This window comes from Drosophila rhopaloa, unplaced genomic scaffold (genome assembly GCF_018152115.1).
Source record: "Drosophila rhopaloa isolate 14029-0021.01 unplaced genomic scaffold, ASM1815211v1 contig_167, whole genome shotgun sequence".
NCBI lineage: Eukaryota > Metazoa > Arthropoda > Insecta > Diptera > Drosophilidae > Drosophila > Drosophila rhopaloa.
In genome coordinates, this window is record NW_025335047.1 from 3,236,388 (window position 1) to 3,379,430 (window position 143,043).

The following is a 143,043-nucleotide window of genomic DNA, read 5'->3' on the forward strand; positions in this document are numbered from 1 at the left end:
AAACTCACACTCGAATGGGCCGACATACACAAGTGTACGCACACCTACAGTGTGTAGTGTGTTATTCCCCTATTTTTTCACCATATTCCTCGGCTTTTTTTGTATTAGTTTGACGGCATTCCGTCGACCGCCTGGTTATCGCTCACTAAACACAACAATGGCCAAGGCAATTTAGCATTTTAAAAAATTCACAAACCAAAATTGATGACATACACGGGGTGCAGCAGTCGGTGCACAAACAGCAAAAAATTGCACTCCGCCCCCAATTGCGAAAATAGCTTCATTGTCATTTTTATTAACTGGAAAGCGAAGGGCTTGCAAATTAAACAAATATTGCCAGAGAGCAGTCAAATGGCTGGGACCAGGATTTGTGCCAAGGCAAATAAGAGCTGGTTGCTCAACGCTGTCGGCTGATTACTGCAACAGGACAAATAAATGTCGAGCGAACTCGGGGCGTTGACTAATCGCCGGCAGAGGTGTCCGTGCGCCCTCCAGTCTATAATGAAAATTTATATATACACTTATATAGACTCACGGTCGGCCGGATTTCGACTGGAGTCGAAATGAGGACGTTACCATTTCGACCCCCCTCATAAAAACAACAAACAACAGCAACTTCAGTCGGGCCAACAACAAACAGGCGAAATTGTGAAGGCAAATAAAGCGAATTGCAGGCGGAATGAAGATGGTGGCCAAAAAGAAAGGAAAAAGGGGCCACAACCAGTGAAAGAGGGCCAACAACCTGGCTGTGGAAAAATTGCGTTGCGTATACGCAGCGTTGCAATTGGAATTTGATTTTCGAAGCAGCACGCCGCCCGTCGACGGCGGCACAATATTTGCACGCCAAGTACAATACAAAAAGCCGGAACGGGATAGGGAAAGTGGTAAGTTGGTTTTATTGCAACAAGCCTGGCGAATTCCCTTCCAAAAGGTGTTTTCGGCAAGGAATTAGGGGTAAGAAATCCACAAGCCAAATTTAGATATAAAAATCTATCATAAAAAACCAGCAGAACATCAATTTGATTCGGTTGGATATGGTTAAGGATTAAACAAAAGAGACAAAAAGAAGATGTTTAACGTTGTAAATGTTCTAAGGGTTGTAAAGACGGTGAATGAAAGACGATTTAAGGAATTGGTTTCGAAATCTGAGACAAGAGTATTTCACATCCTGTTTGGCACTTACATGTAGCATTCCTCTTACCATTTCTATTGCTATAAAACCACGAAGGCAAACTTAATTTTCGCTGGGAGTTTTCATTTGTGCAAAAACCGCGATTTTTGATGGAATTTTACATGTGAACACGTATTTCTATGAGCCAAAGGCTGGCAGCTTTAAATAGAGTGTTTTGGCCAGATCTTAAAGTCCGTGCAAATGCAAAGCAAATGGAAATTCAGCTTCGGGTAACAACTGCTCCTGTTATTGGGTTGCTCTATTTACCAACAATTGACAAATGAAAAATGGCGGCTAAAGGCTTTTTATGCTTGTGCAAATTTCACATTTACAGTTATTGCTAATTGGAGGCTCATGCGGCCACATCGGCCTGCCAGTCCGGCAAACCGTCCAAAAGTCCGGGCCAAGCAAATAACGGACGTTAATGTTGTTGGCACTGGCCATTTAATGTTTAATATTGGCAGCAGGGTGTGTATATGTGTGTGTGTGCGTTCGCGCGTGCACACACTTTAAAGTGCATTGGAATAAATGAATTATTATAAAATTTATTTTACAGATTTGGAAGATATTTATGTAATTAATTTTAAAAATTATTACAAATGCAAATATCAGCCGCAGTCAATCCAAACAATGCAGCCGCCGAAACAGAAGCAATCAATACGCGCGATCAACCGTTATATGAGGCATTAAGCCGCCTCAATGACTTTTGGCAACAAAATGAATCAACATTTTGGTCAAAACCAACAAAAACATGCCTGTGCCATGAGCGATTGCCAAATTAAAGCTTCATAAGAACCAGTAATCGGGGATTAACGCAAGTACATATTTATCAAAAATATAATTGGATATGGTCAGTAGAGTTTTTCTATACGGGCGAAATGATCTTTACTTTTGACCAGGGAACTTTGCTAATAGAAAATTTTATAGTCAAGCCTGATTAATGCATTTCCTTGTTTAAAGTCATAATTTGTTGTTTTGAATAGGGTCTTAAAATATAATTATAAATAAAACACAGATGTATAAAAGGCATTTCATTTAATGATCTCTAAATAAATCAATTAGTACTTTAATTTAATTGAAAAGTACATATCCAGCATATAATAAACAAATAATAACATACTGAGTTCTTTAGAGTTCAAAGTTCCTTACAATATATAAATTGATTTATTTAGCTCAGTTATAATTCACTGAAGTAATAATATACATAGCAGTAATATATATAAATCAACTAATTTCTCAAAATCCACTAAGGATTTATTTTAATTAAATTTATGCTTAAGTATATCTAATTTAAATATATCCAGGTATATATTTGCCTCAGCTTCCCCGCTTAGGTTCTCAGTCTAGTTTCTTGGGCTGGGAAAAAGTTTCAATTTCAAAATGTTTGCCCCTCAATCAGCCTCCTGCTACACTTGGCCCCAATTAGGTGACCAACTTCAACTTTATGGCTGCCCCTGCCTCATTAGCCATGCCGAGGAGCACTTGGCCCAGCCCCTTGCGAGCTGCCTTGCCTTGGCAGCCGACGCCTCTTTGGCGGCACTTGGATTGAATGGAGGAAATTTGCATACAGCATCCGCTACTGTATTTCTGGGTTGGAAATGGATGGGACGTGAGGTGAGGTGCTACCAATCTGCCCCTTGGACGAACGGAAGCCGCCGACTGGATTTCGTAATAATGACTGACAAATTGGGGAATTTTTCTCCGCAGAAGTGCGTTGTTTAGCAACGAGATTTGTCATTCGGGCCGGATGTGTTTTGTGTGGATCATGACAATGTCATGCCCATCGGTCTGCTGTGTTATGTTTTGAGGCTGACAGGTTACTACTACTACTACTACCTGGCGACGATAAAGGCCATTGTTGGGAATGTGCGGAAGCAGACGTTTTCCTTTTGGGCCTTTACCTTACCTTAGTTTTTGGGCTTGTCTTCCCAGTTATTATTACCGATCTTTCGAGGGGGTGTGCAAACATTTGACGTGTGTTTTGACGCGAGTCAAGACACGGCCAAGATCGTTACAAAATTGTTTCGATTCTGGGGCCTGTGCAAACACCATTCATATTGATAGACTTGAAATTGGAACGAATGCCAGACCGTGTTGACCTAACGCGACAATGTTATTTTTGTGTTCTATTTTTTTTCCTCATTTCTGGCCGCTTTGTATTTTTCCCATTTATTTGGAATTTTTCGCTAGATCTCACAATGCAGCAACTGTGCAAATAGCAGGCGACAACGCCAACGACAGTGACAACTCCGACAGCGATAATGAAAGCTGTTTGGAAAGTTAGAAAAACGATGAACCGCCAGACAGGCGACAGCATCGGCGGAATTATCGAGATCGATCTATTTTAACCGGGGATATCAGCAAATTTTCATTAGGAAGTGTTTCAGCAATTCTTTAAACAAATATTTAGGAGACCTTTGAGTAGTTCCTCATATGAATTGGTTTGTTTCATTAAGGGCAAATCACCTTTTCATGCTAAAATAATAAACCTAAAAAAATAATAAATCTATTTAAAAAAATTGTTTTACTTATTCAATGTTAAATTTTATGAATTGCCAAGATATTGGGCTATATATACAATACAAAAATATGAATTTTAATATCCCTGAAATTTATTGAAATTTATTGAAAAATTGTTTGGCTGAGATTGATTACAAACGTTGTAAATAAAATAAAGATAGATAGTGCAGGGTGATTGAACTCGCATAATTAGAGCATTGAATCTTCCCCTAATATTTAATGAAAACTGCCCCTTTTTGTTTCTTTATTTCTATTCAATTTCGAGGCGTTCTATTTGCCTAGCTGAAACAGAGATACTTATTTTTCATTTAGCACTCTTTCAATACAATATTTGAACAAGCCGCACAGTTGTTTCTGGATGGGGACAATAGAATTGAATTTAGCATTATCTTCCAAATGGTGATAAGGCTCCTAACGATGCGTCGTTTCTTTTAATTATACACGCTGTGAGTTGAGCCGAGCTAAGTTGTGGCAGGGGCAAAGAGATGGTATCGACCCCAAATGACCTTCGACTGGACGGAGGTTTGCGGCGTGTGAAAGTCGCTTTCTTCTCCGAAATCGACCATGGCAGTGCAGACAAATTGCCTACAAATGAGGGGACATGTTCCGCACAGGACAACAAACAGATAACGCCCCTATCCTGAGTCCTGTTGGGCACAAAGACGGCCTGGACACAATCAACTACCGGGTAATTAGAGTTGAATGCGAGAGTCAAAAAGTCGTGTAATGCGATTTGTATGGCCCAGCGGGAGATCCCAAAAAGGATGCCATTCTATTGCATCAAGACACATTGCACGGCCCATTAGGGGTTGGGGGTTGGGGGGTGGGTGGGGTAGTTGTAATAGTCCTGGTCCCAAACACATTTCGCAAAAGGTGAAATTTATGAGTCGAAATGGCACAACAATGACAAATTCGTTTTGGTTTTCGTTTCCCTGGCACCTCATTTCCTTTCCCCTCTTCTTATTCTTCCCATCTCTCGGCTAAGCTAAATATTTATAAATTGTTGAAGTCGCCTGACAGTTTTTTGTGCCTTCTTTTTATTGTAATTGTGACAGATATTTCTTTGGCGTGATTTGGGCAGCAGCTGGTCCTGCTGCTGCCTCTGCTCCTGTCGACGACATCCTGCGGCTATTTGCTGCTGCACTTGTCACGGCCTCTTTGGCCTCTTGTCGTCTTAGGGCTGCCTCAAATTGTGTTAGGGTTAGGCCTAGCTCTGGATTTCCGCTGCAGGCCAGCGACTCTGACCATCGGGCTACTGCTACTGCTCCTGCTCTTGTTCCTGCTCCTCCTGGCTGCTGGTTGCTGGTTGCTGCTCTTCGTCCTGGTCACGCTTATTATGGCCGCGGGCTCTGGTTCCTTTGCCGGCGCCTCTTCTCCTGTGTTTGCCCAAATGCTTGACTGCCGCTGCTGCAGCCTTGCACTAAGAGAAAAATGCACTTCACTCGCTGTAATATCAGGTAAAATAAAAATAATACAAAACAAACACCTAAAGCTAAAAAATTATTTTTATAAAAACTGTGTGAATTGAACTGAAACCACTTTTAAGAAACAAAAATTATAAAAATTAAATTGTACTTTATTTTTCATAATTCATTAACTGAGAATGAAGGGAGTTAAATGCTCTGTTAATTTACTGATATATACTTGGTATACACAACCTTGGGAAATCTTAAAATATATATAAACAAAACATATAAAATATTAAGAAGTAATGTATGATCAAAGTATGATCATAGTAGTAGTTGGTTTGTGATTGCTTTACAATCTTTCGGTGACATAACAATTTTGATGAATTTTCTCTGCGTGTCAGGGGCTCTACTACTTTCCACTGCTAAACATCGGCACAATATCCGTCGTACGTTGTGCAAACAGAGCTTCAGCTCCTGCTGCTGCTGCGTCCTGTCGCTGCCATCTTTGTGCTGATGATGTTTGCTTAGCTGTCTTTGCATCTTTTTGCCGAGCTGCGAAGGACCGAGGAGGACCCAGGCAGCTCTAAAACGGAAATGATGGCGGCTGCAGGAACATCAGCGACCGCTGCAGAAAGCTGTATTTGCCCTCCCCGCTCGCAGCAGACAATGCAGGACAATGAAATGAATTTTTAAGAACACCCTGCCCTATATGCGTTGCCACTTCAAAGTCATTCGCCAGGCAGCCAGGGCAGCATCTTCAGCAGCATCCCGATCCCGATGATGCAGTTGCCTTTGCCTTTGCTGGGATATGCAGTTTGCAGTTTTCAGCTCTCCATGGAGGAGGGGTCCAGCAAAGGGAGGCGACTGCGTTTTGTTTGCATTTGCATGCAGGTGCAGTTGCAGTTGCAGTTGCCACTGCCCCGTCCTCCTTTCCTCCTTTTTGGGCCCCGTAAATTTGCAGTCGACCGTCGGAGGATGCTGGCTGCGCTGCTATTTGCCCACCGTTTCGTGTGTGCATGTCAAATTCAAACGTTTGCATATTTTGCAAGATTGTCGGGCACAATTAACCGGCATCAGCAGCAGCAGCAGCAGCAAAGCAGCGGCGTTGACAAAAAATTATAATTTTCTGTGCTAATGAACGAGGCAACGAGGCCAGAAAACGGGGCAAATGCACTTGAAACTGGAATGTTAATCAGGCGATAATCTTGTTGTCGATCCGATAATGAAGAGCAGTGTAAATCACAGCCCAAAAAGAGGATAAATGAGGCCATGTTCTATAAATGGTACTCGAATATGAAAGGTAGGCATTGCTTTCTTTTATATAATGAGTATAAAAAAGTATTTAATAAATAAAAACTAATATCAGAATATAGATTACAAAATACAAAAAATTGTATTATCTTTTTTAAATACTTATCATCAGGTCAATATAATTTGTAAAAACTTATTCGATACATTTGATTTCTTGCTATCTTTAATAATTTTTAGAATACTTATCATTATCTTTCATGCAATTCTATTATTTTTAATCAAAATTAAATTGCTACCATAAATATAAAATAATATAAAGGAACATACATCTTGAATTGATCTCACATCCTTAATGGATTGTAATCTTACGAATACACACCTCTCATGTATTTCTAAATTGAATTACTGAATAGCTAGCTATAAGTATAACATGTGTACTTAAAATGACATTGGAAAACAAACTAATTGGCTTGGCAAACAATAATTTCCACAACAGGGCCGATAATAGAGCAATAACATCTAATTGAATTCAAATACAAGCGAGACAAAGTCGTGCCTATAGAGAGTATACTAATTTCCACAAATATAAATAATGTCACAGGCTGACTGGTGCTTAATTATCATGAATATGAGTAGATTATGTGAGACCTTTGTTAGAAGATGCATCTTTGGGAATGTTTTGCAGCGTCATTTCGAGTTTAAATATATATTGTAAAGATAAGATTATACATCAAGGTTTACCTCGTCCAAATCTCTAATAACCATCGTAATTAATTGTTAACCAATATAGTGAAATGTATTAATAACCTCGTTTATCATCCTTAAATCTTATCTATTCTGGTAAGGTATCGTCTCAACCTCGTTATCTGTGTAATTTCTGATTAATTACATCAAGCAGATTTTGTTTACAAGTTCTTATCGCCAAAGGCCAAAGAACTTTTTTGCAACCTGTAAATGTGCCATGGCAATTGAGTTTCGTTTGGTAAGTGATGCAATTGAAAGGATAATTTTATTTATTCTCATTTTGTGTATACTTTACTGCTTTTTTAAAATATTTTTTTGCTTTGCTTATGCCACACTTGCTCGCTAATTAATCCTTACGCCGGGAAAGGCAAACAGGGCGCATGGCTGATGCGTGGATGCCTGGAAGAGCGCGCAGTCAAATATGCACAAATACGAGAATAAAAAGCTGACGACTCTTTGGCTCGCCTGCCTGGCTTTTCCGAGTGGGTGGTGCTGGTGGGTGGGTTGGTGGGTGGTGCTGGTGGGTGGGTGGTGTGTTCGGCATGGCTGAGTTGGTGGCTCGGCGAGCGACTTGCTATGTACATATTTGTGCAGTTATGTTCACATTTGTACTGATCATAATGTACACACACACACACACACATCGAGCGAAAGAGAGCGAGCATCCTGGCACACATACACTAACTATATGTGTATATAGATTTCAGTCAAACACTCGAGCAAGCACAGACAAATTCTATTTGCAAACATTTCACTTGATTTGCAAGCGAGTAGCAGCCCCACCGACCCCCTTCCTCTTCCCCTTCCCCTTCCCCTCCCCCCAAACACCCACTCCGGGCCAGACTCCTGTAAGTGTGCTTGTGTTTGTCCACACACATGTGTGTGGGTGTGTGGGTGTGCGGATGTGAACGTTCCACCCAACGTATTTTTTAGCAGCACCACCACTGAGAATAAAATAGAGACAAATCAGTTCAATGTTTTCATACCAATAACAAAGGTCCTTTTTACAAGTCCCCAAAAGATTTTAAAAAGGAAAATTCATTTTTGTAAAACAAATTCAATCATCTTTCTGCTCTTCAATTTCCAATCAATTTTTGCATTATCCAAAAATGAGTAAGTAATTTTAATAAACTCTTTAAAAAATATGATGTCGACTATTTTTTCAGTCTTTAAGTAAATAACAAGATGATTTATTGATTTTGGTTTAGTAAATGCTGAAAATACAATTTTATTTGGTTAATTTTGGAATAATACTTCTCAGTTTATATATTTGTTTTTATCAGTTGGGCCTTGTAAATTTATCATTTTAACCAGACTAGTTAAGAACCTAATTAACCGATTATGTGTATTACCATAATATCGAATAGAAGACATTAGAACTGAATTGATGACCAACTTGTAAGTAATTTTTCCCGGTGCAGCAGCAGCTCCGTTGACATTCGTGCAGGAGACATCCACATCCACAGTTGAATGCCGACTGCGACTGCGACTCTGACTGTCGACTGGGTGTCAAGGACGTGGCATGGAGCACCGGCAGGACCAAAGGGGGAGGAGGGGAAATGTGGGGCAGAGGGACTGGAGCTGGAGCCGGAGCCGGAGCCAAATGCTGAGCGCCAGCCATGATGAGTACGATGAGCGCCAAAGTTGCACTCGACAAATCGAAATTGTGTGCTCTGGAAAAATATTGGCACAAGAAATCATTCCTTCCTGTTGTTGGTGTCGTTGCCTGGTCCCTGGTTCCTGAATCCTGGATTCCGGCGCCGCACTCCCCGCTCCTTCGCCACTTGGCTGTTGACATGATTGGGCGGGCTTTCATTTGCCAACTTGTCGCGAAATGTTTTAATATTTTCAAGTTGCATTTAATCCCCGAACGGGCGCTGAGCCACGTGAATCGTGTAAACAAAAGCACGCGCTCTAAAGTTTTCTCTTCATTTCTGGATTTTTTTACTCTACTTCAGCCTTTGCTGGGATGCAACTTATTATCCTTTAGGCTTAGAGTTGGCTAGACCGAAAACGAAAAGTGAATGGGAAATTAAAAATGTGCCAGGCACGCGTCGTCCGGCAATCCTGTCGGGAATTGGCGTCGAGTGGGGTCGGAATTGTGGGTGGTGGTACTCCGACTCTTTGCTTACTTTCTGCCGATGTCTTCGGTGCTGTTTGCACGCTCATTTGTTTGTATGTTTGAACTTTCTCCTGTTTCGTTTGCATTTGTAAATATTCCTGTGGAGCGTCGCTTCGGTTTTTCAGTTGAAACTGGGGCTGCAGAAGTGCACCAGCCACCCATCACCCACTCTCAATTGGATGGCTTAACAATTTTTGCACAATTTACAGGCGTCCTCAGAAGGCGAGAGCGAGAGGTCGTCTGTTGTTTGGGGCGTGTCTGGTTAGTGGAATCGAACAAATATGTTTACATTTAGCACATGTGCAATTATTTGATTAAAACTGTTAAAAGCACACAAAATCAGGCAAAAGTTTACCAACACCCGTGGAACGAGAAAGTAAGAGAGGAGGGGGGGCGGGGGATGGGGAAAAGGAGAGGCAGCAGGGCGCGCAAATGGAGCAATATCCCAAGCCCAAGCTGAGCTTTTCCATCTCATGAGGATGGGGATGAGGGGGATGGGGATGCGGATGTGGATGGTGATGGCTTCCCATCCGAGGAGGAGCCGCCTTGTCACTCAGCTTGTGATGCAAACTGGGCGTGTAAACAGACAGAGACAGCCCTATTCCCCGCCCACCGCCCCACTCACACACACGTACGGCGCGGAAAAGAGACAGCGCGAGCGAACGATGCTCGGTCCCTCTACCTAATGCGAAATGAAAACAAATTAAAATCAAACTTTCGAATTACTTCGAGTCTCGCATTTCAATGTAAATTTAACCAACAACAAGGGGCTCGCCGGAGCATCGAAGGATGGACAGATGGACGGACGGACGAGTTGGGTCGAAAGCTGTTGATGGGTTAGTCAAGTCGGGAACAGCATAAATTACGGAGGACAGGCCAAACTTATAGGTCGGCAAACTAAAACGATTGCACTTTCCAGTTGTTGGTGCGAAATGAATTAGGAAATATTTGGCAAAGACTTTTTAACAACTCGAAAGTGATGTGAGAAAATCTTAATTTACATTTTCAAACTTAAGGGAAGTTCAAATGAGTTTGTGGAAAACAAAACCTTATGCTTCATAGAAATATTTCTCTTATAGTGAACATACAAGATATAAAATTAATTATAGGTATATTTTTACAATTTATGTTAAACCAAATTATACTAAATATACAGTTTTAGTTATTGGATGATTAATATTCTCAAAACTGCTAACTAAAAAACTTCAAGTTATAGAAATTAAACTATATTTTTATCATTAATTAATCATATCAGAATAATAAAAATTAAATACAACTTTTCCACCTGAACATTTGTGTGTTTAACAAGACTATTTTCAATTTTGTTGACAACATCATCTTCAGTAAATAAAATTTAAACATGTTTTTAAATCGATTTGCCTCTCAACTCCGTTGTCTAGAACCATTCGAGTAAATCAATATTTTGTTAAAACATTATTGGTGCATGTCCTGAGCGGGGGATAAAGAGGTTTTCAAGCAGCCTCCGGTTGATTAAGTGTCGTCGCTGTTGTTATTGTTATTGTTACTACCGCTGCTTGTAACGCTTGCTGCCTTTGTTATTGCTTTATTATTCCGCCTTATGTTTATGCCACCCCTCCAGTTAAACCACATTCAACGAGTACTTTCAACAATTTCATGTAGCAGAGCAATTTGTTGTAGTGCCGCTTTATTGTGCCCTGTGTTGTCCCCTTTTTTCGTTAACCACAGCGTCACCTCAATGAACTTTAAGTGGCATGGCCCACGTTGAACCATCGAATCCATCCCAGAAACCACCCACCGCCCTCTGTTTAATTTTCGCATTTTCCGTTGCGCGTTTTCATCTTTGATTGACATACAAACAATTTAGCTGAATGGCACTTGAGCCACAAACAGCAGCAGCAGCAGCAGTAGCAGTAGCAACAAACCGCAAACAGTGGCAACAATAAGACTCTGCCACCCCCTGGCAATAATATTTTTGATATTTTGTATTTATGGCAAACTTGGCCGGACTTTGGCATCGAGGAATGTGCTTGTGCTCGGTGACAACTGCAGAAACCAGAGACTGTTTGCCCAAGTGCTAAATGGAAACTTCCTCCAGCAAATTAACAGCCATGGCCGATCTCTTGATGACAACGACAACGAAAAGGAATGCTATATTTGAGTGTTCTCGACTGTGCGATACCGGGTTCTTACTATAAAGTTTTAAAGTATTTATCATAAAAAATTGGTAACTATCTTTAAAATTGACATTATTATCCAGAAATAAAGAGTATTTTCCATAAGGATAATTAAAGTATGCACATCAATTAGGTATATAATAAATATTATAAAATTTAAATGTTGTTTATTTTCACCCTTGATTGTAACACTCCCTTGTTATAGAAAGTCTAGGGTATAAAGACTCGGTTCTCTTGGGGAGGACCACCAGAGTGGAATATTTCAGAGCCGTACCCCCCTCCCTTTGAGGATCTTTCTTTTTTCCCTTTTTTTGCATCTCGCGGATGCTTGCATCTCGAAATCAATCAACTCAAGTGTCGCCGCATTTATGAGGAGAGTCTGTGTGGTCCACTATCAAAGGCCGAACCGCCGACCAACCGACCAACCGACCAAAATGCATTTGTTGTAAGTGGCCGTGTCTATGGGTCGCCGTTGCCATCGACGTTCCACCTCGCACACAGGTGAAATTTACCACTTCAATGGCTAAAAACAACATTTGAATGCGACAGTCGACAACGGCTACAACGGATGTTGGGCTCTAATGTGTGTAAACAGTGAAACCCAACGAACGGACGGGCAAACTGGCGGTACTCGAATTACCTGTAGTCGGTGTTACCTGGCTTTGGATGAATCGGCAACGTCATATCGCGACGGATCGCATATGCATATATGCGGGTATATGGCCAGAAATTGATGTCGGGGCCTTTCGCCTTGGAGTTTGCCGCTCTGTCAATATTTTGCTTATATTTGAAAGCCGCCATCGCGTCGATGATTACCTGTTGGCTGGCAAAAAACGGAGACAAAATACAGAAAAAAAACCCAAACCCAGCCCGATCCAAAGGAGAACCCCGCTTAACCCTAAAAAGCCGAGATGCCGACGCTGTGGTAGGTGCAACTGAAGTGGTCACAACTGGGGAGACACTTTTCCTTGTCAAGTGGCCGGTCGCAGCTTTGAAGTGCGGCGATGATGTCCAAAAAGTTTTGGGCCCCTTATGTGACCAGGGTCAATTCCGTAGGCCACCTCATCGAAGTTCCCACTAATTAGCTGCTATGTTCTTCAATTAAAAAGAAGCTTCAAAAATTTCCATTTAGCTTGAAGTGCTCATAAATGGGCCATGATTGGCACTCTTGGCACTTGAAGTTTTGACTTCAAATCAATTTCAAACGAGGTAAACAAGCGGAAAAGGAACTGATGATAAATTAAGTAAAAGGGCAGGGCCCCGAGAAATCTTGTTATCAATTTAATCACTGATAAGTGCGTTTCCTTTTCTTTTACTATTATCAGATAATACTACTAATTTACCTCTGCATTCGGAAGCGCAATCATGTTCTTTTAAGTACCTTTAAATTAATGCAAGCTATTTTTGTTTTGCTCCAGATAAGCTTATTTTATATCTATACTCTATGGTTGGATTGCTTGGGAGTAAGTTAAGATTTAATTAAGGCAGTAAGGATTGTTGATTGTACAGTATTAAAAACCAGAATTTTTGTTATAAAAAAACTCATTTTTCTTCCAGCTTAACCAAAATACGTCGCACAGCCAAAGAAATTACTGTTTTGTCAAGCTGCGGAACAAAACTTTTGATTCCAGGCTTATTTAAAAAAAATAATTTTTTTTTACTGATTTTCGCATTTTTTATAAGGGGGTAGATCATGTTTTTTTGCGAAAATTGAGAAAAAATTTAATTTTTTTCTGTAAATGCCAATCAATTGGAAATTTTATTACGAGTTCAACGATGTATGACATTCCAATATTTGACCATTATTTCCCAGGGTTTCGATTAAAAAACCGAGAGTCAAAATGATTTTTTCGTATTTTTTGGCATACACATGATTTCTTTTACGAAAATTTACCAAATGACTACTATTTTCTTTTTTTCAGAGTCGTCTTCTTTTATTGTGATCTTTTTTTTTATATATTCAAATATACATTTATTAATGTATAAAAATTAAAAATTTCTTTTCATTCTGTTTTGTCTAAAGATAAATACAAAATATATAAAATTTTAGCAAGATGTGGATTGCAAAACGGATTGTTTTCGCAACCAATTGTATTTCGATTATGGCCGAATTCGGCAGAATCATTTGGCCACGCCTGAGTGGCCACTTAGCCCCTCCACGATTGCCCAAGAAACGAGCAGCTGAATTATTGAAGGCGATTACATGGCTGCTGTGATTAACACCTGGCCAAAAAGTTCGCACATCTTGGGACGAGATGAGATGAAATGTGGTTTCGGATCGCCAACCAGTTGGAAACTGCGAGGTTTTCAGTGACTGTGTGTGTTTGTGGTGGCATTTGCACTTGTATCGGATTATGATGGGCAACAAACATTTTCGGCCATGTTTGTTTACTTTGCTCCGCCTCGTCGTTTTGGCTGTATGGGTGTGCGCTCTCTTGTATCTTGTATTTTGTATCTGTGCCCGCATCCGTGCGTGTGTGTATCTGTGAGTGTCTGTATCTCAGTCGCTCTTGCGCATGTCTTGTGCGCAGTTCGCCCGAAAAGTTGCCATTGCAGTGCCTCAACTGAATGGGCAAACTCACCGAACGACCCTCGCAAGGCACGCCATTTTCGCCGTGGCTGAAATTAACGAAAATCAATTTCTCAGCAAATAACCGGATTTATACGGCTGTGGCGGCAAAATTAAGATGCGACCAAGGCAAACACATCGGTTGGTGCAGCCTTAATGCGAAACGGATTAGCTGACAGAGCTGGCCAACTATTTCTGGCCAACAGCAAGCTAATATCATATCAGTTATCTTTTGGGGCTAAAGTCCATATATGAAAGTCCAAGCAATCCTAAAATAAAACGTTTAGATTACCGGATTGTTTTTCTTAAACGAAAAGCAGCAGATGTCAGCAAACATTTTGACTTAAAAAAGTGGTTGTATTTGTACTTTATAAAATCAACATATTTAATTAATTGGTTTTAATAAACATACAGCAAAGGTTTCAAAAATATTTGGGTCTATGCAATTGAAAAATATTTTTTTTAAAAGGTCAGTTATTAAAAAAAGTACAGTAAAGGCTCTAGAGATAGAAAACTTTTTTTTAAAACTTCTGTGAAAGCAAACCAATGCTGCGAAAATAGCAATTTCAAAGATATTTTCTATTAAATGTTATGTATTTACAAAAAAAGAAATTGAAGTCAAATACATTTAAATAAAATACAATTATAAAGGTGACGAGAATGTGTACAAGTAAACTGGTACTGCCTTAAGTCATACAATCGTGTTTAAAGTAAAATCAATAGATCCAAGCTGAAAATGCTGATTTTCTATCTTGTGCACAAACTCCTCTGCTGAAATCCTTCAGAGCTTTAACTTTAAGCCAGGCAACTGGCGAGAGTTGCACGCACTTAAATCCTGAAGGAGGGATGGGGGCTGTGCCGAGGCGCCGGCACCCAGGATCCTAATTACATTTTACTAGATAAATTGTAAACTTTTTCTGTGCACGCTGCCCCCTCGGAATCCAGCCGTTGCATCAGCTTCTTCCAACAGTTATACTTTGTTTGAGTTCTTTGCGTCGCTGCCGTCTTCTTGCGCTGCAAAGTAAACAGACAATGGAGGAGGACCCGGATGAGGGGCAGGATGGCATGCCACCACCCTGGAAAGGACACCCTGTACCAAGGAGCGCCCGGTACGTGCTGGTTGCGTTTGTAAGCGTATTTCCGGCAGCGGATGTCTGCAACAGCAGCGTGGCAGTAGGGCCATCCCCATCACCATCACCACCGGCGAATGTTGGCTCCGGCCAAACGATTCCGGATCGAGTCCTCGGCCGGCGAAAGTCAGTCAGTGCCGGTTACACATTTTCAAAAGTGCTTTGGCGTAGCACGCTCTGCCATTAGTAGTCGCACTCGTGGGGGCGTCCAAAGTTTCCAGTCCCAAGTCCTGAGTCCTGCCAAAGTCCTGCATGTGTATCTGTATCTGCAGCTCCTGGCCAGCAGGCTCCATGCACTTCAAGTCACTACTCCGTGTGTGAGTGTGTGTGTGTGTGTAGTTTTGCGCAAATATTTGCATCTGGAATATTTGCGCGCTCCATCATAATTCAAACACAGATGCGCTGTTTGCAGAAGAGCAATCATTTTGACATGCAACTCGCTTCAAAACCGAATTAAGTGGCATTCAGCGTCAGTCACGAGAAGGGCTCGAGAGCCGAGAATCCCTCCAAACTAGCTGCCAGTTTGAGTTGCAGCCCCAATGGCCGTGATTGACACTCATGCAACCGCTTAGAAGGGTAATTTAAAGGGTGCGGACTTAAAATTAAAGGAATAATTAAAACAATATAAAAAAATCACTGATGTAGAGAAGTTCAAGCTGTGCACTGTTTAATGTTTTATTGTCTTTTTTTAACTTTTCGTTTGATATTTCCCAGTTGAGATATTTGAACCAAGATCAAAACATTTTCCATTTATAAAAAGAATGGCTCCTAAATGGTATGACCGTAATTGCGTTAAACCCAAAGGTGGTCTCACTGGTAGTTTAACATAAAAAAAATTAAAGATACAAAAATATTTACATGTCTACTACATCGTACATGTAAAATTACATAGAGAACCCTGGCGTCAAAATCGGAGTACTTGCTTGGCTACGATTGTCGCAAGGTGGCGCCACTGTAAAACTATTGATTTAATTTTAAAAGTGCCCTATCATTCAGGGCACAAAAATACTATACATTGGGAGCTTATGATTTAGCCTAGACATTTAAGTGAACATTTTTTGTTTAAACTTGTAAGTGTAAAAGATTTAAAAATTGTAAACTAAGCGCATATTATTGTCATTAGCACAAAAATGTTTTCATGTCTTCTGTGGAATTTGTTACCCATTTTGCCACACAAATCAGCATCCGAACCTAAATTAATAACTTCACTGTTTTTTTAAGTGTAAAACCTCTACAAGGTTTTCTACATGAGCACCAAAACGACGCCTATGTATTTACAATCAATTTGTATGGCAACGCTGGCTAACAGCTGATTGGACAATCCATCCCTGGTAAAAATCAGCGGCAGCGGTTACGCGACTCGCAAAACTTAAGTTAAAGTCTATTAAAAGTTAGATAAATAAAGTAGAAAATGTTTCGAATTATTAATTTAAGTCGACTGGCCAATACCCTGCACTCCAGTCGAGCAGTCACACATTGGAATCAGCCCACAGGGGCTCTACGAGGATTCCATGTGAACGCCGCGCGACTGAAACGCCGAAAAACAGCAGAGGAGAAGGTAGGTTTTGGAGCGACTGCACCAATCAGTCCCAAACTGTGAGCCCGGCAAACATTGAAGATTCAAAAATACACTCGATTTCAGAGGGCACACTCACTAATTGATTTAGAAATCCCCCAGAATTATAGAGTACTCTCCCAAGAAGACGCAAAAGACGGATGGCGGAGCATCTGATATCTGGAGGCACATGTCCGTGGCCCAATTGGCTAAGGAACTGGAAAGGCCTCTGGGTAGAAACTCCATTTCCTAAAATTTAATGAACCTTTATTAATGATCATCCATCCTTCAGATGATATCCAAGAGGCCATGCTATATGTAAAGGGTGCCGACAACATTGAACCCGCTTTTAAGCTAGCTGACCTCAAAATCATCCAGGAAATAGCCAAGAAACTTGGCGCCAAAACCCGTGTGGTGGCCACACCCGAAGCTTCCAGCGAAGATGACCAAAAGGATCGCGATGTGGCACCCAGACCTCCTGCTCCAGCTAATCTTCTGCAACCACGTCCTCCTGTAGTCACTGTAATGGGTCACGTCGATCACGGCAAGACCACGCTGCTGGATTCCTTGAGAGGTGCTGATGTGGCTGCCGGAGAGGCTGGCGGGATTACCCAGCACATAGGCGCCTTCACCGTCACCTTGGAGAACGGGGAACGAGTCACCTTCTTGGACACACCAGGTCATGCTGCCTTTAGCGCGATGAGGGCCCGCGGAGCCGTGGCCACCGATATCATTGTCCTGGTGGTGGCCGCTGAAGATGGCGTTATGGCGCAAACACGTGAGGTCATCCAGCTGGCCAAGGAAACCCAAGTTCCTATAATCGTAGCACTCAACAAGATTGATAAACCCGAGGCTAATATTGTAAGTTTCAAAGGATCCACCCACGAAAAAAAAACCATTCTAATAAAACCACTCCATTTTCAGGAAAAGAGCAAGAGAGAGTTGGCGCAAATGGGACTTGCTCTCGAGGAGCAAGGGGGCGATGTCCAGGTGATACCGATCTCTGCCCTCAAGGGCACTAACCTTCAACTTCTAGCCGAGGCTGTCAGCACACAAGCCACTCTCATGGGACTCAAATCAGATCCCACTGGTTTGGTTGAGGGAATTGTGGTGGAGTCAAAGACCGATCCACGTCGAGGAAAGCTGTCCACGGCCATTGTGTCGCGGGGCACTCTCCGTAAAGGTTCCGTGCTGCTAAGTGGTTTATCTCATGCCAAAGTGCGAGGTCTCTTCGATCACAATGGCCAGCCTTTAACCGAAGCTCCGCCGGGCACTCCAGTGGAGATTCTGGGCTGGCGCGAACTGCCGCTGGCTGGCGACCTCATTCTCGAGGTGGAAACAGAGGTGGCCTAAGTTTTGATTTTCTCATAGCCATGAAAATAATACCCCATTCTTCTTGTACATTTAGAAAAAGGCCCACGCCGTGCTGAAATACCGCGAGCATGAGGCACAGCAGGAGAAGATCGAGTCCAGCAGCGATGAGATCCGCAAAAAGGAGGAGGAACACCAGGCCAAGTACCGGGCGGAGCGCGAGGCCCGCCGACTGGCCGGTCGCTTTCGAATGCGTGGTGGCCAGCGGGTGAAGCAGGTGGACGACAACGAGGGCAAGCCACGGGTCAGTGTCATTATCAAGGGCGATGTTCATGGCTCTGTGGAGGCCATACTGGATGTGCTGGAGACGTACAGCAGCAATGAGAGCTGCCGATTGGATATCGTGCACTACGGCGTGGGAAATGTGACCGAAGGGGATCTCGAGTTGGCTAAGGCCTTCGATTCCATTATCTATGCCTTCGCCGTGGAAACGCCTCAGCTGAAAGGGGCCAAAGATGTGAATATACGCAGCTACAACATCATCTACCGGCTAATCGACGACCTCAAGGAGCAGTTGAGCAGCAAGTTGCCTCCAGTGGAGGTGGAGGAGGTGCTGGGCGAGGCTAATGTCCTGCAAAACTTCCTCATCAATGAGGGCCGCAAGGAAGTTCCAGTGGCGGGTTGCCGCTGCACCAAAGGAGTGCTGAAGAAGGCCCAGAAGTTCCGCCTGCTGCGGGATGGAGAAGTTGTCTACAATGGACCCCTGGAGTCAATGCGGCATCTAAAGAACGAGGTTGATACCATTAAGAAGGATGTGGAGTGCGGTTTGCGCTTCAAAGACACCAAGGTGCTGCCACAAGCCGGCGATATACTGCAGTGCTATACCACGAACATGGAGGCCCAGCAAACGGACTGGGATCCAGGTTTCTAGTTTGTATGAGCGACTTAATACGCCCTGTTATCGCCATTGTAATCTTTAGTTTTCTATTATATACTGTTTATATAAAACAATCCACTATCCGACTTCCTGTTGATCCCACTGCTGCCGCGGCCACCCTTCACCCACATGCTTAGCGTTTAGGATACCGATATACGCTGCCAGCGGAACTGGGCGGCGATAGGGGACGCTAGCATCTAGCAACTAGTGCGACAGCCAGAGAAGCGCCCCTGTCTCAGAGACGGAAGCCGCTCAAAATGGGTCATCGCATTGCTAATTGGAGTTCACCCAAACCATGGCAGTGTCCATAGCCCCATATCGACTGCTTAGAGATAGCTGACTTCCGCCGCCGAGGAGGCCTAGTAGAGCTTGGTCCTACATTCATCAATGGAAGCTTTTTATATCAGGCTCCAGCAAGCATTTATGCTTGCGAATTTGTATTATACCAAGTGCGTTCCATATTTCGCTAATCACTGGCTAGCCTTGAAAAGTGGATAATTTATTTCTGCGACTTATTAGCTAACTGGAGGGTGACTTTCCCTGGTCAGAGTCGATAAGGCCGAGTGTAAAAATAGAACATATAGCTTATATAACCGCTTATTTGGCATTTAAAACAAATGGTGCTATCGGTGCCCGGGGAATATGGTTTGGCGGACATAGTAATTTAAGAAATTCCTAATGTCGATAGTGCTAAATGTTTCTAGATGTTGCTATCCAGGGAATTTTTATTTTTGTACTCTTGAAGAGGGTATTATACTACATCGTATCGCAGTCACATATATTTTATGCTGACTTTGCGGTTATAAGCCATATATTCCGCAAAAAAAATTACCTTTTATGTTGAAAAAAAACTGCTTTTTCTGGCTAAATGTTTTTTTAACCCTAAAAGTAGTTCTACAAACTAAAATGGAAATTGTTTAAATTGGGGAGTATGATTTTTTTAACGGTGCAATGCCCTGGGAATTGCGATTATGAAACGACCTCAGGAATTCAAAAAGTTGAATTTAACATGCCAAAAAACATTACACTTTCGATATTAAGAAACATTATCACCAAGAATTCTAGTGCTCCAACGGGAATTAGAGTTGGTTGAAATTTAACGATGAGTAATACATGGGCACTTCCATAAGGTTCCAGAATTTTAAATTTGACAATAGCCTAGCTAGCCTAGCTTAGTAACATTTGATAAATGGGATTAGTCATATTTAAATTCCTAGCAATATTTAAATTCAACGATTTTGTTGCTACCCGAATATTGTAATGCATTTTTAAATTCAGATTTAAGCTCTGCTCATTTCATCTTTTGTAGACTTAATGATTGGTAAATGATTTTTATTGATTAGATATTTCACAACTAACAGAATTATGTCATCACATGTTATCATTCTTAAAGGGCAACAACTGAAGCACAGGAAAATAGGACTAAAAAACTAAAATGAATGGAAGAAAACTATTTTTGCCCATATTAACCAGCTTTTTCTTTCAATAATTTCGGAAAAGATTATCGTTTAAAATAGCCTAAAAATATGATGGAATGCGGAAATTATCGTTCAGACTCTGACTTTTTGTGAATGGGTGAATTTCATGAATGAACTCTTCAAATTTCGTGTAATCGATGCCCCAAGCGAACTGATATGCTGCAGCAATGACTCTCGTACAATGCCAGACTGCATTCTAATTATCCCACAACGGAACGGATGCCTAAATTTGTATGTGAAGCGGGCGAAAATCAGAGTAAACACATTGCACATGTGCTGGCCAGCAATTAGAGCGAAATTGAGATGGCTGGTTAGCCAGGATCTCCTCTGAAAAGGATCCCGACATGTGTTGGCCGGGCGGCTCATTAGCACCGCCGGTTGATCTTGACAGCGAGTGCAAGGCGAGAGCATGCGGAGGGCAGGCCAGTAAATCACTGCTCAACTGCGGATCGCTGGGATCGTATCGCTCCCCACACACGTGCAACGCATAAAGATCAGTGAGAGTCGCCGGGGAACCAGTTGCAGTGCTGTTGCGAAGACAACGCCACAGGCCGAAGTCTGCGAAAAGCCGCACTCGACTTTAGTCTCTAGTGGGGGCCGGTTGGCAAAGGATCACACTGGATCAAGCGGCCATAAACTTGGCAGTGTTATAGCTATATACTTCGCTGATGCACCCTGCCACGACAAGAGTTGCTACTGCAGAATCTGGAGACCCATTCAATTCGGAACGCGCGATTAGAAGGGGCGGAAGCCGTCCTCTGTGGCGCTATCGCTGTGGAGCCCAAGCTGCTGTGTATGTAGCCACGATATCGTTCTGCTGCCGCCGATCCGCTGCTGCTGCTGCTGCTGCTGCCGCTTCTGCTCTTGGCTGTGCTCCAGTGTGTGGCACTGAATTAGAGCGATCGCACACGCCCGACTCGATCAGTTGCTGGCGTGCCGTCTAACCCTGCGGATGTGTGCCGAATCGAGACGGAGAGTTCGACCTTTGGGATAGTACGCGACCGGATATATGTCCTGCGGCAATGCGCAGGCGCGAAGTGCAGAAGAATTACTGAAATTTTCAACAAGTGTGACAAGTGTGCCAGATAATTAAAACTCAAGTGGTGTTCGTCGAGTGTTAGCCACTCCAGAAGGACCAAAAGGAGCCGCGATACGCGATACACCAAACACATATATATTCGAGTGGCGAGCCGCGCAGAGTGAGGCGACCGATTATTGTGCTGTCCTCAGCAAGGAGCCGCAAAATGGATTTATCGAGGCGGCTGTGGTAAGCATCCGACAAACATGTATCCATCCATATCCATCCGAACGCGACAGATGTAGCCAGTGGCAGTGTGCAATCGTTGAAATTGATTCCCTTTGTGTTGCTAGCAAATTACTGTGTCAATTGGAATTTTAATTCCGTTTGAACTACATGGGCAAACACTTGACACGGGGCTCCCAGTTGGCTGGTGCTCCTGCTCCTGCTCCTTCCGAATGTCCTGCCACATGTGCGGATGTGGGCGTAGATGTAGATGTCCTTGCTACGTGCTACGTGCTGTGCAACAGGCGCTCTTCGCTGTTGACACTGCGCGCGACTGCCATTATCCTGGCCAGCATTTTGTTTGCATGCCAAATTACATTGCCAACTTAATTGAAGTTTGTTAATGAAAATTGCAACATTTTTCAAAGCATTTTCAAAGCCCTCCTAATGTGTTTGTGTGCGCGCCGTGATTGCTGCTCTTGCTGCCCTCTCGTCCTGGCGCAAAATGTTTCCATTAGCAATTAAGCCAGAAAGTTGTATTAAAAGTTACGGTTATTATGGTGGGATCCCTTTCGTGGAATTTAATAAATAAAATTTAATCAGTTAACGGGGATATAATGGGCCAGCAAATACCCCTTATTATTTAGCTAATTTTCGGTATGCCTAATTTCAGCAGTAATTGTTGTTGGGCCAATCGATTTCCCTTTTAACATCTCAATTTCCGGCAGCACGATGACTTCAAACAGCCACCACCCACTGCCTCAGAAATTGTGCCATTACCTCACCTGCATCTCATCGACAGGTCTCTCTGTTTCACCACCACCTCCCCTTTTGTTGGTTCTCCAAATGTGTGTGCGATTCCCCAAAAAAAAAAAAAAAAAACAAATCAAATTTTCGAATCGAAATGTAAATATTTATCCCAAAGAGTTGCGTTCGAATTGGTTGCCCAGCGTAGGTGAAGTGCGTGCGCTTTGAAGTGCCCTTTCCCCCCAAAGAAAAAAGATAGAGAAAATGAGGTGAGATGGCTGGACAGGCCAGAAGATACTTGCGAGGCAACTCACAGGCCGGTTCAAAGTTGACGGCAGAGATCTCGACGGGCCAGTTGCTCTCACGCACATGCTGGACATATCTTGGCCATAATCTCCGGCCCAGGCTGTTCTTTCTCGGCCCGATGTCTCGTTGCTGCCCCGTTGACCACAAGCGTTGCGTGCGTTTTATTTTTGGCCAAAGTCATAAAGTCCGATGCCGACACATAAAAGGCCAGAAACTCGTTCCTCGGCCAACTGGCAGTTAGCGCATCCATTCGTCAAGTTTTTTAAAGTTTTTCGCGAAAATTGTGCGTTAGCCACTTGAAAGCGAAAATCCCTCTATGTCAACAGCTGAAAGGGGAAAATCTATGGTTCGGCATTGTTCGGCATTGTTCTGTTTGGTGTACGGTGCCATGAAAATGTGGCCAACAGATGACCCATGCTGGCCATAGTTTTGGGGACATATGTGCCTGGTATCTGGGGGGACTAATCAGCATTAGCAGGAAGTCATAGTTTTTCTTAGCACAATTTCCCAATGATTTCGTTGGCTGTTCTTGAGAATTTGACAATAGTTCGAGAATAAATCGCTTGAAAATCATCTTGAAAGCGGCATTCGGCATTCCTGGGTAGGGGATCTGATCGGACGGCCTGGCCCAAGACCAACAGCCTCAAACGGGTCAACACTCAGCCCGAGTTACGTATGGCCGTCATTATGTCTGTAGTTTAATGGCACAAACTAAACGTTTTAACGCACTCGGTAAATCAGTAACCGGGTATCTTGTAGGCAGAATCTCGGCAGATGGCCCGTCTGTGTGTGGTCATTAAGTGGCCAAAATATACATTACATTAAGCGAAAATTTGTGACTCGTGACGTCTTTGAACTTGACTCCAGTTGACGCTGTTGGAGATTCGAAGATCGTCCGCAGAGAGCTACAATCCGAGAATAATTTAAACATCTCAGTCGTCTTTCTGGGGAATTAGGATGTTTTGTGTATTCAATGAAAATTCCCCATCTAAATATAAGATTTTACCTATGCTGATAAATTTTACACACACTTGGACCTCTCTGTTTGTTATGTTTTAACTATAATATTCCGCGGAAAGCACTAAACTCTGACCGGCAGGAAAATGAGTGCAACTAGAATAACAAGAACAACATCCAATTGCCCACACATAGTTGCTGGGCCAAAATGTTTATTGAGTGTGATCTGTGGCAGCCGCACTATAAACACTAAATTTCCAAAATTTATGCTTTCGAAATGATACACGCAGAGTCGGTTGCCTTGAAACTAAGAAACTAACCGACGATCTTTTGGAAAATCATGCACACACGAGTCGAGGGTAAACACTCGAATTGCATAATTGATCCTTAATAGCTATAAATAAATCAAATAATGTAAATGTTGATCTAGCGAAGTGGCTGCTTTTCGCGTGAGAGTGTGCGGATTCTGCAAAGTCTGTACTTTGTGTATGTTGTGTGGGGGGGAAAATGCCGCCAGGAAATGGCATGTGTGTGCCGGGGATGGATTTCTCGGGAATATCGAATGATGCGGCAAATGAGCAGCAAATTATGTTCAGTGCCGTTTGGACAAACGCCCCTCCTTGTTGTTGCAGTTGCAACAATCCTGCGGATCATCTCACTCCATGCCTCAATTACCTCCCAAGTTCATGGCGGCAATGTTGCACGCTGCATTTGCCACATGTGCTGGGGCTCCAAAGCGAGGACGTGGACCCCCAATGGCATGGTTAATGGTTTCGCGACAGCAGATCGGGCGATCTGCCCATCGCATTCCCATGACTTAATGTCTTATGCTTAATTAACAAAAGACTGCCGACTGGGCGGCTGTTAATTATGCCATAGTCCACAGCTAAATCGGCTAATAATGTGTGAGATGGAAATAGTGTTGTTCGTTATTCGTAATAAAACTAAAACTCACAGATACAAACGCACACAATCGGATCGATCAGTTGCAGACGAGGTCGTCGCACCCTGCAAACGCGGAAGATAAAAAGGATGCCCCAAAATATGCCGCCGCTAAAATTGCAGAGGCCGAACAAGATACAAAATACAGAAAGCAAAAAGCAAAAAAATAACGAAGAGCAGCCACGGCATGACTGCAAAAATATCCAAAAACTCTGCAGATCCAACAAGGAGGCAGATTCAAACGATGCGTCACATGCAGTAAAATATGCCTAAAAAGTTCTGTCTGAAACGGGGAGCCACTGACCGAATGAAAAAAAAACAGAAATCGGGGGGGCATATAGCAACAAGTGAAAAATTCGCCGTCAGCCAAAACCGAAAAAAACGAATGAAAATAAAAGCCATAAAAATGTTTTGGTGAAGGGGAGGACAGGCGACGATCGGTTTGCAGGGGTGTTTCTTGGGAACGTGATGCGCATCGTGATGACAGCAAATGAACCGAGTGCAGGCCAAATTGATAGCCCTTCGAGGGTCAGGGACGTAGCCCTTTCTCGACTTCCGATTGCCAGTGTACGTACCTCAAACTGGCAGTTGGAATCTGTAAAACGCAAGGAAGCTACACTCCTTCTACCAGTAAAACTGACAAGTAAAACAATTGAACGAACCAACCCGTAATTGCACTATAAATCAATGTCTGCTCCACATTTTATCCGCCAGGTACTTGCTGACATGATAGCATTTAACCCAATTGCCTGGGTTACCATTTCATTTGAAGGCTGTTATAAATAACTGAAATTCATGTGCGTCAAGCATGGGAGTTGTTCATTGTTTATTTTAAATTTGAACATCGGGCTCTTTCCGAGAACAGGTTGTGGAAATAAAGACAGATATTTCTATTAAGCATAAGTAATGAGCAATTTAATTACTTTCTGAATTCTCTTGTTGAGTTGGCAAAGCTAAAATTCCTATAAAAAGTAGTATTTCCAAAAATACTTTTTGTTTCTCAAAAAACTCGGACGCGTTTATTTACGTAGCCGTGTTTTTTATACCTTAAGAATAGTTCAACGCTAATTAAGTGCTGAAATATTCCAGCTCATTTGGCATCCTGTGATTTCTCTTTTTTTTTTATCACGAGTTGGCGCTAAAATGTTTACACGGAGACCTGATTAATAATCCCCATTGGCTGAGGTGGGGTCAAAGTTCGAAAGGGTGCAAAAGTGGATGTTTCTAGGCCGATAAGCGTTTTCCCCCTTACGAGTGCTATTAGCCATAAGTGAAGTCAAGCAGCTTGTTGCAATCTCGAACCGAATGAGTTGGGCAAATAGGGAATTGCCAATGTTTGTGTGTGTAATGGGGGGAGGGGGAGGGGGTGGAGAGATCTTTGAGGATGGGAAATCGCGACAGCGGCATTATGATGCCTCTAATTAGCTGCACTGCACTGTTGATGCTCTTGCGGCCGATGGTTCTTGCAGCAGCCTCCATCCACACTCACGCTGCAAGTGGCTGGTGCAAACATTGGGCCATAAAAATTTGTTTACAACTCACACATTTCGCTGCCGCCGTTGACAGTGAGTGAAATTTATGGGTCAGTAAGTTGGCAGAGTGAAACGCACAGGGAAACTCTTTCCCTTTCAGTCCTAGTGTATCTGTGACTGGGCTTAAATGTGCATTCTGTTTGCTCATTTGCTCTGCTCATTTGGGCAAACGCGTGGCAAATATTTCATTAGGCATTTGAGCAAACTTTGTTGCGCCTTGCCTTTTGGCCCCAAAAGCACAATTGCAACTTTGTAGGCAGTAGAATGTTGCATAATCTCCAGCATTGCTTTGTGTCTGCATTTCGTAAACACTTCGGGGCACAGGCGTATGTTTATTATTTTCACTACTCAATTAAGTTAAATTAATTTCGAAATTGATAATTGCTCGGCCAGGCTGTGCAAGTGTTTGGCTGCCAGTCAAAATGGCAGCAGCCTGAATTTGCCATTGCAGCTAGGGTAAAATGGGACTCCCCATCTCTGTGTGCGTTGCTTTATGCAAATGCAATTAAAATTTCAACAATGCAAACATTTACTTCCGTTGCAACAAATGTCGTCGTCCCACCACCAGCCCGCATCTTCATAGAGTCATCATCATCATCACCAGAGCTTTGGCAGCGGCAGCATCCAGTATCCAGTATCCAACATCCAACATCCAGCATCACGGCAACATGAACATTTACCTGGCCGCACCTCAGCCACAATTTGGCGTTTTGCATTAGTCTGGGTTTGTCTTGCGATAATTGTATGACTATGTAATTGTATTTGAACAAACGGGTGTCACACATTTGCACGTATCCTTCCGTCTAATGAGCTCGATCTGTGGATAATTGCTGCCTGGTATTTTGCAACCGAATGTAACTCTCTAACGAAGCTGATTGGGACCTAAATGCACTCAGAAAAAAAGAAGAGTGTTTTTTTTCTGGCATTTAAATAAGCTAACCTTTTAATCTTCTAACAGCTTAACTCGGAATTTGTATATAGTTTATCTTAACTAAGAACCGGAAGCTCTGAAATTAATCTTCTTTTGCGAAAACTAAAATTATTTATTCAAACAAAGATTTTACTCGACCTAAGACCAAATGGTATTATTTCTGGAATTATCTGTTTCCTGTTAGTGATTATTGTACATGAGGCTAATTCATAAAAAATATATCGTTATTCATTTTCGGAGTTACGAATTGAGCGATATTTTGAAAAATGATACGGCAAGGGAAACAAAAAATGTGTGTATGATATAAATTTTCTTTCCGTGTAAGGGGGGTGCATTTATACGCACTTTCTGTTTGCTGCAATTAAATCAGTTGGCCTGCCTGCATCAGAAATTCCTTTCGTTCTTTACAATCAACATAAAAAGGCGAAAGGGGCCAGCAGAAGTCAAACGGTTGCAGCTGGGCATTCCATCTTCATCAAAGGGCCCCGGGCTGTGGCATCCATCCTCGTGGATATGCAGCTCAAATGTTGCATGCCCCAGCCATTCGATTGGCTTGATGGGCAACTCCTCTGCATCTCTCGCCTTGATCAATTGGCATGGGAAAGCAAAATGAGCAACCAATGATCACTCCTTTCTACAAGTGGGTGGGAATGAAGTGGGGAGATTCTAGTTACTCGACCTCGCGGATGAGTCATGTAAACAAATCCAACGTCGGTTCTCAATGGTCAGGTGTGAAATCTGGTCAGAATTTATTTGTGTTTCTGAGGCAATTGTTTGGATTTCGACTGGCCATACACATATTGTTTTTGGTTAGCTTGAGATTCCTTTTTGTTTGGCATAAATTGTAATTTGTTTTCGGTCTTGAGTTTGGCGGCTAAGTGCACGCACTTGTGGAGTAAGTGCCGCTGATAATGTTGTTGTTGCGGCTCATTACTGGGCGCTTTATTTACGATGGTCATTGCAACACTTTACACAGAGAAAAATATATTTTGTTCTTAACAGAAAAACGACTAATATTAATTTCATTGTACCAGAACTTCTGCTGTCCTCATCAAAACTCATAGGGTTCTAGTCTCTTTAAGATTGGAAAAGTTCTTGAAATAGCAGTATTACTGTATTAAAAGTTCATCAGAAATGAATGCATTTTTCTCTGTGCATCTGGTATTCTACCCCAGAATGCACTTGTTGCGTGGAAGGCATTTGAAAGCAATTACACGATCGTGAATATCTCTGGCATGGATGCGGAGTGAATATCTTTTAGCTACTTGGTCTGGAGAGAGTGCATATCTGTGGCCTGAATTTGCATCCATGCAGCATTTGTTCAAGTTGACTGATAATGGCTGCAATTGTGGAGCAGCAATGTAAAAGGGAGCATTTCTCTGCACACTCTCGCTGCATCTATGCAGTGATTGCCCCTTAAAGCATTATCACCGCTTAGAGCGACGGTTGCTGCAACCCAGCGATATGCCTTTGTAATGCGGCGCACAATGAACAATGGGCGGCTATTGTGGGACTATTTCTGGCCAGAAAGGCAATGCGACCCGTTAATTGGACCCCTTAGACTCTCAGCTTTGATCTCGCCTGCCGGCCAACTAAATCCTGGCCACTAAATGGGGTCAGGGATTGGGGAGCGACACTAGCTGGCACTGTGTTATTGTAAAGTTTCCTCCGAATTTAGCATTTCCTCTGTGTTTTGTTTGACATTGCTGTGGCGGCATTCGGTGGTTCCCATGACATGTGTGTAACTTATTTGACGATTGCGCCAACTGTTTGTGCTAGTGTCACGTGGCATCCGCCGCATGTGGCAATAACAATGTTGTTTCCCACACCCACATATCCGCACTTATTCGGGATACCCGGGTTCCGAGGATTTTGCGTAATCAGCAGTCGCGTATGAAATCGAAATCAAGAACTCAGTGCTCTTGCGGTTTTTGCCGCCTCAGCGGTTTCCTTGGAACTGCCCAATTAATGGAGTTCGTCCTGGCCAGGGCGGTATCCGGTTTGCATGACGCAATGCCGGGGAAGGAGGCGACTGGCAGACGCCGCCCCCTGCCCTTTGGCCTGCCAGCTCAATGGACTGTGAAATGTGTGCCGTTGTCGGTTGTCGCTTGTCGGTGCCCGTTGTCCTTGCCAAAGCAATAGGTGTCCTGGCATTGGTTTCAAAAGGGAAATGCGCTCGAAATTGCATTAAAATGCCAACACAGAAGCATAAAAATTATGGCCACACTTGGCGCCCAGCCCTCCAGCATTCTTCGTGTTCTGCGGCTGTCATAAGCAGCACGCCTGCTGCGGCAAGCCCAGGACCAAGGACCAAGAGGATGTCCTCCGAGAAGTGGGGGAGGGGGGAGGGGAGGGGGGCGAGCGCCATCAGTCGGAGGCGTCGAAGCGGAACGAACCGAGAGGCTCCCCGCACGCAGCTTCAGAAATTAAATTGGCAAGCCCCCAACAAAAAGGGGATGTGGATGCAGGGCGAGGCAAGCGCGTTGCCTGCAACATTGAACGCCTTTGACATATTCACGCAACTTGTCCTCGGGCGGCAAAACGACGACGTCCTCCTTGGGAAAAGTTCGGAAGTCGCAGTCAGGAATTCGGCGGCGTCGAATTGTCTGCGGCATAATCGTATATTCTCGCTGGCTTCGGTACTTATTATTTGCTTGGTTCTGTCCTTCTTTCGTTTTGGCAAATCGGCAGGAAGCCCTGCTAAATTATGTCTTGTTTATGTGGCATTGCATATTTATGGTCCGTGCGCGCGGCGCATAATAAAAAATTGTTACCAAAGAAATTGCAAATTTTACTTGACCAAGTCCCATTCTTTTCGCCATTCCCCCTCATGTCCCCCCATCTTGCAGTTGCAATACCAATACCACCGCTGCATTTAGCCGCAAAAACAAGTTCAATGTTTGCTTGCTCTGGCCAGCGAGCATAAACAAGTTCATCATGTTGTCGCCGCGAAGCCCCACAAAAGTTTGTTTGTGCCCCTTCGCTGGACGCGGCTGGGTCTTTTGAGAAAGTCCCAACCGAAGTTGGTCCCTCCTCCACCGTTCCCAGCCTGTTGCTTCTCTAATGAGTCTGAGCACTCGTGTGTTCACAAGCAGAGTCAACAAATATATATGTGCAACAAGTCAACACGTGACTGCGGTCCCATGATTTTAATGAATGGCCGAGTTGGGCGAGGTTATGTCTGGGTGGCGTTTTATTAAGTCGCCTTCTCCGCTTTCCCTTTGCAGCTCAACTGCCTTGGTAGCATTCATTGTTCTGGCCGGCATCCACGATTCCCAGAGCAGATTCGTAAGTATGCCCGATGGTATCCTGCCGGGACAAACGGCTAATCCACTGAACCCCTTTTTACAGCATGGATCAAGACAAAAAAGACAATATGGCGCGAACTTGTATTTGCCGGAGAGCTCTGTGACGCCCGACGGCGAGGGCGACAATCCGAATGAGTGGACTGTGTGGAGCTCACCCTCTGACTGTTCCCGAACCTGCGGCGGAGGAGTGTCCTACCAGACGCGAGAGTGTCTGCGCAGAGAGTGAGTATTCAGGATCCAAAGACCATTTAATTAGAAACCTGTAGAGAAATAAATCCAGTACTACGTGTCTACCATATACCTTCTTTTTTTTTTTCGTTATATTTAATTCAAATATGTTTTTCAGTGCCTATGGCGAGGCAGTTTGCAGTGGAGGCAGTCGTCGCTACTTCTCCTGCAACACTCAAGACTGTCCGGAGGAGGAACCCGACTTCAGGGCGCAGCAGTGCTCCCGCTACGATAACCAGAAGTTCGATGGCATCATCTACGAGTGGGTGCCGTACACCAATGCGCCCAACCCGTGCGAGCTGAACTGCATGCCCAAGGGGGAGCGCTTCTACTATCGCCAGCGGGAGAAGGTGGTGGACGGAACCCGGTGCAATGATAAGAGCTTCAACGTGTGCGTGAATGGCGAGTGCCTGCCGGTGGGCTGCGACATGATGCTGGGCAGCGATGCCAAGGAGGACAAGTGCCGCAAGTGTGGCGGCGATGGCAGCACCTGCAAGACCATTCGCAATACCATCACCACCAAGGACCTGGCTTCCGGCTACAATGACCTGCTGCTCCTGCCAGAGGGCGCCACCAATATTCGCATCGAGGAGACGGAGCCGTCGAGCAATTATCTGGCCTGTCGCAACCTCAGTGGACACTATTACTTGAACGGCGACTGGCGGATCGACTTCCCGCGCCCTATGCTATTTGCCAACTCCTGGTGGAATTATGAACGCAAGCCCATGGGTATGGCGGCTCCCGATCAGCTGACCTGCAGCGGCCCCATCTCCGAGAGCATCTTCATTGTGATGTTGGTGCAGGAACGAAATGTCAGCCTTGACTACGAGTACAGCATCCCGGAGTCCCTCAGTCACTCGCAACAGGATACGCACACGTGGACACACCACCAATTCAGCACCTGCAGCGCATCCTGTGGCGGTGGCACTCAGAGTCGCGTGGTGACCTGCAACAACCGCATCACCCTGGCGGAAGTCAACCCGGCACTTTGCGATGATAAATCCAAGCCCGTCGAGGAACAGGCGTGCGGTACGGAACCTTGCGCTCCCCACTGGCAGGAGGGAGAGTGGTCCAAGTGCTCCAAGGGCTGCGGATCGGATGGCTTCCAGGAGAGAAACATCACTTGCGAGCGCATCTCGTCTTCAGGGTAAGTTATACTTCCTAGTACCAGAATGTATTGCTTGGGAAAAGGAATCTCCTCAAACTCTTCATCCACCAATTCAGCACCAATTTCTGTATTCATGAAATTCAATCTGCGTTTTGTTTATTTCAGCGAGCATACCGTTGAAGAAGATGCAGTTTGCCTGAAGTTGGTGGGTAACAAGCCGGCTACCAAACAGGAGTGCAATCGCGATGTTAAGAACTGTCCCAAGTACCATCTGGGTCCTTGGACGCCATGTGATAAGCTCTGCGGCGAAGGCAAGCAGACGAGGAAGGTGACCTGTTTCATTAAGGAGAACGGACGCAAGCGCGTCCTGCCCGAAGAAGATTGCGTGGAGGAGAAACCAGAGGTGGAGAAGACCTGCCTGTTGACGCCTTGTGAGGGTGTTGATTGGATCATCTCGCAATGGAGCGGTGTAAGTATTGCAGTTGCTTATCATGCCGTCACACGCTAAATTCCATTGTCCTGCAGTGCAATGCATGTGGCCAGAACACGGAGACACGTACCGCCATCTGTGGCAACAAGGAAGGTAAGGTATATCCCGAGGAGTTCTGCGAGCCAGAGGTGCCCACTCTTTCCCGACCTTGCCAATCGCCCAAGTGTCAGGCGCAGTGGTTCTCCTCGGAATGGAGCAAGTGCTCAGCTGCATGTGGCAAGGGTGTTAAATCTCGCATTGTCATCTGCGGGGAGTTCGATGGCATGACAGTGACTCCGGCTAGTGATGACTCGAAATGTGATAAGGCAACGAAACCAGAGGCGGAACAGGAATGCGAGGGCGAGGAGAAGGAATGTCCCGGCGAATGGTTCACTGGACCTTGGGGCAAGTGCAGCAAACCTTGCGGTGGAGGTGAGCGCGTTCGCGAAGTCCTGTGCTTATCCAATGGAACAAAGGCCGCAAACTGCGACGCAGAAAAGGTCGAATCTCCATCGGAGAAGTGTAATGCAGAAGCCTGCACTGAGGATGAGATATTGCCCCTGACTAGCACCGATAAACAAATCGTCGAGGATGACGAAGAAGACTGTGATGAGGATGGTATTGAGCTGGTCGACGATACCTTACCGAAAACTGATAAGAGCGCCGATATTATCGATTTCGACAAATCGTCCACAGAAACCACACCTGAGGATGAAGATCAAATGCAAAGTGACAGCCCGACTCCCTACGATTCGTCTGATTCGACTGGTACCACCGTTGAGGGATCCGGAGATGAGTCTGATTCAACTACCGACAGCGGAATTTCCACAGAAGGAAGTGGTGATGATGAAGACACTTCTTCTACCGATTTGATCAGCTCGACAACTGCCGATTCCAGCTCCAGTGACTCCAGCTCTGGAATTTCCAGCGATTCGACATCTGAAGCTCCATCTTCTGTCTCCTCTGAAGGCACGGAATCTTCTGGTGGCTCCACTGATGCCTCAAGCTCAACGGAAGCGTCCGCCTCGGACTCTACTGACGTTTCAAGCACTACAGATACTTTAGGATCAACTGATGCTTCAGGATCTACTGATGCTTCAGGATCTACTGATGCTTCAAGTTCGACTGATGCTTCAAGTTCTACTGATACTTCAGGTTCTACTGATGCTTCAAGTTCTACTGATATTTCAAGTTCAACTGATATTTCAAGTTCTACTGAGGCTTCAAGTTCTACTGATGGTTCAGAATCTACTGATACGTCAGGATCTACTGATGCTTTAGGCTCAAGTTCCACAAATGACTTAACTGAATCCTCTGATAAATCAACTGACGCTAATGAATCTTCAACAGAGGCTTCATCGTCATCTGTCTCTGATTCTTCGGACACTACAGATAGCACAACTAACGATAGTTCCTCAACAGAATCTTCAGTTTCTACCGACTCCTCTTCACAAGATACAACCGAAAGTACTTCTGAGTCCTCAACTGATTCCACAGAATCCTCAACTACTGAAGATTCTTCTACCAGCGATTCTTCGACAACAGATAGTTCTACTTCGTCTTCCACCTCTAATTCGGAGGCTACTGACGATGACTCAACCACAGATGCTAGCACTGCTGATGGTTCCACTGACGGCTCCACTGATGGCTCCACTGATAGCTCCACTGATGGCTCCACTGATGGCTCCACTGATGGCTCCACTGATGGCTCCACTGATGGCTCCACTGATAGCTCCACTGATGGCTCCACTGACAGCTCCACTGACGGCTCCACCGACGGCTCCACTGATAGCTCAACTGACGGAAACACTGAAAGCACCTCTGACAATACATCTGCCAAAAGCACTGACGTTAGCTCCAGTGAGGGTTCAACCACTGATGGCACTACCGTCGAGGAGCTGTCCAGCTCCACAGACTCAGCTTCCACTGACGTTTCTGGTTCCACAGAAGCAACTGAGTCCTCTGCCTCCACAGATGGTTCCTCTACTGACGTCTCCTCTACAGATGGCTCTATCACTGATGCTTCCTCCACAGATGGTTCATCCACTGAGGCTTCCTCCACAGACGGCTCCACGCCTGAGGCCTCCTCCACAGATGGTTCGTCCACTGAGGGTTTCTCTACAGATGGTTCTTCCACAGATGCAACTGACTCCACTGAAAGTGGCCCAACCGAGGAGAGTACTACGGAAGGAACGACTGACAGCACAACCGAGGGATCCACAGACAGCTCCCAGTCTACAGATCTTGATAGCACTACCAGTGATATCTGGAGCAGCAGTGACAAAGATGACGACTCGGAGTCCAGTACACCTTACTCCTTTGTGTCTGAAGTTACCAAGGGCAAGCCACGAAAGTGTAAGCCTAAGAAGAGTAGCTGCGCTAAGTCTGAGTACGGTTGCTGTCCGGACGGTAAGTCCACTCCCACGGGACCCTTCGACGAGGGCTGTCCCATTGTCAAGACCTGTGCCGACTCAGAGTACGGTTGTTGTCTGGACGGAGTGTCTCCGGCTAAGGGCGAAGACCACAAGGGTTGCCCCAAGTCGCAGTGTGCGGAAACCCTCTTCGGCTGCTGCCCCGATAAATTTACACCTGCCATTGGTGAGGACGATGAGGGATGTCCCGAAACAACCACCGTTCCGTCCACAACCACCACAGAGGAGTCACAGCCTGAGACAAAGTCGGAGTCAAGTACGGAGCTGGAAGGATCAGGGGAGGACTCGACGACACCTGAGTCAGAGACCACCAACAAGTCATGCTCCTTTTCCGATTTCGGATGCTGTCCCGATGGCGAAAAGCCCGCCAAGGGCAAGGACTTCGAAGGCTGTCCTGATGAGCCACAAGTCGCCAAGGGCTGCGACCAGTCGGATCACGGTTGCTGTCCAGATGGACGAACTCCAGCCAGCGGTCCCGATTACCAAGGGTGCTCTGCCTGCATGCGCGAACGCTTTGGCTGCTGTTCGGATTCAGAGACAGCGGCTCACGGTCCCAACCAAGAGGGCTGCTGCCTGGACACTGATTTTGGCTGCTGCCCCGACAACATCTTGGCCGCCCGAGGACCCAACTTCGAGGGCTGCGACTGCCAATACACGCCCTATGGTTGCTGTCCGGACAAAAAGTCGCCCGCCCAGGGCTACAACGACAAGGGATGTGCCTGCGAGACGACACAGCATGGCTGTTGCCCCGACAAGATCACTGCTGCCACGGGACCCCAGTTCGAGGGCTGCCCCTGCGAGACCACCCAGTTCGGATGCTGTCCCGATGGACTCACATTCGCCAAGGGACCCCATCAGCACGGATGCTACTGCACCCAGACGGAATTCAAGTGCTGCGAGGACGAAAAGACCCCGGCCAAGGGACCCAACTTCGAGGGCTGCACCTGTGTGGAGAGCAAGTTCGGCTGCTGTCATGACGGAGTTACCAAGGCGACGGATGACAAGTTCGGCGGATGCGAGAAAATCCCGGATCCACCGCAGAAGGCCTGCGGTCTGCCTAGCGATAGGGGCAACTGCAGCACCTACAGCGTCAAGTACTTCTTCGACACCAAGTACGGCGGATGCGCTCGGTTCTGGTATGGTGGCTGCGGCGGCAACGACAACCGATTCGAGAGCGAGTCCGACTGCAAGCAGACCTGCCAAGACTACACCGGCGAGAACGTCTGTCTGCTGCCCCAGAACAGCACCGGTCCCTGCACCACCTTCAAGAAGAAGTGGTACTATGACGCGGAACGCAACAGTTGCGAGGAGTTCCAGTACGGCGGATGCTTCGGCACCAATAACCGTTTCGATACCCTTGCACAGTGCCAGGGAACTTGCAATGCCGGATCGAATCTTCGTAAGTATAGCTCTGTTTTCCTTAAATGGATTCCACTTAGTAATCTTATTAATAATAATATCAATATTTTATACGACTGAACTATGAATTGAACTATGTTGCATTTTCAATAGTTTAAAAAGCACTTATCCAACTCATCTATTCGCATTGCAGCAACCTGCGAACAGCCAGTGGAGAGCGGACCGTGTAATGGAAACTATGAACGTTGGTACTACGACAACCAGACCGACGTCTGCCGGCCCTTCACCTATGGAGGATGCAGGGGCAACAAGAACAACTACCCGACGGAACATGCCTGCAACTACAACTGCCGCCAGCCGGGCGTGCTTAAAGGTTTGAGATCTGATTTAGTATGTTGCGGTGTCTTGTATTGGTTAATGGGTTTAGTTGTAAGCAATTTGTTGCTTGGGCCTATGATTAGTTTTAAGTTTGAACCTCTTTGTCTATCCTGGTTAACGGTATGTTTTTCCACACTTTCCTTCTCCCCAAAAAAAATGGCTTGGTTACTTCTTTAATTGTATGTGCATGACTGCTTGCTACTTGCTATACCGACTTTCTGAATGTGCTCCCGCAACCGAATCTCCTCCCGCACCCACCGTTACCATCCCACCACCACCACCCCAGATTACTGTGCGCTTCCTAAGCAAACTGGTGATTGCAGCGAAAAGCTGGCCAAGTGGCACTTCTCCGAAAGCGAGAAGCGCTGTGTGCCCTTCTACTACACGGGTTGTGGTGGCAACAAGAACAACTTCCCCAGCCAGGAGTCCTGCGAGGACCACTGCCCCCGGCAAGTTGGTAAGCTTTAAATGTTGTCTGCCCTGGCGGCTGCTTTCAATGTGTTTGCATTTGGTCCCCCCGAATCACCTTGCCTAATTGACACTCTACCCCCATTCACCCAACCAGCCAAGGACATCTGTGACATACCTGCCGAGGTGGGAGAGTGTGACAAGTACACCAACCTCTGGTACTACGACACCAAGGATCAGGCCTGTCGCCAGTTCTTCTACGGCGGCTGCGGTGGCAATGAGAACCGCTTCCCCACGGAGGCGTCCTGTTTGGCGCGCTGCGATCGCAAGCCCGAACCGACGACCACCACCCCCGTGCCCCAACCACCTTCAAGCCAGCGGGACATCTGCGATGAGGATCCAGCTCCTGGTGAATGCAGTGACTGGCAGGTCAACTGGCACTTTGATCGAAATGCTGGCGCCTGTCGTCGGTTCCACTACGGAGGTTGTGGCGGCAATGGCAATCGCTTCGAATCGGAGTCGGATTGCGAGCGGCGCTGCAACAGGCAACTACGTCCTGCCCCGACTTCTGCCCCTGCTCAAGCCCCACCTCGATCAGATGTTAGCCAGTGTAATCAGCCTGCTGATCCGGGTGCATGCGATAAATGGGTTTCCAAGTGGAACTACAACGCGAGTGCGGGTGTCTGCCAGTCGTTCTGGTATGGAGGTTGCGGCGGCAATGATAACCGCTTTGATTCCCTGGAGGATTGCTCTACTCGCTGCTCTCCCAATGTAGACGTTCGCTTTGGTGAACCAGAACCGGAGCCCCAACCGGAACCCCAGCCGGAACCCGAACAGGAACCCGAGCTGGAACCGGAGGATCCTGTCGAGGAACCCCGTCCTGACACGTCCAAGTGCTTCTTGGCATCCGAGCCGGGCAACTGCTTGGGCAACGAGACCCGCTGGTACTACAATAGTCAAGAGGGACTCTGCGACGAGTTCGTCTACACGGGATGCGGCGGTAATGCCAACAGCTATGCCACCGAGGAGGAGTGCCAGAACGAATGCAGTGACGCCCAGACCACCTGTGCTCTGCCCCCTGTCCGCGGACGGTGCAGTTACCTCTCCCGACGCTGGTACTTCGACGAGCGCAGCGGTCGATGCCACGAGTTCGAGTTCACCGGATGCCGCGGCAACCGCAACAATTTCGTTTCGGAGAACGAGTGCCTCAGCTTCTGCCGGGGTGGACCTCCAGTGGAACCCGAGCCACAGCCACCAGCACCGGTAAGAATTTTAGTGTGTCACCACGTTTCTAACTAAGCATAGAAGATGTTCTGCCGGCGCTTTTGGCTAAGAATTTTGGTCTTAAGCAGTGGATAACCATTGCTAACATAGGAAAGAGCAGCTAATGCCCCACATACCAATGGAATGAAAACATGTCTCGAAATAAGTTTCTTCTTAATCATTTCATCCATTGGAAGATCCATTACCAGAAATATTCTTAGTATAACTATGATAATATGTTACTACAACTTTTTTAAATATCTCTACAGACCTATTCAGTGTGCACCCTGCCAGCGGAGGCGGGCGAATGTGACAACAGCACCATGGCGTGGTTCTACGACACCGAGAACATGGCCTGTACGGCCTTCTCCTACTCCGGATGCGGAGGAAATGGAAACCGCTTCGAGACGCGCGACCAATGCGAGCGGCAGTGCGGAGAGTTCAAGGGAGTGGGTAAGTTTGGTCTGGGCTTGGGTACTTGTTTCAGGTGCTAAAATTTTTGTGTCAGACGTTTGCAATGAGCCAAAGACGCAGGGTCCCTGCACTAATTGGCAGACCCGGTACTACTTCAACGTCCTGAGCCAGGCCTGCGAGCCGTTTACTTATGGTGGATGCGATGGCACCGGAAATCGCTTCAACGATTTGTACGAATGTCAGGCAGTTTGCATAGCCGGCCGCGAACCGACGGTGGGTTCGGCTAAAGGTAAAATACAGGGGGGAGGGGGTTTCATCATGAGTCGTTGGGCTAACTGGTTCTTCTATTGCGTAAGTAGAAATCTGCATGCTGCCTTTGGAGATGGGCCAGTGCACTGGACCTTCGGTGCAAGAGCGCCGTTGGTACTACAACGACGAGCAAGGAAACTGTATGTCCTTCATTTACGCGGGTTGCTCGGGCAACCAGAACAACTTCCGAACCTACGAGGCATGCACGAACCAATGCCGACGTAAGCCACTTTTGTTCCACAGAGCACTCAGCACTCAGCACCTCTGCACCTCAAATCCACAAATCCACCCAACCACGAATGCACCTTGCTCACACCCAAACCGCTTGTTTTCGTAGAAAATTTTGAAGTAGCATTTGTAGTTAGCGATTAAAGCACTTTCACTAGACCTAAGATTGCACGGGTATCTTGGGATGGAATAGCTCTCTCGCGAAACTAACATAACTGAATGGTAATCTGCTCCTCTTCCAGCCGAAACCAATGATTTGGACAATGGAATTGGAAGCAACCCGTGCGATTCATACGATGCCAATTGTCGGGAACTTAGCTGTCCGTATGGCATTCGCCGTGAGGCTGTCCAATCTCAGCCAGAGTGCACGCAGTGCGTCTGCGAGAATCCGTGCGAGGGATACAACTGTCCCAGAGGCCAGCAATGCGCCGTCGAGGAGGCCACACCCGATGGTCGCCAGTTTGCCCCAGTCTGCCGCGACATTAACAAGCCCGGCGAGTGTCCAGCTCTACAGGCCAATGCCAGTAACTGCGCCCTCGAATGCTACACTGATGCCGACTGCATTGGCGACAAAAAGTGCTGCAGCGATGGCTGCGGTCACCTTTGTCTGCCTCCCACTCGACCCACCTTGCCGCCCACCACTCACGCCCCCGTGGTCGTCTATCCGGGTGATATTAGGGCCACTCTGGAGCCCAAGCAACCACAAGAGCTGGCTGTCCAGACTTCCATCGGCGGCATTGCCGTGCTGCGGTGCTTCGCCACCGGTAACCCGGCTCCGAACATCACTTGGTCGCTCAAGAACTTGGTGGTAAGCTATCGAAAGAGATCCCCTAACCTACCCTCATCTCTACCCTCCCCATCCTTATCCTCTTTTACAGATCGACACAAACAAGGGCCGCTACGTCCTGACCCCCAACGGTGACTTGACCATTGTCCAGGTGCGACAGACCGACGATGGCACCTACGTCTGCGTGGCCACTAATGGCCTAGGAGATCCGGTGCGACGTGAGGTTCCTCTCCAGGTTACAGGTGCGTTCTTACATTCTTTTTTAATGTTCTGTTTGGCATCGTTACTAAATGGCATGATTATTTATTGTTTAAAGAGCTTTACGTTATAATTATTTAAAAAATGTAAAAGTCTTTGTTTAGCTTAAATTTGTTGGTCACATTTTTACCAAACTGGTAAGGCCCATCCACATTGTCTTATGAAAAATTTTAATAAGTGAAAGATGTCATCCTCGCTGGTTTAAAAACTTTTAAACAACATTTAAAATACCCCATGCAGTGGTTAAAAAAACGATTATGTCTTATTAACGAGAGCATTATAGTTGGCTTACCAACTATGCTTTTGCTAAAACTATATTTATATTTGGTGATGGCTATTTAACTAACTGCTTTGTATTGCACACTGCTCGCATGTTGCCTGCTTTTTGTAACCCATCCTTATAACTTGGTGATGGTAGAGGCCGTAAAACTCCCCGCCTACATTCACGGTGACAAGAATGTAACCCAGATCGTGGAGCTGAACCGTCCGGCAGTGATTCGCTGTCCGGCCGGAGGCTATCCACAACCGCACGTCAGCTGGTGGCGCAATGGACAACAGTTTGGCCTGAGGAATAACCTTATGGCCCGTGACTACTCGCTGGTCTTCAACTCTATTCAGTTGAAGGACCTTGGCCCTTACACTTGTGAGGTGTACAACCAGCGGCGTCCCGTTTCGCTGCACGTCACCCTGAAGGCGGTGGGTCCTGTCCGGGCTTTCGGCGACGAGGAGTCCCGATACCTGCAGTATGTGCTGGATCCGGCCATCCGTCCGGTGACCCAGCGACCCCGCTATCCCTACCGACCCACTCGCCCGGCCTATGTGCCTAATCCCACTGGTAAGTAGTGCATTTGCATGTTTCGGCTGGCTTGGCATGGTGGTTGAACTGTTTATTGGGGGCAAGCTTTTATGAAGATGGAAATAATGCTTTCTTGATTTGATTCACAGTTAATGCACATGCCGTGTTGGCTCTGGATCCCAAGAACAGCTACACAACTGGCTCAACCATTGTCATGAGCTGCTCCGTGCAAGGCTATCCGGAACCCAATGTCACTTGGACCAAGGACTACACGCCTCTCTACGAGAACGAGCGCGTTCAAATTACATGTGAGTGGTGCCTCTTTTTGAAGCAAAGTATTAAAGATACTCTTAAAGTAAAGAGAAATGTTTTTAGGCGCTATATAAATATTCGATCTAGACTTATTAATACAAAAAACATTTTTCAAATCGAAAATATAGCTTATAGCTTAACCACCCAACGTTAAAGCTAAGCGCAACACCCTTTTTCTTTGTCGCGCTAATATAATTGCAAGTGGTAACAGTGTAAAGGGTATTTGATAGTCTCGACTTTTCTTGTTTTATTTAAAACTCTGTTAAAAACCGTAAACGTATCATTTACAGCCCAGCCACATCGTCTCATAGTGAATGGTGTGACCCCCGAGGACGCGGGCAGGTATGCCTGCAGGGCCAGCAATGCCTACACGTACGCCGACGCAGAAGCAAATGTTTCCATTCAATGTAAGTTATTAGATAGTTTCAAGATGATTCTTGAGGTTACTAAAAATTATTATTATTATTGCAGCTGTTTTACCTGTTTCGCCGGAGTGCGTGGACAGTCCGTTCTTTGCCAACTGCAAGCTGATCGTGAAGGGTAGATACTGCAACAATGCATACTACATAAAGTTCTGCTGCCTGTCCTGCACATTGGCGGGCTTTGCACCCGCGGCTCCTCATCCCAATGCGGTATAATTCCACATACCGGGCACACAGAGAGCAGAGTATTTTTGTTTGATTTTCGCATTGAATTGAGTTTAAAGTTGAAACGCACCACCACACAAGAATAATTGGATCGACACTCCCGGAGGACATTCAAAATCATTCAAAAGCAGAGAGACCAAAAAGCCAACCGTTGCTTAGCCATAACCATAGCCTAAAGATCAAGAACGAACGAACGTCTAATGTAGTATTTACTCTCTTCCAGAACAAAAGAAAATAGTATTAGTGTTTTTATGTTTGTGTTCCTATTTATTCTTGATTACGAGTAACGTTAAATTCAATCGAGGAAAAAAAGCGGCTAAAACGAATTTGTATTCTACTTTTTAGTTTCTACGACTACATTTCTGTGCAACGAGTAAAGCATTTAAGCCTAAAACTAATAATTGTAAATAAATTAAAACTACATAATAAAGAGTGCATATGTACAAAAGACTTTCGGGGGATGACCCACGATTTGAACAGGCCACAATATCTGGCAACGCTGTTGGGAAAAGGGGTTTATTGATTTTCCCCAGCTTTTCCGCAGCAGCTGTTTTCTCGAGCCTGCGCTTTGCACCCTGGGGTTGATTGGAGTTTGGGAGTCGTACAGAGGAAGACAATAAAAAATTGTTTGTATTGCCATCGCGTGCAATTCACTTTTTTAGACATTTTTAAGAGAGTTAAGCAGAGTTCGACTTTAAAATATGGAGGATAGCGGCATCGACAGCGAGGACAGGCAATCCAACATATACGAGGATGGGGCAGCGGGACTGCTGGTAAGTGTATTTGCAACCACAACAGCTGAGGGGGCAATGCAATTTTCCATGGGTAACGTCACTGCAGAAAACGGCCAGCGGAGCCCCCAAACATATGTCGGATCTGGAGTTTGAGGTGGCTTTCAGGGGTGCCGGCAAGGTCTATGCCCCCACGACCATAGAAATCGATGAGGAGGAGCAGGCGACCGCCTCCGGTCGAGGCCACGAGCCACCCAACACCTGCCGCATACTGCAGCGAAAACTGGAGCTGAAGGTCGAGCGAGCCCGGCGCAATTACACTCAGTTTCAGGAGGAGCAGGTGGGCATGGGTGTACACCCTGGGCCAGTCACTTATAACAGAATACCTCTCCCAACCGCAGGCCACCAAGACGCAGTCGTCCACTCTGATACCCATCAATCGACTTCCCATTCCGGGCGAACCCGAACACAAGCCGCTGGTGGACTACAAGTCGGAGAGCAGCGATGAGGCCGAGGAGATCTCCTTCTTTCCGGCACAATTGAAGCGGTCCAAGCGCCGCCAGCAAAACCACGAACTGACTGACACCTTCAGCATACAGGAAATGACCATCGACTCGGATCTGGAGTCGGACGACAGTGCTGGCACCCAGAATCTCGAGCTACTGCTGCCCTCCATGAAGACGACTATTTTGGATAAGTTCAAGGGATGCTTCGGCTGCTGGCGGCGCAGGTAATGCCAGGCGGAGGAGCGGAGGCATATCAGACGACGTTTCAGGCACAAATCACGTTATTGACAGGCACTAGCAACCTACGTACTTAATAATAAACTCCATTGCCACTACAGAGCTGTAAACATAGATTTATTTGGCTTAGTAAAATCCATTCGATAAATATTAATCAATACTAAACGAGAGACTGCCTTTTAATATAGGTTTTAAGGAGAAAGGGGTAAATTAAGGAAGGTAAAGCCCCTTAAATATATAAAACAAACGTCCTCAAACGTTCCTCACATTGGTTTTGCTGACCAACAAATAGGTTTATAAGTAAGTATGTTTTAAGTGTTAAGTTTCAGAAATTCTGTCTATATACCAGGCAATTTACTAGCAATTTAAGATTTTGAATGTTCCCTACTTAAATTAAATTTCATATATATTATTATTTGTATTTACAGCTAAGATGTAAACATTTAATTACACGGAAGTACTGGAATGTTGTACAAATAATTCGGCTACGAATAATTAATATGAATAATGCTTAGTCTTCTTGTTTATGGAATTTTAGGTATCCGTATTGAGTGTCAGACAGACGCCCTGCAGAATCCAGTGACTTAAATCCTCGGAAGTGGCCAAATTCGCCTCAAAGACCAGACCCACTCCCATGGCATTTCTCCTTAACGATGTCGTATAAACAGGGGCAAGGTAGGTATTCTACAAACAAAGGTCACATATTAGAATAGGTTGAAAACAATTTAAGAAACCAAGTTCATGGTCCCCTTGTGTTAAAGCATCCGGTATTTAAACTCGGAAACAATTAGCACAACAGATGCCCCATTAGTTGGCTAGGAGGTTTGCGGAAGCTGCTGGTAATTTAGTGCGATGCATTTAAACAAATATCAGCGTGGCCACGCCCCCTCCGACGTCCGCCACCCCGGCATATGTAGATACAAGAGCACATTAGTACTTGTCACTGCCAGACGGCAGCTATCCTGGCTATCCTGGCTAACCCTCCTGACCAGCTCTATCCCATCCCATCCCGAAAAGTCCCCTAAACATACAGACCTGCAGCTTGAGACGGTGCGCCTCGATGGGCTCCACGGCGAGAATGGCCAGCTCCTCGACCAGGACCTTGGGATGGGAACGCGCCAGCTGATTAGCGCCCAAGTCAAAGCGCCCGCCCTCGATGTACAGACCGTGCACAAGGCAGCCCTGCAAAAAGTTGAGCGATTAAAATGCAAACAGAATTCCTAATTACGAAATTAGTGCCAGCCCCTGAACCAGGATGGAGTTGGGTCATCGTTTTGCATTTAGAATGGCGGGGGGATGAGATCCGGGACTCTCTCCCTATTCCCCTACACCCTAACTCACCGTCACAGGACGCTCCTCCACATCATCGGGGTCCGCAAACTTGGTTACGTAGGTGAAAAGCGTAGAACGATCCAGCGGCCAGGCGTTGCGGCGGCAGGCAATCTGCAAGAAGGGGAAATTACACTCAGAAAAATTTTAAAGCGGTTATCTAGAATAACATTTTTGGATAAGTGTATTTGGTTATTTGATTGAGGAATATAAATATATGATTTAGAAATGGAATCTGCTAAGGGATTGGGGTGGTGGATCTCTCATAATCCTTCGTAGGGAAGCCCCGAGTTCAACTCAATTTTTTCTTAAGAATATCTTTGTGTACTCTGACAAAGTGTCTAAAAAATAGATTATAGGACATTTACCAAATATTTTGTTTAAAAATTATGACTAATAAAAGAACGTTTTTACTTTAATCGCGGAATTGTTAATTATTTTCCTCATATCAAAAATAAAGGAAAATATTTTCTTATTGCTCTTGAAAATAAGATCTTCAACATTAGGAATACTTTTTCAAATTCATTCTCTTGTTGAAAACATTTTTTTTTTCATAGTGTATGAATGCCCCACCAGTGAAGGTGTGACAGTGTAGACTCACCTGCACGAGGGCCGTGAGATAACTCTGCGGTATATGCAGTCCCGACAGCCACATGACCAGGGGCTCGCCAGAGAGCGTCCAGTATTTGTATTGCACGGCCCGGAGCTGCAGGAACGATAGAAAGCCTGATTAGTGGACACGAACTCACCTTGATTGATTTTGCGCTGAGCTGATTAATGAGCAGCGCGCCGGCAAAAGGACTTGACTAGACTCCGCTCGACTCACCCGCAAATGCTCCAGCCAGCTGGCCAACTGTTTGCATGTCGCCGGCGCCAGTTTGCTCCACGAGGCTGGCAGGAGGCCATTGAACAACGAGTTGGCAATGTTGTCCAGCACATTGTCCATGCCGATTTCGCCGGCAATGGCCTGCGGAGAGCATGCAATTAAATTAAAAGGCACAATGGAGAACGGAGCACATGTGTGGGCGTGACTGCAGCACCAGATCCCGGGGCCAAGACAAAGCCCGAGTTCATTTGCATTTGTAAATTTATTTTGGCAACAAAATGCAGCCTTAGCTCGGAGGTGGGTGCTCTCCACCAGCATCCCATCGCCCATCCCCCACATTCAAATTTGGACATTGTTTGCTTGGTCGCCGGCCAAGTTGGCAAATGCATAAACAAATGCGAAATGCAAAACAAGGCTGAAGGATTTATGTGCGGCCTCTATTGACAGCCATATACGAGAAAATCCCCCATATATGCATACAGTTAGTTACCTTGCGGAGCAGCTCCAGGGTCTTCTTGATCCGCACGACCAGCAGATTAAAGCGGTCCAGCTCCTGGAGAAGGACCACCCCGGTGGGTGACAGGCTCATCTGGATCTGTTTGCGAATGCGCCAAGTCTCAAAGGCGGGTGGCAGCTTCTTCAGTATGCCGGCTGCCACCGAGTCGATGAAGTCGTCGCGGCTTATTCCTCCAGTTCCCTCACCTGGATGCACCGAAAAAACAGGAGGAGCGTGAGTGGGGATTGTGGTTCTGGCAGGTGTCAGGACAAAGGCAAGGAAAATGCCGCTGTAATGTATGCACAGCCTGTGGTTTTTCCACTTGCCTTTTTTTCGTAAATCCCTCATCTCCCCCTTTATTTCTGTTGATTTTATTAATTTGCCTTTTTATCTGGCACCCAAATAGAATTTTTTCGGTCCCTGCTTTATTTTTTGCTAAAGTGTCAATTAGCAAATACTAAAGCTCATGAATATGCAAATTATCGCCATTTTTCAGGGAGCTACTCGATGAGACGTCGAGCATATTGGTGATAAAGGACATTGAAATAATCAATGCCAGTTTTTAAAAATTGTTTCTACTAAGGTAACTCTATATATTTTATATTTTTATTGGCTAGAAACCTTCAATATTTTTTGAATTAGTAGTAATAAAGCTATAAAAAGTATTAATTTCATTCATTTTGAGCCAAAGATTTCCCTAAAAATATTTAAAGGTAATTTAAAATGTACAATTTCTTTGCAGGCAGTATGAATAACTTCGCTTTTTAAATTCATTAGTAGAGTTTTAAATATTCCCTGCAGCTGAATTTTTGGCGCGATCGTATCTTGGTGCGTATCTCCATGAATTGAAATAAAATGGTTAAACTCGATTTTTAATCAGTGGAAATATTTGTTCTTATTATTATTTTTATTTACACTAAATGGGCGATTGTAGGTGGGTTTTTTCTGTTTACGCTGAATACTTTACCAGGATTGACTTCGGTTGGTGTCCACTTGGTCACTTCGTGTGTGCGAATATATTTAAAAAAGTATTCCAAATTGTATATACAATTATTTACAAGGCCACACATATATAAATATGCATGATTGTGAGCGGGTGGTGTGCAAAGTGGGAGGGTTGTGTGGGTGTTTTGGGAGTTGGGAGTTAAGGGGGTGTGGCATGGAAAGTGCACTCTGATGACGGTTTTAACACGTTTAAGCCCGTAACGCAAAATTATCGACTTTTGTGTGACGTTTTCACCATTTTTTGGTACTTCTGATGGCGGTCGGTGCGGTGAGGTTTGAACTCGATTCGCTGCGATTTGCGGCAGTGCGATGAAAGTGAGTGAATACCGATGGGAGTGCGGATGAGGATGTGTATATGTAATTTGCCCTCCAATCTGACCCGACCCATGTGGGCCACGTGTGTGGTTCTATTTTAATTTTTAATGTGTGCATTGCTGTTGTGCGCCGGCAATAATGGCGCATGCAATAAAGTTAATTGCAAAACCGCAACTAATTAATTAAATTAAATTAAAAATTCAACATGCCAAAAATACAACATTGCATAGCAGAGCGCGAGCGTTGGAATGAAAATCAACAAGATAAAATGTAATAAACGGCTGACAATTGGCACACGTTCATGCAAATTGAACCATTTACCAGGGCGCTGCTCGTGCTCGCATATCTATATTATATTATTATCATTACTTTTTTCCGATTCCGATTCCGATTCGAATTATCAACGGATAGCGCGCGGGGAGCGAACGTGTGATAACCAGGGTAAAATGTGGGATTTGTGGGTGATGCTATCTCTCGAGCAGATTGGCCGCCCGCGGGTATATGGCGGTTAAATATTGGATGGCTCTTCCGACCAGGCCACTTACCAGTCTGCGGCTGCAGCTCAATCAAACTGTTCCAAATGTTGCGTGCCGCCATTGTGTAATAACCGATTTCCGCGTTCGGATGCAACCCAAATACATCCGGCTTGTTGACCAGCGGCAGTTTGTCGATGTGCGCTGTTATCAATGCATTACATATGTAAATAGCCCAGGGAACCACTACTCACTGCCCTCCGCTCACCTATATAGTCCTCCTTCAGTATGGTGTCCTCTTCCGGCAGGCAGTAGTCCACGTTTTCGTCCTCATAGAAGTGGAACACTTTGAACTCATCAAACAGAAAGTCCCCCATATACTCGTTCATGTAGCAGTTGGTAATGCGCCGGTCGAAATCGTCAATGACCCGTCCTCCATACATCACCTCGCCAATTAGGTACTTCAAACTGTTCCAAGGTATCTTCCCGGTGCCACAGCGTGTTAGATATGTCCGCAGGATTTCGGTGCACACCTCGAAATCCGTGTCGTTGAAATCGTACGCTATATTCCAGCCCAGTTTGTCGTACTTGCGACGCTCCTGCGGATGGGAAAAAGGTTACACAAATTAATCGAAGTGCCTCCAAATAGACGATCAATATCAATTTGCTGCAACTGCTGCTGCCGCGGCTCCATCAATTGTGCAACTCTGAAAAGCTTTCAGCTGCTAGAAATTAAGAGATTAATAAATAAACGACTCCACACACTCGACCAGCTGGGCTCCGACTGTAAATAGCGATATCTATGGCTTACTGATGGTTAACTCACTTGGACGACGGCATGGAAGAAGGCCAGCACATAGACCAGCGGTCGGAAGGCTACATGAGAGCAGCTCTCGAGGCGCTCCTGGCGCACTTTGAAGTACGTGGAGCGCAGATTCAACTTCAGGCCGTTGGGTGGCTCAGTAACCACTGTAGAAGAAGGAGTATACTTGTCAGAAAACCCAGAAAAATTTATAAATCTATTGTAATGTTTTTAATAATTATTATAATGTTTAATTTTAGCCATATCTGTCTGTCCGTTTCTACGCAAACTAGTCTCTCAGTTTTATAGCTATATGGATAAAGATTTCCCTAAATTACATTTTTTAACTGTGAGTGCCAATTGATTTGAAATTTTATGTCGAATTTAAGGAAGTAGAAATTCCAGTATGTGAACATTATTGCTGAAGTTAGCTTCCGTTTTCGTTTTCCATTAAAAAAAAATAAATTCCAACTTATTAATCTTGCCAATTTTATGTTAATGTTTTTCCAAGTGCAGTAAAGTAATTAAATATGGCACCACTCACCCTTTAAAGACTTCTGAAGAATTCCAATGGGGAAAGTCGGCGTGGGGTCCGTGGTTATCCACAGTCTGAAGTCCGGATGCGGATTTTCGATGCGGTCCAAATACTTCTCCAGCTCTCGGACGAATCTGATGAGCAGGTGTCCATTCTGCAGCATCAGCCACATTCCCTGTTTGACAGCTCCATCGAGTAGGCGAAGGGCGGCCTTTTCCTGGCCCTGTCCCAGCGAAATGTGGCAGAAATTGGACATACCAACAATAGTATCCGCCAGCTTGATCAGATCGTTGGTCGGATCCGAACCGGCACTCAGAACAAAGCACACCGGAATCGTGCTAGAGGTCTGTTCGTAAATGGCCGTAAAGCTCACCACAGGCGGCATGATATAGAACTCATCCATCGTTTCCACGATATATTGATTTATACTCCGGAAAATGCGATCCACGCGGAAGCAGCGAAGGAACATTAATTTCTGTGGGCGAGACGGGCGGAATCCTTGGGCTTTAGACATTTTAATACCATCCAAGTGACAATGAGCCGACGACAGCTCGTCATCAGTCCTCCATAGTTGGCCAGTAGCTGCTCCATTGTTGCTCTTGCCGTTGCTGTTGCCTTTGGGTGTGTTGCCATCGTTTCTGCGGTTTCTAGCACAACTCAAGTGCAAATTGGGCTCGCTTCGCTTGGCGCTGGTTTCAAGTGCGACTGCGGGCGCAAATTGCCGCTCATCTAATGGTTTGGAAAATTGATAAAATATGGTAATGCACACAGGCACAGGCACTGGCACACAGAGACATCCATATATAGAGATACTGCCAGCATGCTGGCTGACAAAAACAGGCTGCTAATAACTTGAGAGGAAAATGTGCGCCAAAGTTGCAGGACGTAGCAAAAGTCGAGTAAAACTAAACGCCCCCCAAAGTGGTGTCCTTTTGGGTATAGTTGTGGGTGTGGGTATGGGTTTGTGCCTGGCTTGTACATAATAATCCACTAGAAGCGAGCATAAAGTACGAAATCCAATAACGCTCAATGGCAAACGGGCAAACCAACACCAGCAGCAACAGCAACAGCAACGGCAACGGCAATTCAGGAGGAGCATCTGAAGCTTGGGTTGGAGGAGCAGCTCCTGGCCAGGACCACTCGAAGCTGAAAGCATGCAAAGCGAGTGGGTGAATACACAGCAGCGGCAGGACGCAGCACTTGCCTGGAATGCATTGCATTTGATGTTGTAGTCGCCCGGACACGCCACCTCCTCAGGATTCTCCAAGTCGAACCACTGAGCGACGGGCAGGACGCAGGACGCAGGACACAGGACGCAGGACACAAGGCCAGTACCCAGAATCCAGAGCACCCAGTTCATGGGCATTCGGATGACGATGGCGATGGCGATAAGTGCAGGCAAAATGAGCGTCGGCAACGGAACGGAAGTCAGTGAATGCCACATGCCAGTCAGAATCAGAATCAGGAGCAGAAGCAGTTTCGTTCCCATCGACCATCCGAGTCCAAGTTGTTGGGTTGTTGGGTTGGCGGTTGTTTATTGTTGTTGTGCCATCGTTTTTGTTGTTGTTATTGTGCATTTTATAGCACCGTCCACAGAGCAGCAGTAACAGCAATTTGATAACGGCATCGGAGTTGACGTTGACGTTGAAGATGATGCACCCAAGCGAGCAGCGGGAAAATCGGAAAAGAAAATACAAAAAATATGGAAAACATGAACATTTAACAACGTATACTCTTGAACCTCCTTTGAGGTTCAGGAGCTGTTTTATTTCAGCGTTTAAATGTCGTTTAAACTATACTTTAAAAGGAGGATTAAGTTATTCTTATCTATTTAATTTTTCATAGCCCATCCATTGCTCTTAAAAATTCAAAAACTAAAGCAAAAAACACTTGTTATTGTCTGAGCTAAACCAATTCGAACTCACCTCCTTCCATTCGGTCAGATAGCGACCAAAGTGGTCTGGCAGGGTGCCGAAAGTTTCCGGGAAATCGAAGCTCAACTTGAGCACATCCTCCCAGCTCTTGTCGCTCAGCCACTTGCAGGGATTGGCGCGTTCGCTCTTGGTCAGCGCAATGCTGCCCTTGATGAAGAAGTCCAGCTCCGATTGCAGCAGGATGCCATCCCGCTGGGCGAGCTTGGTGGCGATTTGGAAGGAGAAGAGCAGCTTGTGCCGTTCAAAGATGCCCGTGCAGCCGTAACAGTACACATTCTCCGTCAGGGTCTTAATGATGTTGTTCAGCCGCTTGTTGAGACTGGCATCCGGCACAGCTTTGCGCAGTGAGTAGACAAAGACGTCTAGGTAAGCAGCCAATGCATACTGGTACATGCTATTAACAGTGGCCATGTCCGAGAGGGCAAAGAAGAGTACCGCTCCGCGCTTGGCCGCCGGACGATATCCATTTCGCAAAACCTCAATGTCTGCCGCCGTGTCCGCTGCTAGTTTCAGTTGCTCCATGACGACGCCCGCCTTGGTCTTGGTGTTCTCCAGAGTCTCGATGAGTTCCACGTTATCCAACATGTTGCCCGTTGATGTGGACAGCTCTCGGAGCAGAGAATCCTCCAGCTGCTGCAACAGCTGCTTGTTCTCACTGGTCTGCGCGATCAAGGACTCGCGCTGAGCCTCCAGATCCGGTCGCTCAGTGCCCACCACCACGCTCAACAGCTGATCCTCTAGTCCTGTTTGGGTCACCGTATAGTTTATAACCAGTGCCTTGGCGTATACAGCCGGGTCGAACTTGGGATTGGAGAACTTGGTGGTCAGGTAGACCCGAAAGCCGGGATCCCAGTCCACCTCCTTGTCTCCCAGCATGACGAACTTTCGCCCACCTTGAATGCGAATGTTTTTCTGCAGGATGTCATCGATCACCGGGTCTATGTAATCATCCACATCCTCGAAGAGAACGGGCACCCCGTACATGATGGCCATCTCCAGCTGCTTAAGGAAGTCAAAGTCACTGAAGGAGAGCACTTTTAGGTTGTTGCGAAACTCCCTTTTGCGAATCCACTGCAACGCCTGCAGCTGGGGATCGATGCAAAGCGGGAAGCGAGAGGCACGCATGGTGAGGATGCCGTTCTGGATGGACAGCTCGTCCGGCGGCAGACCCTCGTTGCTCCACTGCGAGATCTCCACGTCAGTGGTGAGATAGCCATCTATCTTGAATGGTAGCTGTATAGGAATTCCCAAAGCCACAATGTCCTCCAACCAATCGTCAAAGACCATCGCTTTGCGGAACTCCCAGGTAAATGCACCGGTGTAGGCCAAAAAGGAGGCACTGATCAGGCATACGCCAACGCTGTCGATCAGCTGCTGACCCAGACTGGCCATCTCCTTGCTCCAGCGGATCAACTCGGAGGTCAGGCCGCTGATCAGCTTGTCGGAGGCGATCAGGCGCCGCTCCGCCTGTTGCATCATCTCGGTGAGGGCACGCATTTGTTTCATCGACGTGGCATAGTTCTCGTTCAACTGGTTCAGCTTCTCCTCCAGCTTCTGGATTTCGGAGTTTAAGTGGTTCAGCAGCTTGATCTGCACATCTTGTTCTTCCACAAGGAAGTCCAAGCGTTCCTTCTTTGGCTTCACCTCCTTGTACACATCGAAGAAGCCCAGCACGGCCCTTACGAATCTAAGGAGACCCGCACCGGCAACGGAGATCTTGGCCATGTCGTCCAGGTTTCCAGTTTTCATGTGCTGCCGGCACGTGGTTATCTGCTTCTGGGTCAACGCTTCACAATCCATCTCCATCAAGCTCTTGAGGAAGTTCACGTCGCTCATCATACCCTTGGCACTCTTCCAATTGATCTCCTTGTAGCCCTTAAGAATGGCCACACACTCACAGACCACCTGCACGGCGGCCGGGGGCGTGGCAAAGGATCGGATCTCGGTGATCTGCGCCTTTTCCAGTTGGGATAGAGCTAACCTGGCTTCCTCGAGGGCTGGCATCGCCTCGGCCAGGATCTCCTCGGCCTCGTCCTTTTCAATGGCAATCTGTTTGCCCTTTATCTCCACCTCAACGGACTTCTCCGACGCCTCAGCCTTCTTGACGTTGGCCTTCTGCGTGGACGACTCGATGGTTACCAGCATGGCCTCGCATTCTTCCGAGGCGACGGCCACGTTCTTCTTCTGCTCCGTGACTATAATACGCAGCTCGTCGATTTGCACGGAAGCCTCCTCGATTTTTTTGATGCCTTCGCCGAGACGCGAACGTTGCTGGGTGATAAACTTTGCCTTCTCCTCTGCAAAATATAAAGGATAAGTTATCATTTCAAGTCTATTATTTTTTTCACGTACCCAGCAATCCTCTATAAGTGTTTATATAGTCCAGATAATGTTTGGGCGTGACGAAGTTGTTTCGCCTCAGTTTGGCCAGATAGTCCTTCGAGTACTGCTGTATAGTGGTGTGGACATGGACCACATGTTCAACGATGGCCTCTCGATGAGTGGCCGGAATCAAGCGGTGCTCGGTGAGGAAGAGCTTGGCCACCGCATACAACGCCTGTCGTGGCCACGGGAACACCCAGTCTATGTAGGTACTGCCAATGAGGCCCGGGAAGTTGCGGCAACGATTGCGCAGCGCATCGCCAGCCGGAGACATACAGAGGACCACGTGCAGGTTTTCCGCACAGGTGCGCAGGAAGTAGCCCCAAACCGCGTCTCTGTAGCATAAAAATTGCATTGCAGAACAAATATTGTAGGTTTAATCTGAAGTTTTATAGACCACTCACTTAGAGGCAGAAACTCCATCTTCTTCTGCAAACTTGCGAACTTGATTAACAATACCATCCTTATCTTCATCTGGGAACAGTGCTGGTACTTGACCCACCGTCAGGATGTTGTTGATCAACTCCAGGAAACCCTCTTCTGCCACCTAACAAAAATATAATACGTAATTTTTAAGTTTGGGTATTCATAAAATGGTGAAACCATGCCTCACCTGTGCTCCCGTAAACAAGAAGACGACCTTCTTCCGTTTTACGCCCGCCAAGGTGTACAGGACCTTGAGGTCCTCGCGGAAGGCGGCTTCATTATAGCCACGTGAAATGGTGATCTCAAAGACATCGCATTCGGCGGCAAAAGCGGCCAGGCGGGTGATGCACTTCTTGCCACTGCCGCCGACTCCAATGAGCAGCACATGTCCGCGATTCATACGCAGTGTGCGATGAACTCGAGTCAAATGCTCCAAACAGTCCTCGAACAGAACTAGAGTCATCTTTTGCTTCCGTTCGCAGTACTCCTCGAGGATCTCGGTGAACAGAAAGTAAACTGAGTTGTAGTCCAGCAGATCCTCATACAATCGAGCCTCCGATTCGTTGGTGAAGTTGCGGAAGTCCCCGAAGAGCAGCGGATCCCGCAGGACGTAATCCTTGAGTGAAAGAATCACCTGTGGTGCCTCTTCACCCTCTTCTTCCTCCTCGCCCTCCTCCTCACCGGCGTCTAATTCTCCCTTGGACGGCTCGTAGAGAAGACGAGCCTGCGCCTCTGCCTCCGCCGCCACTGCATCAATAAACCCATGCTCCTCCTCGAAGGATGGCGGAAAACGCTCGCCCACCTCCACGGCCAGGTTACGCCTTACGTTTGCGATGTCCTACAATTAAGGAATGCGAATAAGGCTAAGTAAGTACATAAGTTTAACCATATGAAAGCAAAATATATTGTAATGAATATACAAACAAGAAAGGATATAGTAAAGTGGGAAGTGCAATTGTGGGTCACCTTATTACAAGTCATCAAAAACTTACAAATAACTAACATGAAGATGGGTCAAAATTTTGATCAACGTTAATATAACAAATTTGAATGCAAATTTTTATAGAATGAAACCACAAGTCTTTAGAGGTATGTCACTTTAAAATCGGATTATATTTGGTAAAGTTATAGACTCTGGAAGTGTAATTGTGGGTCACCTTATTACAAGTAATCGGAAACAACTAACATGAAAATGGGTCCAAAATTTGATCAACGTTAAATTAAAAATTTTGAATGCAGATTTTTAGAGAATGAATCCACAAGAATCTTTAGATGTCTGTCACTTTCAATTCTGATTAAAATTGGTTAAGTTATGGACTCTGGAAGTCCAATTGCGGGTCACCTCATTACAAGTCATCGGAAACTTGGAAATAACTAACATGAAAATCGATCCAAAATTTGATTTAACTGACATGAAAATGGGTCAAAAATTGGACCAACGTTAAAGTGAAAAATTTGAATGCAGATTTTTTGAGAATCAAATTACGAGTCTAAAGAGATATGCCACTTCCAAATCGGATAAAATTTGGTAAAGTTATGGACTCAGGATGTCCAGTTGTGGGACACCTTTTAACAACACATCGGAACTTGGAAATAAATGACATGAAAATGGGTCAAAAATTGGAACAACGTTAAAGTGAAAATTTTGAATGCAGATTTTTTGAGAATCAAATTACGAGTCTAAAGAGATATACCACTTCCAAATCGGATAAAATTTGGTAAAGTTATGGACTCCGGATGCCCAGTTGTTGGACACCTTTAACAACACATCGGAAACTTGGAAATAAATGCCATGAAAATGGGTCAAAAATTGGACCAACGTTAAAGTGAAAATTTTGAATGCAGATTTTTTGAGAATCAAATTACGAGTCTAAAGACTTCCAAATCGGATAAAATTTGGTAAAGTTACAGGCTCCGGATGCCCAGTTGTGGGACACCTTTTAACAACACATCGGAACTTGGAAATAAATGACATGAAAATGGGTCAAAAACTGGACCAACGTTAAAGTGAAAATTTTGAATGCAGATTTTTTGAGAATCAAATTACGAGTCTAAAGAGATATGCCACTTCCAAATCGGATAAAATTTGGTAAAGTTACAGGCTCCGGGTGCCCAGTTGTGGGACACCTTTTAACAACACATTGGAACTTGGAAATAAATGACATGAAAATGGGTCAAAAATTGGACCAACGTTAAAGTGAAAATTTTGAATGCAGATTTTTTGAGAATCAAATTACGAGTCTAAAGAGATATACCACTTCCAAATCGGATAAAATTTGGTAAAGTTACAGGCTCCGGATGCCCAGTTGTTGGACACCTTTAACAACACATCGGAAACTTGGAAATAAATGACATGAAAATGGGTCAAAAATTAGACCAACGTTAAGGTGAAAATTTTGAATGCAGATTTTTTGAGAATCAAATTACGAGTCTAAAGAGATATACCACTTCCAAATCAGATAAAATTTGTTAAAGTTACAGGCTCCGGATGCCCAGTTGTTGGACACCTTTTAACAACACATCGGAAACTTGGAAATAAATGACATGAAAATGGGTCAAAAATTAGACCAACGTTAAAGTAAAAATTTTGAATGCAGATTTTTTGAGAATCACATTACGAGTCATAAGAGATATGCCACTTCCAAATCGGATAAAATTTGGTAAAGTTATGGACTCCGGATGTCCAGTTGTGGGCCACCTTTTAACAACACATCGGAAACTTGGAAATAAATGACATGAAAATGGGTCAAAAATTGGACCAACGTTAAAATGAAAATTTAGAATGCAGATTTTTAGAGAATGAATCCACAAGTCCTAAGATGTATGTCACTTCAAATTCTGATTAAAATTGGTTAAGTTATGGACTCTGGAAGTCCAATTGGGGGTCACCTCATTACAAGTCATCGGACACTTGGAAATAACTAACATGAAAATCGGTTCAAAATTTGATAAACGTTACATTAAAAATTTTTAATGCAGCTTTTTAGAGAATGAAACCACAAGTCTTTAGAGGTATGTCATTTTGAAATCGGATTAAATTTGTTAAAGTTATAGACTCTGGAAGTTCAATTGTGTGTCACCTTATTAAACTTGGATATAACTAACATGAAAATGGTCAAAAATTTGATCAACGTTAAAATGAAAATTTTGAATGCAGATTTTTAGAGAATGAATCCACAAGTCACACTGTATGTCACTTTAAATTCTGATTAAAATTGGTTAAGTTATGGACTCTGGTAGTCCAATTGGGGGTCACCTCATTACAATTCAACGGAAACTTGGAAATAACTAACATGGAAATGGGCCAAAATCAAAAAAAAATCGGATTCAATTTGGCAAGATTTATTTAAAGGTTTCTTTGTCAAATTTTAATTGCCTCATAAAGAAGTTCATAATTTTTAATTTAAACAAACTTTATCTGATAAGGAATGTGGCACTATAACATTTACTAAACATCATTTAAAATGAAAATGTTAATTGCTATTGATATAGCATTGTTTCTAGTTTTCTTTTTTATGATATTTTGTCAATTTACTACTTACGTTGTCGGCAATCAGCCGATCGCAGATGATCCTGGTGTACTCGTTGCGCCACACCCTGATCAAGTCCCTCAGGCTCTTGAAACAAGTGGGTTCGATCAGCAGCAATCCGGCGAAGATGCGCGACAGATCCTTCAGATTGAAGATGTAATGAAATTTGGAGGGGGTTGGCGGCAGATCCACAATCACCATCTGAGGAAGAGGAAGCAATTAGCATAAGCAGGCCAGGCCAGACAATGGCCCATGTATCCGGCAACCCAAACACCCCGCACACCAGGAGGAGGGCCCCCTGGAAACACAGCGGCAACGCCACACAAATCAATTTTATCTCGACTAGCAATATGCGTTCACAAGAGCCGCAGCAAGGACTTCCCACACGCTCCGCCCTTTGGGGACATTGCCAAGTTGCTGAATTTACAGCCATTATCGAGTTGCAGCGGACGCACCAGCAGCGCGCATCTGAGTAACGGCAATTCTATTCAAATAATTCATTTCACTCCATTTCGTGGGGCATTAATATCCTAGCCCTGAGTGTGTAAAGAAGACATACGAACTAGGAGCTTGGAGCTTGCAACTTGGACGGTGGACGGTGGACGAAGGACGAAGGAGTAGCAGGTGTGAGTAAATCATTTTTCCCCAACATTTTTCGGATATGGAAAGGGTGGCTGCCTGTGGCAATTGCGGCGACAAATGCATTTTTATCTGTACGCAATGAAATGCGATAATATTTTAGTGTCAACAATTGTTAAAAGGACCATAAACTAATGCCTCGGCCCGTGCCACGCCCACAGGAGCTACGAAAAGAGCCATCTCTCTACAGTTCAATACTTGAACATAATCAAATTTCGCTCCGGCCAAGATATTCCGGCAGAGATAGTCAACGAACGGCAGGGAACGAGCAGATACAGATACAGATACATCCACAGCCACATTTACAGCCAGAGGCGGAGGCCCAGATACAGTCAACTAGGCAGCCGTCGAGGCGGGTGACCATTGTGAGGGCAGAGTGGAGTGGCTTTTGGAGTGGAGTGGTGCAAAAGTACGGGTGGCACGGGTCTACGGCACTGAGTTGCACTCGAAAAACCAATGGAGCAGCTACGAGATTGAGAACAAGGACGATGGAGAGGACGAAGCCCGACGTCGTAGTGCATTACAGACCATTGAATAATTTCCATTTCCATTGTACAGCGAGACGGGATGTGCGGGGTGGGGGCGTATGGTGGGCGGCACAGCAAAGCAGATTATGAAAAATTGTCGTTATTTGCATATGTAAATCGAATTTCATAAAATTTGTGAGAGGCCTTAAAGCATTATGCAGGAATTGATTTCTTCTACTGAATTTACCCTGAATGCAGTCAAGGTGTTCTTCGATATTAAAAATAATTCTACAAAAGCAGATAAATATATTCAATCGAAGACGCCTATATGGGGTGTCACAGAAATTTCATATGACTTATGCAAAATGTCACAAACATTTGTTTACTAATCGAAATTCTACCGTATGTCTACAAATTCTTGGACAATACATATTTACTTAAAGAATTAACATAGGTACTTAAAAAGATAATGATTACTGCCAAGATTTTAAGATACAAATAATAAAATAAGTCACATATTTCTTTAAATTTAGGAAGTACTATTCTTTTGAATAAACTTCGAATATACAATTAAACTTTAAATCCTATTAAAATTTTATGTGATTTCTGTGACACCCTTTCTAAAAAACATTGACTTACCTTAAAAAGTTTCAGCGTCATATGGACAATCATGTCGGCGATGAGCATGTATTGGTCCTGGAACTTCACGTATTGCATGTGACCCTTGAAGATGGAGGAGTAGATCTGGATGAGGGACTCATCGTTGGGGAACACGATGTTGTAGGTGGAGAACATGCTGATAAATCGCGGATCCACCTCGTTTCGACCGCCCCCTGCCGTTCCCATGGCCGCGTAGAAGGTCAGGTCCTTAAATTTCTTCCAGTTGAGGTCCTTGTCGCGGTCGTACATTCCGCCGCGTTCGAAGAATAGCTTCAGCAGGGCAATTGGCTGCTGAGTGCCATATCTGTGGGGGGTGGAAGGAAAGTGACACAGGGCTCATCACTCTATTCGCCTGCTTTAGCGACGTGAACTCACTCATCCACCTGCGGCATGTTCATGTCATCAATAAAGCAGGCAATTCTCTTGCCCATCGGGGGCCCGTACGTATCCTTGGTGCGTTTCTCCACGGCCGCCTCCAGGGTGTGCTGCACATCCAGCGACGAGGTTCTCGATGAAAAATTAATATTGAGTATGACCTGAAAGGGATGCGAAAAGGATGGGGTCGCCATGTTAGCTGGGAACGCGACATTTGTCAGAGAGATTTTTCAATTACGTTGACACTCGGATTGAGATTGCGCAAATATTGCATGATGGTGGCCGTCTTTGATGTTCCTGCCTCGCCCACAAGCAGAACGGGTCGTTTGATCTGTGTAAACGGAGTTGCGAACGAAATAGGGACAAACATTAATAAGGCATATCCAGGAAGCCGGAGTAATGACCTTCCCGAACCCACACTCACCTCGCTCATCAGGCTGAGCGTTCGGTTGGTTCGCGTGTTGTCTACCGTGGGCACCAGGATCTCGCTGAACTTCACCTGCGGGTCATGCGTATACGGCAGCACCACCCACTCCCAGGCCTTCCAAACGTTCTCCTTGACGTCCCAGAAGTAGTCGTACAGCGTGGGCTTGCTTTGCGGAAACTGTCCGCCAGAAGCGGGATTCTCCGGGGTGTCCTGTACCAGCGGGAAGCCGGAAATACGCTTCATATACTCATCGAATACGACCTGATGTTTCTCCACCAGACAGGCGCCCATGGATCCGTAGACGGCCTGCAGGAAACAACACTCCAAGCTGTCCGTATTGTAAGTCTGCAGCACGGGCTCATCGTAGTTCTTGCTGTCCATTACGTAATTGGGCAGCAGGGCGTCGTAGAGATTGCAGAACTGCGTGACCATGTTGAGGTCCGTCTGCATGATGACCAGCTTCAGGGGATTGCCCTGGGTAGTGCCATCCAGACCCTCCAGAATGAAGGCTATGGACTGTGTGATGATCTTCTCGAAGAAGTCGTTAAGCAGTTCCCGCTGGGCCTCGGGTCGGCTGAAGACCCAACGCTGCCAGTACGGACTGTAGCGCAGATTCTTCGGATCCACGTAAACCATTCCTGCCCGGGAGACCGTCGCTGGCGAGGCATAATTCAGATTGCCCACCTCGAACAGCAGGGCACAGTAGTTCTCCAGACGAATGCGCTCGCCGTTCGCCAGCGTCAGCAGCTTGTTATCATCCATCACCGAGTTCATGTTTTCGATCCAGAGGGCATCCACATCTCCATCGAAGCAGGCGTATCGTCGCTCCTGTCGGTGGGTTGGCATTGGGTTGCATTAGCCTAAGTGCGTTATACAATGCCTGTCACCGGAGTTCCCGTTGACACAGCGCCCCAGTCGGCTTACCAACCTCGCATGATTACTCTGCAGAGCCGAACGAATGGGCTTGGATGCGGAAATCGGTGCAGATTCACTCGGTAAAAAATAGACCGAAACCGACAAGAACTTTTTTAAACTGCCCTTCAAATTACTTTACACAAAAGTGTGACAAATGGAACGTAATAAGACTTGCAATTTAAAGGACCAAAAAATCGTTAAAATATCCTAAAATAAGCCTATGTTTAGACTGATAAGAAAATTGTGTAAGTATTAGAAACAAATATAGTAAATATTCGGTTTACATTTTTATCAAGACAATAAATTAGCATAAGATTCCCCTAACTTATACTTTTTTTCAAAAAATTCTTTAAACTGCATATACTCAAACGTATATGCTACATACAGGTGGCTCTGCAATCACGGCTTATTACTGTATGCACGCGATTTCCGCATGAATGATGCGGTGCAGCCACCAAGCACTTGCATTCGAGTCGGAACCCGAAATGACATTGAGCATGGTCGTCGGATGCGGATTCGCTGAAGCTGCACTTTAATTCCCGTGGGGTTGGTGGCGACATTACCTGCCCAGGTGTTTTCCTGGCTAGCCCCCTAATCCCACCCAAAAACCCCTACATTTACGTACCTCACGCTCGATGGGCTTATTCATTTCACGGAATATATTTGAAAACAATCCATCAATCCAGTCCCTCGTTTCCATATCCAAAAAACCGTATAATTCAATCACAGAACAGGCCTGCAAAACGAATGTGATGATAAACTTACTCGCATATGGTACAATAATAATTGGTTAAAGTTATACATGCACAATAATGAAAGTCGACCACATGGAAAACTGTCTGAATTCTTTCAACCGAAATTTGAGAGCTTTCCAATTCGAGTATCAATGTTTTTTCTTAATATTGCATCAACTAATTACAGTGCAAGCAATTGAACAATTTTATAAGCACTTAAAAACTCCGATTTGCAAAGGCAAAATGCGAAAAACAGAGAGAAGTGCAATTTGAAGACAGGAAAAAGGGGCCAAAGGACAAGCACCAAAGCTCATAAAGGGCGTGCAGCCCGACTGAAAAGCGGAGGAAACTAAAAGTGCTCGCAGGGGGAGGCAATTTGTGCGCCTGCCTGGAATTAGGGGATGGAGCCAGAGGTCCACTTACCTTGGGGTTAAGCACAAGGCACTTGGTGGGCAGGCCCATGTGGGTCTGCGCCTTGACCAGGGCATTTATGACGACAGTTTTCCCGCCACCTGTTGGGCCCACCAACATGGTCGAGTGCCGGGTCATCATGGTCTCGTACATTTGCACCACTTTGTCCTCCTGCCAGCGGGTTGTGGGTTGTGGGTTGCGCACGAAGGACGGAGGCGTTGCCATCGTTGGGATTTAGTTGTCATAAATGATGTTGCCCCGACAGAAGGCAGGGTGACATGTCGCATGTCCAGCAGTTGTCCATTTCCGGCAGGAGGTGGCCGGACATTTGTGCAACATTTTGTTTGATGAAAGCGGCAAGGATTTTGCCAGGAGTTCGAGAGAACAGCGTGCATGGAAGACAGAACAAGAAAGGGAAAATTGTATTAGTGAAAATTGTCGGCAGTTGAAGCAGAGGCAAAGTTTGAAATTGAAGGCAGACGCAGGGTCTGGGGAAAAATGCTTTGTAACATTTCCTTCATTTGCGATTATGCGACATGGCGCAATTTACAAAGTGTCAAAGTGATGGCCGTCAGGAGAGTGACACGGCTGACGACTATGGGTTGTTGCCACTGTCAACACGCCAGTGACGGGGCACAAACTTGGACGCAAGGACGCACCTGGTCGGGCAGCAGTATGTAGCCATCGTTGACCAGCACATGACGCACGGCGGCATTAAAGTCTGGATAACCAATGCGCGGACAATCAATGCCCGGAAACAGGTCCTTGATGAGACCGAGAAACAGAGGCACATCCTCGAACACAAACTTGGGGAAGTTCATGTCGCGCAGCACTCGCATCAGGACCACAGCCTCGGGCAGATCCTCCGACTGGCGTTTCATCACACCTGCCATCCGCAGCACGGAGTTAAGGGATCTCAGACCCCAATCATAATGGCATTGCTTGGACAATTGTGCCTGCGCCAGGGAGTACAGCACAGTCATTTTCTTGGCCAGCACCTTGGCGGTGAGGAAGCCATCGGAGAAAAGGGAAATCAAGCAGATCAACTCCAGATCGGGCTTAATACATGTCACTGGACGGAATAGGGCCTTTACGGATTCGGGCAGCTCTGTGCGGCCAGCGTAACCCGGGTTCATGGTCACGAACACGCCGCATTTGGGATCCAAATGTATCTCAACGCCTTCAAACTAAAAAGATACGTATATTAAATAGAGCAGAAGGCAAATACCTTATTTGTACTTACCACAAACCGATCCAGTTTCCTTATCAAACCATTTCTGATGGTCTGCAACTGGGTGGATATCACACTGAGTACCGAGATGTCTATCCGGTTGAACTCATCGAAGCATCCCCAAGCTCCGCACTGAACCAAGCCAGAGAGTATGGTGCCCACTGCCCGGTAGTCCATTCCCTCGCCGCAGTTAGTGACCACACAGAGAAGCCCCATGGCCTTGGCCAGATCCTTGACAGTCTCAGTCTTGCCAGTTCCAGCTGGACCTGCAGGAGCTCCTCCAAGATTCATGAGCAGCGCTTGGGTGATGGTCAGGTAAATACGATCCGTGAGGGGAGTAATGACCAGGCGACCATTGAGACCCATGTACTCGTAGCCAAAGTCAAAGCTACCAGAGCACTGGAGGACATGCAGGTTGTCGTAGAACTTGACCCAGTAGAAACGCAGCTGGCTCTCCCAGCTGAATTCGCTGGCATCCAGGACATTGTCTCGCACAAAGTTATCAATGATGTCCCGCGCATGGACGTCCACGGTGCACTGAGCCTTGAACTTCAGTCGATCGTTGCGGGAAAGATTGGACCGCACCTTGAGGACCAGCTCCTCGATCTGGTAGTTGTTCTTGCCCAGAAAGTCCTTCATGGCGCGCATGTTGCCGTGGTTCTGGGCCTGGTCGAAGGCCTCCTCCACCTCGGCCGTCCACCAGACTTGACTCGCAGCCAGGCCCACCATTCCCTGGTAGTTCATTAGCCAGTCGGGCCTGTGGACACAACAAAGTCGAAATCGAAAGTGCCCAATGACTGTCAATTTAATACAATTGGCCATAAATATGCCCGGCCATGCGCCCCATGGCTTAAACAAAATAATAAATCGCGCGAAATGACAAAATTATACAGTCCCAGTTGGAATGGGAACTGGCTAAGAGTTCGACGAGTTCGCTTGCCGCAATGTAAATCGCCGGCCATAAAAGGAATTGGCTGCCGAAGTGTCACTCCCGGAGGCCCCAGGATGCGGAGCCCAGAAGGATGCGAGCGCAGGACAGAAGGCATAAAATATGTTTTATGCCCAGCTGACGGTGCCACTTACCTTGAAATTTGCAGATCTGTGCCAAAGTCGTAGATGGCCGTCTTGTTTATGAAGCGATTGGAGCGGCGCATTTCATCCAGCACATCGTTCATCCAGTACTCCACGCGTCCCGCTGCCCGGGCTGTTTTTTAACCGGCGGAAGGAGGCAAACGAAAGGAAGAGACAATAACCGCATAAATAAACCCCAGTTGCCAATATCAATAAGTGTTATACAACAACAATAAAACAACAGCAACGGCAATAAGAACAGAAGAAGCAATCATCTACAGCAGCATGGCTGATGTGCCCATGCCGATGCGATGCCAACTGCTGCGACTGGCTTCAAATTAATTAAAAGAAATTGGCCAGTAGTCAGTAGTCGGTAGCCAGCAGACAATATTGCCATAAAAAAGTTCAATTTTAAAATTGGCAATCAGTGCGTGGAGCCCTGTACTGGATTGTCCAGATTGCCGGTTCCCCGGAATCAGATGCGGATGCGGAGCAACGTATACCTACCAGAATGCCGGAACTCCATGACCTCGCCCTCGCTGGAAATCATGGCGGTAACAATCGTCTGGCTGCCCTCCTTGACCAAACGCAGCGACTTGATATTGTCGTACATCTGCCGACCGGGGCGGGAAGTCAAATGAAAATTGCAAAATCAATGCAAACGGAGGGGGGAAAAGGAAGGAAAGAAATATTATTTATAAGCCGAAATAAATTCATAAAAATTTACCACGGCTCAAGGGACCCAAAAAGCCATGCATGTGTTGCAGAAATTGGCGTAATTTCCGCCATGGACATTGGCCAGAACGAATAAACAGTGACATTAACTTTTATGGCAAGACTCTCCTCCACATATATACATAAAAATAATGTCACTGGCAGTTTGGCAAATCTGTTGTTGCCACCACCGAACCAAAAGGCATCACCGCCCACCAACTTGAAGCCGTGACCCCCCAATACATAGTATACCCACCTTAATGATGTGGTTCTGAACTGCAGATGGCTCACTGCTGCCCAGGATGGAGAGCAGCTCATCGGTGGATATGAAATAGAAACGCGGAAAAATGCGACGCTTCGAGTCCAAATATTCGTTTAACGACTTCTGACAATTTTCCAAGCCAATGCCCAGGCCCTGTATTTCCACTAAGCGACCGGGTACTGTACAGAATGGCACCACTAACGGATTTTTGGCACAATCGACCATGATCTGCAATGGATGAAGAAGGGGAAGATGAAGCAGGAGGCAGGCACCGGCATCGCCAGTCAGGGCAGTAAATTATTATGAAAAGCAATGAGCGCAACGACCAACCCAAATACAATCAAACATATTAAAGGAAAGTGGGAAAGCGCCAAGCCACAATATGTGATTTATTTTATGCTCTATAATAAGATATCCAAGCTAAATATATATTTAACTTTGTGAAACATATTTATTTTAGTTTTGAAGAAAAGTTAGCAAATGAAGAAATACAATTCTTTAAAATTGTTATGATATTACTTTCATTACTTTAGAATAATCTATCTGCCTTTATTAAAAATTCATAAATTTTTAGCATACTTAAAGTTGGTTCTAATAGGGATCAGGTAAAGTGTTTTAATTAATAAAGGACTTGCAATAAGAGTAGGTTTAAACAACGATTAAAACTTTGTTATAAACCAACATTTATTTACACTCAAAGTTTGTAAAGCAATTTTAAGCTTCGAGTGGCACTACAATTAAAGGATCTCAAAGTCGATCAAGCCAAACAAGAGGCCCTTCGCCAGCGAGAGTGTATAGAACTTAACACGAATGTCGAGAGCAAATCAAAATAATAAATCATTTCACAAATGGCATCAAATATGGCGGCAAATGTTGCAAATGAAACGTAAAGCAAACGAAGGAAGCCAGTGGTTGGCAAGGTTAAGTGAAGTTAAGCGCCAAACACAAACACAAATCTATCCACACACGCACACTTACACACCAGGGAGAAAGCAGGCAGTAGTGGAAGGTGAAAGTGCTTGGCGTTTGTAAACACTGCTCGGGCTTACGTTGCGTATGTGTAATGTGGAAGTTTCTGGTCCTTGGTTATTCGGATCTGTGTGATTGTGTGAGTGTGTGCCGAGCCACACAATTACGCATACACAAAAGCAGTCGTTTGCATGCGTATTATGTTTACCGTTAAGTAAGGAGTCGCCATATTGTCGGCACACATTAAATCAACTCAAATAAATTGTAGCAGATACTAAGTGTGCGCTCTGTCAGCCTTTCGGTGGCCAAATACCCCAATAGCCAAATAACCAAATAACCAGAACAAGCAAATAGCACGACTCACTCACCCTGCGGTACGACTTGTCAATGTCATCGAATTTCCGCGCCTCCTCCGGCAACTGGGTGCGAATATCGCCGCCTATGAAAATCCCCTCCAGGTAGAGCCACTTGCGCTGCACCACCAGCCACTCGTCGATGATCTCCGAGATGAGGGCCAGGGTGCGCTCCCACTTGTTCACCGTCTCCAGGAAGGGGCCAATAAACCTGTCAAATAAATGCGGTTAATATATAGGGAAATAAATTGGTAAGTACAACAATATTTTATTTACAAAACTCGTTCAATTAGAGCAGACATTAGCTAGCTAATCCCTCGATTTGATAAGTAGAATAATTTAAAATTCAATTTAAATGAGAAAGTATACCCTTATAAATGGTTATTGTTTTGGATAATAATTCAATTAATTAGGAAATAAACTCACTGACTGGCTCCCATGGACTGTAGGTTCATCGCATTGTCCTCGAGTATCTGCATGATCTCATCCACTGGTCCGAGCACCCAACCGCGGTCATCGGAGCCCTTGTAGTGCTTGAAGGTCTTGAAGGCCATCGACGCCCAGGTCTCAATGACCGCCTGGACACCTCGCTCGATCTGCAACTCCTTGATGGCATTGGTGAGGATCTGCTCCGCTATTTCCTGGTACTTGTGCAGCTGCATGGCGAACATGTTCTCAAGGGTGAAACGAGCCGGCGACATGTCAAAATATTGGCCCGTCTTATCCATCAACTGCAGCCAATGGCGTTCCCTGAGCGCCTCATGTTTGAGGCTAACCATCAGCGGTACTGTGCCCTTGAACTGTTTCATGTGAATCTCCAGCTGCACGCCAACTGGCAGGGTGCGCACCTGAAAACGAATGGGGCGGTTTGGTTAGTTAGCTGCTGAAAATCAGCTGAAACAATAGTGTGGTCGCGTTGCCCGTGGTCGCCCCCATTGAATTATGACGAACGAGCGTCCTGTGGCCGGCGGTTTTTCGGTCTCGGTTATGTTTTAGCTATGCTGTTAGCCAAAAGCGCATTCTGTTTGCATTCCGGGCTGCTGTCCGTTTGTTTGCACATGCAAAATGCATGGCACTCCGGACCATTCAGGGACATAAATTGAAATAGCAACAACAGCAGCAGCAACACAGCAACACTGTCAACAAGTCGATGGCAAAAGGACGAGGGTGGATGAAGGGAGGGCAGGCAGGCGACAGGGACAGCCCGCTGGCATTTTAATTATTTTCAATATTGAACAAATTGATTTACATTTTAGGACGCTGATTATGTAGAGCCTCTCAGTAGTTTGTGCTTTAGGGCCTGGCATCCGAAATTATGCGCGATAAAACTGCATTAAAATATGTGCGTGTCGAATGATTATATTCAAATTTGTTTGCAGCCTCTACGCTATTTATATTAATCGCGGTGCTTTGAAATATTTGCCATACTAATATTCTCTCCGTCGGAGTTATGATGGCAGCTACCACCTAGAAAACCCCCCACTCTTTTCACCCCTGTCTCTGGAGGACACGCCCACTTCATTTGTATGGGCGATGGGCGAAAAGTTTTGGCTGCAACAAACTTTTGGCCCGGCCAGCGAAATTCCTCAAAAACTTGTTAGTGAAGTAAATAAATCAATTTGTCATAATCAGTTTAGGTGCGAAAATTTTGTCGCTGCAAGGCGTGTCCAGAAAATTCTCGTTTCTTGTTTAAGCAAAGCTTGAGGAAACCTCATATAAAGATAGGTATGAATAAGGGAAATACCCAGCAAGTGAATGGAAATCATTGGAATTGTTTCCCACTTTCGCACTCTTTAGGAAGCCAACCTACTGGAAGCCTCATATTTTTTTATATTCTGACAATTTTTTTTTGGTTATTTGAATGGACCGATATGCCTTGGCCTTAAAGAGGCATCACAAGACGCCTTTCCATCCACAGTGAGTTCACAGTTCAAAAGTATTTTGCTTTTGTTGTTCCGAGGCGTCTGTAATTTTATGAAAATCCAAGCAGGCCGAAAAACTTTGTTTAATTGGCAAAGTTTTCCGCACCCCGGAGATGCTTACCGCCTTGGTCAATTTCCGGAACTCCTTCAGATAGCTCTCAACGCCCTCAGTCAGCACGTTGGGATCCAGATCGGCCCACAAGGTCTTGCCCCAGCCCTCGCGAGCGAACTTCTGCGCCTTGTAAAGTCTATACAGCTGCAAGGGGGGTACGGTTTAGGAATCTTTTATGGATAAAAAGATAGCAAGGTAAGAACTGACCTGCTGCAATCCCTCGAACTCAGTTTGGACCCGCGCAAACTCGTGGTAATCGACCATGGCCATGTCGAAGAGCCGCTCTGCATTGGCCAACTCCTCGCGTCGTAACTCTCGCTCGGCAATTTTCTGGCCATAGGGATCCATTAGGCGCACGCCTCGTTCCAGTTCGGGACCCACAGAACCGGGTCCGTTCTCATCGTAATCCTTGATAAAGTCGGCCAACTGTCCGGAAAAGGGAGAAGCGCAAATAGAACGTGGTTAGTGCAGCATAAAGTAGCAGGATTCGGGGGTGGGGCGGCGAATGGACTCTGTCCCCACCACATCCGTCTTGCGCTCTAATTCAAATGATAAACACTTCAAGTTAATTCATTTTACGCTGACGGCAGCGCCGTCGCCGCTAACAATTGACAATAATGGTTGAGCGCGCGGAAAAATCCAATTAAAATGCCATTGAAAGGAAATAATAATGGGAGGAAACAAAACAGAATTGCAGAGAAAGAACGCAAAATAGCGGAAATGCAAAGTCGGCAGCGCAGCCTCAGCCCTAATCCCATTGCCTGCCGCAATCCCCGCGAGAGGAAGGACCCCCGGGGAAGGTCCTTCCTTTTCCTCTGACAACTTACATCATCGCAGAACTCATCGATTTCGACGGAAGTCATGTCGGCGAATTTCTGCTTAATTGGTTGCAGCTTCTCGTAGCGATACAGGGCCGATAGGAACAGCCTTTTCCAGCGCTTCTCCAGGTGGTGGGCCATCAGCATGTCCTCGTAGGGGAACTGCAATGGCGGTTGGAAATTAAATTGCGAGTCGAAATATAAATAAAACGCACATAAAAATTAAGCAGTGCCCTTCAATTATAGCTGAGTGCAAATAATAATCATGAAAAGTGCCGAAATTCACTAACGACCAGCGAAGCATGGTGTTCAGCCCCCCTTTCAACCGCCTTTGACCCACAACCAACAGTCCACAATCCGCAGCCAACAAGGCAGTCGAAAAAAAGCTATGGCATAGCTTTCAGTGCCGCCACCGTATAAATTTTCATTTGGACTTCCCAGCCATTGCAATGCCAATATATACAGGTGCGGACAAAATGGTAGCTTTAAAAGTATTATTTTTATACCCTTGCAGAGGGTATTATAATTTCAGTCAAAAGTTTGCAACGCAGTGAAGGAGACATTTCCGACCCTATAAAGTATATATATTCTTGATCAGGATCACCTCCTGAGTTGATATAGCCATGTCCGTCTGTCCGTCTGTCCGTCTGTCCGTCTGTCTGTCCGTCTGTCTGTTTCTACGCAAACTAGTCCCTCAGTTTTAAAGCTATCTGCTTGAAACTTTCCCAAAAGTTGTCTTTCTATTGCAGGTAGTATATAAGTCGGAACGAGCCGGATCGGGCGACTATATCATATAGCTGCCATATAACTGAACGATCGGAAAAGCCATAACGTTGGTGTTTTTAAAGTTAGGAAGTTGGGATTTTCTATAAGTTTTATTTTTGGCCAATTAATCCGACCTACCGAATTTCATAAGGATCGGACGACTATATCCTATAGCCGCCATATAACTGATTGATCGGAAATGCCATAACTTGGGTGTTTGTAAAGTTAGGAAGTTGGGATTTTCTATGGGTTTTATTTTTGGCCAATCAATCCGACCTACCAAATTTCATAATGATCGGCCGACTATATCCTATAGCTGCCATATTACTGAACGATTGGAAATGCCATAACTTTGGTGTTTTTAAAGTTAGGAAGTTGGGACACATACATCATATGAATGATTTTGAAGAATATAATTTACAGAATATTCTGCAAGGGTATATCAACTTCGGCTTCGTCCGAAGTTAGCTTTTCTTTCTTGCTTATACAAAAATTTTGATTAAGATATTTATACCCTTGCAGAGGGTATTATAATTTTGGTCAAAAGTGTGCAACGCAGTGAAGGAGACATCTCCGACCCTATAAAGTATATATATTCTTGATCAGGATCACCTCCTGAGTTGATATAGCCATGTCCGTCTGTCCGTCTGTCCGTCTGTCTGTCCGTCTGTCTGTTTCTACGCAAACTAGTCTCTCAGTTTTAAAGATATCGAATTGAAACTTTGCACACACCCTTCTTTCCTTTGCACGCAGTATATAAGTCGGAACGGCCGGGATCGGCCGACTATATCCTATAGCTGCCATATAACTGATTGATCGGAAATGCCATTACTTTGGTGTTTGTAAAGTTAGGAAGTTGGGATTTTCTATGGGTCTTATATTTAGCCAATCAATCTGACCTACCAAATTTCATTTCATATTATTTTTTATACAAAAATTTTGATTAAGATATTTATACCCTTGCAGAGGGTATTATAATTTTGGTCAAAAGTGTGCAACGCAGTGAAGGAGACATCTCCGACCCTATAAAGTATATATATTCTTGATCAGGATCACCTCCTGAGTTGATATAGCCATGTCCGTCTGTCCGTCTGTCCGTCTGTCTGTCCGTCTGTCTGTTTCTACGCAAACTAGTCTCTCAGTTTTAAAGATATCGAATTGAAACTTTGCACACACCCTTCTTTCCTTTGCACGCAGTATATAAGTCGGAACGGCCGGGATCGGCCGACTATATCCTATAGCTGCCATATAACTGATTGATCGGAAATGCCATTACTTTGGTGTTTGTAAAGTTAGGAAGTTGGGATTTTCTATGGGTCTTATATTTAGCCAATCAATCTGACCTACCAAATTTCATAAGGATCGGCCGACTATATCCTATAGCCGCCAAATAACTGATTAATCGGAAATGCCATAACTTTGGTGTTTGTTAAGTTAGGAAGTTGGAATTTTCTATGGGTTTTATTTTTGGCCAATCGATCCGACCTACCAAATTTCATAAGGATCGGCCGACTATATCCTATAGCTGCCATATAACTGAACGATTGGAAATGCCATAACTTTGGTGTTTTTAAAGTTAGGAAGTTGGGATTTTTTATGAGTATTAAGAATGCATCATATGAATAATTTTGGAGAATATAATTTACAGAGTATTCTGCAAGGGTATATCAACTTCGGCTCCGCCCGAAGTTAGCTTTCCTTTCTTGTTTTTGTTTAGTATTGGTACATATTTCAAAGATTTTGATCCTAAAAAAATGCTAACGATTATGGCAAATCATTATACACTTTTAAAAGGAATTATACATATAATATAAATATATATTCCAATTGATAAAAAAGAACAAACATTATATTATTGTAGTATTGTAATTAATATGAATATGAAAGACTTCTTCAAAGCTACTTTTTTGACCCCAATTGTTTATATATTACACAGTGCCCGAGTCTGGCTGTATGCATTCATTCGTTCATTAATTTATATAAAATGCAAGTTAATTCCGTTTTGTCTGGCCAAAGCTAAGCGACGTCGCCGCCGCAACGGAATGCCATCAATAAATGAACGGACCGAAACGAAGCGAACGGATCCCAAAATGGCCAGTATTCACAGACACAGATTCGGATACGCAGCATTGGCTGGGTCCTAATCTGTACTATGGACCATGGACTATGGTCTGGATAGTCCTGTTGCTGCTGCTGCTGCAGCTGCATTTACGTAACCATTTGTGCGGTGGTTGCGCCAAAAAGCGGAAAGCCATTTCAAAATGGTTCTGGCCAGACGGACCGCCGAATATGCATATGTAAACAGAAATAGAAACAGTGACAGTAGTCTCAGTCCAGCTCGGCTGGGATTTCGATGGGATTTTTGCTAAACTGCTCATTTGAATACACAAATAAGCGAGCCATGGTTGGCAGACTTAAGGAACTTTCATTAAACGGGCGAATGTGCAGCTATTAGAAGGATTAGATTAGGATAGGGAAATTGAATAAAATCAGCGAAGTTTCCAAGATCCACTATTGAATTTTTGAGATTATTCTTACCATTATTTTATGCTCACTGAGAATGGTGAAGGTCTCTTGCATTTCGTGTATTTTCTGCTCGTTAGACAGCGTCGTCGACTGCACCGTAGCAATGGTGGTCATGACCAACTTGAAGTCCTCCAGCTCGCGTGTCGTCTTGTTGAGATTCAGGCTGAGGGTCTGCCACAGATTTGCACAGATTAGGAGGGCAGTTTTGGGAGAATTGTGGAAAATGTTTCAGAACCGAGACTCACTTTGATTTCGTTACGCATTGCCCTCATGTTGTCGTTGACATGGCGCAACAGCTCCTCGCCCAGTGTGGTGCACCAATCCTTGGCATGTTGCGTTATGCTCTCCAGCAAGGGCTGCAAATTTATGCGCACACACTTTATGTCCTGGTACTTGCGGGTGTTGGCCAGCGTTTCCACAATGGACGAGTAAAATGTAAATTTCTCATCGATTTCGATGAGCGTCACCTGCTTCTCCAAGAATTTCTGGCAAATGAAGCCCTTTTCAAAGGCCCACAGATTGAAGTACTTGCGGAATCTTTGGGGTGAAATGCATTCATTTCGTTTCATATCCTCCCTTAATTAAAGCATACTTACTGAGATACAAATCCTCTGGCTTCGTTGGCAACTCTTACAGCCAAATCGTGAATGTTTATGACCAAATCCACAATGGATCTGATCTGGATAATGTCCTCATAGTAGGTGTAGTTGTACTTGAACTGTTTACCCATTTCTACCAGAGGACAGGCGATGCAAGTGCCGGTCATCCAGCGCGTAAAGATTCTCAACCTCGAGATATAGTCCTTTGTGGCGATCACAATGGTGTTTTGCAGCTCCTGTACTGAAGGCTCCAGAACAATCTCTGACATTAGGAGCACTGCGTTGACCTCAAACATGGGCTTATTCGAGAGTAGGCGGTTGATATAGCACTTCAGATTCTGATATGTCATGCTGCAATGAAAGATATTAGTTATATAAGAGTCAGAAGAATATGAACTATTTCTTACTCAACAATACACTTGAATGTCTCCTCTTCCCAGTACTCGTAGTATGTCTTCATCCGGTCCGATCTGCCTGAAAAAGTGCCCAGTACTAAGCTCTCCAACTTAACGAGAACTGGACCTAGGGAATCATAAAGCTTCTTCATCTGCGCCGCCTTTCGATTGCGTGATGCCTCCAGAAGTTCAAAATAGCCCTGGCACGGATATATACCGGAGCCGCAGATTTGTTCCGCTTTCTCTTCCGCGGGCACGTCTTTTTCGATTGTAAACATGGTCACAGTTTCGCCAGTGACCGATCTGAACTTTTGGGAAAACTTCTTTGGATCCTGCGCGCCTGACGATCGCTTACTGTCAGAGGACGTAGATCTTCTCTCAGTCTTGAGTTCGTCATCAAGGTTGAACAAATTGAAATTCTTTATCATTTCGATGCGAGAGCGCAAGTCCAGGCGGATGAAATTGATTTGGGACACTATAGAGGTAAGCTTGCGCAGCTGGGAGTTGATTTGATCACAGAATTTTCCAATGTTAAAAGAGGTCCAAGTGTATCGGCCCACTCCCATTTGAATAAACAGTTCGGTGTCGTAGATGTGACCCCGCAGGAAGATCACCTCGGACATAGAGAGGTTGTTGATGATTGCCCGGTACTTCGCGATCACCTCTGTCATCCTTTCGTAGTCCTTAAAAAGTAGATCTTTCTTCATTATAGCAGTGCGGAGAACAGCGGGTAGCGTAAAGCCCAAGTGCTCGAACTGCTGAGCCTCAAATAGGACATCGAAGACGTCCCTTTTTAAATTGACCACAAAGTCCATGTCATACTCGATAAGGGTTTTGTCCTCCACTAGTTCGCGCCAAATGGGTAGGAGATATTGGGACTCGGCCCGCTGGAGTACTGTTAAATAAATGGATAATTGGATTAGACTCCTTATTTACATAAGATAATATCTAAATTTGAAACACTTACATTCGCATGTCCTTACACAGTGCTTATCCATAGCCGTAACATCTTTAGGCTTCTTTTCCTTGACCATTCTTATAAAGGCCGTGCACTCCTGCAGTTGAACATTGGCTTTTCGCGTATTACTGACCATCCACATAATCATGGCCACCAGCACGGTCAACCGGTTTATGCGACACATTAGCCTCTTTTGGGATGTATCGCCCACCACCAAGGCTTCATCTTCCGAGGAGGAACTCAGATCCGTTCCCGACTCGGCGAGACTGTATGCACTAAAAGCTTCCGATTGCACGGGCATAAGACTCGATTTCACGGGCGTAACGCGCCTCGAACTACCCATCTGCAGTTCCCGCGGCTTTGCTTTTAGGGTTTGGACGGCATCCGATATATAGGACACTGTGAAGATACAAATTATTTGCTTAGGGTATCAATAATATTTTGTTACGAAAAAATCCTACTTGTAGTGTCCCTGCAAATGCGAATGCTCAGCACGTTCGAACGGTTCGTGGTGTTTACCAAGTACGTGGCGTTCTGTATAAAGTTCTCAAAGAGCACCTTTTCAAACTGGAACATTACGGTCATCAGCTCGAAGTACTGCTTAAAAGAGCTACGCTTCAGGAAGCTGTTTTGGATAGCCGGCTCATCCTCCACCTTCTTGAACGCCAGTACGGAGGTCTTGAGCTTCTTGCCAAGCAAGCGGGCCCAGAATATGGCACTTATTTTGGCCGGTTGGTGCTTGGCCATGGGTGGAGATTTTTTCAATTTCTAGGAAGGACATCAATAATAAGTTGTGTAAGGTGAAACAGTTATTAAAAGCTTTTTTATTTTTCTTGTATTTTAAAGGATTGTTAGGTTTCTATGTATCATTCTAATAATCTCTGATATGTTAACCTACCGTGAAAACCCGTTCTACAGCATTGATCTCGGTCACAAAGAAGCGCAGGAGGTTCTCATGTTTGGTGGACACAAACTCCTGGAGACCAGCTCTCGTGTCGATGTTCATGGCATTGATGACCAGATCCAGACCCTTCTCAGAGGACAGCAGCGAGTTGATGCTCTGGTCGATGACGTTCTTGGCCTCGTTCTCCACGTTGTCCAGTCGCTTGTTGAACATCTCAAGCGAGTACTCCCAGTTCTCCCAATTTCCTGGCCTGAACATGTCGTAGTCCACGCTCTTGATCAGATCGTCAAGCATGCGATACACCTTGCGCATCAGGTTGTCCACAATTGAGGGATCCGCAATGCAAGCCTTTAGCCGATGCCCAAATAGATTCTCGTACTGGACAAACACTCGTCCCACATAGGCAATGTCCACTGCCACGCGATGGATGTGGTTGACCTCGTTGAAGAGCGCCACACTGTCGAATTCCCAGCGGGATCCGGCTCCGGAATCCTCGATGTGCTGGCGACTGAGCTTGTAGGCCTGCTTCCAGCAGCGCAGCAGGTTGGCGCAGTTTGTGGCCGTCTCGTAGGTGTAGGTCGCAGAGAACCTGCAACGGGGGAGCCAATTAGTTTAGAGAATACTAACTTAATTAGCAAATTAAAATAGATAAGTTGCTTCAATTAGTGGTAAAATTAGTTAACAGAATAATTGGCAAATTGCAGAACTGTTAAAATACAAATATTTCATGTCGTAAACTATTAAAAACTATTAAAATCTTAAAACTAATATGGTTTATATAAAAAAAATAATAAAAAATAAAAATAGAAAGAAATAAAAAATAAAAGTCAAATCAAAGTTCCCGGCAAATCAATTGACTGTATGCGATATATATTGTATAAACTTCGTCACGCACGAAAAACTCTTTACGAGCATCACAATGACGTGCCCACCTCTAGATTCATTAATAAAAGTTAATCGAAGCACTTGGCCAATTCACTTACTTGAATATGTTCTCGAAGTTGATGATGCTCTTCACCTTCTGGACGAACACATTCGAGATCTGGCAGAGCAGGACCTGCATCTCGGGATCACGGCAAAAGTGGCTGGACATGGTCCAGATGTGGCGCAGTCCAACCATTATGTTGGGGATCTGGAGCACCACCATCTTGAAGCTCTCATAGCTGCGCACTTTCTGGTAAGGTAAAGAAAACGGAAACTGTTAGTCTTTCTATGCATTTTACAGTATTATTTAAATTATTAAAAGAAAATTAAATAAGACAGCCACTAAAACTTGGTCACTGTGTAAGGTTTTGGTTATGAAAAGAACTCGTTTTCTTGAGAACCAGTAGTTCCAAAAGAAACTTGAATCTTTAGAGTTGCCAACTGTTCAAATGTTTTTACACAGACAATTTCACTTCACGAGTTTAATAATGTTTTGTTTTTGGATAACAAGCCGAATCCTGAGCATGTAAGTAAATATAATTATATTTTCTTAAACTACTTTTTGCTTTAAATTATTTTTCTTTCTTTAGCTGCAATCATCATAAAATTATACATAGAATACTCACCTCCAAATAGTCTGTAATGGTACCCAAATAGTCTGAGTTCTCCTTGGCCAATTTGAAGCGAGCTTCGGTTCTCTCCAAAACTTGTTGCCACTCGGCCAAAACCGGGGACTTATCATCAGCCAGTCGTTGCAGAACGGCCACCACGAATTCAGTTTTTAACTGCTCCAAAGTGCCATAAAGCTCCACCTCCATCTTGTGCCAATAGCGATGCTCAGCCATCGGCGTAAAGTCATCCAGTTTGGCAGCCGTTAGCGACTTCATCGTCTTCTTCAAGTACTTAATCCAACCATCGACCACTTCCTCCAGCTGCTGTTGCGTGTAGGTGATCACCAGGTCCAGTCTTTTTGGGTCGACGGGCACCCGGATGATGGCGTCCTCGAACTCGGTCTCCTCCTGACCAGGAAGAATGTACGAGGATGGCAGGCTAAAGGCCCAGACTATGTGGTTGATGGTCCATGTGATTTCACCCTGGAACTCCTCGATTTCCTTGAGCAGACGCCTCTGAATGGGAGTGATTCGCGGGGGCGTGGCCTCCTCTGCAGCATGCTCCGCCTCCACTTTGGCCTTCGTCTCACTGAGCATCTTCTCCCAACGCTGAGCAATCGTAAGCTTTTCGACCTTAACTTCCACTAAAGAGAGGAGTACATGGGGTAAGTAACCATGCCAAATATTATATTATATTATATATTGTTATATTATATTTAAACATAAATCTATCCTATTTGAATGATCTGTGACCTAGGATCATTGAATCATTATAAATGAAATAGGAATCCTATATGACGAAAACATGATATTTTGAGACCTATTTTTAGAACAAGAATGCAAGGGAAAGGGATACCATTTAAATTTATTTAAGAAAGGAAAATATTTTAAGAAGATTGGAATAATTTAAAGCTCAGAGATTTAAAGATCTTTCTAATGAAACCTACAAATGACATTAGCATTTTAACCAACAAAATATAAACTGATTAAATTTCTCTTGGAGTATGTACTGACCTTCTTCGTCGGAGGAAGATACGTGGGCCTCGATTTTGTGGGCGTCGCTTTCTTCATCTTCCTCCGTGGCTTCCGTGCCCGGTTTCTTGGCCTTCGCCTTTTTGGCCGCTGCCTCCTGTTCCTTCTTCTTCCTGGAGAAAAGGATCGGAGGGAGTGGCAAATAAACAAACGCAAACAAACACAATTAACGGCGGCCAGCATGCAAAATTAACACAAAGCGTAATGAAAGGCTCCTCCGATAAGCAAAATGAGCAACAAATACAAGGGCCAGAAAACAAAGCGTAACAAAGGCTACTCCGCTGGACGTGGACATGGACATGAACCCAACTCCGGATCGCCCTGCGTTGGCATTTTTTAATCTGACTGGTTAAAAAAAGGCAAGAAAAAATAGGATGCCCAAAATGAAAGGGGAAAAATTTAACTGTGGCGGTCAAGTGGCATTCGCGAGGCGGCAATGAAAGGCCAATGCAAGGATGAATGAGGCGCGCCAGGATGTGCCATAAATGCTGCCTGCCAAACAAATGGAAAATGGCCAGAAGACAACAACTACGGCCAGCACACCGACGACAACGGAGAGCGGCGCCGTTGATGGTAGCATGAAATCCGATTAAAAATAAAAATTTCTTATCGGATGCGCTGTAATTTATGTGCGAAAAGGGTTCTGTGCAGCGGCATCGGCAGCGGGAAAAGGCAAAAAAGGCAACTGTGTGGCCGATGGTAACCGGCGATAAGCGCAAAACAAAGGCAAACAAAAATTTGCACCAACAAAAAAATCTCGCCCAGAAAATGGGGTAAAAGAAAGCCAGCATTCACAATCGGAGCTCCAGTCACTCCTCCACTCCAGCAGCTGGAAACCAATAAACCCGGCCCCGATTTTTGCCCAGAAGCCAGCGGAGCAGCGAATGCCGCACTCTGCCTTTGTTAAAAGTTAAATACTTTTGTTGTTTAAGCGCTCTCAAACGAAATTCCGATGGTTTGGATAGCTCCAATAGACCCGGCCCCGATTCCTTGGCCTCGCTGGATATATCCTCGCCGGCGTCGCCGCCTCCTCCTCCTTCTCTGGAACCTCCAGCCTGCTGCCCTTCATAACTGTCCATTTGCTGGCTATCCGCTGTGGCCGGTTCGCGAAATTGAAATTGAATGGCGCTCTTGTAAACCTGGTTTGGTATAGGGGGGAAAAAAAAGAAAAGAAAAGAAAAAACAAATGCACATGTACAATGGAATCAAAGATGGAGTGCCAGGATATTGGAGGCTGCCTGCGGTCTGTGTAGACTTTCTAATTGATTCGCCCCCGTTCGCCGATTTGCCAAAAACTGATTCTCAGGCAACAATTTTCCAATTTACTTTCATGCAAAAGCTAATATTATGGAACCACTCGCCCCCCTTCTTCCGACTTTTGTGGACCGCAGAATTCGCAAGGCCGAAGTCTTGGGTGGCAGCCTAATGGAAACCGCAGCCCGTTTTGGAGCTATGATGAAGCAATTTGCGTTGGCGGTCACCGCTTAAGGCTCGGTTCAGTAGGCGTGATGGAACCACCCATCCAACCACCCATCATTGTACCACCCAACCCCCCATTGAACCACCCGAAATCCTCTCAACTCTCCAAGTGGTGCAGTCAAGCGGAAAAATCTTGCGGCACAGCGGGCATTTTGATAGATGACTGCCTTGTTTCGGGAATTAATTACAATTCGTCACAACATTTTGTTTTGCGGTCGGAGAGCGGACTTCAGGACGAAAGGACATGGAACGGACAAAGGAAAGGCGAAGGCTTGAAACAATGAAGAATCGGCCTTAAAGTCCTTGATTGATTGAACAACGTTTTATGGTGTGTGAAATGAGCGAATCGGGTGCAAATTTGAGTGATTTTGGTGTGGTGATGCGTCTTTTAATGTCCGATTACGGAGGAAAACGTACGGGAGCTCGAAATTCGGAGGCTTACCAAGTTAAAGTCATCGCGAAGCGAGTTGATGAGTGACCCACGGACAGTTCCAATCAGGAAGTACAGCGGCATTTGTGCGAAGCAAGTCGGTATCTCATCGAACCATGCTGAAAAGGACATTAAAGTTTACAAATTATAAGGATGACAAAAATAATGGGTTGTAAAACCACAACGAACTACTTGACATTAATTCTAGATAGTCATGATTTGTTGAGAAAATCGGAAAATAATAACTTCTTAGGACCTTTTTATAATCCCTTAAGTAAAAACAGTGAAAAGTGGCTTTGACGAACATTCCCAAAAATTATAAGTGGATTTCAAGACTTTGTATTAAAATACAAAGTAGCCATTTATTTGGAATTTTATGTAGGGCCATCATTTGTTTATCGATGTGGTTTTTGAACCGTTTTTTTTTGTCAAAATTTTCCTAGTGCTTTACTCACGTATCTCCCTCCTGTTTTTCCGAAGAATATATATGTATTTTATTTTCGGGTCCAGGTCTTCGGACTCCATCTTCCCGAAGTGGCAGTGTATTTGTGGGGTCTTTACGTACGCTGGCACCAGTTTCTGTAATTTGTTGCGACTTTACTGACTAGTTTTAGGTTTTATCACATCGGTTTTAAGGGGTTGTGAGCCATTTTCAATTAGGGATCTCTCGCACACCCTTTGTGCCTTTCAATTAGGGCTTGTTCACACAAATGCTCACCTTCACTTCCACGTAGACGGGGACATAGCTGGGCTTCTTCTTTTTCTTGGATCCTTTGGGTGGGAATATCGGGAAGGTGCATTAGTAAGGGGGCAAAAATGGGCGTGTCAAAAGCGAGTAAGCGACTGCGGCTCCGCGATTACAATTGTGATTGAGATTGATGGGATGGAACAAAGTGCAGCGGGCGGAATTCGCATTGTGGCAAGTTGCGCGCTTCCATTTAAATGCAATGAATGAGCCGGCGAAACTTTGCTCTTATCTTTGCACCAGGCAATGGAAAATCAAATGAGTTGGATGGGTGGCTTGTTGGGTGGGTCGGTGATTCAAATTAAAAGTTACAAAAGAAATGAATTTTCAGACCGACAAACGAAAATGAGGCCCTTAAATATTTATGATGTGAAGTGGGCAGCGCAAATCAAAGTGCGGACCAAGATTTTCGTTTGATATCAAGTTGGACGGGCTAAAAATTTATGCATCGCCAGAATGGAGAAGACCGGGTGAAATGAAAGAGGGAAAAAACTGAAAAACTAAAACTTTTGAAATTAAAATCTTTGGACAGAAACAAAGGAAACTCGCGCAATGCATCATATTTACCGTTTTCAGTATCAGAGCTGGCTGAAAATATTATTGAAATTTATATAATGTTGTTGGGGATAAAGAAAAGTAATTGTATAGCTAAAACCGGCACAATACCCAAATCAAAAATGTATATATATCCCCTCTAAACATAAATATTTAATCCATACCGTGAGAGCTAAGTTTTCTAAATTTCTATTTTATTATATGATTTTCATATTAGGATTTTGATGTCTTCAATCAACGAACATATATATGAATTTTTAAATTTAAGTGGTTAGTTTAAAACATGTGTTACGTATATTCCAATTGTCATTGTGTAACAATATAGAATATTTAAGAAAAAGTTTAATTGGAACCACTTGTTTTACGGACACTCCTGTTCTTTTGATTAGAAAAATTGTATACCTAAACTTTCTTTATGTATTGTAAAGGGTATCTTAATGTTTATTTGCTATTTTATTTATACTTACGGCGGGATCGCGCTGAGCTCTTTCCGCTCCCAGCGACTGTGGCCTCCTCCTCGCCCTCCAATTCACCCTCCACCTCGGCATCGGTGGTTTCCCCACCAGTGTTGACCTCCTCGGCGTGCTCTTGATCTCCACCAGCGGCTGGAGCTGCCTGATCCTGTCCTGCCTTTTTGCGTCCTTTCCCGGCTGCTCCTGCGGCTGCACCAGCTTTGCCGGCGGACTTGCCGCCCGCCATCCGAGCATCGCCCTTCTTTTTGCCCTTGCCCTTCTTATCGGGCACTGTGGGCGGTGGGCGTGGTACCTCCTCCAGCACCGTTATCTCCTCCTCAATAAGCTTGTCGTAGAAGGTGCGCCACACGAACAAGACCACGAAGTCCAGATCGTCTTGCGTTTCGTAGCGTCGCTGGAAGAAAGCGTCCACGGCGGGCATATTTGCGTTCATCGTGGCATTCACATACTTGGGTTCAAACACTCCCAGCAGGTTGGAAATAATCGTCTTCAGCCAGACAACGCGAGGCTCATCGTTGCTGAAGGTTTCGGGCGGGCCATCTACACTCTCCGAGGCGGAATCGAATTGGGTTTGCGACATGGTGGTATCCGCTTATTTGAATAGGTCCTTCAAAGTGGGTAGTGGCTGGTGGAGTGGGTTTCCGATTGGGTGGAGTGGGATTCAGATCTGGGGTCCTTTGCTTGCTCTCTTTTGGTTGTTTGGCTGCCACGTCGACGTCTTCGCGCGGCTGCACATCAAACGTTTGCCTTGATTTCTCAGGATTTCTCCTGCCAGGATGCCTTCTCCTCCTTCTTGGATGCCTTCTTCTCCTCCTTCTTGGATGCTCACCCACCTTTCCGTTTTTGTTGTTCTTTCAATCAATTTCAACTGCCGCTGTGCAGTTTTGTTTCGTTTCCGCCTATCGCGTTATGCTGGCGTATTTACTCCTGGGCGTCTGCAAATCCTTTTGTGTATCCCAGGACAACAGTTGCGGCTGCAGCTGCGGCTGCGGCGATGGCCGTTGCCAGCCCCTCTAAAACCGAATATGAACGCCGACTTGGAGTGTTGGCTGTGGCCCACACAGATATACAATTTGTTAACAACGTTTGATATAAATTACTTCCATTTCCCTGACGAAAATATAGCAGGTTTACTTTGATTTCTGTTTAAAGACGTCGAATAATAGTGGCGTTGTTTAAAATGGTTATGTTGCTTGTTTTGATTCCATTCCCCCGGTTATGGGTCTGGTTGCCTTGACTAGTTGTTGTTAGGGAAAAACACCCAACTACCACCCACCACCCGTTCCATCGGATTTAATGTAATTTTCTGGTGCCTTCTCCTTCTCCTTACCCGGTGGCTACCTGTCAGCCACACTTGCAACATGCAACAGTCGAATAGCAATGCCGGAGCATTGTTGGAACCCTTGGAACCCCGAGCCCCACCTCCTGCCAAGTTGTGGTGCGCACGCCGTTGCGTAAACAAAACACGCAGCCCTGACTTAATGGCTATGCACATTAGCAACGTGCCAGGGACTTGCCCAGTTGCCAGGTCTCCGGGTCAAGTACTGGCCCCGCAGCCCAGGAACGTGGTCGGTGGCTCAATAACTGTATAGGGCCATAAATGGAAATATTTACTCGGCACCGTCAACACGGCAAAGTGAGTGAGATTGTGGGTTAAGTAAAGTAAGTGCAAGTGCAAAAGTCAACTTTGCAGGCTCTGAAATTGCCTAACAACCGACTGCCGCCAAGCTCCTTGATGACTTCACTTAAAGTGCATATTCTGGTTGCTACCATCAAAGTTGCGCAATCAAAGTTCGCAGCCAATCCAATGTGCTTCGGAAATCAATTCCATGGGATGTCATTGATTTTTCATTAATTCTAAGATTTTACCTACTTTCACGTTCCCTAAAAATTCGTTATCTAGCTAATGTGTTTTTTAATAGACCATCTTAGGTACACAGAAAAAAATCAAATTAGGATAATTTCGATTATCAACATTTGTAAACGAAAACATGGGCAACAATATTCAGTAGTCTTTAGACATTATGTTTATTTGCTGTGCAAACAAAAAAAAATTGTGGTTAAATTCATAAAAATTAAATTGTCTGACAATTGGGATAGCAAAAAAAAGGGATACAGATTTCTGGTGTAGATGTAACTTGAAGGAATTTTTTAAAATTTAAGTTAGTCAGTAGTGTTGGTATGGGCCTTCCACGCGAGGCATTTGGAGTCGATTGTCAGCCTTGGCTTCCTCAACTGCGGCAGTTTGAGGCGTGCTTCGATAATGCTCGGCATAGTGCAGATAATGTGGTGGTCTTCAAAGTACTTGATCATCTTTATAGCTTTTAGAGTGTATAAGATGTCCTCCTGCAAGAACCCAGTCGATTTGCTAATTTCCTTGATGGTTATCTGCTCCGTCGAGGAGCAGTTTCTTAACAAATCGAGAATGGTGTAGCCCCAAAAGCTGCGATAACAAAGCCGGCCGATATCCGACAGCGGCTTCTCTGGACCGCCGATGAAGCCCTCCTTGCGAGAGATCTCGTAGCTCAAGGCGATCAGCAGCTTCCCATATCCCTTCCGCTGATGGGGCGGTAAAACAAGGAGACAGTTCACGTTGAAGTTCTCCTCCGAATCTTTATCCTTGGCAAAGTAGCCCACAATATGCTCGCCATCCTGATCCTTCACGCACATAATATAAAAATAAAACGGAGTCGGGTCGTAGAACAAGCCCTTGTTTTCAAGAAAGAGCTTTGCCAACAGGCAAAGAAACTGGCAGTAGAGGTTATCCTTGTCGCCATCTACCTCGTAGATGTAGATGTCTTCCTTTCGGTATATTAAGTACCCCGGCGGCTTTCTCTGCTTGCAGTCGTACAGGTGATATGAGTAGCTTTTTCGCAAGGACATGTACTTCAGGCAAAATTCACAAACGTAGATGATCGGCACCTTGGCGTATTTATCAGGATAGGGACTACTGTACAAGGTTTCGATCTCGTAACGTCCAAACTGAACTTTTTCAATGTTTTTGGTTGTTTTTGATTTGTGGTTTAGTTTCTTGATTTTGAGCTCTTGATTCTTCTGGAGGTTAGTCATGTTCTGCATCTTCTTGGCTGGCAAACTCTTTTCCAAATCCTCCGCCCTTTCAGATATGCGATGAACGTCCACCCAGCCATCTAGTTTTTTGTTCAGACCAATATAACGCACGTAGTATTGGTCGGGGATATCAGGGTTATTTGATTTTCGAAATTGAAGCAATTGTCCCTCGTGAATGGTACCATCGTCGCATCGTATGTAGCACACATTGTCGTGAATTTCGTTAATTGCCAAGAGGGAATTCTTGCGGATCGTTTCGCTGAGCTCCTTCTCGTTCTCTTTTTCCGTGGGGACTCGATCGGCATCACCCAAGGCAGAAGCTTGGGGGTCTGAAGTATTCTCCAAAAGCAATAGAGGAAGTGATGTTTCCACTTCGGGATTGGGCACAGTACAATAAGAATGCAAGTCTGTTTCACAAATCGATTCTGTCCCCTGCTGGATCGTTTTTGATGATTCATTTTTCTCTAAGATGGCGACATCAACGGACTTCTCATCCAATAACTTCTCTGGGGTCTGCGGAATCTTCTCCTGAACAGGACTAGACAATTTATAAATCAGCTTGTTTAATGAGCTTTCACTATCGGTACTATACCTATCCTCCAGGTTATTTTTCACCTCGTGGATTTTGATCAGGGACACACCTTTCAACACAGACAGACCATGATCTACCGATCGTGGTATATTTTCGTATTGGTCCTCCAGGTGCTGCTCCTTCTTATCGTCCTTATTTTGCTCTGCCATGGTTAATCTTATTGTGAATTCATCCTTTTTAAAAACGTGGATTTAGGGTTTTTCGAGATGACACTTGTGAAGTGATATCGATAATTATAAAAAATCGAAACGTGTAAGGCCGCCCGAATAACAGAGATGCCACCTAGTTTGAAATTGCATTGTTATATTTTTAATGAAAAAGTTATTATAATTTACAAAATCTCTGTTACTCAGATTGACCCAATCTTTATGCCCCCCATTTTCCTCAGTGTTGAAAATGTTTGGCGATATTGGCTCAGTGGGGCATGGCACATCCAGCTACCTTGATCTATCGAAGCCGCCAGTGCGAGGACAACCCAGCTCAATACTAATTAAAATAAATGAACATTTACGTCGTCACAGCGTGAAAGGATGTGGGCGAGGGGCCAGGAGTTCGGGGTGAAAGATTAGGTGACGAGCCGGGGGCAACGGAGACATCATTAAAATGCATGGTTCAAACGGTGCGTATACTTAATATAGATTGGATTGAGAGCGTGTGTGGGAATGGGACGGTGTGTCCTGGATGAGTTGGCTCCTTTCGCTACCACGTTCGCTTGCGGTGGCTGTAATCTTTATGCGTCATGTTTTTATTTGTATTTATTATTGCGTCTGCGGAGAGCAGAGTAGCGAATAGCACACTTTGTTTGCAGGTGAAATATTCCACGCATCCAGCGAAATGAGAATTTATTGACTTCGCTCTGCATATGTGCGTACTATGTGTGTGTGTGTGTGTGTGTGTGTGTGTGTGTGTGTGCCTTTTCTATAAGTGTCTCTGTTTGCGTAGCCAGGTTTCCGCTTGAATCCTGCCAGGACCCCGCAAACACCCCCCTCCCCCTCCCTCGCACCATGCACCCACTGCATATTTATCTACGTCACACGAGTTTGATAAACACAACCATGGCTTGGAGACAACTCGAACGGTGCCTTCGTCTGTTTGCATTTGTGCTTAATAACTTTTAAATGATGCGGGCGTGCCTTTGAGAACGAAGGCAACTGCAAGAAGGTCCTGAGATCTGTATCCTGGGTTCTGGGTCCTGGGCCCCTGGAGCCTTACCCCATAATTAGTGCTGTACATATGTGCAGTGACTACCTTGCACCAATAATAACCCATCTCCCATTTAAGTCGAGCTATCATTCACATAAGCAAATATGTAGGGGCAATTATAAAATATACTTGTGCTGATAAATTAACCATAAAAAGACAGAACTCTATAGCTAAGGGAGTTGACAGTAAAAATATATATCTATAAAATTTAAAAATATGTTAAAAGTGTATTTGTATTATGGGATCGGAAGATGTCCTCTACTAAGTACAATATAGTTTTCAGAAAAGGGTTAACAACTGAAAAAAGTTTCTTCTTTGTAATTTATTTTTATTCGTATACACATTTAAAAAAAGTTTTTGAAAGTATTAATTTTGATTTAATTAATTAGTTATTTCTAGTTTCTAGTTAATAAAGGTGCATATAACTTTCTTATACGTTGTATTCAGTTTTATTTTACTTCGTTAAGTTGTATATATGTTTTTAGGTACTCTGTCTCATCAGCTTTATAAATTTATAAACCCATGCCAGCACCTGACGTCAAATAGATACCTATTAGCCCTTGACCTGTTTGGCGAAGATAAGTACAGAGGCTCTCAATTGGGTTTGGAAAACGGTTTGCATGGGGCCAGCTGGTGATGGGATTGGCCAGGCTTTTGTTTAGCCAGCTGAACAGTTGGAAAATGGTTACAAACAGTTTTGAAATGCCCATAATTGATGCAGGAGGTGCAGGCACCTCAAAGCCAGGCAATCGCACTTCAATATGCATAGGAATGTGCCCTGCAACCTGCAACCAGCCCAAAGTTACAATCCGGCTGGAATCGAACCAAGTGCGGTCAGGCGTCTCTGCAAGGATGCAGGATACTGGATGCAGGATGCAAAGCCAAAATCTGAGCTGGCCGGACTGTGTTAATTAATAAACTGGGTCTACTTTAAGACGACGCCTGCATTGGCCCAATTGCCATGGCATCCAGGGCGGCCAAAGCAGCCGTAACCGCAACGATTTGAATGCAGTTTTGTCTGCCACAAAAGCCGAATTCCAGCAACTGGCAGAGATTGCATGCTTTGCGGATACTTAACGAATCGACGCCTGAGAAGCAGACCAATATGGACCGGTGCCCTCAAAGCCGTATAATTGGCCAGCGATGCGCCATCCACGCTGCCATGGACTCGATACACTCGATACTCGATCTATCCCTTTGAGCATTGGTCAAATGCCGCATTTTTGAAGTAATAAAGCGCAGGTCAATCTGAACCTGTGTGTGGCCTGTGTTGTGGTTGCAGTAAATGCCAGTTACACCAGTCAACAGGAATTTTCGAAACGCTGTTTTTGTTTTGTGTTAAAAGTTCACATTCCACAACCCTGAGAATACATTGCGTTGTTTTAACCTAGAAACATTTCAATCACTGCTAAGGATTACATGCCGAATTCTCCAAAATAGTGGATTTTGACAAACTCCTTTTCCAAATTATTCCATATTATTCGGTCCGATTCAATAGTATTATAAAAAAAACCAAAGAATTTAATTAGTATTAATAAAATATTTCATTCTGGCTATGAAAAGAAAAATTAACAATAAAGAACTAATGAGAAGGATGATATACATTCTTAGCTGAGGTTCAACAAACTCCCTCTCCAGCTTTTATCTTAGTTTTTTCTCCCTCGAATTCATTGAACCCAAGCTTTACAGTATTCTGTATTGGGACATTCCCCATTTCGCTGCTCCTCCTCGTTCTGAATCATTTGGTATGCTCTTTAGAGCGCTGGCTAATTAACATAGCCTGATTGCTGAGCTATTTCCATTTACCTCTGCCCAGCCCTTATGCAAACGGGCAAAGTTTTAACAAAAAATCTATCGTTGTCTTCAACAATATTATTCAGAATCTTGGCCAGCCACCCACCACCAGTAACCTCATTCGCATAAGCAAAGTGAAGTTTTTTGGCCACAGTTGGAAAGTTTTTTGACTGGCTCAAGTTTTATCATATTTTTGCACAGTCAAATCTCAGCGAATAAGTCTCCGCTGCTCCGACTCTCGGTTCAATTTGCATACAGAGTTTGAGCATTATTTTTATTTACCTGATTCAGCGCTGATTTATGATTTTATCGTGAAAAATGCAGAGCTGCGACGAGCGAAGGACGAAGACGAAGACAAGGACGTGGAAATGGACGTGGAGAGCAGAGCTCACGGAAAGTCAATTGAAATGCAAACGTGGCCAGTGGGTCGCCATCCGGTGGTCGTGAGTGGAGCTGGGTTCCGAGCTGGGGAGCTGGGGAGCTGCTCCTCCTTTTGTTTGGGTGCGCCATTGCGTTTGGCCATAACTCAAAAGCTGGAGCTTTGTTGCCCACCAATTGCCCGGGCATCACGTGTTTTCATTTGGCGCCTCTCGCTTTCGCTTTGTGCCAAGTGCTCGGGGGAATTGTCACGTCACAGGAAGTTGCAGGCGACGTCATTGACTCATAAATAAAGTTAGAGCTACAAGGATGGTCGAAGAACCAATTGCTTTGATACAATTTCGACCGAGAATCGGCCGACGGATGTGCCCAGAATGCAATCCTGCGGGCCAGGATCCTGCAAATCTTTCTTTTATCTTCAAAAGTCGATGCATATCGCAGAGATACCATTTCTCTTTTCTTTCTTTGTTCTCTATAAGGTGAAAAGGTTGCAATAGTAAATTAATATATTACAAAAATATAAAATTTGATTGGTAATATTCAGAAATATTTTATAAAAATAAGTCGTTGAGAAATTAAAATTTAAGAGAAGTCAATAAAATCCTTTGACAAAATTCATTACTGAAAATACTCATTTTCGGGTAAAAATGCGTCACATATTTGAAATACTTAAAGATTTAGTCAATGCACAAAACAAACTACAAACAATTTGATTGGTAATATTCAGAAATATTTAAAAAAAATAAGTCGTTAAGAAATTAAAATTTAGAAGTCAATAAAATTCCTCAATAAAAGCCAGTACTGAAAATACTTATTTTCAGGGTAAAAACGCGTCACATACTCGAAATACTTAAAGATTTAGTCAATGCACAAAACAACTTATAGAGCTCTTTCACAAAGTGGGGTACGAATTTAATTTGCCATGAACTCTCCATGCGTTCAAATAAATATATATATATACTACCACTAGCCCCATTCGCACAGTTAAACACGTCAATAAGTTATGGCTATTGTTGGGGCGTGGGTGAAACCGGGAGTCAGGTGCGTAAATGCTCCGGGCGGGCTGTCAGTCACCGCTGCCAGCGTCAGCTCCTCGAGAAATTGGGGGCAGGTGGTGTGTCCTGCGTTCGGTGTTCTGTAGCATGTAGCCTGGCCAGCCGTGCTCTCGGCAGCCGTCATGTGGCTGCTTCATTAAAATATGCAAGCAATATTGCGGCATAAAAACACACGAAATTATACAAAAGCCGGGCAAACGAACGCCCACACACATGCGGTACGATGTCAGGGTGAATTTTTCATAATTTCCAACGTTCAAGGGGCAGGGGAAAATATATTGCAATATTTAACGGACGCAGCGCAGAATGCAGCTCCTGCTTTTGCTGCAGTTGTCAGGACGGGGATGGCTAGGATCGAGTGGTTAAGAGAGACACGGTCGAAAAAAGGGAGAAATGCAGAAAGGACAGGCGGACAGCGAACACATTGAAAGCGCATTTATTTGTCACTTGTCAAGCGCCGCAGCGTCGCATCCTGGGCCAACTGGCATTTTATAATTCCCGAACGCTTTCCTGGCTCCTCCTGCGTGCCCCGAGTCGTTGAGAAATGTCTCTTGATTGTCTCTCACACTTTTCCACACTGCAAGAAATAAGGTTATAGGTACGTACTCATTCATACGAAAGAATTAAAGTATGAAAGGTTAATTACCATATATTTTTAGATAGCCATTACCATCATTTCGTCCTTGTGAAAACGTATGTACTTCAGGAATAACAAGTGTCTTTAATATTATATTTGTAATGCGCCTTTTCCTGCAAAAATGTTTATCTCATAAGCTTAAATACTTTTATAAATCTTAAACTTTATTGATATTTAAAGTAAGCTTATTTTCCATATAAATTAATTTCAAGAAATATCTACGAAATAACCTTGATTATTTAATTAATGGTTATAAAGTAAAAACTCGAATATATTCTTTCGAGGAATTTTTAAATTGTTTGATTTTGTGTTTCTATGGTATAAAATCGGTATAAGATCGGTGTCAAAAATGTACTCATAAATAAATGTTCCATCTTTTTTTGGCCGTAAGAAAATCTTAAATTTTGTCGCTGTGCACTTAGACACTCACACACACAGCCTTAATGTGGTTTGGGGGCTGGACAAGGGCTGAACTTTTATTAATTACCTGCATGTGGCGGGCAGCGGTCGCGCGGCGGTTGGTAGGCGGTCTGTCTGCCCGTCCGCTCGTCTGCCTGCCTGCCGGTCTGTGGTGCACGCGGCGTATGAGTTATATGCCGGGGACACTGGCGCGTCGAAGGCTGTTTTCATTTAATTTCATGTTTCAATTTTCAAGCAATTAACGCATAAAAGGCCGAACGCTGGCTGCCTTGCCCAAATAATTGACCAAGATGGAAAACAGTCAGCTGCAATTTCATATGCAAATGGCTTTCGGGGGTGTTGGAAAAAAAGAAGATGGTAGTTAGCAGTTGGTGGAAATGCATTTCCCCAGCGGGCTGGAACGGGCTGATGGGCGGTGCCGTCTGTTTTTTCTAATAAATGAAGTGAAAATGTTTTCAGCAAACAAATTTATGAGGCGTGCAGCATCGAAATTATGATAAAAGATTGAAGTGTGTGCATGTGAGCGTTGCCTTTCGGCTCCTGTGTGTTGTCTGTGTGTTTCTACATAAAGCAAATATGCGCAAATTCGTGTTCTGGCGAAGTAAAGCAGAATGGAGCGTCGAACCAAAAGTGGCGCGTACTCAAACGTAAAATGTTTGTTTGCGGCTGTCGAAGGGGGTTGCAGTGGGGGCGGGGGGATTCCCCCTGGCAATGTGCACACATCAATCACAGTGCCAGAACCAACGGGAAAAAATTAAATAACACAAAAAAAAACCCTGTGAGAATTTTCGGGGAATCTAAAGATGCATGTGTGTCTGTATCTGTACATTCATAACTACAGCAGAGTGGTAAAATAAATATGAGACGCAGTCACATAGTCACATACAGTCGAAAGCCACGCTAATTTCCGTCACGTTGAGCATACAAAGGAGCGGCAAAGGTACGTGAGGCAGCCCAAAAATATCTGCACAGGGAAAAAAAGGAAATCATTATTGCTTTCCCAGGAGCATTCCAATTTTTCCTTATACGTTTCATTTTCTAAAATATGTTTTTATTTTGTAGTACAAATTTGGAAAGGCTTTGGACGAACAACAATTGCCCCAAATGTAGTATTATTTCATGTCATTTTATAAAAGTGCCATAAATTCCCACTTGTAATGTGTTTGGTAGTTAGTTATTTATATATTCAAGATAAAAGCATGCCAAAAAACCCACTTGTCTATACTTTTAAGCACTAAAGTGTCCTTGGTCTAATAAGTTTAGGAACTTTGTGTGATGATGTGATGACTATTTAACCTAAAGCTAAACAAACTCAAGAACATAATTGTATATATTATCTTAAATTTACTTACTAGAAAAATAAATAAAAAATTGTGTATACGTACAATTGAACAATAAAGAATGTTAAAGCTTTAAAAAAATAAAAAATCTAACTCGCCTTTCATGGTAGGTATTTTAAAAATGTATAATGTATAATTTCTGAGAAATATCATTTTTATGTTTAAATGCTTGTTTTTTCCTCTTGCTTATAGAAGCCAATTTAAGCTGTGATTTTAATACTTTTCCTCTGTGTGCCCATGAGGCAGAAGTCGACTTGAAAGAGCAGATTCTTTCGAGCGCACTGACAATCCGCCGAAGATATATGGCAAAAGGCAACAGCTAAAAAAAAAGGAAACATTAAAGGCAGCGGACATCGACTGCATCGAGTGTTGTAACCATCGTGTAACCTGCTTTTGGCCCAAAAGCTGCAGCTGCGTGTATCAGGTGGCATCAGCAGTCGCCTTGACTGCTTCCACGTGAATGGCGAAAAGGGCGGCACAAAAGAAAGCTCGGGGAAAATGTTGAACATACCGGGCAGAAAATATTTTGATACTCAGCCGAAGCAGGGCAATTTCCGGGGGAAACCATGATCGAATAAAGTTTTCAATTAGCTTATAGCTAAACCAAAACTCTCGGCTGGAGATTTTCCTTATTTGGCCATTATCTGTTTCTGATTCCAAAGCCACCATGCAAATTGAATTGCATATGGCTAGTCCGACTGGGGAAGAACTTTTCCACTTCTACTTCGATGAATGTTTCCAGCCAAGTCAGTAGGAAAGTCAGTTGGACCCAAAAACTTATTTGGAGAGCCTTTAAATTGCACAAAACACGATTTAAGTTGGCAAACTAAGCGGCAGGTAAACGAGTTTGCCCAGCAAGTTAAACACCTATGAAAATTCAACTTTCATTTCCGCAAAATCAACGACAAGGCATGTAAAACACTTATTTTGGGGTTGGGCGCAACTCTTTGGCAACTGGTGAAGCGTGCAGCGTGTAAACGAGAGCTGGGCGAGGATTCCAGTGACTTTCAGCTGTGATTTTCAACTTAATTAATTAAAAGCAAATTAAAAGTTTTAATCTCTGCGCTACAAATTGTTGGTGCTGAAAAGGCTTCTCCGACCAGTCGAAAAAGTGCCTACAACATTATGCCAAAGTGGGAGTGAAAGTTGAAGAAGGCTCCACTGATGAGCAAAAATAATAAACTGTAGCCGAGTTGCTCTTGTTGTGCTCGGAATCTGAAAACAATCAGGGGAAGGTCCCACCCCCTTTCCTTTTCCCCCTCCCCCCTCCTCCTGCCAGCAACAAAAGAGTTTTCCCCGAATAAAAGGGTTGGCTTGGTGGAGTTGGGGGGCTTTTTCCGTTTGGCGGGGGATTGAGTAGATGTTTGGTTTCATAAGCCAGTGTAAGCAGATTTTATCTTAATTCAACGCAGAATTAACAAATTTCCAGGCCAAACAACGGCTGACAAAACAAGCAAAGTCAATTTGCTCAAACGATTGCTAGAAGTTTCTGCTCCACTTCAACTTTTGGAGTTCGAACACGCAGCACAAAGGCTATAATAAGTGTTTATTTGCTAGTTTTGAATTCAGAATTTATTGCTTAAAGCTTCTTGATTTGATCAATGGCTTCGAATCAAAGTCAAATGGAATGCACGTAGCTGCTGCATTATGGCACCGACATCGCCATCACCTTCTGGCTGTGGATTTCCAGCCGGGTTCGGGTATATCCCGGGATGCTGCTAAACGTCACTGGCTGAATTTATGATGCAACGTCGTCTCTGGGAGCTGCATTCATCACGTTCCCGTCAGCTGCATGTCCAAGGCGTCGGATGGTTGTCATAAAAGATGCTCATCACCAGTTTTCGGGGCGTTCGCTCCTGCTGATGCCATAAAACGTTTGGCCCGGGACTTCTTCATTTCGTGGACCATGCCTGAAATAGGACTAATGCCATGAATAAATATTGTTCTCCGAGCTAAAATCTGTTTCTTTCGCTAATTGTTCGCCCATAAATCTATGGGCTGTCGCGATTTGAGGGCGTGGCCGGCAGCGTCTTGTTTTGCATTTGCGAAATGAAAACACAATGCCGGCCAAGTAAGCCGACTGGCCTGCCAAGTGCACGTCGATTTCAGCGACGGGCGCCGCATTTGTACACCGAGAGAAAGTATTGAAAACATTTTACTTATAACAAATTTTCGGGATCCTAAAAGAGAATATTACTCTAACACCGTTGTTACTGATTATGCATTTATTTGTAATTAAACTATAGATTTAGATACTAATATTTGTAAGTAAACTTTAGATTTAGATACCATTATTGATTTTGTAAAATATTCGGACTGTAGAAATATTTTCCATATTCAAGAAAAAACTTGTGTATGCCCCTCAACTTTTAACATTATAAATAAGTTGATAGTTTTTGGATTGCTTCAAGAATTTATTAGCACAGCCTTCCACTAACTTTTGAATACTATTAAGATCTATCTTTTGATCTTCTCTCCGTGTATTTAGTTGCAACATTTTATTGTTGAGTTTTTGGCAGAGGCTGTACTGGCGCTTGTCTGATGTTGCTGCTACTGCAGAAGCACTCGTAAATGTCATGCCGTGCATTTGCATTTCAATTTCCATTACAGTTCGGAATGCCAGACCCCCGCCCACTCGTCCGCCCACTACCATTTGCTGTTTGGCCGCGATTAGCGCGCTATAAATCCAAAAATGTTGCTGTATTTTAACAATGTTTTTGCGTTCGTCCTGCCAGCCAGTCAGCTGGCCGTTCAACCAATGGCCACTGTGTTGGCTGCCGACATTTTGTGTTGTTAAATGCATGCAGAGACCATAAACCAAATCATTCGGCGCTGCCACGCCCCCCAGGAGCGGAGGCTGTGAAACATTGTCCTGGAATTCGGAGTTACGCTTCGAAGGGAGCGAGAGATCATGCTTCAAAATATGCAACTCATTTTGCTGATGTTTTTGGCAAGGGTTTGCTGCTGGAGTGCCGTATCCCAGCACAGCCCATTTGCATTATTTGTAGCCCGATACGCATTTAATTAAAATGTCGCATTTGCATTAGTATTGGCTTACCCGCAGAGCGACTCGGATTAGCATCAGCTATGTATATAGTTGTGCCATCCCAATCGGAAACACATTTCAGCCAAGTTTAAAACAGTGATGAGAAAGGTAGCAGGAACATTAAGTCACTTTAAAATTGATAATATTTAGATTACGTACTTTTTAATAAACTTGTTCCTTAATTAAACACTATTTATAAACACTATTTAGAAAGCTCAAGTAAGATAAAGACAAGCACTGTCTATTTTAAAACATTCCATATAATATTAATGACACATTGATTATCTAAGATATAAAAAAATATACTTTGTGTATTACTAATGCTTTTATTATTTTCAAGTATTTTAAAAAATCGTCCACCGTTAATTACTTAGATTCAGAATGCTCTAGTTAAATAATTCAAAAGTTAAAATCTGACTGGTTGCGAACTGAAATTTTCACGCATAAAAGGTGAATATTTTAAATGGAAACTGAAATGTAAATTCTACTCTATGGTAAAGTTAGAGTTTCGAAACTTTGTGTGTAGTTTTGCACATATGTAGGTGCAACCAGCTAAATAACAGACATTTCTTGCCTCATCTTTCTTTCTTCATCCATCGGTAAAATAGGTTTTGCCGCCATGTTGTCGAGTGTAATTATAGTTGATTTACTCAGCAGAATAATCCACGTGCTTACTTAGTAGCTGTGTCAGCAGTATTGAAGAGGATTGGAGAGGTCTCGTCTTGAGTTTCACCCCCAGCACGTATGTGTAATGTCTGAGCATTTTGCCTACTCATTTTGCGTTACGCATACGCCGTATGTGCGCGGTGAGCTCTTTGGCAATATGGTTACGTGTAAAACTTTAAACAGCACGATGACTGCACAATTATGGCGATAGGGTTGAGTTTGTGGGTTGGGTGGGTGGTTGTTGGGTGGTGCAGGCAAAGTTGAAATTGTGGTTGGGTCTTGGCTGCAGCCAATGGCTTGTAAATAATACGAGCGCTTACCTGTGCTGCTGGGTCGCAACCTCGTTGCCATTCTGTGGCCTTTGCTCCGCAGTTGTGGATGTGGATGTGGATGTGGCGTTCCCACTGTTGCTGCAACTAATTAAGACAAACTAACGGGGTGCGCCCGGTGTCCTTGAGCGGCAGCTTTGCTCAAGGACGAACGCAAAGGGATGCGTAGCACCCCACCGTGTACGTGCTTTGATATATATGCTTTTGTTACAATCACAATGTGTTTACATGGGGCCAGAGTGTGCATGCGAGCGCCGGGCGCCAAGTGCACTTAATTTGTTTGCTTAATTTACAAAACATGAGACGATGGCGATGGCGATGGCCTGGTACTGGTCCTCATCCTGTTCCTCGTCCTGTTCCTCGTCCTGTTCCTCGTCCTGTTCCTGTCCTTGTTCCTGTTCCCAGGACCCCAGCACCAGATCCCTTGTTGTGTGTTCAGCACTCGCCGGCTGTGTCAGCGGTATCAGCATCAGTTGCTAGCTGGTGTTGCATGTAAGTGCAGCTGTTGTTTGGCCAAACGCGAGGAACAAGGACCAACTTCGTCAGTGGCATCCTTGCATCCTTGGAGGGCGTGTTAATAACGGGGATCATTGCCTTTAATTATGCGCACCTAAAGTATAATTTCCACCCCTTCGAATAGCATTGAAACACGTTTTCTACATTTTGTATTATTTATTTATTTCGTCATATAATTCTTGCCATTATCGCATTTAATTTTGAGCTAAATTTCACGCCCACATCGGCGTGCACTTTGTTGTTTGTTGGTTTCTGTGTGGTTTGATTTCGTTTGACCTTTTTGGCTTTGCTTAACTCGCATTAAATTATCCATAATTATGCATATTTAATATATAATTTCCTCTTGTGTTGACTCATTTGCTCGGCTCTTATTTGTTTTGAATTATTTCCTCGTTTTCCTGTATTTAAGTTTGATTTTACATTTTATTATTAGAGTTGCCTTTTAGTTTAGTTAGGTTTAGTTCGTGTTTCAGTTATTTTGACCTGCCACAACTTGCTAAAATCATATCGTTTTGTGTTGTTTGTTTTGATTTACAATATTTTGCATTTTGGGCTTACACACTGGTATTGGAAACGCATCCAAATTTGCGTATCTTAGATGAGAAATACATGTCTATGCAGAGCACGATGTACAATCAAACGCAACCTGAATCGATATTTGAGCCTTGCGCTGCGCATGAACATCTAAAAATAGTCCTTTGGCCAAGGAGTTTGGATTTACTTGTAGTTACTTCGGCAGAATATACTCTTAACATCTTCCAACTAACATATACGCACTAAATTCTTTCGTCTCGACATTTATTATTCGATAAATATATATATTTTGCATGTATTCATGTAAATTTATTCTAAAACAAAGTACATGTTATGCTGCCAACGCAAACCGTTCAACGGAAACGAAACTTTTAGCAGAAAATGGACAAAACGATAGCGCAAATAAGCCATAATGAAATTAAAACAAATTCAATTAAACTGAATTTGGCCGATATCCATTTTTGAGTTTTTTGATTTCATTGATTTTTCATAAGGACTTAATTAGTTTTGTATTTAACTTTTCTCCACACTTTGCTCTAGCTTTAATTAATGTTTGCCCATGTGAGGGTTTCGTATTTATTAATTTATTAATTTATGTCGTTTTGTTTTTTATTTGAGTTCTTTACAGTAATTATTTACATTACTTATGTGCCTAGGCTGCGGTAGTTGGAGGGTAGGGTGTACTTAGTATTTAAATGTGTGTCACTTATGCTTATTAATTGTTGTTTTTCTTCTGTTATGTAATTTGTTTTGCAAGTTTTGTTTGCAAGTGCATGTGTTAATTTATTTAAATTTATGGATTCGATTTTTTCTATACTTCCGTCTGTCTGCAGGCGTTTTGTTTTGTTTTTTTTTTACGAAGAGTTCAACATCCCGCCTCCATACATAACATGCAATTACGCTTGTTATGTTTTAAATTTACGCTATATATTTACTTTTACTATTATTACTTTAACCTTCCCTTCGACCTTTGCCCGAGCTTGTGTGGAAATGCAGGCCCGGGTGACTTATGTTTAATGTATTGTTATTATCAGAATTTTGTATGTAGCCACCGCAAATTAATTAATGCATTAAAAATATTCCTTCGCTTTGAACTTTTGGACTGCGACCCAGTTGCTTTTGTTTTTGTATGGCGAATGAGGCAAATGAAAAAAAATATATATAAAATACAAGGACATGCTACTAGGCGTTGACAATGCAGGGTCGCTGTCGCCAACGAATTTCCCCGCTCCCATAATTATTAAATTTTTTTCGCTTTTGATTTTTGCATTTCCTTTTTGTTGTTGTTGTTCCTTTCGCAATTAAACACGCTTCATATGTTCGAACAGCGTTTCGAGTGTTATTCTTTAATTATTTCTTCCTTGGAGGTGACTGTCCGGCTGCGTTTTCATCATTTCCCATTAACGGTTTAAGCGATGGGCTGCGGTCACAGTTGCGCCACCGTTAATGTAAAAATCGCCAGCGAAATGGCGCCCAGAGCTTCGCAACAGATGCAGCAGCGCTGCGAGGCGCCAGTTAGCGCCGAGTTGTCAGGATCGCCGTTGGCATACCGCTTGGATCCCTCCAGTCCCAGCAGATTCGGCGATATGGTCGTCGCCGGCGCCCGGTTCAGCCCGATCCGCACCTCGACGTTCTTGTGGAACACGTGCAGAATGGACACGCCGCACTGCACCTTCACACTGTGCTGGTAGTTCGTCGCGAAGAAGCTTTGCAGGGCCTGGCTGTTCGGGAACATCTCCAGCGAGGAGTACGTGTTGGACCCGTCGAAGGCGTCCAGCGTGATGCGCTGCAGCGGAGTCTTGTGGATCTGGGAAGGGAGACAGGAAACACATCAGTCAGCAGTGAAAAAGAACAAACATATCACAACATTGCCACAAATAAGGCTGGAAAGGAATTTGAAACCTAAATTCAAGTGATTTTACATTATATTTTGTGAGCGATAAGTTTGGTAATAGGATAAGGCATTCTTATGTAATTTAAGAAACTGTTATAATATGGTTAGCATCTTTCCAATTTTAAATAACTAATTATAACAGCTGAAATCGGTAAAAAGAAATTTCTGTTACGAACATAAAATTAATTGAACATATTTAACATATTTAGCATAACATATTTAACATAACACATTTAACATAACATATTTAACATAACATATTTAACATAACATATTTAACATAACTTATTTAACATAACATATTTAACATAAGTCCGAAATGTATTGTTTTCGAATGATAATGTGGAGTGTACCGCGTGTATATCCCCTAATGTCCTCCCACTCACCTCGCGTCCGTTGACGGTCCAGGTGATGTTCGCCGGCGGATACGAAGGCCCCACCGTGCACACAGCCTTGAAGTTGTCGTTGATGCCGATCACTTTCTTGTCCACCTGCAAGACAGGATCGCCTTTGGGCAGCTCAATCACCTGCATGTGTGCCGAGCGGATCTCCGTGTGGAAGAGCGGTGCGTCCTCGGAGACCTCGCACTGATAGGTGCCGCTCAGCTCCCGGGTGACTCCTTTCAGGGTCACCGATGTGGCATCCGAATTGGTGAGCTGAAAGTAAACAGATGGAAATAAGGTTTACTACACCATCGGAAGAATGTGGCAATGCAATCACAAGCCAATGCACCGAGAAAATTTAGAGTGTTTATAATATAAACCCTTTTATTAATTTTATTGATATTTCTTAAAATAATATTAATAATATTGATTCCAAAAGTTGGAAAAACAATGAATTTTAACCATCGAGTTGAAATATAGAATATTTAACTTTTCTAAGAGCTTCAAGGGTTATTATTAAATTTCCAATAACAGACTCAAAAATTCATACCATATAATACTATTCATATGTTAAAACACCTTAGACCAAATTATCTAGAATTACGAATGTTTTTTCAAATCGCCATTAATTAAAGAGAAGCATTATGTTCCCTCTCAACAAATTCCAATATTTAACGGATTTTTAAGGATTTCAACATAACCTTTAAAAAGTGAAACTCTTCTTCCAGTGAGCAGGGGATGTTACTGCCAATGTATGAAACGAATTTAGCTGCATCTTTCAGCAGGTTTCTTTTTTGGATGGTCGGGGAGATCGCCATTCCCAAATCCACCAGTGAAAAGCGCAGGGAACGCATTTGTTGGTAATCACCGGAGCATGAGTAAGTACCAGAAGCTAAATTCCCATTGGTCGGGGTATGCTGGCTGGGTGAAACCACCCTTCGTGGACCCTGTAAATAGGGTATGCAAGGATCGAAACCACTCAGACTTCGAGCCGCTCTCGTTGTCGCAGTTTAGCATATTCTGTTAATTGCCAGCAAGCGCTTGCCACTTGGCAAACAGTTGTGCAATATCCTACTCAAAATCCACTTCAGCAGCGAACCACTCGCGATTACCGTGTGTGTGTGTTCTGTGTGTAGCTGTGTGTGTGTGTGTGAGCTGGGTCCTTTTATCGCAGTCCTGGCCTTTTGTATTTAAGTTCAGGCAGCAACGAGAGCAACCCATTCGAGTTTTGCATATGCCACCAAAGCCAGAGCGCGAACGTTGCCATCGCTTTGTTCATTTGCATCTGTACTAATCCCGGCACGGCTGTTGTTGGTCGGTCGCTCCTATTGCTATTGGCATATCCTTCTGCAGAGAGTAGCATCCACCCAAAACCACCGCCCACCACCATCCTTTCTAGTGCCCCGTGGCAAACAACAGCTTTTTACGATTGTTTCAACACTTTGGCGCATTGCTCGGCTTGGCCTGGCTTTTCCTATTTAGTTTGTTGTTTTCTTTCCAGCTAGTTGTGCCAGTTCATTCGCAGATAACACCGTCGATAAGGGCCGCCAGGCATCTACTACGATCCCCCTTGGTATAAAACCACCCCCCCCTCCATCCCTTTTTCCGCACGCCCCTGCTTACTGGCGGTTGCCAATTGGCATATTGGCCATGGAATGGCATCGTGGCTCCTAACCAATGGCCCCTGGCGAGCTGTGGTTTTAGTGGCTTTCGGATTTGTCGACGACGCTGATCTCGTTACGCAATCGTAAAATGAAAACAAATGCGAAACGTATTGATAAGGTTCTCTATATGCATAAAAGGGGGCGTGGTCGGGGGCATGAATAATGTGCACTGGGCCAGAGATACATTATGATTTCGGATTGGTTCACATGAATTATGGCGGACGGCAACTTATGAAGCTAACAGTGCACCGCTTGGCCAAGCCATCGAATTAGTTTTTGAATAAATATTTAAGTTGTGCAATTTTAACTTTTCAGAACACAATAGTGAGCTTACGTATTGAAAAAAATCGATTGAAACAGTTATAATTATTTATCAGAAATAGCAAATGTATTTTTCAATCAACATGTCGATTAAGCAGATCCAATTGATATTTTGTCTGTAATTTAAGATAGTTTAGAATTCAAAAGACAATTCAGAAAATATTGTAGGCTTCTGAGTAACGTAAAATAATAAATTCATTAAATTTCATAAGTTTTTTTAAGCATTCATTTGGTTTAAAAATAAATGATCGTTACAAAAAAGTCTGTGAAATGCCAAAGCAAGATTGCCACTTGTAAGATACACATTTTAAGTTTTAACGAATTTTCAAAAAATCTTCTGAGCTACAATTTTAAGATTTATTTATTTATGAATTACCTGTCTTTTAACAAAGTTGTATTAAATATTTGTTTGACACAAGTGGCTAATTTGATAGATATTTCCAAGTATGTTTTTCTGAGCACACAAACACGACGGTTTTCCCGCTTTCACTGCGCCTTAGGGTATTTCAACCCCGTCTAATTAAATGACACTAATTATGTAATCAAACATATACGGAAAAGTTGTTCCTGTCCCGTTTTATTTATCCAACTACTTCATGCTGCTGTGGGCCGGGCTCTTTCTTGTTGTTTGGACTGCTGCGACTGTCATATTTATTTAATTGCATGTGACTTTATTTGTTGGTACTCTCGGTGGCTCTTTGCGGCGGAAACGGAAGTGGCAGCGCCAGGAAGCGCGCCAAACAAACGCAAATGTCTGCCATTTTGAGGAATGATATGCCCAGCCGACTTGCTTACACACACCCACACACACACACCCACATGTCCTTTTAGTTTGCTCGCATGAAACTGTAGCCATTTTGTAACTGCTCCTCCGGGCAGTCAACAACAACGAGAAAAAAAGCGATGAGAAAAGGCAGGGAAAACTCAACTCAAGTTGCGTTTGTCGTGAAAAGTTTTTTTCCGACTCGGCCCACTCCGTTTTCCGTTTTTATTTATTTTTATTTGTTGGCTTTTAATTTCTATTTATATTTTATATTGCTTTAGCAGCCGCAGCTGCAACTTTCTGGCATGGGCAAATAAAAAAAAAGAAGAAATGACGCCACTAAAGCGTAATTTTGCATGCCAAACACACACAGGAGTTTTCCCCCCTATTTTGCAGACTACAACCCCTCCAACCCATGTGTGAGAGTAAAGTATTGTTTCAATAATTCTGGCTTTATGAAATAATAACTTTACTGCAAAAAAGCTCTCTGGCCGGGCTGAGCTGAGCTGCCAGAGTCGTCGAGTTGTAAGAATACAATGAATTTCATTGCAGTGCCCCCTAGTACTGGCTCACTTTTCCCATTTTCCCTGCATTTTCCCACAGCCATTTTCCTTTTCCTCCTGCGACTGCTGGCTCCTCGCTGAGTTTCCGCTGTTTGTTGTGCAGCAATTTTAATTTTGCCAACGCTGTCGCATGCGGCACACACACACATACTCGTGGAGTATAGGGCATGGAGTATCTGTGTGAGCAGCCTGGCTCAGCTGCAGCATCCTATCCTCGTTTGCATGCAACACTTTATGAATTATTGCTGTATCAACTCAAGTCGCGGCCACACAACCACACACTCGCACTCCTATTCTCCGCCACACACACACTCGCATGTGCACGTATTATGTCATGCCGAATTTCCGTTGCCTCGAGCTTTTGTTGTAACGCCTCCTCCCCCTTCTCCCAACCAATTTCCCAGGCCACCCACTTTTCCCCCGCCCCGCGCGCAACACCGAATTTTCCAGTTGCCGTTGGCATTTCACAACTTCGACTGCCTAACGCTTGGCAAAAACCGACCACAAATTTAGTGAATGAGATGTTTCCGGTGCGGTTGTTATTCTTCTTCTGCTGCCAGAGCAGTTGCTATGAACAATTTTTGGTGTTTGGAAAATGCATGGCTTTTTATTGTGCTCATTGTTGGCGCAGGCAGACAACAGCACGCCAATGTGAATGGGTGGTTGCCACCTCCCACAATACTTCAACCCCCTTACTCCACCCCCAAACCAATGCCACTTTGGTGGCCAGAAGGACACAGGACGGACCCAGCTAGTTACACTCTGCGATTCCGGCGAGCTTGGTGGGCACACTTCACGAATGCATTTCGCATTTTTATTTATTATGTTTATTTGTTGCCATTTGTCACACACAACAATTTCTAGCCAAGGCCGCCACGACGGCGTAAACAACAAAATGGCATTAAAAAAGGGGACTGGGAAAGTGCCTGCATGTGACTGGCTTGAGTGGCTAAAGGAAATTGAAGGGAACTCTCAAAACAGGGGAGCTTTGAAGGTATAGGGATTAGAGTCGCCTGGGAATGTAAGCAGTGAGTCGGAAAACTCAAGAAATTACATACGAGGACGGAAAGTCTTTACAATTAATATGTTTTAGTTTGCCCACATTAATTTCTTTAGTTTTGTAATTGAAAAATGTGTAGAAGTAAGTCTTTAATTGGAAAATAACTAGGAACTTTAAAGTTGAAAAAAAACAATATTAAGGTAGTAACTTGGTTCTTTTATTAAAAGGATCCGTTTTTTTGTATTTCCTATAAACATATGACAGAATTATAAAAACTCTGAGTATTTACTTTGATGATTAAAAACTCAAATTAAAAAAACAACAAAATCCTAAAGAAATACAAGGAATTGTTTTAGAATAAATTTTAAACTTTTAATTAAGCAACCTACCTTGCCATATTGAATTAAATCCATTTAGCCCCTCGGAACTCGTTTGGAAAACTCGGCAAAAAGAGATGCCTTGCCCTGCGACCACTAAATTCCCGCCTCATTCTCCTGTCTGGTGCATCTAATTAACAACTGCCCAAAGAAGCCCAAAAAAGAAGCCCTGGGGAGTACATTCAAATCAGCAGTCCTAGGCCATAGACTATGAGGCTCCCAGGACAGAGCAACTTTTTTGGTCACTTCTGTCGCCCAATTTCCCTTTCGACCTCCACTGAAATTTCCCAGTGGCAAGTGCATTAATTTTAAGCGCACATTGCTGTGCATAAATGCGAGGCGTGTCGGGTTATTAACAATGTTAAAAGCAAACGCGCCAGCAACCAGGACACTCCGCAAAAGCCAAAAGGACACTGTGTGTGTGTGTGTGTGTGAGGCTGCCATTACCGCAAACTTAATGCGGAATAATTCCTTCCGTGTTGACAGTGTGCAAAAAGTTTTCGGGGCGCAAATTTTTGGAACCTTCGACTCTGGAAAAGCGGGGAAAAGCGTTGAAAAGCTGAGGAAGAGTGCGGGAAAAAGGATCCAGAAGCCAATGGCAGAGAAAGCGAGACAGAGGCCTCTCGGCTGGCGATTTTATTGTTGTGGCGGACAATGAATAAGCCGCAAAACTTTGGAGCACTTGGCATATCCTATTCCTGTCCCACTCAGCATCCCCCTCCTTCCTCCCCCCTCCCCCCCTTTCGGCGGATGACCCTCAACCCGCTCAGCGGGTGGCCATGGTAATTGTGTTTTTAATTGAAGATTGCCAGCGAAGCGAGCGCTGTCTCTAAATTAAAAATTTAATTACATTTAACATGATGGTTTTCCTGTTTATTTCCCCCTTTTCGTTTTCATGTATTCACTTTTTTTTCGCCGTTGTCCCCGTTGACATGAGTAAAGTAGTACACTTAAAGAAAGGAAGGCCATTAAAATATGGTTAATGAGATTAGATAATTTATTCACCGAACCGCATAAACTTAAGCTTTCAATGGGAATGTATCTAAGTCTATGCTAAAATAGTTGATCAATTGGTAAAAATGATCTTAAATTGATTAAATGGTTTTTCAATGCATGTTTTAAAGGATTAATTAAATTATTATTAATTATTTGTGGCGATAGAAAACTAGTCTAGAACCTTTTAACATTTTATCAAATTAACATTTTTCCTGAAGTGTATATTTTTTTTCAAGTGCTGGATGCATAGGGGCTGGAGGCGTGGCTGTTGCTTTGCCTCGCTGAATGACTTTTGAAGTTTTGTCGACGCGACTCGGCGGTGACTTCCTGCCCACCGCCTTAATATGCATACATTTACATTCCAATAACGCTCAAGTGGACGACACGAGTGCACTTTGGAACGGCCACGCCCACAAGTGCCTTTGGATGTCAGCGGCAGGATATCATCAGCGGCTGCATGCAGCTGCCTTTCAAGTGCTCGATGCTTTATGTGCCACGCCCACTCCACACACCTACGACACGCCCCCACACCCGTACATGCTCGCACATCCCAAAACACCCCACACCCCACACACACACATATGCATATGCATAATGGCCGACAACTTGGCACGGTCGTAACTTTTCTCATTAAGCGTGTTTAGCTGTTTGAAATGATTTAGCAAAAGTAAAACAAGTCAAGTTATAATGTTTTAATCTCAATTAAGGCACTTGCCACAATTTCGTAGCTCCCGCCCTCTTCATTTGACCCGGTTGCCTTGGCATAACTTAAAAATTCCATTTCCATTTGTGGCCTGGCCTTTGACGTTTGCCGTTTGCCTTCGTTAGTGTGCCGGCAACTATCAATTTAAGTTGGAAAACACAGCTGCTTGCGCTGGGTGATGGTGCCTCATTTCGATTTGTTGCTGCCTTGGGGTGTAGAGCATTTTTTCCCTTCCCCTTTTCTGTTTTTTTTTTCTTTTTTGCACTTTTGCACTTTTCAAAAGCCACCTTTTAACATGGCCTCATCATGATGGAGTAGGAGGGGAGGTGGGGGGATTGGTGGTCTAAAAACTATGGCCAACCTTCAAACTTAATTGCACAGCGAGCACGCTGGCTAAATCATTTGCATTATGCAATCGACCAAAGCCCCGGCTCCACCACTCGGATTTCCCATCTTTTCTTACGCTTTTCACCTTTTGCGGTTCACGGCTGATTGAATCTCAAGCAGTTTCGCATCGGGAGTGGAGTGGAAATTTGCTCAAATTAAAATGAGTTTCCATCTGATGCAGCCGAGCTGCCATAAGTAGGCTACAAAAATTTTCACATTAACCTCAATGCCATTGGCTTGTATGTGTGCGTTTGTGTGTATTGGTGTTTTTGAATAGTTTCCAATTCGCTGGCTATGTAAGGCCAAATAAAATCGAAAAGAGAGAACGAATCGGTGGTGGAAGAAAAAAAATCGAGGGAAATAATTAACACGCATAGCTTGACGCCCGCCCACTGCCCACAGCCACGCCCACAAAACGCCAAGGACCACTGCAATCGAAATATTTAATTAGTGCAAAAATGCCTTTGAATGCTAATTAGTGGCAAATTAACATCTGAGCAAGGCCCCTTTATTTTATTTGTATTTTATTCCGTTTTTATTTCGTTTTATTTGGCCGTATTCGCTTATTCCTCTCCTTTTGTTTCGCAGTGCAAATTAAAGACACAATCAAAGCAAATTAATCAAGTCCCACGCTGATTGATGTGGCCAGTACGCCATTATCGACATAGCAGAGATGGCCCAAAAGACCAATAGATATTGGCCGGAATGGGGAGCAGACAGGAAACGGAAGCCGGGGCAAATTATTTCTATGGAGCATCCCTCGATTTTGCTTTGTTTCGCTTACATAAAACAAACATTACTCCATCATTCGCCCTCGCTTTATGCCATTATTTATGATTATTTAACGTTCCCCCTTTTGGCGCATTTGAAAAATGTGGCCCGAAGTGTTTGTAAATGAGTTTGCAGTTTTATGTGCGGACGAATGAGTTTTCAATTTATATTTCGTCCACACAAATTTTTCATGGTAAATTCAATTTTATTTATTTATGATTATACGACAATCGATTCGTTTTTCACAGCCCTCGGAAATCGGCGCTGTTACACTGGCTGGTTATTTGAGTACAAGCACTTCATCAGCAGATAGCAGATGTTATCGGGTTGTTAAATCAAATAAATATTATCTTCAGAGTTTCAGAGTGTTTCAGAGGTGGCTAACAAGCAATGTGTTTTTTATTTAAAGGATTATTTTATTAACCAAATCAAAAGTAAAATTTTTGTTTTACTTCATAATTATGTGTTTTAAATTCGATCGAGTTTGAAGTATTTTTAAAACAATTTTTAAAATCGACGAAAAATAACAACTAAAAATCGAATGTAGATTAATAATGAATGAACTATAGAAGGTGTTTGGTAGCCTTAAAAGAAAATATATCTTGTACGTATTAGGTTTGATTTGTTTATTTGTGAAACGCTTTAAACGTTTTAAAACACATGCCATCTTGCCGCCCAATGAATTTTCCAAGTCAGTAGCAGGACGGTGATTTTAAAAAGGTGTCGGAAAAAGTTCGCCACTTTTCACGCTGGACTCTGGGCGAATAATTTATCGCTTACTTTGCGGCTGTTGTTTTTATTAATGAGTGCAGCACGGGAAAGCGAATGCCGAGCATTTTTCGCCACTAGGTGGGTTATATTCTATCCGCTCCTTGTTGCTGCCGGACTTGTATGTTTATTTGTTTGTTTTGTTTGCCAGCCGCCGCGCCATAAACTATTTTGCACTTTTCGCAATATTTCAGTCAGTTGCTAGTGTGTGTGTGCTGTGGCACTTTCCAAATTGTAGAGCGGAATATTTCATGCACAGACAACACACACACGCACACTTGTAAATGCAAAACACCACCGAATATTGTAAATAAAAGTGAACAAATATTGCACTGCAATAGAAATAAAATGGGTGACACCGAAAGAGGGACAAAGAGGCGGCAAGATGCTCGTAGCAAACTGCCCGAGGCTAGAGTCCCAGCATTGTCCGCATTTAAATATTTGCATAACATTTGAATGCTTTCCCATTTCCCATTTTGCATTTGTTGAAATGCAAACTCGGCCCGAACGAAACACATGCCCTGCTGCTCCAGTGATTTGTCCATTAAGCCGACAATAGGCGAGCCAAAAACAAAACTAAAAACACAGTTTTATAATCGAGATCCAGACTACGAGATAACGGGCACCGATTTAATAAAATAAATGTTAACAAGAAAGGAAAGCTAACTTCGGGCGGAGCCGAAGTTGATATACCCTTGCAGAATACTCTGTAAATTATATTCTCCAAAATTATTCATATGATGCATTCTTAATACTCATAAAAAATCCCAACTTCCTAACTTTAAAAACATCAAAGTTATGGCATTTCCAATCGTTCAGTTATATGGCAGCTATAGGATATAGTCGGCCGATCCTTATGAAATTTGGTAGGTCGGATTGGTTGGCCAAATATAAAACCCATAGAAAATTTCAACTTCCTAACTTTTCAAACACCAAAGTTATGGCATTTCCGATCAATCAGTTATATGGCAGCTATAGGATATAGTCGGCCGATCTCGGCCGTTCCGACTTATATACTGCGTGCAAAGGAAAGAAGGGTGTGTGCAAAGTTTCAATTCGATAGCTTTAAAACTGAGAGACTAGTTTGCGTAGAAACAGACAGACGGACAGACGGACAGACAGACGGACAGACAGACGGACAGACGGACATGGCTATATCAACTCAGGAGGTGATCCTGATCAAGAATATATATACTTTATAGGGTCGGAGATGTCTCCTTCACTGCGTTGCACACTTTTGACCAAAATTATAATACCCTCTGCAAGGGTATAAAAATCAAGCATATTTTTTAAGAGCTATTCTCTGCTCCAGTTTAGGTTCTTTGATTTTTTCCTGGAGTATGCCAATATTTCAATTTTTAGTATATTTTGAGATCTGAACCTCTTATTTTTTCTATAATGGTCGGAGTCGCCCTTTACTATAGTTTCGTCTTGTATTAAATTTAAAAATGTAATATAAATGTAAGTGTTGAAGGGATATCTAGGGATATTTTAAGGAGTCAAAAAATAAGTAATGTGCTTTTAACTAAATCTCGATTAAATTCTGCAATTAGATGGTTACTTCAGAACTTCCTTAGCGCTTTTATAAATATATAGTGGTTAAAGTTATACAATTTTAAAGTTTTCCTGAATTTTTACTTTATTTAAATAGAAAATATAAAAGAAATAGCATCTATTAGCTCCTGAAAAAGAGACTACACCACAATTTCGTGGAGTACCCTTCTTGGAAGCTAGAAAAAGGAGCCGCGAGTGCATATTTGGCGATCTCATGCTTAATTTAACTTACATCAACATTAATGCCGGCGACGGCGAAGACAAATGTGGGCTTGGCCTCGCGGGGAACGAAGCGGTAGAACTCCTCTTGGCCGAAGTACCAGCGCACCGCGTAGAGTGCCGCCTGCGGAGGAACAGTGGGAAAATGCGATAATGAAAAGCCTGAGTGGATAGTGAGGTGGAGGAGCAGAAGGAGCAGCAGCAGGAGCAGCAAGGACAATAAGCGACGGGAGACGTCGACGGCAAGACAAAGTGCAAGTAATTATAATAATTAAGCATGCCGCCGACGACAATATCCGCCGTATTGTTGCCTTGGCTGATGTTCCTTGTTCTGGTTCCTTCCTCTCGAGGAAGTGTCGCTTACCTGCTCCAAATCGTATTGACAAGACAATGTCGCTGCATTTCCCATGATGACGGCCTCCGGTACAAATATCTTCAGATCCTTCAGGCAGTGAGCTGAAAGAGTGTGGGGGTGTGGCAAAACATTAATTTTAAAGGCTGTCCCAAAAGTCGTTTAACCGTAGGACCTGCCGAATGACGAGTCCCACATGGCGTATACGCATTCGAATTCGATTATGCCCAGGCCAACGGAAAAAAAGGCAGACAGTATATAAAATAAGAGAAAAATGTATTCGAAAAACAAAACCCAATTACCCAACCAGGCGGCAAAGGAAAGGGATCTGTACTGGGATCCACTTGCATGTTAATTTATGACAAAGACGGGGTTCGGCCCAAATTTGACTTGCATGTAATGCAATTCATTTATTTTATTCCATTTCATTTGGGTTTCGATTCGCTTGTTCATTTGAGCTGGCTAAAATGCGGAATTAAACGCGAGTTGCAGCAATTATCAACATTAAACTTGGCTCATCCGAATCGAGTGGAAATTTAAATAAACGCCACTAAAGAGATATGCCAATATGATTATGGCATAAGCACAGCGTGTGAAATTGAAGAGCGGTGTTATTTCTGCATTAATTGCATATTCAAATGAAATCATTTTTCAATTTTATAAAAAGATCGTGTACGAATTCAACATTTTTAAATTGCAGCAAAACTAACTAGGTAAAAAGGCAAGTTAATTTAATTTTATAAGGGATCAATCTTTAAATACGTTTTTAAAACCAATAAAAACGGTGACTTGAGTAACGAAATTATTCCGTGACTATCGATATATAAGTACAAATGTTAATTGAAACATGTGGCAACCCTGTTTATCAGCTGTCTTCTTCTTCATTAAAAACAGATCGTGAACCGCGTGTGTTGTTAAAATTAAACAAAAGGAATATAAAAATACATATTTTTATGTCTTGCAGTGTGGTAAACTCTCTCGTTTGTTTATTTTATTTGTTGGTCAAGTAACTTTTAAGGTTTTAAAGCGTTTCTTGTGTTCTTTCTCTTTGTCCGCCTTTTGTTATTGTTTTTTTTTGTTGGCCAACAGTTGTGCTTCTTAATTGCGTAGTTGTCTTTATAATCTTAAATTTTCCTTTTGTTGGAGTAAGAGTACACTTTCTTTAGTTAATTTCCATTTATTAGCTAACTTTTGGTTCCAATTCGGGACTTTCAAAAAAAACACAAAGGTACGTACAAACTTTCATACACGCATACTTATGTAAATAGATGACTGCTTTTATACAGTGAGCGAAAAGGTTGGAAAAGTTTTTCTGATCTTCTTTTAATTGATTCACTGAAACACTAACACTTTTGATTTTTATACCTCATTGCTAAAACAAAAAGTTGTTAAAAAATAAGTTGTTAATAAACCAATCACTTTATTAAAGGTTGTCCCTGTAAAATGACATAATCAATAAATGAACTGTCCTCGCAATTGTTCACATGTCGTTCGGAAACTTTTCATCGATTTGTGGGATTGGCGGGAAACGAGTGGAGTGACAGGCGTGTGGTTGGCCAAATTATGGCAACTTTAATTGAACAAACCAATATTAATCAAAGGCCAGCGCTCGCCCCTCCCCGGGACATTTAATAAATTGACTACTTCACCCGACTTTCAGGCGGAAGAGTTGGTCGGAATGATGCAGTGGGTGGTTCAGTGCATAATATAAACCGTTATTTGGTAGATTAAATAATCAATTTAACCACGCCCCGGCACACGCAGTTGGCATAATAAATTCAGCTTGTTTAACATGACAGACTGGCTGACGAGGAATCGGGGGGGAATCGGATGGGGAAAAGGAAACCCTGCAATATGCCATTTATATATGGGTCTTTTGAACACTTACCACTGAGCAATAACTCTGAGATTATAATCCAGCTCAACGCCAGCATATTGAATGCCGTATGCAAGGCTCCCGGTCGGCAGGCGCTCATCCTTCGTCCTTCCTCTGGCCGTATCCTTTGGCTGGCCATGTCTGTTTGTTGCCGCTACAGTCGCAATATCTGCTGCTGCTGCTGCTGTAAAGAGTTGCACTGCATGAGAAAAAGTTTGAAGCATCGTATAATCATATTTGAGATGATGCTCTCAGGCTTATTGATAACTGGCTGGCTACTTGTCAAAGTTTCAGAGCAGCAAATTGAAATGTTGCTCTTGCTCTTGCTCTTGCTCTTGCAGCACCCCATCTTCAGTCTCTTTATCCCCTTTGTTTCTGTCTATGGGTCTGTACTATAGAGTGCATCCTATATGTAACTCCCCACCGCCACCCCTCCACGTTTGACACAACTTTGTAAGGCTTTCAATGACACGCATCCGTAAGTTTCAACAGCTCGACGTGCTTAAAAAGTTTGCTGGAAGACAAAAACCTTTAACTAAACAGCACACACAACAGTCCGATCCTCCATGTGTGTGTGTGTGCCAAATGGCATTAAGCATACGCAGCGTACGCCCCTGACAAATGCATCAGAAACGTCTGTCTGTCCACACACCCACTGATTGACAGCTGGGGGCTGTATTCGGCATCCAGGAGAAACTGTGCTTCTGACAACTGAAATAGATTGGATGTGGACGGTACTAGAGGGGGAGGGGGGTGGAGGAGAAAACAGGAGCAGATAGTGACCAAAACATTGAAAACAATTGTCAGTTGCTGGTTGCATTTGTAACTTTGGCTGACAGGACAAGACGTCTGCTTCTTGTATCAATTAGACCACAAAATCAGCAAGACCAATTGTTTGGCTTCCATTTGGCCGCAAAAACAGAAGCTAATGGTCAAAAGTTACAAATGGCACGCAAGCAAACAGTACAGATATTCAGCTGCAGATACAGATACAGATACAAAGACAGCTACTGTTCAGATTTTGATAATGCTATCATCATATCAACGCATTAACTCACAGCGCCCTAAGCACTTAAGCCTGGGTCGGGGCTTATACGTCATTTACTGCACCCAGCTGAACGTTCCTCGTCTTAAGGTCGAGTGCGCATAGCGGTCGCTTCTAATTTTGAATGGCAATCCCCCCGAAATATACACAAAACCAGAGCCAGAGATAGAGCAATAAAATGCCATTAGTCCGGACCGGGGCCCTCTGTGCTCTTCCAATCATTTTGTGCTCCTAAGCATGCGACTCAAAGTTATCGTCGTAGTCCCTCTGCCGCAAAAACAACAAACGCATTAACCCACACACACACACACACACACAGACAGGAGCTAGGACCAAGGACGAAGGACGAAGTGTTGCCTTTGCATTTTGCATGCCCAACGACCTTTCCATTTCGAGCTTTCAAGCATATCGTTTTGCAAATTGTCCGGCAGATTGAGACACATCCTCATCGATTTGTTTGCTTGCGGGTTTCTGGCCGCCACTGCCAAGGATGGACTCTGTTAAATGCCCTCATGTGAGCATTTAAATTAAATTTAAATATTATTGTAGGCAAGTCGATTATGTTCGGGTCATCATTTTGAACTTTAATGTTTCGGTGTTATTGTTCAAATGGCCCAGGAGCAGCAGGCTTTCTCTGACTAATAGCCTTTCTGTTTTCGGGGCACTGAGGGAAATTATTTTGCGGTTGCCTGGCTGTGGGGTGATATCCTGCCGAACTAATGCCGCATCCTCTGCCTTTGTTCCTGGCCATTGTCTTTGTGTTCGGGCATTAGGAATTCACAAAATTTGTAGTCCGGGTCAATTTTGATAAAAACAAATTTCGAAATATTTCATTATGATTTTAATTGAAATTTCTCCGCATAGTAAATGCCCGCCCAACCGCCTTTTGTGCACCGATGGGTTAAATAAGAGAGAATAATTTGATTTAAGGTATGTGTTTTGCCAAAAATCTACCAAAGTCCGTAGATCATAAATAAACAACGTAAATTAACAAATTATTCCTCGCTTTTCGAAGTGGCAACAAATTCGCCCTTCAGACACGAAAACGGTGTAATTAAAAAAGTTACAGCTCAGCTTAATAAAATGTACAGTGCATGTATATGTGCTGGATTAACTTTTTTAAAGTGCTATAAAACAGTTGATTATGGCGTCATTAACGCAAATCTAAGCGTTGGGGAAAAATAATCAAATTAATTTTTTATGTACAAAGTTTGCAGTTTACCAATAAGAAGCCAGCTCATCATAAGCAGTCAGCTTTGAAAAGAGGGCGCTCAACTTAATGGGAAAATCGCGGGTTGGGGGCTCGGCGGATTTGGATTCTTGGTGAGGCAACCGCTCGTGACGATGGCAACGTTAAGGAAGGACAAAGGACAATGCCGGATATTCAAATTCCGAGGAGAAATTCAATTGAAAGTCAAATCAAAACAAAACAAACGAAAATCCGTAATTGACAACATTTCAGCTGATAATGAGCACTTTGCCATGGGGGCAACAGACAGTCACGAAGTGGGCTACAAAAAGCGATGGAGGGGTAAAAGTATCTCCACGCGGGGATATAGATATAGATGAAGTTGAAATGGAATAGGAGGGAATGGCAAGTCAGCAAACCCATTCGTATATCCTCATAGTCATCATGCTATGCTGACTGTTGAAAACCGGTGGCCGAGCCAATTGATATGATTTTCTGGAATGACATGAAATAGTTCGCAGAATAAAGTCGATTGGTGTATGTGTAACAACAGTTACACTTAAAACTCTGTCTTTGTGCCAATAGAAAAGAATGAATAAATATATACCATTTGAATTTATACAAATATTCTATTCTATTAAAATTCATTCATGTAAGAAAAATATTCGAAGTAAAAAGACTTTAGAGTTTAGAGATATAGAAATTTAAAATATTTTTGTGTTTAAATATTGAGATCTTAAGTTGGTGAAATCCGGATGCATTTATAAACAAAAAGAAAAACCTATCCCTGAATTTATTAATAGGACTCGATGTCCAATTTATCATTCGATGGAAAAATAACTCTGAAACGTCTCCAATATATTTTTTTTTATAGATTTCATTGATGATTTTTGTAGTGCATGTAGTTGTTCCAGGAGAACAGTTGTTGACCGGTATCTAATGCGGAAGCCTTGTCATGCCAATGTGCTGAGCCAGCAGCAGGTAAGCTCTGCCCGATGTCCAGTTACCATCGATTTCGGAGCTATTGATGCCAATCGCCGACACTTGAGCCGGCAACGTCGACAAAGTTTCGAGCTAGGGGAAATTGGAATTGTTGCAAGGGAAACTAGGCCTGCTTTAAGATGAAATCCACTTAAAGGATTCAGTCAGCTGTGGCGGCGGTCCTAGAACTCATTCATTCTGCTGATCCACTTTGCTAATCGCCGGCTGTCAGACGAAGCATATACACCTAAACAATAATCGCAAATCAAGAGAAATCGTTGCTATCATACACACACACTTATAACGCATTAAATGCGTCCTTGATTGATGCGACACTTGCTGGAGGGCTCCTCATTAGGTTTAGTGCCCCGTGCGAGTCGAGCACTTGCGTTCCTGCTCCAGCGACTCAAGCCTCTAATCAATCAATCAGTGCTTATGCCACATCCTCTGGCCCGAATAACCCCCTTTGCTCCCACCAAGGACCAAGGACAAACGAATCGAAACGAGACGAGACGAGACGAGTCGAGTATAAAAGAACTGAACTGAAAGGAGCAGAAAGTACATAATGAACAAAGCGAAAGCGAGAAAGAAACTTGGCGAAACAATTGCCTCGGTTGATGCGTCGTTTGACGAATGCCCCCAGGGCGGATCTGAATCTGAATGTGAATCAGAATCAGAATCCAAATACGGAATACTATAATCGGTTCCGTGCCACTGGTTAGCCCCCATCTTCTTTGAAAAGGGAAGCCGCCAGCCATCCGCTAGGCACCGAAAATACCCTTCGTGTTTGCTTTGTGCGGCGTTGGCGTTTTTACAACTTCCGTTTCGAAGGGCAGAGCGAGTTCATCACAGGTTCCTGATTGCCAATGAAGGATTAATGCTCCTGCTCCTGCTGCTTTTGCTTCTGCTTCTGCTGGTTTGAAACACTAACGCCACGTTTTGATTGCAGCGGCGTTTAGCTGCAGGCTAAACCCAACTAGGATCCAAAACCCAGAGCAAACCAGGAGCACGACCAGACGGCGGAAGCTTTGTGTAATGGCACAAAGGATTGCAAATTGCCAAGGCACTTCCTGCGAGGACATTGATTTCTTTTTTATGCCTTAGCTGATCAAACGCTCTCCATCCTTCCTTCCATCTCCGCCACTCCCCAACCACTTATGCATCATCCCACCCAAAGGACACCCGATTGCCCACCATTGAGGTGTCACGGCTGGTTCTGTTCCCTTAATTATGCATGACTCACTAATGAATTTAGCCGTAATTGTTTGCAGGCAGCAGCGATAGCCAGCCGCGAAGACGTGGTCAACAGGCCGATTGGGGTCAATATTTAATCAAAACGCCGATTGCGGCATGTCACTCTGACTTGGGCAACCTCAGAGGCTTAATTAGCCTCTACACGTCTCTTTGACGTCCTGTGCGATTGCAGTTTCAATTTCCATCCATTCAACCGTAGGGAGGCAGCCAAAATGTGATTAAATTCCGGCGACAAATGTTCAATTTAATCGCCTGAATAGTTTAGAGTATTCCCATAATTGGCATTTTGCACAAAGTAATTTTTGGTATATAAAATTACAAATAATAATTTAAATGCATTAAATAAATGGTATTAAGACTTTTAAATTGCGAATATAAGGAAAAATATGAATCAACTTTTAAATCCGTATAGTTGTTTCAGAAAAGATTTATCTTTAAATAAGTCCTTGAACTTTTATCGAGACCTACAATAATTTCAATTATCGAAACCTAACGTTAGGCACTTAGTCGTTAAAAGCTATTGCCGGTCTCTTATGCTCATGTTCTATAATATTGGACTTCGAGTTGTGTCCAATTTGTTCCTTTCTACCCACTCTCAGAGGAAAACTTTATCATTCAGTTATTATTGCAGGCAAAAACACTCGTCGAGATGAGTTGACAATTTTAAAGCCAAATAGTTTGCCCACCCACGCAGAGAAGAAGGCAAGGAACTGGCTCCGGGATGAAATGAGAGGTAGCCAAAGCTATTTGAAGTTTGTTGTAACTGCTCGGGCCGGAGTTCCAAGGCCTGACAGCGGACCCGAGCCCGGGTAACATGGAAAATGCATTTGAAACTCGAACTGTGAACCTCAAAACCGATAAATCACACAGTGAAAAACCGGCATTAGTACATTCCAAACAAAAGAAACTTAAAGGATTCACGCCGGCTGTCCGGCGGCTGTCAGGAGTTTTTGGCCAGACGAAGGCGGCGATAGTTGCTCCCGTGATTTGAGGGCGGCGGCTGAGGGACGAGTGTCCGGAGAAGGGGCGTGGCACGGACGGACGGGCGGAGACCAGACGTCGTCTCTGGGACGACGGACTCTGTTTGCATTTGGCGCTGGTCGCCGCTATTTATGAAAATAGTTGCTGGAGCAAGTTCCATCGCAGCACACTGTATCTGTGTATGTACACCCAATGCTGTTTGGAAAGTTTCCTAACCACTGGCTGCCAAAAGTTGTGCAAATTGTGGCCGAACAATGGACGGCAGCTCTGTGATTTCTCGGTTTTAATTTCGATGCCTCGGATTGTTTTTGGGTGTGGGATATATGTGTGTGTGTGCTGTGTGCGAAATGCCAAAGCTAATCATGCCAGTCGCTCATTTTATGCACGAGCAGCGTCACCGGGAGCACTATTCTAGCTTCTGCCCGAGTTTGCATAATTAAATGCCCCGTGGGATCGTCGGGTTAAGTTTCAACATCAAAGTCAAGCATGTTGAGTCAAATGTTTGCGGGTTCTTATTCTTTAAGACTGCACGAATTGAGCCGCAAATAATTCCCTCCATTTGCCTGCCGTAGACATATTAATTTACATGTTTCCCCTCTCCCCAACTGAAACTTTGGTTAAACCCATCCATGGCTCGATTTTTTACCATACACATTTGTTTTCGTGGCCCTGAGGCGCCCGAAGTTTGTGCGTGAGTCGACGTGTGCCTGGTGCTGCTCAATTTAGTTGAACGTAAATAATTAATTACCTGCCGTTGCCTGAGTTATGAAATGCGCAATTAGGCGCATTTAATATTTAATTAAGGGCCAACAGGAGCGACAAAAAAGGAAACCAGGAGCAACAAAAAAAATGCGTACCGAAGTCCGTAACCGTCGCTTTCAGTGTTCCCCGTGAGCACGCAAACACACGCTGCCGGGCATATCCCAGTAATGGGCGTGGCTGTTTATCCAAGGGAATGGGCGTGGAGCGGATGAAGTGGCTGGATTAAGTGGCAGCTTAAGAATAAACAGGAAGGGGCGGTCTGGGAGCTGGAAGCTGGATGCTGGAAGCTGGGCAATGGGAAACTCTTTCCACCAGGGAGTGACTAAAACATAGCTGCCCAGTCGCCGGCCCCCAATGCGTATACTTGATTTGTGTGGAAGTGTTGGTTAAAGGCAAGCTTAATGTTAAGTAGAAGCTGGAGATTAGGAGCAGCATCAGCAACTCCAGTAAAACAGCGGGAGCTGCTAGCTGCAAAGCTTTAAAGAGAGCCAAACAAATGACGGAAGTTGGATGGAAACAGAAGAACGGACATAATCTTTAGAAAACATCGAGTCCGCATCCCCAAGAAAGGAGGGAAATTATTGCGCTTATAATCCGGCGAAAAACTAAGTAAACTATGGCCAAGGCACTGGACCGAAAAATGCTTAAGCTACACAATTTTATTGTACAAAAGTTATAATTAATTTAAGGCTTTTAAAGGCAGAATAGTATTATTGAATTTCCATCCAAGACAATATATAACAGTGTTTTATATTATTTTAGTAAATAGTTGTATGTTCTGAGAACATTCTACTAATATTAGTAGTTTTTGACTAATTTAAGAAAATTTATTTTTTTTCTTCACCCTTCCAGAAAAGTAATTATTTATTTTGCATTTTTCTTTACCCTTACTTTTCTTATTTATTTCTCGTTTATGAGAATAATTCGTTTTACTCTGGCGATGAAGATTTCAATGATGTAACAGGCTTGAATTTAACCTCCTTTGAAGCGTTCCTCTCGATATATTTTTCCATGCTCTTGACTGGCAACATTCTTCCGGATATCGGGTTAATGACGAGCATTTGCCTATTAGTAGGCCTTTTTAGATTATCCAGCTCCTTGGCCTCTGACTTTGGGGTATAGATAAGGAGTGGAGGGGGATGGGAAGTGGGCTGTGTGGCCTTAACGGCCCGATAATTTGCGTCTGTCCCGGAATTTTTGGTGAGCTGTTAAGCAGCCGCTCCCATGTCGTTTTTATTTTACACTCATTAAAAGATAAACGAGACAAGCTAATGACTTTCGGGCTAAGTAGTAAGTGGTGGGCCTTGGCAAGGGGTTGTTGCAATGTGGGTGGGCTGGCGGTTTCGTGGATTGGGCGGGGATTGGGGTGGTGACGAAAGCACCAACGACATGGCGATGGCAATGAAGTGAAAAGAAAATGGCGGCTGCGTTTCCGCTACAAGCCGTAAAATTAAAGAGCAGAAAGGAAAAAACAGAGAAGGCCAGATTGCGAGCGATGGGGATTGCATGTCGGAGACGTGGGGGCGTGGCAGCCCAGAAAAAGGCGCGGCAGATAAGATTCGTTTATGACACCCACGCCCCCCAACATGCCACACACACACACATACACACATTTCTCCCCCACTTTCACTATATCTTTCTCTTTCTGCGTGTGTGTGTGTGTGTGTGTTTGTGCACGTCGCAAGACAAATGCAAATCCCTGGGTAATTAGGAGTTGTGTTCATGTCGTCGTGGTAATAGTTTTATGTTGCCACATTGTAGGCGACACGATGCGTGGCATCATGACAAGCCGGCGATGTTGCTGCTGCCGCTGCCTTTGGCTGAGATTGAAGCCACCACCCCCGCAGTCGTTTTGGGGCTAATGTTGGTCTGCGTGACATGCAAAGCCCTCGCATCCTTTTTCATTCCGTTTCCATTCGCCTTCCCTTGGCTCGGTCGGTCCTCTCATCAAGCGCTGACTGCATTTAATTTGATTAGCAAGCCGAAAATATACGCCTTCATTAGCCCACGATTTTAATTCAATTTTGTGCTAATTTTTATCCAAAGCTACAAAGTTACAAAGTTGGCGAAATAACATTGTGTTTGCCCCACAGCTTTAACCCCCGTCCCTTGAGATCTCGTGCTTAAGCTGAAGTTATGTTTTTGTGCTGTGGGGCGAAGACTACACGGGGATAAAGGAATATTTATTTTATTAGAAATTTATGATTTTGTTTTTTCTTCGCCGCTACTAACTGTCTTACATAATAGAAAACGGAAGCGGAAGCGTGAAATGAGCTTCTGCATAAACATCTCTCGCTCACACAAACACTCGTTTAAGCAATGGCCATGCAGGTGGAATCGCATCCGCCGTTTTGGTGGCATTTTATGACACAAAACTCATAACTTTTTCGTCGGGTAGTTGCTTATTTTGCTCAAAAATCCCCAGCACCAGCAGCCGCATAAATTCCGTGGCAACCCACAGAAAAGGGCACACAGAGAGAAAATAAAGTATAGCTCGCTTCTAGGCGTAGCCGCAAGATAAAGTGGCATTTGAAACTTGTGCGCACTATTCCTGTTCTGTGGCCTTGTTTTTCTGTTTTGCCGCTCTTGTATGTTACTGGAAGAAACTTTTACACAAGATCGCGTCACGCCTGGAAATGAAACTTTTCCCTCGCCTTTCTTTCTCCCCGCCAGTTTCCGCTTGCTTAGACGCCAAATGAAAGGGGCGATGGGAAAGTCGAAAATGCACCTTTTTCGGGGACTGCCTCGCTTTTTGGTTCATCAGTGTAAATGTCAAAGAGCTTTGTCATCGGCGGCGCCACTTGACTTTGTTAAATGTTAACAGTTTTTATCTGCTGGCGGTTAATACGCGGCGCGGCCTTAGTCATAATTTATAGCATGAAATAATGCGCCATTAAAAGTTTCGCCGGAAGAAAGGAAACGAAGGAAAACTGGCGCCTGGCGAATCGACGCAGCTGCCACAAACAACTTTGCATGCACGTGTTGAAGACACACACACACACACACCAACAGCGATAAAAATCTAAGTCAAACCCAGAGGTGAGATGGACCGCCGAGGGTGCGAGCGGACTAAGCTCAAAATGAAATCAACGCCGGCAGATAAAAATCTTCTGCTATGCAAGCTCGTTAATACATTTTTGATGAGAGACACACAACAAGTGGCAGTCGGATGGACAGCCGGGCGAACTGGGGCCCCGGCAAGTTATGAGGAAACTTCTGGCCCCGGCCACCCGGCCATCTCACCCGGCAACCTGGCCAAACACACACTCACATACACCAGGCTCCCTGACACAGTTTTCTCGGCTGGCTTTTGAAATGTTTTGCCTGCGCCGTCATAAATCAGGAGCAGAAAACTGAAACTAAAAGCCTGCCCACAGAAGGGTGGGCGGAAAACTACAGTTAAATATGTTGTAACAAATAAAGTACATCGGTTGGGCAATGGCAATGGGTTGCCTGAGGATGAGGATGCGGTAAGGATTCCTCTTTCTGCACGCCAGCTCATTCATATTTATGGCATTTTTGCATTCAGCCGACATCATTTCGTAATGTGAAGAGCTGTTACCGACCTTACTCTGTCGGACAGGTCCTTTAACTCCTTGCCATTTCTCCAACTGCCTCCTGGCTACACAGAAATCATGGCAATTGGCACGTTGCTCATACGCAGCGTGGGCCCCAGCTAGCTACTTGACCGGACTGCCCTGGTCATTTATGAAGCTCATAAATTTCACAAAAATTTCCCCTCCCCATCTTCGGTTTCTTTGGCGAAAATTACTTTGCAAAAAAAAGGAATTGTCTAATAAACTTTGCAATAAATTCGAACATAAATTTTATACACACAGCACCGGCAGCCGAACTTCAAGCGTTAAAACTATGCCAACAAAAGCCATTAATTCCAGTCAGCAGAAATGAAGTAAAGTGTCAGTTATGTCGGGGAGTCGGGAGGGTTCGAAGGCCGGTGCTTTTTGAGGGGTCCCAAGTTCGGGGGGTTAGGAGGGTTCGGAGGGGTCCGGAGGTGAGCAGGCTGAGCTGAGACAGCGGAAATTAAATGCTGCCACTGGCAGTTCCCCTTGCCAACCAAACTACCAACCAACGCCTCCTGTTTTTCCCTGTTTGCGGGGCGGTCTTCGTGTCCTATGGCTGCTACTCATAATTAGATGATTTAAAGTTATCGCTAAAGTTGCAGCTGCCTGGGCTGTGCAACCTGAAGAACAGGTCGAATAGTGGGGCTCAATAGGATGGGGCAGCGGTTCGATTCACTTTGCGCGTTTGCCAAATGTCTCTCGGAGCTTAATTGCAAAGTTTTCGCCACCAGAGTCGCGTCGCGTTGCTGTCCAAAGTGATTTCGCTGAACTTTGGCACATAAATTATGCGATTTTTAAACAGCCAGCTCGGAGTTTTCAGCGCTTTTCGCTTGGTTAGTGCGGCGTGCTGGGGAACTTGAAGAAAACAAATACATATAATTTGGCATTCATGAAATTCACTTTGCAGCGCCAAAAGTTCGAATGAGCCGCGGGCTCAAAGTAGCCTTGGCTCCTCTCCTCTGCTCTTTTTCGCCAGGCACTAATGTATAATGAGGACACACGAATCTGATACTGATGATCTCCTCGCGCCCTTTTTTTTTTTTTGGGTGTGTGGGTGGGTGGTGTGTGTCGGTCTATGTTTGCCTGTATGCAGAATGGATTAAAAAACTTTTGATTAACCTTATCAAAAGCAAAAGCTGTGTAAACATCGCACAGGGCGGAGCAATCAGGACCTCCAGAGCTGGCGAAACGAGAAAAGACTCGTACAAGTTTTTAAAAGAAAATAAGTAACTTTTTGACAGCCTGCTGCTCTCGGCACACACACACAAACACACACACACACACACGCCAGCTAAACTGTTGTTGCTCCTTCTGTTCTTAGCCCTTTGCACAAAGCAAAGCAAAAGTTTGTTATTTTTTAAAAAGCCAACTCCCTTAGCCTTCTGCCAAAGCGTTGATGCCTGCTCCCTGTGAGTGTGCGTGTTTATCTGGCCGAGGGTGTGTGCCGCCGGAATGGCAAATAAATTAAAATAAAGGCCAGTATATGGAGGATGGCTTAAAAAGTTGCCGAATATAGATGGCCAGGAGAAGATAAACGAGAAAATTCTCTGTCTTTTAGAACTTTTTTGGTCTATTCCTATTTTTTTATAAAAAAATGTTTTCACAAATATTTATATGCAGTTTAAGGCCTTCAAAATCAAATATGCTCTTCAGGTACGCTACCAGTCTTGATTTTAGTTTTTAATTCTAGTAAGTAAGAACTCTTTAATATACTCTTTAAAACTCAAGATATAAAGATGATTTTTCATCATTACCAAAGCAAGAACATAAATTTAATGTTTTAAATTTTAAATGTTTTAAAATCCCTTAATCTTTATATATTTTTCCTATTTGATATTTTATTTTATGTTAAAATAAATTTATGCCAAATCTTTATAATTTACATTCTTGAATTTTCTTCTGTGCAAACAATTTTTTTTTCGATTTCTTAGGCAAGGAAACAAATTTGTTTCATTTCACATTTCACTGGGCTCTTGTTTGCCTTTTTTTTGTGGCTGTTTTTTTTCCACATTCTATTTGCTTTGCTTACAGTTGAGCGCAATAAAGCCGCAATTTTTCGCGTATACGTAACGAACTGAAGCGTTTCTCAAGTGTCGCACCTTTCACGCATATGTAGGCAGTCGAGCAGTTTTCCGTGGAAAATCAGCCGGCTCTCAGACACGTCGGCACGGCGAAATGTCCTTATCGCTGGTGCGTCTCACTTCAATCAGCAGGGCGGTTAACTTGGCTGCCTGTTCGCCTGGAATTAACATGTCACATTTGACGCAATCCTGCTGCCAGCACGATGTCTTTATCGCCCCGATCCACTTTGTTGTGCCTTGCAAATGAGCATTACTTGATTACCCGCAATTATTGTTACTGTGCCCAGACACACACCCGCTCACACACTCGCACACACACAAATATAGTAGTGGAAAAGGGGCACATAATTGCCGCATATGCGAAATGAAAACTCTGCTGGCAGCATACTTGACATTAGTGCGGTGGCTGCGAAAATTTTAGGTCAAAATGCTAGAAAAAACAAAAACAAGTGAAAATACTTTAAATGCGCAAAAGTCGTTGCGCTCGGGAAAATAGGCAGAAAAAAAGTGGTGATAAAATGGGAAAATGTAACATATTTAAAAATAATTTTAAGTAATTTAAATTTATTTTTATAGTAACCTGTTTTCATCAAAATATAAAAAATGTTATTTGTAAGAAAATATATTTTAAAATTGACTATTCAATGGCAACAGTTTATTTAAGTAACCATCTATATTTTCAACTTAAAGGTGAGCGAATTGCGAAATCGATGTTCTCCGAAACCTTAAATATTTTTCAAGTGTATGCCTAGATGTGTGTTAGTACTCCGGTATATAACTGCTCTTGCAGCTCGGAGCAGTTATGCGCTGCATTTAATTACAGTTGCGAATCGCGGGCTTTTTCGAGAGGCAGTCGCGAAAGTTTTCGCTCGGCCTCCGCAAGTTGCAAGTTGCCAGTTGCGCTTTGTGGCAGCTAAAAAACGCAAACGCATTTCATTAACACAGCTCAACTTCACGGCAACAATAGCAGCCGTAAAAGCAGCAAACAGGCGGAGAAATTCATTTTTTGCCTGCATGTCGCCAAACATTTAGCAGGTCCTCGTAGTGAAAGTGGGGTGGGGGTGTGGCAAACGGGGGTGGCACTTCAGCCCTGAGCCAAAACTTGCCACTCACACTTGTACACAAACACACACACACTTACAGACGCAGACACATGCACTCTCACATGTACTCCAAAACGCTGACGACCTCAATTTCCAGCGCATAAACACTTTTTATGCAAAATAAAAACGCTTTACTTTTCGCAGCGCATTGACCGAAATTTATTTATATACCATCCACACACACCCGAAAACACTACACAATAGAAATACACAAAAATATATATTTAAAATAAATCAAAATATGTAGAAAAAATTTATTTTAACAATAGCGCACAAAGCAAAGACAAAACAATTTGTTTTTAATTGGCCAATGGCGCCCGAAAACTGGCCACAAATGCAAAATAAAACTGTTGTGCGGATCGCAGGCAATATTATTGCAATCTGAGCTAGATAGTCAGTTAATATTTAAATGGAGCAAATAAAACATCATAGAGAACGAAATGGATATGCTCTTCAATCGTTATACGGGTAACTAAGCTGTCATCGTTTTAATGCTGTTCTTATGTTTAAAAACGATTTGCATAAAATTCCAATTAAAAATTACCATTCTATCTCTCAGTAAAAGATTTTAAGATTTGCTTTGATTGAAAATTTAAGAGCTTTGATATGGATAAACAAAAATATCAGCACAGAAGTCTTTAGGTCGTGATACACTTCATTTTGGTTTTATATAATAAGGACAATTATAATGATGCCATTATCCAATCTTTCATTTATGTGAGTATATAAGTGTTATCAATTTCAATATTAAATTACAGTCTGGTCAGAGAAAAACCTGTCTGATTGGGTTTCTGTATTCCCAATCAGACAGGTTTTTCATAAGCACATAATTAATTAAATCAAATTAACCGAATTTCTTTTGCCCACGATATCGATATCGAATTACATGAGATGCTGATCGGGGACTTTTACTTTATTCCTGTCGTTAACTGGACGTGGAGTAAGGGTAAATATCGTGATGTCGACGACATGGATATCGATGGCAGACGGTTGGCGACAGCCGGCTTGTTCGAACATCCCCTTTTGGCCATCAACCTCCTTCGGGCCAACATCCTCCGCCATCCTGCACATTCGCACACGCAAAACGGGCCCGGCAGAGAGGAGAAGTCAATACGTTTGCCTTAATTGCTTACAAGTTGTTTGCCTTGTTGTTGCCGAGTATGTTTATCGTTTAAAGTCAAGTGAATTGACCTCAGCGCGACTGACCCATTGACCGGGTGTGTCTCTCTGTCTCTCAGTCTCCCTGTCCATTTTTCCACTTTCTGCATGGCCCCAGTCTGTCGGCATTGATTTTTATGGGACTTGGGCTATTGCCGAGATAGAAGCACCAGCCGACCACTTTATGACTTTTTTAATTACTTATTTTGCTTAAAATTGTGTAGTGTAGGCAAATAAACAAATGGAGTGACCAAGTGTGTGGGACGGATGGATGTGGCATACATACACTAGCAGAAAATATGGCTCCGTTTATAGGCAAATAAAATAATGAAAATTGCGATACGAAAGAGCTCCGTGGTGGCCACCCCAGAAGGTCCTTTGTTTGTCTTTTATTAGGACAGTAAAATCTTCCTTGTTGCTGTTTTTGCCTCCGCTGCTGCTGCTGCTCCTTGCTGATGCTTCTCCTTCTGCCTTGGCTATATGGCTGTATCGTCCTCGTCATCGTCGTCCCGGCTGCTAGCCACTTGACCAGGCCCAGGACAATGAGGACAATAACGATGTCGCTATCCCGACCTTTTGTCCATTGGCCTGGGCAAATTTTTATATAGTTTACCATATTGTTGGGCTACTGGGCTACGTTTTGTTGCTTGGCCTGCAAATATTTTGAGAGGAATGAGGCCAAAAGGCAAAGTCCTGGCCCCAGCATAATTTCGAGTGCAAGAAGGGAGCCAAACCATGACAAACAAGTCCGCCAGATGCTGTGACTCAATTCGAGTGGCCCGCTGTCCAAATGAGACACATGTATATATTTGTTTCGCCCTTTATATACATGCAATTTGGGGCGTGGCCACACTTTGATTGTCTTCATTTAGTTAGGTTTTATGCTGATTTACTTAGGCCACAGACAGCAAACGTTTACGACCTTTTAACGCCCGTCACGATAAAATCTGAACGCCGATGCTCCTCGTACCCGTACTCATCGTCCATAAACCCTGGCCAAAACCATAAACCGGGGCTCAGACAATGGCTGCAGAAGGTCTGGAGAGCGATTTGCCATTGATTCCCCCGTTGAAATCCCATCGAAAAGTGCACTGGCTCACATTTTCGGTGATTTAAATTAATTTCGAATATCATTTCTCACTTGCGGCGCACAAATCGACCCTGACCTGCGGCACAGGAGAGTTGCGGTGCCGGGTGCTCGGCTAATGAATATTTGAAATGCCGCACGTCCCACAAGCACATAGAAAATATATGGACCCTTTTCAACCGGTTGCCGTGGCAGCGCATTAAATGAAATTTGCAGCAGGGAGAAGAAGTCTCCATGGACTAAAAAAAAAAAGTGAATTTTATTTGGGCCCTTGCATTAAGTGACATAAAAGTCCCAAGTCCCAAATATAACAAGGTATTCCTGAGCTAATTTCCCGCAAATCTGTGCACGTTTGATAACTTTATTTGTGTTTTCCAATCCACTGACCTAGCTAGCAGACAAGCGCGCCTTTAAAGTAATTAAATTTCCGTGGTATTACGCATACGCCACATGTTACATTCCTGTCTGTGTGCGTTTGATTGTGCGGCTTGTAACCAGGCCATGTCGGCGCCTGCTGGGTTGCAAGGGCAGCAGTCTCGGGTCTGGTCCTCGGTCCTCGGTCTCTGTTTCCTTTCCCATTTCCCCCATCGTCATTCCCATCGCCATCATCTCATCTCATCTCATCTGGCTTGGGTGGGTTTGGGGCCCGGCCTGAACGAGTCTGGTCTCATATCAACAATGTTGCTAAGCTGCCAGCATCAGCTACTCCCAGCCGCAGCGGTTTCAGCGTTGAAATAGCAGAAATTTTGATTTTACGACCTTGTTGCCGTCATTAACGTTATTTTATGATGACGCTGATACGACCGCGAAATATTGTGCGCCATGGCAGGCAGTCAGGATCTCCCCCGAACCGAAACGGATGCTGAAGGACCTGCAGCCTGTGTGTGAATGTTTGGGCCAAGATATTATGTCCCGGCGTCTAAGTAAAAAACCAATAAATGTTAATGAAAATACAAGAGACAAAGTTTAGTTGGGCCAAAAGGGAATCGCTTTGGCTGCATGAGGCATCGAACGAACATAAGCTGATAATATTATTGCGCTATTAATGGGCTCAGGTTTTATGGCTGTTTTAATCGCTTTTGTTACAGTTGCCAAAGTCGCAACAATAACTTGACAATAGACCACAATAAAAGGAATATGGCTTGCGTGTGTGTGGGTTCCCCCTCCGCCCTTCCCTCTCTCGATGTTGCTTTCGCTTTTGTATGACTAAGCAGCAGCCATTGCAACTTTTTGCCATTGGCCCCGGGGCGAAAACTAATTGCAAAACCAAACGCACATCCCAAGTAGCTACCGATCCCGCTTCCGTTGGCCCCCTTTTTGCACCGCATCTTCTGACTCGGTGGAAAGGTGTGCGGCGACTGCTGCTGCAAGCTGAAAAGCAATTTAGCAAATTCCTTGGTGTTTGGCAAATAGAAAAGCCAACTTCCAACGGTTCTCGGTCTTTTCTTTCGGCTCTCTCCCCCTGCAGCATCCTTCTGCAAAATCAATTTTAATGATACCGAACTGCCAGGCAACCTCAATGGAAAGGAAGCGAAGCGAGTGGCGGCAAGTAAATGGCAAATGGCACCTCTATAAAATGGTTATCCCCTAACTCATCTTGGCCTCGATTGCAGCATATGCAGTCTACAGTGGGTCGATCTTTGGCATTTTCTAATTTCTACTTTCAAGCTGAAGTTGACCAAAAATAGCTTTATATCAACAGCAGTTATTAAGTAAACATTATATGTGAATATTTAATGTATAATTTCCAAAACATTAAAACATTATAATATCATATTTTCACTATTAGTTAATTGTAGTGAAAAAATTATACATTTTTTAATATTTTTAATATTTTAAGGAAATAAACTTGCAACCAGATTACCATTCTTAATATGTTTTTTGAAAACCCCTTATTTTGGTCATTGTACCTAATCGAAAATGTCCTTTACCCTTAAGCTATTTATGCAATTTATTGAAATTCCTTTTTACTTCGATAAAAAATAAAACCTAATGCCTGGCACATAGGCAATAATTTCATCTACAAGCACATTCCTACAACCCTATCATTATTTTTTAGAAAAAGTAGTTACAGAGCGGGTCCCCCAAAAGGCTAAAGCACCTACAATCTAATAATTTGCTGGAAATATAGTTTTAGGGCGAGTCCCCTAAAAGGGAAAGAATGAACGCCTGGTAAAGTCTGGGGACATCTCATATCATATTTAATGCGTATGTGTGCCGAGTCCCTTTCTTTTTAAGTATTTCCTTTGAGGGCGGCAAGTCCCTCAACTAAGTTGTTATACAGTTGCGTGCACCTGTCTCTAGCCATTTCCAGGTGCAACCAGATGGCATTTCTTTGGCTGCCTTTGGCCCCAGCGAGAGTGCGCTGGCTTGTCGCAATTAACGTTCGCGGAAATTCCTGCCAGCCAGGATCAGCGGGTCGGAAGGAGCTAGAGGTGGTGGTGGAGGTGAAAGGGGAGGGGGAGAGGCCAACGCATTGGGGCGTGAACAGCACGGAAGTCGTTCGGCCCACTCGGCGGATACGTGCTTTAAGGTCTGACCTTCTTTATGTGCGAGCTCGTGTGAGAGTGTCGCTAAGTGTCTGCTGCAAATTGTTGCATGACATTGTTCCATGTCACAAGCCACCACATCCCATTCCTGCCGTTTGATGGCATTTAGTGAAGAGGGCTGGCCCTTTTTATTCAACTTTCTTTCGCAGTGACAACTTGCGGCCTACTTGCCATTCGCGTGTGCCATATGCCGCGGAGCCGAAGTCGGGGAGTCGCAGCAAAACAATTGCTGCCATTACAGTTTGTAATTCGGTAATCAGCCATACGAATCTGCATAATGGCAATCGGAGCGGGCTCCACTTTCGTCCTCGCCAAGTTAGGTAAACATGGCAAGAAAAGTTGCCAACTTTTAATTGAAGTGAAAACGACGATAACGACAGCATTGTTGGGAGTCTGGGAATACTGGCAGATCCGAGGGATCCGCACGGTATTGGGCATGCTAGCTTTGTTGCCAGCCCGCTGGGAAATGGAATACGAATGTGTGTGGTGGGCGGATGGCGGAGGGCTACATATGCTATGTGCGGCGGCATTGCAAAAACAGTTGCGGAATTGCTTTTTAAACCCACAGAGCGGCGCATAAAAAACCAGCACAGCCCCTCTCTGGGGGCGTGGCCCAAAAGGGTTGGGAGTTAAGCCTTTAAAACGTGAAACTTTTGAGCCGCTTCAAGTTTTAGCCAAGCGTATTTGCCTTTGTGGTCGCTCCGTTCCCAGCTGACATGCAGGCAAATATCCAACCCGATCCGACCCCCCATATATGTATATCCATACATATAGCTGCAATGTTAAAGTTTGCATTGCATGCCTGCGTGGGGGGGAGGGGAGTTTCGGGTCAACCTGTTGCCAGGTCAGGACCTCTGGGCATGGAAAGCTGCTGTAAACATTAGACAGGCTATCAATGCGGGCTGCGATATAGCGGGTTGTATAAGCAGGCGGCCTTGAAACGATAGTTGGCGTGGGCAGTGGGCGATGGGTGTTGCGTGGGTGGTGGTTGGGTGTTGGGTATTTAAGGGGTGGCCAACCCGGCATTGTTTGCATTGGCGCACGCAAATATGTTTGGCAGCTCCAGCTGGGGCCAAGGCACGCGCCGGAGTGCGACATTCGTGACGTCGCATCCAAGTCCCTGTCTTCCCAGGTCCACCACCTACTCCTACTCCGGGATCAGTCCGCCCGGCTGGCCGGCTTTGATTTATTGATTTTAGCCACGGCACACAGCATACAAAATGAGACAATATTTACTAGCCTCTGTGCTGGCCCACATGTGGCACCACCATGGCATACACTCAAAATCAGCGGAGTAACTTTTTTTGGAATTTCTTATCAATTATTTTTGAAAATAAATTAATAAAAGTAAATTTTAAGTAATTAAGATTATTTTACTTTAGAGAATCACGTTACAAAAATGATTTTTCGATTACTTTAGATTTTTAGATTTGGTATATCTTTTGTTTGCGAACGACACAATTATATAAAGTTATGTGATGCGTATATTCAACTATTTAATGGAAATTTATAAAAAGACTTTTTTGATATTAAGTTTTCAAACTTATTACTGCGATATCTTTCTATATTTCTGTTATCTTTATATATAACCAATCATTTAATTTTGACATCCTTCTTTCTCCATTAAAATGAAAGGGGTTCTGCTCAGTTTTTTTTGAGTGTAGCACAGCATCAGGAGGATAGAAAGCACGCTCGATATCAGTGTCAGACTTCCATTAGCCGAACTCCATCGCCCCCGTTCCCTCTTCTCCCACCCGCCAGCTGTTTAATAAGCCGCCGTATTTTAAATATGGAGCAGATGCACAGTTCCCGGATGCGAGTGCGAGTGCGGCTAGGCGGGCTCCATTTGGGGGGAAAATGACGCAAGTTCAATTAAATCAAAGCCTCAGCATATTTCTTACCCGCTAGACAGTTCCGGCGCCAGACGCCGTCTGCTGGCGGCAGTGTCTGCAAGTAGAAATGGAAGACGAATTAAATTACATTTAAAGCGCAGGCTGCAAAAAACCCAAGAAGAATGGATGGAAAAATAAATTGGCCAGCAAAGAGGGAAAAAATGAAAATCATGGAATTGATGTGGGGAAGCCAAGAAAGAACTAAACTGATACAACCTATACGACTGCTCAGATACACTCGGACTCGGGATCACACAACATTATTGCTGGGACCATCAACAAGTGAGTGACGGCAACAGACTCACCGTGTAATATTTTTATAAAATTATTTTTCCGCCGGCAGGTTATAAATTGAACTCCTCGCTCCATAATCCCGACGCTCAATTGCTGAAATGCTTATCTGCTTAAGTGGCAAACGAATATGCCATTCATTCGGTCGTATCGTGATTACAGAGCGCATAAAAAGAAGCCGACAAAATGTAAGAAATGGTGCCAATGAAACGAAATAAAATCGGCAGCAAAAAAGAGAAAAGGAAAAGAATGGAATAAAAAGCTGGAAAAGCTCCTCCTGCATGCAAGAAAAAAGGACCATGTGGGCGGCGGCGGTGGTGGGGTGGCCGAATCAAAGGCACAGCGCCAGTCCCGGAGATAAGTAAAGAGAGCAAAATTAAATTGGACATTTATCAAGAGATGCTTATTGATGCCCGAAGTGCCAAGCAGCCAGGCAGTCAGCACAAACAGAGCAAACACAAACACACACACCCGAAGTCAAGTGGGCCGGCAATGTCGCTCAATTATTGTTTTGAGTGAAAAACTTTTATTGCCCGACAACTGGCAGAGGAAAGGTCGAGCTCGACTGAGAAGTGGTGCAATTTAAATGTAGCCCGAGGCGAACAAACGACTGGGAGACACGCGAGCATAAATTAAAGTCAGATCCCCAGGAGTTCTCAGATGCCAGCTCTTAGGCCGGAGTGGCCAATCCTCAGACACTGACTCATCCCCCGGCACTGGGATCAGCCACTAATTACGGCTATTAGTGGGGCCAACAACAGGAGCGCCAGAAACAATTACGAGCCATTTAATCACCTGCTGAAAATGTAATTATGCTGCATACTTTTTCGGGGAAGAGCCTTCCTCGCCTCACAATGCTCCCCCCAAAAAGTTCTCCACCACGAGGAAAAACAGAAAAACAAATCCAAATCGCCTCCAGTGTGGAGAACATGAAATGTTGCCAACGCGATTTAGAATTTATTGCATGAAATTAACTTTTGCAAAATAATTCACATAACTTCGGGGCGTGCCGAAGGGCCGGCCGAAGTGGCTTAATAAAATAATTTATGGCCCAGGCCGAAGGGCCATTTCAGTTGGCCACCAACGACTGCGTCGCAGCGGTTGCCAGTTTCCCACTTGCCCACTTGCCACGCCCCTGATGTCCAGCCAAGCGGATGAAACAAAGCAAATTAATTACGAGTCAAAGCGAAAGCCTTTGGCTCAACTTTCGCAACGCACCTTAACACACACACACAGCCGAAATGTGTGTAGGCAATGCCTTTATCAATATCCCTTTGACCAGGCCGCCGAAGAAGAAAAGCAAACAAAGTCTAATCAAATGCGACAGCAGATGCCCGGTTGTTTCCCTTACACTCCCCCTTGCCCCCTAAAGAAGTCTGGGTGTTCGGCGATGCGTGGCTAATGTGGCAAAGGGGCAGGGCCACGCCTTCCTTTTGACCATTTGATGGAGGCTGATCCGGCTTTTTCACCTACAACCCCCCACCCCCGGGTTGAATGGGCCACTTTTTGCTCAGTGATGCGTTGAGTGGACTGAATCAACAGCTGCCAAACGTTCGGAACGCAAATTTATAATGTCTTAGTGCCATTCCCACGCTTTTTATCAACACATTTCACATGTCATTAGCCAGGAGATAACATCTCCTGGGGTTGGGGAATACATATCTCTGAGCAGTGGGATATTTCAATCTTTGCCTGGCAATCGACAGCCTTGACAGCTTGGCATTTTGTTTGTTTATGAGGCTCTAATAGAAAGCTTTTAAATTAAGAACCAGCGAAAGGGCGACGCGGTGGGATCCATTTGAAATATTAACAAAGGACACAGGTGACGGCGACAGGACTCACCGGTTTTTCATCCAGCCACACTTGAGCTGACAGTGCAACATGTGCACACTGCTCGGTGCACACTCCACGTGCACGCCACAGACAATTCCGCTAAAAGCTTCACACCCGTGGACAGTTGCGGGTGCCAACTCGGAGTCAAATTAAACGCTCCTCCAACTCCGGATGCTCCTGCTCCGCTTCCTGCCCATCCTGCCACTGCACACTCGAAAAACGCTCGAGGAGACGGGAGTTTTATCTTTGCCACGCCAGCCGCAGCAATGCGGCTAAGCATCATAACTCACGCCGGGCATCCGTGCTCGTCACTCAAGGAGCGTGAAAAACCTGCCAAGATGCCGAGGAGTCAGCCCGAAGAGTCCTGCCTGCATTATGCAGTTGTCCCAAGGCGCAATGGCTATGCACTCGGGGAAAAATAGGGTTCTAAGTTACTTGTTTCCTTTTAAATATTAAGAACACTTTTGATCAGACCATGTAAATCCCTAAACTAAGGTATATGTATACCAAAACACTATCTCACAAAGGAATCTTAAAACATTGAAATTTATCTATGAGATTTAATTATAATCTATAAAATCTGTGATCCTTATTAATATGCAATCAAAACAAAATGTCCTTAAAATTAATTTTTGATGTATTGCTGTATTCTGTTTTTAAAGTAACAGAATAACATCTTCTCTTTATATATATTTTCCGAATTTACTGATTTTAGTATATGAGATACCTTTTAAGAACACATTCAGTTACTGATTTCCATAAGGTTGAAATTATTATAGTTCAAATTAGGCGCCATGGCCGATATTTATTTTCTAAGTGTAGGGACAGCATCTGCCGTTGAATGCACTTAACATGTTGTACCACAAAATCGTCCGCCATATGCCGTGCATATTAATTTGATGGCACTCATATTTATGCCAAAGCAAAGCCAAAGCCAAAGCGTTTGCTGCTGCCGCAGTTGTTGCGACATTTTTTGACAAGTTGCAGTCAGTGTCTCGCTGTCGCCGCTGCAGCCGCACATTTGCAATGCAAGGAGCAGATGGTGACACTGTTTTGCATATGGAAGAAGGACCCCGGCGAGCAGATGGAACTACAAAAAAAAAACAGAGGAGCTGCCAAGCTGGCAATAGACAAACAAGACCCCGAGAACTAAGGACAACTGTGACTCCGACCGAAACTCCAACTCTGAACTGCCCGCCTCGCGATTTTTTCCCTATTTTTCTTGCGGGTGCATTCCACTTTAATTATTTCAGCAATGTTGCTGCTGCTGCCGCTGGTAACGACATGAAATTTACATACGCAATTTCATTGTTGCCGCAGGATCTGGCGGTCCTTCTCGCCCATGCCCATTCCCTTGCCCCTGCCCCTGCACCCCGCAACCCGCCCTTTGTCAATCCCACAGCATAACGCATTTTATATTCAAATTTTTTCGCTGCAGTCTGGCGACCAGGACACTGCACATTCTATTCGCAGTTTGTTGGCCCTGCCCTGCCGATCCCCCAGAATATATATATTTTTTCTAGTTTTTTGGCCCCTGGATTGTTAGACCCCGGGCTGCTTATGTGTCCGTAATAATCAGTTGCAAGGGATGTTACAGAAAAGAGTGCAGAATTTACTGTCGATTTCACAGGCATTTACCCAGTCAGGCCAAGTAATGGTTATAACCAGCTTTTATGCGAGGCATAACACCATCCATGCTGACTCGCGGAATGGTTTTGTTCAAGAACCACCAGATTTCGCTTTGCATATGAGGAGGAATTCCTGGTGCAGACATTACAACCCAGGAACGAACTAGTTACCCTGCGGAGTGTGGAGTGCCCTCATGGACCTTATTATGCATGTTATGCACAAGTTATTTTTTCCATTTCCGCGCCATGTCATTGCACGCTTAAGCAGCAAATTGTCTGATGGCTTTTGAGAAACTCACTGGTGGGTCCTTTTCTTTTTGTTGTCCAAATGTCAACAGCTTTTAGGCCTCTTTGCTTTGCGCTGTTAAATGTAGCGCAATAATGAGCCGAAAATATTTGCATTTCTTTGGCCCGCACCAAATGCAATAAACTCTCGAAATAAAAGCAAATAAAAAGTAATCAGAATTTCAGATTCGAGGCGTAATAAAGCAAAGAAGACTAAAAGGAATTAAAAAGTGTGCTAAATAATTCATTTTTGAATTAAAATATAAATCACTTTCACACCATTTTGTCGACGGACATCGGGTGTAGACCCAGTTTTTACTGCACGCGGTCCTTTTTTTTCCAGGACACTTGTTTATTTTATTACTTTTTCGCCGAGTCGAGGGATTCGAGGGATACAGGACACAGAACAGGAAGCCATGCAAATGAGCGACCTACCCGGGCATAACGAAAATCTTTTTAATATAAAAGTGAATTACTTTTAGCAGCGATTTCCGAGTGTGTCCTGCGCCACGCACCCAAGCCATTAAAATTGACGAACTGTAAAGGCAGCGGGAGCAGCAGGAGCTTCACGCCCCTTCTGCTGCCACACCCATAAACGTCCCGGCAGGTCGCCTTGGGTTATTAGGCAGCTTATTATCGGACGCATCAGCGTGGCCAGGGCATCATTATCGAGTGCTTTGCGGCTTTCCAGGGTCCTTTGCCGTCCGGCTGGCGAAAGTAATTTCAGTATCCTTGCGCATTTTTTTAATAGGATTGTGTTTGGGGAATTACCTGTAAGGGAGTGAGCGGGATCCTTTTGGAATAGCAGTTGACCGCAGGCAGCGGAAGCGAGTAGATGGCAGAGCGGAAATGAAAACGGCAATGGGCACTTTTAATTTCTCAAAATGGCAACTTACTGACATCCGTTGCCCGTTCGATTCATTGATTTAATGCAGAGCAACAGCCCAGTTCCCGGCTTCCTTTTCCTTCATTGGCAGCTTAAGAATTATTGAGACTTGTTGCAAAAGTTCATATCGTGCGAAATAATTCAGAAAATGCTATTGGCATTGCTGGCAGCAAAGGAGCAGAAACAGGAGACTTTCCACGTTCTGCCATTTACCTTTTGCCCCTCCTGCCCTGCCACTTGGTTTTTTTTTGCTCTTCGCCTTCTTTTTGTGTCATTTTTGTTTGTGAAATATGCATTCGATTTTTTACGCTGCACTTTTTCCCTTATCTGCCAACTGGCAGCCACATCTTGCATAAGAGTGTGTGGGAGCTCTCCAAGTGCAAATATCACGTATACGCAATGTTGTGGCTTGTTGGTTTTCTTTTCACTGCAAATTAGCTGGCAAAGAGGGTGGCAAGCAGCGTTCGTTCGCTGCCACCAAGTGTGCGATAATTTACTCATTTCATGTGCTATTAGTTGTCAGTAATGGGGTTTGTGTGCTGAAGCTGGTGCCCTTGTGTAAATTGTGTATGTGTCGCTGGGAAATGCTGTGTTGTCAGATGCCAGTAGCCACTAGCCAGTAACTAGTAACCAGTTGGCAGTTGCAAACTTTCCACGAACTCTGTCCAGGGCTCTTTCACTGGACTCCTTCGTCCTTGGTCCTTCAGTTTTATGCTTTATGTTTATATTTTCCCGGACCTCTTGTGCCATATTTATCATGGCTCACTTTTGTGCCGGCTGCGCCTCGTTCCGTGCGGTTTCGTTTGGCTTCGTTAGTTGAGCACAGAGTGAAGTCGAATAGTACGTAGTACGAGTAGAAGCATCCTGTCGTCCGTCCTCGGCCAGTGCAAATTCACGCTATCTAATAGCTCCTCGGCTCGCCAACAAACGAGAGCGAGACAATGGCTTCAGCACTTGCTGCACTTGAGCTCTTCCTGTGGCCTGTGGATACCGATGCCGATGCCGATGCCCATGCCGATGCTGCTGCGCTTTTGGCGCTTCCAGGACGAGAACCCCGGCTGTGACCTAAATTTTTACCAAATTGGATAAATTTTTCGCATTTTCGCTTTGGCGAGTTTTTTTTTTCACCCGTATTTTCTCGGCGTCTCCTCTCTTGGCTTCAGCCAGCCATTGTTGTTGCAATTTCTCGCCACATTTGATTTATCTCGCCTTATATACCAGTACCAGAGCAACATACTATATATGTACAATCTACCCCACCATATCACGTTTTCAGTGTTTTTTTGCGCTGTGTCCTTCATGTTGTTTGTTGCTTCCGCCTTGTTGTTGCTCTGTGTCTCTCGCTTTTTGCCCATCGTCTTTTCTGGCGGTTGAATAGTGAGTCACCGCAGTTAGTTGGCTGGAGAACTGGAGAAACTGCTCTCCTTTTGCCACTTGTATCTCCAGAATTGAATCTCGCCCAGTTCTGCCATCTTTGCGGCAACTAGCTCTGCTAGCTCTGTCGTCTTGCTGGCCGCAGCGCTTTTTATTTGAAGTTCTGCCGCCCTGTTGTCCTTTTTTCGGGCTACGTGTTAGGCATAGTAGTTGGGGCGGCCAGCCCTGTCGCCCGAAGCTTTTAATCATGATTTACGAGTCCGGACGACACGGAGACAGTGAGACAGACGCCCAGGTCCGACAAGAGGTAAATATAAATGGAATTTTAAAATGTGATCTGATTTAATTATGCACGGCAAGTCAAAGGAAGAGACAGCCAGCAGGGGCAGGATGTTATTTATATGTACATGGCAAAAACAGCGACACAAACGACAACCTGCCGGTCGGTCCCGGAATAGGGATTTGGTTTGGGCGGAGCCACCGAAGCATTTGTTAAACAAAGCCCCTGATAGGATAACGAATAAGCCGCCGCAAGTGGAATATTTAATGCCCTAACTTTTGCTATTTCAAAAATTAAACAAATAAGATTTTCTAATGAGAGAGCTACTTCGTTGTTAAGCTTAAATAATTACTTTTTATATTGTTGACAACGTATTAATTTCAATATAGTTGTTAAACATATTTTAAAGTAGTATCAAAGGTACTTTTAGGTTCTCAAATCACATTTTCAAATAGCTTGCTAAGAAATAAATACAACAATTTTAATTTCTTGAAAATCTTAAATATGTTAATTTGTGTTAAATATATTTTATTATGCAGTCAACCAAAAAAATATTAATAATATATAAGTGAATGCTATTAAAAATACATTATTTTATTCAATCTGTATAAAAATATCTAAAGCACACAAAGTTTAGTCAGAGTTTATAGAAAATACTTAGCTCAATAGCCGGCAAATTCCAGCACTAAACTATTAAAGTAATCTGTTCTTCAGAAACTAGAAAAGATATATGTGTACAGAAAGTAAATAGCATTCCTTCGCTTGATCTCCCCTCGAAGTCCCTTCGTCGCCTGGCTTCATTTTGCTGCCCAAACATTCTCTCGTCATTTTTTCCGTACTTTATTTTGGTTCTTGTTTTGGATTCCCCACCCTGGCTCCTCCGCTCCGATGCATTTTGTTAAATTGCAGCCAATTGGCCATGGCGTAGGCAGTCGAGCGGACAGTGGCTGTTTGGCTAGGCTCACAATTTATGCGCTTTGTTGTTTATTAGCCAAGTGCGGTCAGTGTTCCCTTCTTTGCCTTAATTGTTGGCTGACATCGTCGAAATCAAATTCCAGGGAGCATGTTCGTCCCAGGATTGGAATTTACAAGTGAGCAGGAGCTGGAGGCCTGAGTAAAAAGGGAAATGCCAGGCAAATAGCAGAGGAACAATTTCAAATGAGACATATTCAAAAAAGCCACAGAAAAAGCCCCGCAACCCACACACAGCGGGTAGCAAATACAAATAGCAGGCGATAACGCAAACTCTCAGATACGAGGACCTCGCATAGATAGAACCACACACACACACACACATGCGACACACTTATAGGCAAATATACAGGGACATGTATTTGCAGTGCTAACATCAAACGCTTTTGCCTTTGCTTTCGCCATCCCCGCATTTCAACCATCAACAACGTTGTTTTTCTTGCCGTTTGCCATCGTTGACGTCGTCGTCATGGCATAGTCAATATGTTTTCATTCGATTTGGAAAGCATTTTCATAAAATTTCCCACAAGAAAAACATTGCGCACATATAAATATGTGTGGCGAGTAACTTTGGCATGCCGTGCACAGCGTTTCACAAACCCACCCACTGGGCATTTGGCAATAGGAAATTATGCGAAATGTGCTCGATTTGCGTGAACAAACCGGAAATGATGTGCCGCCTGCCGACTGACCATTTTCGAAATGAACGGAAGACCAGAACACAAAAAAAAGGGGCACTCAACCCCAAACCGCAACTGTATTTATATTTATGCATTTATTTATTTGCCAAAAGGATCAGTCGCGTCTTCTTGTCTGCCGCACCCCCGCTATTTCTTTGGTGTGCCCATTATGCTAATTGAACAGTAAAAAAAGCGTATAAAGAAGGGCAAAACCCGGGGCCACTTTATAGGCTCGGCGCGTGCTCTGCTCCCCAAATGGTCTACGAATCGTAAAAATTTCCCTAGCACTCGCGCAAAGAAAGTATGTAAATACACTCCAAGTTGGGCAAATATTTTTAATAAAGTTCATGGGCTAAGCAGCTTTGCTGCTGACCAAAACCAGCCGCAATATAATTAGAGCATACCGCTGTCGGTCCTCCTGTTGTTGCTATTATTGCAAATTGAATTAGTAAGCAGGGGAGAAAGTGGACAGGCAGGCAGGCAGCCTGCAGAAGCAGAAATCCTTTTTGTGTGCTACGTGCCGGGGCAAATCAAAGGCGAAGGAGGAGCCACAGAAAGCCAGGAGTCGACCGTAACCGCAAATGGAAATGCAAATTTCCCGCGGTTACCGCGACTGTGACTGCGACCGCAAAAACCTTTGGGCCTGCTTGCCTGTGTTAGCCTGTTAGACCGGCCAACTTGAACTCCCAACTCTCAGGGCGCCCGCCATTGCAGCAATTTAATTTCTTAAGCAATTTTCATAATCTGCAGCAAATTGTTTCTGAATGCTGCCAGCCAGCCGGGGTCCCTCGTTAAATTTTATGCAGTTGGCGGCTGCACTCGCGCCACAATCTGCCATTGAGGCAGCGGTATCCCTCGGCAAAGTTTCTACCCATTTTATATATTAATTTCGCTGGCTGGCTGGCGGCTCCCTCTCAGCAAGGCGCCCTGACCTCGGCGCGCCCTTGAGTTACAACCGCCCGCTGATGGCGACCGTCGACCGTCGGCTGTCTTCTGGCTTCTGTCGGCCTCCCGTCCGCCTGCTGCATAATTAAAATGGCAGTTCAATCCTAAGCACAGTCAGCAGACTCTGCCACTAGAAAAGTGGCAAAAAGCAGCTGTCCGCCTTCAAGCCGCGTTCACACCAGTCCTAGTCCGAGTTCACAAAAGCTCAATTTATCCGATTAACTGCGGGGGATTAAAGAAAAACCTTTAACCCGGTTAACACAGACTTTGGTTGGGCCTGATATCATGAATTTATAATGCCGTCCTTTCAATAAACAAATACCCTTTCAATTTTACGATTTATCAAATAAATTATTACTGCCTATTGCAAAAAGAAGAGCTTGGGCTAATTAGCTAGAAATAATTGGCCCTTTGGCTGGTTGATTAATTTATTACTTAAAATAAATTTGCTTAAATGCAATTATTCAAATGAAATTATAGTGACCTAGACTAGATTCAATTTTGCAATTTATAAAATAATTTATTAATGTATTTAACTTGACAATTTAATTTGTCCTTTAAAATTGTATTAATATATCTTAAACTAATTTAAAGTGAGTTTTAATTAACGAGTGGCATGTTCTTATTCGCGAACTCAATATTATTTTAAACAAGTTACACCTTATGTACATCCTTTGTAATATGTAACATGTAACTATATTTATAAATTAAAATGGATAAATAAATATTTAGATTCGGGCCTTAAATATTTCTCAAATTAGCAGGCATAAACGCGGTTAAGTTTTTCTTCGAATTTCCTAATTTGCACTGAGAACTCCCCTCTGCAGCTTTGGCAACAATTGTCTCCTGCGCTCAGGGCCAACTTGGCAGCTTTTTGCTACTTGTGGCCACTTAACAGGCTCCCACGATGCCACACCCCGCCCCCTTCTCCTCCCCCGGAAAAGTGGCATACGGAGTGCAGCTAATTGCTCTGCCCATTTCCGCGCCCAAAATTCGCACGCCGAAAACCAATTAAGACGCCGTGAGGAAGGGGGGTGTGATGAGGGGAAATCCAATGGTGCGAGCGCGTGATAAATCAAATTTGGTTGCCTTAACAATATTTGCACATACGACAGTGTGCGCAACACAACACAAATCAAATCAAATTAAAACATAAAGTCGGGCAGATTCATGTTGGATGTTTCGAGTATAGGTGATGGTAGAAGGGGGGGTGTGGATTGGGTTTTGAGTGGGTGGCTGGTGTAAAACTGGCAGATTGGGTGTCCTCTTTTATTATTCCATTCGCATGCAGCTGCCATGTTGAGGCAAGCGACGCGTTTATGACGCTGACAGAATTATGAGGCCTACATGCGTTGATTCCAGATTTCAGATCCCCGGCTCCCCAACTCCCGATGCCAGGCCACGAGGGTCCTTTAAATATTTTTACGCAGATAAACTAAACTGTGTAAGCCCGGGCGGGAGCCAAGCGGCAAATGGATTTTCCAGCAAAAAATCACAAAATCGCAAAACGTGCTTCACATACCCCGGGCAGATCAGTTCGGGCTCATCATAAATACATCAGAGGGGGAGGGGTTTTCGGGATGGGATGGGCTGGCCTGTCCCCGGCACACTTGAGACTGAAGCTGATGCTGCTGTGTCACCACCACCTGTCTGTGGCAGCATGTCACGCGACCTGTCGAGCGCGCAAAAGCCGACATTTTTATTAAAATATTACCAGGTTCTCGGGGTTTTAAGCGCTGGAGAATGCAGGAAGTGAAACGGCAGCGGCTTGCAAAATGGTCCACGCTAATTTTGGGTTTTGTTTGATTTGCTTGGCAATCTTGTAATTTATCAAGTTGCCTGGCTCGTTTGTGGTGGTTCTCCTTGGCCATTTTCAGTGACGCCATGATGATCTCCGTTCAGTGCACAAAAGACGATGGGTAAGTGCTCCTTTGTGCGGATTTTGCACCTGCCTTTTGTTTGTCCCATCAATGGACAATCACCGCCCACTGGTCGGTCCACGACCTACAGCCGGTGACAATTGTGTCTTTGGCACCACCCCGCCTTCGACTTTCCCATGTCCGTTCGCCATGTCAACCAGCTACTCCTTCTCGGCCAGACAACAACTGGGTTGAACAATAAAATTTTAATAAGCCCCGGCAGAATGGCCATCCTCCAGCCAGCTTCAACTGCGCTGACTTCACGTTGTCTTTTCGTTTGACCGGCATCAGCCATGTTGTTTCCCCTCGCCCCAGCTATATCATCCTTGTCCCCCTGTTACGTCCTGTCAATCGCTGGAAGTTTACGGAACGCTATTGTTCGACATTGCTGCTGTCCCA

The 143,043-nt window shown here is 44.1% G+C and overlaps 6 protein-coding genes across 14 annotated transcripts in view; 3 read left to right on the top strand and 3 right to left on the bottom strand.

Annotated features, from left to right (window-relative positions):
- The first annotated feature begins 16,410 nt into the window (after window positions 1-16,410).
- Window positions 16,411-18,949, top strand: LOC108046824 (translation initiation factor IF-2, mitochondrial). Of its 2 annotated transcripts, none has more exons than XM_017126737.2 (5): window positions 16,411-16,630; window positions 16,740-16,860; window positions 16,920-17,488; window positions 17,552-17,971; window positions 18,036-18,949. In XM_017126737.2, the coding sequence occupies exons 1-5, from the start codon at window positions 16,484-16,486 to the stop codon at window positions 18,867-18,869; spliced, it is 2,091 nt and encodes a 696-aa protein (XP_016982226.1). In that variant the 5' UTR covers window positions 16,411-16,483; the 3' UTR covers window positions 18,870-18,949. The 2 variants fall into 2 exon arrangements, with proteins under 2 accessions (XP_016982226.1, XP_016982228.1); XM_017126739.2 differs by having other exon boundaries at window positions 16,521-16,630; window positions 16,751-16,860.
- Window positions 18,950-21,232: 2,283 nt separating this feature from the next.
- Window positions 21,233-42,165, top strand: LOC108046797 (papilin). 4 transcript variants are annotated; one of them, XM_017126688.2, is made up of 18 exons: window positions 21,233-21,620; window positions 30,239-30,299; window positions 30,363-30,541; window positions 30,666-31,694; window positions 31,821-32,124; window positions 32,181-35,955; window positions 36,109-36,288; window positions 36,580-36,750; window positions 36,859-37,964; window positions 38,234-38,417; window positions 38,473-38,667; window positions 38,738-38,908; window positions 39,158-39,723; window positions 39,794-39,944; window positions 40,379-40,795; window positions 40,906-41,064; window positions 41,359-41,475; window positions 41,540-42,165. In XM_017126688.2, the coding sequence occupies exons 1-18, from the start codon at window positions 21,598-21,600 to the stop codon at window positions 41,704-41,706; spliced, it is 8,955 nt and encodes a 2,984-aa protein (XP_016982177.1). In that variant the 5' UTR covers window positions 21,233-21,597; the 3' UTR covers window positions 41,707-42,165. The 4 variants fall into 4 exon arrangements, with proteins under 4 accessions (XP_016982177.1, XP_016982180.1, XP_016982178.1 ...); XM_017126691.2 differs by lacking the exon at window positions 40,379-40,795; XM_017126689.2 differs by lacking the exon at window positions 36,580-36,750.
- Window positions 42,166-42,301: 136 nt separating this feature from the next.
- LOC108046778 lies at window positions 42,302-43,354 on the top strand. The gene is made up of 3 exons (XM_017126656.2): window positions 42,302-42,488; window positions 42,556-42,786; window positions 42,848-43,354. Exons 1-3 carry the CDS (start codon window positions 42,417-42,419, stop codon window positions 43,178-43,180), a joined length of 636 nt encoding a protein of 211 aa, XP_016982145.1. The 5' UTR covers window positions 42,302-42,416; the 3' UTR covers window positions 43,181-43,354.
- A 259-nt stretch (window positions 43,355-43,613) lies between these two features.
- On the bottom strand, window positions 43,614-82,864 carry LOC108046809 (dynein axonemal heavy chain 10). Its single transcript, XM_017126706.2, has 47 exons — window positions 81,713-82,864; window positions 80,664-80,716; window positions 80,401-80,524; window positions 79,958-80,064; window positions 78,955-79,175; window positions 78,019-78,149; window positions 77,020-77,648; window positions 76,453-76,643; window positions 75,464-76,058; window positions 75,027-75,333; window positions 74,575-74,964; window positions 73,620-74,502; window positions 73,210-73,563; window positions 72,859-73,150; window positions 72,626-72,784; window positions 69,332-69,484; window positions 68,712-68,930; window positions 68,514-68,648; window positions 66,897-67,318; window positions 66,486-66,681; window positions 65,143-65,376; window positions 64,680-64,785; window positions 64,185-64,305; window positions 63,114-63,858; window positions 62,530-63,057; window positions 61,883-62,041; window positions 61,351-61,461; window positions 59,808-60,638; window positions 59,622-59,714; window positions 59,384-59,544; window positions 58,988-59,312; window positions 57,255-57,443; window positions 53,900-54,550; window positions 53,691-53,833; window positions 53,257-53,621; window positions 50,896-53,201; window positions 50,175-50,246; window positions 48,980-49,445; window positions 48,460-48,602; window positions 47,902-48,232; window positions 47,706-47,837; window positions 45,835-46,046; window positions 45,345-45,485; window positions 45,120-45,224; window positions 44,531-44,632; window positions 44,225-44,371; window positions 43,614-43,873 (listed from the first exon to the last, which is right to left on the bottom strand). The coding sequence occupies exons 1-47, from the start codon at window positions 82,296-82,298 to the stop codon at window positions 43,724-43,726; spliced, it is 15,216 nt and encodes a 5,071-aa protein (XP_016982195.1). The 5' UTR covers window positions 82,299-82,864; the 3' UTR covers window positions 43,614-43,723.
- Window positions 82,865-83,881: 1,017 nt separating this feature from the next.
- Window positions 83,882-85,528, bottom strand: LOC108046768 (histone acetyltransferase KAT8). The gene has a single exon (XM_017126646.1). The coding sequence runs from the start codon at window positions 85,526-85,528 to the stop codon at window positions 83,882-83,884; it is 1,647 nt and encodes a 548-aa protein (XP_016982135.1).
- Window positions 85,529-97,236: 11,708 nt separating this feature from the next.
- The window catches only part of LOC108046767, a 60,284-nt gene continuing 14,477 nt past the window's right edge, over window positions 97,237-143,043 (bottom strand). The window contains exons 2-7 of one of the 5 annotated variants that reach the window (XM_044458517.1): window positions 131,561-131,606; window positions 111,901-112,069; window positions 110,025-110,116; window positions 109,674-109,784; window positions 99,578-99,847; window positions 97,237-99,104 (exon numbers count right to left, since the gene is read on the bottom strand). In XM_044458517.1, the coding sequence (XP_044314452.1) occupies window positions 98,724-99,104; window positions 99,578-99,847; window positions 109,674-109,784; window positions 110,025-110,116; window positions 111,901-112,027 (981 nt within the window). In that variant the 5' untranslated portion in view covers window positions 112,028-112,069; window positions 131,561-131,606 and the 3' untranslated portion in view covers window positions 97,237-98,723. Of the gene's footprint in view, window positions 99,105-99,577; window positions 99,848-109,673; window positions 109,785-110,024; window positions 110,117-110,187; window positions 110,267-110,314; window positions 110,385-111,900; window positions 112,302-131,560; window positions 131,607-143,043 lie in introns of those variants that run through there. The other 4 variants (XM_044458518.1, XM_044458519.1, XM_044458520.1 and 1 more) reach the window with 4 other exon arrangements.

Excerpts from the sequence above, each read along its gene's own strand:
- LOC108046809 (XM_017126706.2), bottom strand. The coding sequence starts at position 82,298 with ATGTCGCAAACCCAATTCGATTCCGCCTCGGAGAGTGTAGATGGCCCG. Across the intron at positions 73,564-73,619 it reads ACATTCAAGTGTATTGTTGA|CATGACATATCAGAATCTGA; the intron begins GTAAGAAATAGT and ends CTTTCATTGCAG. Across the intron at positions 72,785-72,858 it reads CAATGCGTAACGAAATCAAA|ACCCTCAGCCTGAATCTCAA; the intron begins GTGAGTCTCGGT and ends AATCTGTGGCAG.
- LOC108046797 (XM_017126688.2), top strand. The coding sequence starts at position 21,598 with ATGGATTTATCGAGGCGGCTGTG. Across the intron at positions 40,796-40,905 it reads CTATGTGCCTAATCCCACTG|TTAATGCACATGCCGTGTTG; the intron begins GTAAGTAGTGCA and ends TTTGATTCACAG. Across the intron at positions 41,065-41,358 it reads CGAGCGCGTTCAAATTACAT|CCCAGCCACATCGTCTCATA; the intron begins GTGAGTGGTGCC and ends TATCATTTACAG.
- LOC108046778 (XM_017126656.2), top strand. The coding sequence starts at position 42,417 with ATGGAGGATAGCGGCATCGACAGCGAGGACAGGCAATCCAACATATAC. Across the intron at positions 42,489-42,555 it reads ATGGGGCAGCGGGACTGCTG|AAAACGGCCAGCGGAGCCCC; the intron begins GTAAGTGTATTT and ends ACGTCACTGCAG. Across the intron at positions 42,787-42,847 it reads CTCAGTTTCAGGAGGAGCAG|GCCACCAAGACGCAGTCGTC; the intron begins GTGGGCATGGGT and ends TCCCAACCGCAG.
- LOC108046824 (XM_017126737.2), top strand. The coding sequence starts at position 16,484 with ATGTTTCGAATTATTAATTTAAGTCGACTGGCCAATACCCTGCACTCC. Across the intron at positions 16,631-16,739 it reads GAAAAACAGCAGAGGAGAAG|AAATCCCCCAGAATTATAGA; the intron begins GTAGGTTTTGGA and ends TAATTGATTTAG. Across the intron at positions 16,861-16,919 it reads GGAACTGGAAAGGCCTCTGG|ATGATATCCAAGAGGCCATG; the intron begins GTAGAAACTCCA and ends TCCATCCTTCAG.
- LOC108046768 (XM_017126646.1), bottom strand. The coding sequence starts at position 85,528 with ATGGCAGAGCAAAATAAGGACGATAAGAAGGAGCAGCACCTGGAGGAC.